At 46.7% G+C, this 144,179-nt stretch overlaps 2 protein-coding genes and 1 pseudogene across 5 annotated transcripts in view; all 3 read right to left on the reverse strand.

Annotated features, from left to right (window-relative positions):
- SSBP1 (single stranded DNA binding protein 1) overlaps positions 1–9,846 on the reverse strand; it is a 10,734-nt gene extending 888 nt beyond the window's left edge. The window contains exons 1-6 of one of the 2 annotated variants that reach the window (XM_073567573.1): positions 9,695–9,846; positions 6,072–6,138; positions 5,833–5,887; positions 4,795–4,935; positions 2,316–2,406; positions 2,117–2,205 (exon numbers count right to left, since the gene is read on the reverse strand). In XM_073567573.1, coding sequence (XP_073423674.1) covers positions 2,117–2,205; positions 2,316–2,406; positions 4,795–4,935; positions 5,833–5,887; positions 6,072–6,095 — 400 coding nt within the window. In that variant the 5' untranslated portion in view covers positions 6,096–6,138; positions 9,695–9,846. The other variant, XM_073567574.1, reaches the window with a different exon arrangement.
- An 8,042-nt stretch (positions 9,847–17,888) lies between these two features.
- On the reverse strand, positions 17,889–100,278 carry WEE2 (WEE2 oocyte meiosis inhibiting kinase). 3 transcript variants are annotated; one of them, XM_073567568.1, is made up of 12 exons: positions 100,251–100,278; positions 24,168–24,505; positions 23,876–24,069; positions 23,451–23,484; positions 22,479–22,651; positions 22,180–22,301; positions 21,484–21,630; positions 21,122–21,217; positions 20,946–21,031; positions 19,702–19,872; positions 19,076–19,218; positions 17,889–18,287 (listed from the first exon to the last, which is right to left on the reverse strand). In XM_073567568.1, exons 1-12 carry the CDS (start codon positions 100,261–100,263, stop codon positions 18,137–18,139), a joined length of 1,668 nt encoding a protein of 555 aa, XP_073423669.1. In that variant the 5' UTR covers positions 100,264–100,278; the 3' UTR covers positions 17,889–18,136. The 3 variants fall into 3 exon arrangements, with proteins under 3 accessions (XP_073423669.1, XP_073423671.1, XP_073423672.1); XM_073567570.1 differs by lacking the exon at positions 100,251–100,278 and adding an exon at positions 25,318–25,471; XM_073567571.1 differs by lacking the exon at positions 100,251–100,278 and adding an exon at positions 25,106–25,177.
- Positions 47,030–49,124, reverse strand: LOC141083361 (E3 ubiquitin/ISG15 ligase TRIM25-like; annotated as a pseudogene).
- Positions 100,279–144,179: the final 43,901 nt, after the last annotated feature.

Genomic DNA, 144,179 nt, shown 5'->3' on the forward strand with positions numbered 1-144,179 from the left:
GAAAGATGGGTGACTACCGATAAGGAAACTACTACTGCTGTCACAGAAATGATCACTCAGCTTTCCGTGTTTCCTGAATGTCAACATATCGAAAGTTCACATTTCTTTGAAGTCTACGGCCCCATCAGTTGACATTATTCAGCTTTCCCAAGCTCCTGAATGGCAAAATCAGCTGAAATAAGTGGCAATGCCCTTTCCATAAAATATTCTGCTATGGAGTTTGGAAAAGCTGGGTGACTACCTTAAAAAAGCCACATTGAAAAGGACTCGGCTTTCATAGAAACCACCAAGAAAATGCCTGTCAGCGTATGCTGGGAGTTGTGGTCTCCTTAAGGTCCGGAAACTTTCACCACTCATCTCTCTAACGATTCATCCAGTTTATCTGGCCCGCCTCGCTCTCAGCCCCTGGCTGCTAATTATCCTGTCAGCATTTGTCACGGCCAGATGAAGTGTTATCATAGAAGCAGATAATATTTTCTCTGCTGCATCAAGCTGTCGTTCACTGTACAGAACGTCCTGAGGAGCCGAGAGCGGGGCGGACGGGGCCCGGATCCAAATCCTGCACGACACGTCCGCCCAGTAATACAATAATAATGATCAGACGCTAAAGAGATTATATATAGATGCAATCTGCATAAACAGCCGCGTCACATTACCGATCTTGCACAGTCCTCCAGAGCTGCACTCACTATTCTGCTGGTACAGTCACTGTGTACATACATTTCCTGAGTTACCTCCTGTATTATACCCCAGAGCTGCACTCACTATTCTGCTGGTGCAGTCACTGTGTACATACATTACTGATCCTGAGTTACATCCTGTATTATACCCCAGAGCTGCACTCACTATTCTGCTGGTGCTGTCACTGTGTACATACATTACATTACTGATCCTGAGTTACATCCTGTATTATACCCCAGAGCTGCACTCACTATTCTGCTGGTGCAGTCACTGTGCACATACATTACATTACTGATCCTGAGTTACTTCCTGTATTATACCCCAGAGCTGCGGTCACTATTCTGCTGGTGCTGTCACTGTGTACATACATTACATTACTGATCCTGAGTTACATCCTGTATTATACTCCAGAGCTGCACTCACTATTCTGCTGGTGCAGTCACTGTGTACATACATTACATTACTGATCCTGAGTTACATCCTGTATTATACTCCAGAGCTGCACTCACTATTCTGCTGGTGCAGTCACTGTGTACATACATTACATTACTGATCCTGAGTTACCTCCTGTATTATACCCCAGAGCTGTGCTGACTATTCTGCTGGTGCAGTCACTGTGTACATACATTACATTACTGATCCTGAGTTACCTCCTGTATTATACCCCAGAGCTGCACTCACTATTCTGCTGGTGCAGTCACTGTGTACATACATTACATTACTGATCCTGAGTTACATCCTGTATTATACCCCAGAGCTGCACTCACTATTCTGCTGGTGCAGTCACTGTGTACATACATTACATTACTGATCCTGAGTTACATCCTGTATTATACTCCAGAGCTGCCCTCACTGTTCTATTTCTATGACATTACCCATATATACCAGCAGTGTACCCTGCCGCAGACCTCGCATATTACAAATATACACTACTCTGCCTGTGGCCGCTGCTCCTCTGAATAGTAAGAAAGGGTCACACAGGGCACGGGGCAAACCCTTAGCCTGCAGTCCTGAGAGTGAAAGTCAAAGTGTTAAAATTGGGGAAACCTTTCATGTGGAGGCCTTGGGGAAGCAGTGGGGGAGGGGAGGTTACCGTACATGAACCATCAACAGGTTTTTAACTCACAAAGGACAGAACAATACAAACAATCCTTCTCTAGTTTAGAAATTGTGAGTCGGCGCTTAAGATCCCCAGCTTCATAAACAGTTAAAGGAAATGTTCAGGCCACCACTAGGGGGAGCTCACCGCATACAGATTTATTATTGAATTCAATGAGATCTGTGTGTGTTGGTGAGCTCCCCCTAGTGGAGGAGGAGGCTTCAAAATGGAATAATACCGATAATGGGCAGAGCTGTACAAATTAAAGGGGTTGTCCACTACTCCTATACAACAGCGGTACCATTTTCCTGTCCAGGGGACAGGATCGTCACCCACCTGCAATGATGGTGGTCGCTTGCCTGCGGACATTGTTCTTGTCAACGTACTCGCCGTAGTCGATTTTCCCTTCCACGTAGACGCGAGCCCTGAGGACGCAATAATTCATGGTCGGTGGAACTGTCATATAAGCAATTTCCCCTGTCTAGTCTATAATCCACCATGCTGGGAGTTGTAGTGTTTTCCCAGTACTTCTCACCCTTTCTTGATGTGCTGATGTGCTACGTCTCGGAGTCCGGGACGGAAAACGGATATCCGGTGCCAGGTCGTCTTCTGGTTGACGTCTCCCGCTGAGATAGAAAAAGAAGATAATTCAAATCCTGCTCCGCCTGAATCTGCAGTAGGAGTAGACTGCGGTGCAGCTTCTGACCCAGCCAGGTGAGGCCCCAAATACCAAGGGGGTCACCGGAGAAAACGCCAAAGTCCTCCATCAATCTATACAAGTGACTGAACCAAAGACACGAAAAAATGGAGTAAACAAAGACCACTGGTGCAAGGGAAGATATTAAAATAAGTGCCATGTAGCTGTAGTGCTTGACCATAGTTGGAGGAGACAGAGTGTGCCCACCAGGCACAGCCCCGACGCACGTTTCGTGCATGCTTTGTTCAAGGTGAATATGACAACATTGTAGTCCTGCCATCTATTTATACCTCCGGGTACAGGTGCCGCATGAGCAGTGTGATCCCCCTTGAAAAAGCATACGCGAAACGCGTCGGGACTGTGCCTCGTGTTCGCACTCAGTCTCCTTCAACTATGGGTAGGCACTACAGCTACATGGCACTTTTAAAGCACCGTCACTTTAACTTACACAACCGTTCAAAAGTTTAGGGTCACTTAGAAATTTCCCTATTTTTGAAAGAAATGCAGTTTTTTCCAATGAAACTAGCGTTAAATGATTCAGAAATACACTCTATACATTGTTAATGTGGTAAATGACTATTCTAGCTGCAAACGTCTGGTTTGTATTGCAATATCTTCACAGGTGTATAGAGGCCCATTTCCAACAGCCATCACTCCAGTGTTCTTGTGGTACTTTGTGTTTGCTAACTGTGTAAGAAGGCTAATGGATGGTTAGAATACCCTTGTGCAAGGATGTTAGCACAGCTGAAAACAGTTTGGCTGATTAGAGAAGCTATAAACCTGACCTTCTTTTGAGCTAGTTGACAATCTGGAGCATTACATTTGTTGGTTCCATTAAACTCTCAAAATGGCCGGAAAAAAAGAACTTTCATGTGAGACTCGACAGTCTATTCTTGTTCTTAGAAATGAAGGCTATTCCATGCGAGAGATTGCCAAGAAACTGAAGATTTCCTACAACGGTGTGTACTACTCCCTTCAGAGGAGCACAAACAGGCTCTAACCAGAGTAGAAAGAGAAGTGAGAGGCCGCGCTGCACAACTGAGCAACAAGACAAGTACATTAGAGTCTGTAGTTTGAGAAATAGACGCCTCACAGGTCCTTAACTAGCAGCTTCATATAGTACACGCAAAATGTCAGTGTCAACATCTACAGTCAAGAGGCAACTCCGGGATGCTGGCCTTCAGGGCAGAGTGGCAAAGAAAAAGCCATATCTGAGACTGGCTAATAAAAGGAAAAAGGTTAATATGGGCGAAAGAACACAGACATTGGACAGAGGAAGATTGGTATAAAGTGTTATGACAGACGAATCCAAGTTTGAGGTGTTTGGATCAAACAGAAGAACATTTGTGAGACGCAGAACCACTGAAAAGATGCTGGAAGAGTGCCTGACGCCATCTGTCAAGCATGGTGGAGGTAATGTGATGGTCTGGGGTTGCTTTGGTGCTGGTAAAGTGGGAGATTTGTACAAGGTAAAGGGATTTTGAATAAGGAAGGCTATCTATTTTACAACTCCATGCCATACCCTGTGGACAGCGCTTGATTGGAGCCAATTTCATCCTACAACAGGACAATGACCCAGAGCACACCTCCAAATTATGGAAAAACTATATAGGGAAGAAGCAGGCAGCTGGTATTCTATCTGTAATGGAGTGGCCAGCGCAGTCACCAGATCTCAACCCCATTGAGCTGTTGTGGGAGCAGCTTGACCGTATGGTGCCCATCAAGCCAAACCAACTTGTGGGAGGGGCTTCTGGAAGCATGGGGGGGGGGGGAAATTTCTCCAGATTACCTCAGCACATTAACTACTAGAATGCCAAAAGGTCTGCGATGCTGGAATTGCTGCAAAGGGAGCATTCTTTGACGAAAGCAAAGTCTGAAGGGGAAAATTATTTCAAAATAATTTTTTTTCTTTTTTCAAACCTTGTCAATGTCTGGACGAGATTTTACATTCATTTGATTAATAAAAGTTTGAGTTTTCATGGAAAACACAAAATTGTCTGGGTGACCCCAAACTTTTGAACAGTAGTGTAACTAACTTTACTGTCATGCCGACTCTGCTGTGTGTTAAGGACATCGTTCATTCTACTTCTGGTTGTCGGTGTGCACACCCATATGGATTGGTTTAGGGGCCTGATGTTGTTTTTCTCACCCTCTGTTTTTCTCTTTTTAGTGAGCTGCAGTACCGGCCGCAGCCACACAGACTGATCTGGCGCTGTTTCAAAAACTCAGATGCGGCTGTGGTGATCGCTTTGATCAGTCCATCTTAAAAGGGGTGAGGGGGGGCCTATAAAAAAAAAAAATGGCTTTTTCTGCTCACTTGTCTGGAACACCTCGCTCTCGCCCGACCTCCATAGCTCATTCGTGGCCACCGAGAAAATGGTCACTGGGTTCTTGCCCTCGGCTTGTCTCATTACCGGATCTTGGCCGACTCTACCCAATATCTGCACCCGATTCAGCGCTGAAACACAAACATTTATTCGTTTTCTATGGGGTTTTTTTTGGAAAAAAATAAATAAAATTCCATTACATTATGTGATGCCATCATTAACAAATTAGAGGGGTTGTCCAAGATGGGTGGGGGTCCGATCAGCTGATCCCAAGTCCTACGGTCGCCAGATGTAGAGAACAGTGCCGCAGAATGTATAGTGGCCACTCTCAGGTACTGCAGCTCCAATCCTATTGATATGAACGGGAGCAGAGCTGCAGTACCAAGAATGGTCATCGGCTAACAGCTGATAGGAGGGGGTGCCCAGTGTCGGACCCCCACCGATCTGATACTGGTGACCTGTCCTAAGTAAGAAGTCATCAATCGTTTAATCCTGGCCTTCCCCTGTAATACTGCGTGGAGGGAGCTCTTGCTTTGCCTGGTTTCTTCTCTAGTGCCCGCCAGGTCAGTACATGCAGACAATCCTGTTAGAAAGGAAATAATGGGGGGTGGGATGATCGGTGAGCAGAGCTGTAATGTGGGGGTCACTATCAATCAGGGGAGTACCAAGAAAATTCATGGCAACACGAGGGTTGTAGGAGGGGACCCCCACTCAGAAAACCACTCTATTGGCCATAGGGAAAAGCTGCTAAAGTAGAGGCTCGACTCCCCTGACACACATCGAAGCCTCAACCACCCCCAATACGCGACTCCCCCGACGCGCATCGTGGTCTCGACCTTGCATAACATGGGCAACCATATAACAAAGTTGTCTCAGTACAACTGCTCCATCTACAGGTTACACCGAGCAATTACACCTAGGAGCTGCGGCTCATTTATCTTTTGGGCAGGAGAATTGCTCATCCCCCATCCTGCCCTACAAATAAAAAAAATTACTAAAAATCCAAAGACAGAGGAAATCCTACTCACATCGTTCCAAAATCCCTGATTCTGAGCTCTGAAACCGGACCGACTGCTGGAAAATCTGTTAAAATTAAGAGGAAAAAAAAAAAAGTAAGGTTTACAAGGATCGACTCTTTGGTTGCTGCGTCCTTCTGGCACTGGATTACCAATCATATCGCAGCTTTCAGTTTTCAAGTCTTTTTGACACAGAAAGCAGGAATCTGATTGGCTGTCGGTGACAACTCCCCCGACCTCTTTATACCTACCTGCGTGGCGGCTCTGCGAAACATTTCGATTATTTGAGTTTTTGGCTTCTCGGGAAATATTTATCACCTGTAGAACAAAAATCTACATTATTCACATCATCTACAATCCCTGTCATGGGAGTTTTAAGAATGTGGAAACCATCAGCAAGCTGCAGCCGACAGATCTGTTAGTAAGATAACAAGGTCAGTGTGTAGTATGTGAGCGGACCAAGTGCCTAATTGTGTAGGAGACAAAAAAAATATATATATATATTTTTTTTTTAGGAAACCATCATTACGATGCTGTTGATGGATCCTGATGCTCTATGTTATTATTATTATTAATTTATATAGTGCCATTAATTCCATGGTGCTGTACATGAGAAGGGGGGTTACATACAAAGATATAGATATCGTTAACAGTAAACAAATTTACAGTGACAGACTGGTACAGAGGGGAGGGGACCCTGTCCTTACAGACTTACATTCTACGGGATAGTGGGGAAAAAACAGAAGGTCGGGGGTGCAGCAGCTCTGATGGTGATGAGGCGGCGGCTCAGGCGGTGATGAGGAGGCAGAATGGTCATTGCAGGCTGTAAGCTTTCCTGAAGAGATGGGTTTTCAGGTTCCGTATGAAGGATCCGAGGGTGGTGGATAATCGGATGTGTTGAGGCAAGGCATTCCAGAGGATAGGGGAAATTGGGAGAAACCTTGGAGGCGGTTGTGTGAGGAATGAATAACTAGTGACGTTATAGCGATATTGCTAGCGATATCACTGTGTCTGATACTTACCTACAACCCGCTCCCCTGCTGGTTATCGCTGATCGCGCGAGAACGTCTTGGACCATTTCTCGTCGTCAGCTTCCTGCTGTGACGACGAGCGACGCGTGGAGCCGGGCGGGAGGAAGCAGGATCGCCGCATCTGACGGGTAAGTAGCGACCCCCGTCTCCAGCGATGTCGCTGGTGAGATCTGCCTGTGTGGCAGCTCACTAGCGACCACTTGGCGATGTACCAGTGATCCTGACCGTGTCATATCGCTGGTCGGGATCGCTGGTACATCGCCAAGTGTGACAGTAGCATTACACATAGCAATAGCAATATCGCTGTAACGTCACCGATTTTGTGACGTAGCAGCGATATTGCTAGCGATATCGCTATGTCTGATACCTCCGACCGGCTCCCCCGCTGCTTATCGCTGGTCGCGCGAGAAAGTCCTGCATCATTTCTCGTCGGGCGCTTCCTGTGGCGCCGACGAGCGACGGGAGGTCGTCAGGATCGCCGCGTCTGACAGGTAAGTAGCGACCCCGACCCCTGCGATGTCGCTGGTGAGATCTGCCTGTTTGGCAGCTTACTAGCGACCACTTAGCGATGTACCAGCGATCCATATCATTGTCGGGATCGCTGGTGCATTGCTAAGTGTAACGGTACCCTTAGTAGTGTGAACTGGATTCATTGGGGAATTGGGAGCCAGTGGAGGGATTTGCAGAGGGGGGAGACAGGGGAGTAGCGAGGTGGATTAGTCGGGCAGCAGACTTGAGGACAGACTGGAGTGGTGCAAGAGAGTTAGCAGGGAGGCCACAGAGGAGTGTGTTGCAGTAGTCAAGGCGGGAGGAGATAATGAGGGCATGTACAAGAGTTTTAGCAGATTGAGGGCTGAGGAAGGAACGGATTCTGGAAATATTTTTGAGTTGGAGGCGACAGGAGGTGGCAAGAGATTGGACGTGTGGTTTGAAGGACAGGGCAGAATCGAGTGTTACTCCGTGGCAGCGGATTTCAGGTGTGGGAGAGAGTGTGATGCCGTTTACCATAATAGACAGATCGGGTAGGGAAGATACGTGAGATGGAGGAATGATAATGAGTTCAGTTTTGTCTACGTTGAGTTTTAGGAAGCGAGAGGAGAAGGAGGAGGATATGGCTGATAGACACTCCGGGATTCTGGACAGCAGAGAGGTGACATCTGGGCCAGAGAGGTAGATCTGAGAGTCGTCCGCATACAGGTGGTACTGGAAGCCATGGGACTTTAGGAGTTGTCCTAGGCCAAGAGTATAGATGGAAAAAAGTAGGGGCCCCAGGACAGAGCCTTGGGGGACTCCAACAGAGAGGGGGCGGGATGAGGAGGTAGTGTGGGAGTGGGAAACGCTAGATGTGCGGTCAGAAAGGTATGAGGAAATCCAGGACAGGGCAAGGTCTTTGATGCCAAGGGAAGAAAGAATCTGTAGCAGTAGGCAGTGGTCAACTGTGTCAAAGGCAGAGGACAGGTCAAGAAGGAGGAGGATGGAGAACTGTCTGTTAGCTTTGGCTGTAAGTCATTAGTAATTTTGGTCAGGGCAGTTTCAGTGGAGTGGTGGGGCGGAAGCCAGATTGCAGGATGTCAAGGAGGGAGTTAGATGAGAAGTGGGAGGAAAGTTGAGCATGGACATGCTGTTCAAGGAGTTTGGAAGCAAACGGGAGCAGTGATATGGGGCGATAGCTAGGCATAGCAGTTGGGTCAAGGTTTGATTTTTTGAGGATGGGTGTTATGGTGGCATGTTTGAAGGCAGAGGGGAAGGTACCAGAAGTTAGAGATAGGTTGAAGAGATGGGTTAGGGCTGGAATGATCATGTTTGTGAGGTTGGGGAGCAGGTGGGAAGGGATGGGGTCAAGTGCACAGGTGGTGAGGCGTGATTTGGAAAGGAGATGAGTAAGCTCTCCTTCAGTGATGTTGGAGAGGGAGGTTATTAGGGAAGGGCAGAGGTCTGGAATGTGGAGTGGTTGGGGTGGTGGAACTGTAAAGGTTTGCCTTGTTTGGTCAATCTTGTTTTTGAAGTAGGTGCAAAGTCCTCAGCAGAGATGAGGGGAGTTGGAGGTGGCAGTGGTGTGCGGAGGAGAGAGTTGAATGTACTAGAATGATGCCCAGGACCCGCCAGAAGATGAATAAAATATTCCCATTACCAGGGGGATGTCCGTGGTCTCCTCCTCCCTGACGTCTCTCAGGAGCCACTTTTGTAAGAAATCGGAGTCTATTAGTCTTATAAAAAAAAAAAAAATATCAACAGCTTGCTGATGGTTTCCACTTTGAAAAAGGTTTCTTTTTCCATACTCAAACTGAGAGTGTTATGGGATGAAGGGAGACGTCGCTGCTCCTGACAACTCTAGGAAGTCTGGACGTATTGACTAATACGCCTAAGGGGGAGAGGGTCGACACCCCCAGGGGACATAGGCACGGCGCCAGACACCCCCCTCCCAGGGGGCATGGCGGCAGACAACCCTGGGGGACACGGGAACGGCGGCAGACACAACCACAGATGAGGCATAAAAACAATGCCCGACTCTCCTGGGGGCTTTGGCACAGCAGATGAGGCCTCTGGGACGCTCCTCCGGGAACATCCCCTGCCGCTTTTAGGGACAGGGCCCCTAATGCTGCAAGTTTCGCAACTGGTGACTGAAAACCAAGCGGGTCTGGATTTCTCGTGATTATTGCGCCTCATCTCTCCACGGTCATCACATTACCAATCATTGCAGCCGATGTCTGTAGATATCCAGGCTGCCTGCATCAGTGTAGCACCAGAAGTCCCAGCAGGCCATGCTGTCCTGTACCTGCCACTCCCAGTCAGGCAGAACTGAGCTGTAAACCCATTATCCGCCCCCAATTATCATCACTCACCTCACCAGGGTCAGTGTCCCCTACACATGTGATCAGCAGCAGGGGGAAGAGAGATTCTGTGACACACGTCCTTACTTCCGGCGCAAGACGGCTCACTTCCGCCCCACTTCCGGCAGCTTGCTCATTCCCCGCTTCCGGTAGTTCCGTATAATTAATTTCCTGTGAAAACGTAAACAATTGTTGACAGATTTGTGTTCGATGTGACAGATAAATAACCGGCCACCATTATGCGTTTCTGTAAGGGTTTCTGCATTTTTTCCCCCTTTTTGGCTCTCGTTCTGCTGCAATTCCAGCCGCGATCACCAGGTGGCGCCGCTACCGCTTTGTGTTTTCTGCTTTACTATGTGAAATTCCTCGAGTCGCCGGCAGATGGCGATCCTTCCACTGGGTTATTTATACCTGCTGGGTAACAAAAACTCCTTGGTGGCCGGCAGGTGGCGCTTTATATTCATCTGTAGGAAGTTGCTGCCCCCTATAGGGGCTCACTGGGGAGTTGATGTGAATGTGGCTCCTTATCATGACTGAAGTCATTAATAAATAAACCAGGGACATTTTATAGAGAGTCTATAGAAGGCGCCATGTCCATGTGGCGGTATTATGGCTGGTTTTTCTTTTCTTTGCACCTATTGGCAGCTTACGCCGCCTTATACATAACCAAACACAGATCCCATGGAGTGCAGTCCCCTATCTATAGGTCATAGTCTGTAGCAGTCAGGCCAGAGCTGCCATTGGAGACTAGGCTTCAATAACTGGCCCATTATGGTGTCTGCATTGGTCATCAGTGACTGTATCTGGCCTAAACGTGTTTCCTATAAGATAAGTGGAGCCGGATGTGCACAGCCGCCATTTCTCCCCATGTTTAGTAAAAAAAAAAAAAAAAAGATCGTAGTCAGGGCTGGATTGATCCAATAAGATGCCAGAAAATCAGCTCCGTAGGTTCAGACTCCTACACAAAAAGTCCCACTGACCCTGTATGAAGAACAAAATATGCTGAATCCATGCATTTGTGTACTGTCACCACTAGAGGGCGCTCTGCTTTATGGAGTTTATGCATTAGCTCCCTCTACTGGTGGCTGTACATAGTAACATAGTTTTGAATACTGAAGGAAGACCTTATGTCCATCTAGTTCAGCCTACTTTTAGTGCAGCCGTTCTGCATTGTTGATCCTGGGGAAAGCAAAAAAAAAACCAGAGTGAAGAAGCCAATATTCTCCATAGGGAAAAAAAAATTCCTTCCCCTAAGCTGGGTCAACCATCTACCTATAATATTCTGTTATTCGTAACCTTCTATACTGTTACTCACATTCATTCAGTGAGTTGGCCATCACCACTTCCTCAGGAAGAGAATTCCAGAGCCTCACTGCTCTTACCGTGAAGAACCCTCTTCTATGCTGGTGCAGAAATCGTCTTTCCTCCAAACGAAGAGAATGCCCCCTTGTCCTTGTCACAGTCCTTGGTACAAACAGTTCATTGGAGAGATCTCTGTATTGCCCTCTGATATACTTGTACATATATTTATTCGGACTCCCATGACAGCACCACGAGAGAGGGGATCCGCCCTATAGGAACAGGAAACCTACAGATACAAAAGGGCGGTACCTCTCCCACGCATCAGTTGGTTTCCTGTTCCTGAGGGGACGGGATCCTACAGAAGAATGGGATCCCAGGCCGGCCAGCCGACACCGGTAGCGAGGGGGTCTCCTACCTCGGCTTGGTTCGGATTTTCTGGAAGACGCCACGGTGGCCCAGGATGGGTATCACGGCGGTGGCGTGGACAGCAGGGAGCGGCGTCCGGAGGATGGCCGTCTCCGGAATTAAGCCGCCGCCGGTAAGTATTCCCCCCCCGGGGATTCCCGGCTCCGGCGGCGCAGATAGGTTGCCAGAGCTGTGCAGAGGGCTGCGACCGGGCGCTGCTCCGGAGCTCCCAGGCGTCCCGCGGAGCTTCCGGCGTTTCCGGGGTAGCGGTGACGTCAGGGGGCGGGCGGAGGAGGCGCTTCCGGGTCAGCGCGCTACTGCGCATGCGCGGCGATCCCAAGATGGCGGCGCCCATCGGAAACACCGATGGCGCGCGGTGGGGCGCCAGCTGGGGTAGGGAGATCCGTTAAGGGGGGGGAGGGGCGCGGCATGGAAACTGCTGACCGGAGGAGGGGTATTTAGGCGGGACCCGGGCAGGGTACCTTGCCTTGGCCACATTACTACACGCAGCAGTGTGCAGCCGCAGCAGCAGCAGTGGTGATGGAAAGCGATCGAGAGCAGCAGCGACAGAAGCAAGGGCAGCAGCGGCAGACATCACTGCCGCCCCTGGATGACCTTCGGCAGGTCAAACAGAAAAAGAAAGGGTCCCGTGACAGTAATGCGGGACGAAGTGACCAGTCCACTCGTAAAAGCTCCTCCAGGCAGACAGGAGCATCGGCTGAAAGAAATCCCCCTCATTCTCCGGTACTTGATTGTGGCACTGGTAAGTGATCTTCGTGAAAGTTCACTCAGTGACGGGACCCCCCTTCTGTGTTTTTCTTTTTCTAGGGAAAAAAAGCTACAAATAAAAATAAACATAGGGAATGCGCACTCTGTGCATGCCCATTACCGGACGCGTGCCTCAAAAGATTGTGCCCCCCTTGTATTCAGCAGACGGTGGCAGAAGAGTCGCCTGCAGTAGCGGCGAGTTTGAGAGACATTGTCAGGGTAGAAATGAGGGAAACCCTAAAGTCCTTGTCTCAGCCGCAAAGTCTAAGGGGCGAGGTCCCGGCGGAGTCTGATTCCTCGGCAGAGTGGAGAAAAAGCAGAGACTCCCAGGCCTCATCTCCCTCGTCCTCTTCAGGAGAAGAGGACTCGGGGCGATTTTGTCTGCCTCTTGACCGGGTAGACAAGCTGGTCAAAGCAGTCAGAGGGACAATGGAGGTAGAGGAGCCTAAGCCCCATTTATCCATGCAGGATGTCATGTTCGGTGGGCTGGAACAGAGGAAGCGGAGAGTCTTTCCGTTAAACCAAAGGATACAGGATCTGATCCACAGAGAGTGGAAAAGACCGGACAAAAGAGGGTCGCTACCACCAGCCCTCAAAAGGAGATACCCCTTCGACGATCCGGCAGTAAGTTCTTGGGAAAGAGCCCCCAAATTAGACGCTGCCATTGCGAAGGCATCAAAAAAATCCTCGCTCCCCTTTGAGGACATGGGATCCCTTAAAGATCCCTTAGACAGGAAAGCTGATACTTTCCTGAAAAACACCTGGGAGATGGCGGCCGGGTCCTTAAGACCAGCAGTGGCTTCAACGTGCACGGCCAGGTCCATGATGGTCTGGTTGGACCAGTTGGAGTCACAACTAAAGCAGGGTACATCAAGACAAACAATTCTTGTGGCCCTACCGACCATCCAAGAGGGAGCAGCCTTCCTAGCAGATGCCTCAGCGGATGCAGTGAGAATGGCCGCCAGAGCAGCAGGTCTCTCTAACGCAGCTCGCAGAGCCCTGTGGCTAAAGTGCTGGCAGGGAGACATCCAGTCCAGAGCAAAGCTCTGTGCGATTCCATGTGAGGGGGCGAATACTTGTTTGGAACTGTCCTAGACGAGCTGCTTGAAAAGGCGGGGGACGACAAGAAAAAGTTCCCAAACCTTTCATCAGCATCCTACCGTCGCCCATTTGGTAGAAGGAGATTTGGCCAGGGGAGAAGGCGCAACTCTTCACCTGTTAGAGATCGACCCAGATGGGAAGACAGAAGGAGACGAGGTACGGGCTATATGTTTACACGCTCGTCAAGAGATCAAAAGAAACCAAATCAATGACTAGCGGTTCCCGTAGGGGGTAGACTGTCATCCTTCTTCCCGGCATGGTCGCAGATTACGAATAGTGACTGGGCGCGCAAGGTAATATCCACCGGGCTTAGGTTGGAATTTACCCAGATCCCGCGGGACACCTTTAAACTGACCCCCTTAAGATCTTCTCATCTTGAACAAGCGGCTTTAGAAGCGGAAGTCTTGAGCCTATGTCAGAAAAATGTTCTGGTAGAGGTCCCAGAGGCTGAAAGAGGAAGAGGGTTTTACTCTCCCCTGTTTCTAATCCAGAAGCCTGATAACACATTCAGAACGATTATAAACCTTCGTTCCCTTAACGAATTTTTGATTAATCATAAATTCAAAATGGAGTCCATTAATACAACAATAAAAATATTGTTTAAAGGTTGTTTTATGGCAGTCATAGATTTGAAAGACGCGTACTATCACGTACCTATCCATACAGACTTCCAGCAGTTCCTGAGGGTGGCAGTTTCAGTAGAGGGCACAGTACGTCATTTTCAGTATAGAGCCCTTCCCTTTGGTCTCTCAGCAGCACCCAGGGTTTTTACAAAATTAGTGGCCGAAGTTATGGCTCACTTACGAGAGGTTGACGTCTTAATCATTCCATATTTAGACGATTTCTTGATTGTAGGAAAATCGGTGGGTCATTGTAAATCCCAGATAGAAAAAGCTAGATCCAGGTTAGAAAACCTGGGATGGATTTTAAACTACGAGAAATCCCGACTCCAGCCCTTAAAAATACAGAAATTTTTAGGATTGATACTAAATTCAGACACTCAGCGGTGCCTGCTACCACTAGATAAATTACAAAAGATACAGGAGCAGGTTCTTCGGGCAATGGATAATCCATCTATGACCCTCAGACAGGCCATGTCCCTGTTAGGTTCTCTAACTTCATGCATCCCAGCAGTAAGGTGGGCACAGTTCCATACCAGAACCCTTCAAAACGACGTCTTGATTAATAGCAGGGCCCTTGGAGGCTCCTTACAAGGTCGGATGTGTCTAAGCCCCTCAACTGTTACATCACTAAGATGGTGGCTTCAGAGCGAGAACCTAGCGTCAGGGGTGCCCTGGATAGCACAGATAACCCGTATTATAACCACAGACGCTAGTTCCTTTGGTTGGGGAGCCCATATGGGGGACATAGTGGTACAGGGCCAGTGGGATTCTAATTCTGAAATCTCATCCAACCAGAGAGAACTATTGGCGATAGAGCGAGCAGTCAAGAAACTCATTATCTACCTGCAGGGCCATCATGTGAGGATACACTCGGACAACCAGGTAGCGGTAGCATATGTCAACCACCAAGGTGGAACCCGCTCCAGCGCTCTGATGCAGATAACAGAACGGCTCCTCCAGATAGCAGAGAGAAATTGTCTATCTTTGACCGCGCTCCACATCAGCGGAAAGGACAATGTAAGAGCAGACTTTTTAAGCCGCAAGGCTCTAAGACAAGGAGAATGGGCTTTGAACAAAGACATTTACCGCCAGATTGTCCGCAGATGGGGCCAGCCAGAGGTAGACCTCTTTGCCACCAGAGAAAACAGAAAAGAAAGATTGTTCTGCTCTCTGAACCCCAGGGAAAATCCCCTGGCGGTGGATGCCCTACTGATAAGATGGGACTTTTCTCTGGCATACGCCTTCCCACCATTGAATCTTCTTCCCCTGGTAGTCAGGAAGATCAGAGAGGATCAGGCAAGAGTCATACTGATTGCCCCCTTTTGGCCCAGGAGGACCTGGTTCGCGTGGTTGAGGACCATGTCGGTAGGCGATCCCTGGGTACTACCGAACCTTCCGGATCTCCTCTACCAGGGGCCAGTCAGCCACCCACAAGTAGCGGGACTTCATTTGACGGCGTGGTGTTTGAAAGGTCACTATTAAAAAATAGAGGGTTCTCCAAGAACTTAATTGACACCCTCCTAAGAAGCAGAAAATTAACCACCACTAATATTTATGCTAGGACCTGGAAACGCTTCCTATCCACCTTTCACTTTGACATCAGAGATGGAATTCCCACGAAACATATTCTGGAATTTCTCCAGAAAGGTTTCGAATTGGGTCTCTCCACAAGTACGCTAAAAGTACAGGTTTCAGCCTTAGGGGCCCTGTTTGCAGCTGATATTGCAAAAGATTATTGGGTAGCAAGGTTCATCAGAGCAGCGGCCAGATCGAGACCTATACACAAAGACAGATGCGTACCGTGGGACTTAAACTTAGTCCTTACAGCCATGACAGAAAGTCCGTTTGAACCTTTAGATTCCGCCTCACTAAAGATTATATCCCTTAAAACAGCATTCCTGGTAGCAATAACATCCGCACGTAGGGTGAGCGACATACAGGCACTCTCCAGATTGCCTCCTTACACAGAGTTCTTACAGGATAGAGTGATCCTAAGGCCAGATCCAGCATACCTTCCCAAGGTAGCAACACAATTCCACAGGACACAGGAGATAGTTCTGCCTTCCTTCCTCCCTAATCCAACCAACCCTAAAGAGCAGAAACTTCAGGCATTAGATATTAGGCGGTGCTTACTGACATATTTAGCAGCCACGGATCCTTGGAAGAAGGAGAACGCATTATTCCTATCCTTCCAAGGTTCCAGAAAAGGATACAGAGTATCAAAACGCACATTAGCAAGGTGGATTAGGGAGGCTCTCTCTCTTGCCTACACAGCAGGTGGCGGTCCGGCTCCACAGAACCTGAGGGCACATTCCACTCGGGCCATGGCATCATCCTGGGCAGAGAGATCTGGAGTATCAATTGATCAAATATGTAAGGCGGCCACCTGGTCATCTCCTTCCACCTTTTTTAACCACTATCGGTTAGACATGGGTGCCTCCTCAGACCTCACCTTCGGGCTAAGGGTGCTGCAGGCTGTAGTCCCTCCCTAAGTTAGTTTACATCTCTGTAATTCTCTCGTGGTGCTGTCATGGGAGTCCGAATAAAGTATTAAGTTACGTACCGGTAACGGTATTTTTCGGAAGCCCATGACAGCACCCTTAGTTCCCTCCCTTGTTCACATATAGGGGTGCACTCCTTAGAAGTTTGTTCATAGAATCACCTTATGTGGGAGATGGTATGAAATAATTCTGTTAAATAGGGTAGATAGGTTTTATATATTATATGTTGTGTACTAACCATGGTAGCCTCTCAAGCTCTGTAATCCAACTGATGCGTGGGAGAGGTACCGCCCTTTTGTATCTGTAGGTTTCCTGTTCCTATAGGGCGGATCCCCTCTCTCGTGGTGCTGTCATGGGCTTCCGAAAAATACCGTTACCGGTACGTAACTTAATACTATTAGGTCTCCCCTAAGTCTTCTCTTTTCTAGAGTAAAGAGACCTAATTTTGATAACCTTTCTGGGTATTGTAGTGAACCAACTCCATTTATCATTTTAGTAGCCCGCCTTTGAACCCTTTCAAGTTCAGTAATGTCTTTCTTGAGCACCGGCATCCAAAATTGCACACAATCCTCCAAGTGTGGTCTGACAAGTGATTTGTACAGAGGGAGAATTAGGTTTTCATCTCGTGTCCCCAGACCTCTTCTAATGCACCCCATGACCCTATTTGCTTTGGTGGCAGCTGCCTGACACTGGGCACTCCAATTTAGCTTCTTATTGACTTAGATGCCCAAGTCTTTTTCCATGTCTGATATCCCCAGCAGTTTCCCCATTTAGTAAATAATTGTAGCATCTGTTTCTCCTTCCCATGTGCATAACCTTACACTTATCTGTGTTAAACCTCATTTGCCATTTTTCAGCCCAATTCTCCAATTTACTCAAATCTGTCTGTAGTTGCAAACTGTCCTCCTTTGTGTTAACTACCTTACATAGTTTTGTATCATCTGCAAATACTGATATTTTACTGTGTAAGCCATCCACTAGATCATTAATATATTAAATAGTAGAGGGCCCAATACAGACCCCTGTGGTACCCCACTAGTAACCCTGGCCCAATCTGAGGATGCCCCATTAATAACCACTCTTTGTTTTCTATCAGTAAGATACATGAACTGCATTAATTCCTTAAAACACAGCTCCCCTAGTGGTGGCTGTAGGAAGCCTGAATGTTATTTTTGTCCATGACTGTATAGTAGGGATTTGGACTCTGGATCAGAGGGAGGGAATAATTAATCACACTACTCCATCCTTTGGCCATTTGTGGTGCTGCCGCTTAGCATCATACCCCACTAGGAGTACACCGAGTGGAGTACCTTTCCATAGCTGATACAGTGGCTGGGAGAGTACACCAGAAGGACTCAAGGGTAGGGTATACACACACACACACACACACACACACACACACACACACACACACCCTGAAAGATTTGAACACCATCCCAGTACTTAGGATGACCCCTGTTACATTTATGATTCATTCACAGTCATGGAAAATTTGGTAAAAAAAAATTCAAAGTTAAAATTTTATTTAAAATTAGACAATTAAAAAAAAAAAAAGTTAAAATAATCCATCTATAGAGTGATTGGTGCATAGGACAGAGGAAGCCATACTGGCCGTTTCAAGAGACATTTATAACGCAGGAAGGTCTGGTTCAATGAATTGACTGAAGTGAGTCGATTTTTCTTTTTAACCGTTTTAAGAGGCGAAACATCGGCACAGACATTGTGGAGCCACGCTGGTATTTGCAGTCATTTACTTAATAGCCACCACAAGTGAAACTTAATGATCGGGTGTTTTTGCCCCCCACTAATCTCTTCCTGCTTTTGCACATAAAGTCGGACTTGGAGGGGAGGTCTGTGCACTCGTCCTTTCCGGAATTTTGGGCCTGTTTGGCAGCTTGAAGTTCTCTGTTGAAGGAAAGGAAAAAGTTAGATTTTCACCTTTTGTTTCGCTTGTGGGTGGAGACAAGCTGCTATGATGTCTCCATTACACCACAGAGACATAAGTGATTTCTTCCCCCTGCCTATATAGCACATGCTCAAATGCAGCAGCATGAAAGACATACAGCAAATCTGAGCAGTGTAGTTGTGAATCCAGCACTGGAGGGCATTATACTGTAGTACTGAGGAGTGTAGCTGTGAATTTAGCACTGGAGCAAGATGAAGCACTTCCTAGAGAAGGTGTAGACGTGAGGAATTATTTCTGGTTGTTATATGCCTTTTTTCCAGAATTTTTCACCTCTGCAGCCTCCATCTCCAATTTGCATTTGTCCAAGCTATTGGGAATAGATTAGCTGTTCTTATATCTCCCCATACACTGACATCAGGGATTCATGTCCTTTTGTCTCGATGTAGAGAAGCAGCACTAACATTTGGGACATTATACAATAGTATTGAGCAGTGTAGCTGTGAATCCAGCCCTGTAAGGCAGTACTGAACAGTGTAGCTGTGAACCCAGCAGTGGAATGATGTTAATCTACTAGAAATCAGAGGTCTTTGGTTCATCTCAATAAGCAGCTGCAGTCCAATTTCTCAGTGAACTGGCCATCCTAATAAAACCTATGGAAAGTCACTTAGCAAGAGCATAACCAATCCCAAAACGTATCTATTCCTGAAGTATATACCCAAAGTGAAGCTCCTATAGGGGAGGCATCTGCCAAGAAACCCATAAAAGCAGTTTGTGAGCAGTCACCTACCTCTCCAGCATGGCAGTCTTAAACTTCTCTACATTGAGCTGTTTCTGGAGCAGAGCCGCCTTTCCTAGAGATCGCCTCAGGACAGGGTGCTTTACCAGAGCGGCTGCAGAGAGTCTGGCTGCAGGATCTGGATGAATTAACACCTGGAAGGGCCAAATAGTACAAGATTAAGAAAAGCTGATGCAGGACCAACATTTTTGAGAAGGGTGACCCAAAAACTTATGGCATCTGGTTTATCTTGATATATAGTAACTAAATACCAAGTATGTAACATGCCACCATCACCCCAACTGCCATGTGCCCAGTATAGTAGTGGTGGTTGTAAGAGCAGTTTTCCTGAAGTGTTTTTCTGCAATAAGTCACCTATATGCCTTTGGTAATATTGCCACACTCCAAATACCCTGCATTGAAGGTGAAACTACTACATTTTGACTGCCTGCAGCCACCACTAGGGGGAGCTCCACTGCATATAGATTTAAATCCACCACCATTAGGTAGCAATCTCCCTCTAGTGGTTAATGTAAACAAACCCCAGACAGCAACCTTAAACCTAAGCCAGTGGAGATAGAGCTTATATCACCAATGAGACCTGCACATGTTTAGCCTGACTTTACCAAGTGCCATACCTTAAGCAGGTCAAGAAAAGCAGAAGAGAGTGGCTGTGGGATCTGTGGCAGGTTGCCCTTTCTGATGTAGTGCCAGCTGTCATCATTGCATGGAAGAGGACTTGCACCAGCTGCCTCAGTGATGGTGAGGCCAAGAGCAAAGAGGTCAGCCTTGGGGAGCTGGCTGTAATCCTGGAAGAAAAAAAATAATGTCTGGAAAGTCCCATAGGCATGAGCCATCTTGGAAGAAATCTGGACTGCAGATTTGTCCTTAAAGGGGAAAATCAAGCAATATGCCAATGATACATGCAAGATCAGACTACCCATGAGATCCAAGACCACCATTGATTTAGAGAATGAATAGCCATGAATCAAGTTGGCACCGTAAAGATTTCCATGGCATCTTACATTAGTAGTGTCCAAGCTTTGATCGCTGTGTAGAGCGCCCCCCATTGTTCAATATTCGTGGTGGTCCATGACCACAATTACTTGAGTGACAACCAAGAGTTGGTGACCTAATGAGTGAGAAGCCCAGGTGGCATATGGATGCTTTCCAATCCTCACCACCACTTTACCACTGGTAATGTGGTGATGTGGCCCAAGAGTCAAAGAAGGCATCCTTACTGGTGTCATTATACCTAGCCATCCAAGTCAAGGTGTGTATTGAGGTCATGATCAATATCCCTGGTAGTTGTGGCTGGAAAGGGGTCTGGTTAACGTCAATATTCTGTTGGCCTAGCCCTGTAAAGGACAGTTTGTGGAAATCATTTCCACTCTTCTTAGTAGTTTAGTGCCGGAGAGGGGGGTCAATTTCTGGTGGTTTACAGTAGAAAAGGGGGTGGTGGGGAAGGTAATCACTATGCCTATGAGGAAAGTCAAGAAAGGGGTTAAGTGTCATTATACTTTGTGGTCTAGGCCTGTAAAGAAGGTGGGTGGGGAGGTCTATATACTTGGAAGTGGTGGTCTATATACTTGGTGGCCTACAGAAAGTACAAGCTAAGCAAACCTAATGTCTTGTGTTACTCATCACTTAACCCCCTAGAGTTCAGGGTATGTGTTGTGTTCAGCTTCCAGTTGCCCACCCTGCCCAGTACAGCCATCTGTGGAGCGCACCATTTTGGCAAACACAGCATTGACTTTTAGGCAGGTTATAGGACAGATTGGTCAGTTATCGTCTGGGTCGCAATTTAATGTTTTTTTGGATCTCAACATACAGTGAATAGCCCACAATTCTGACCATATCAGCACCTAGATTTTGCACTTACCTCCTGTAGAACCTCATTGGCCAGGAATCTGCTGTCTCCTTCCTCCACTTGTGGATTTGTAATGGAAGTGACGTGACCAAGGTCCCCTTAAACCAAGACGAGAAGGTAAAGTTACTCCAAACCCAGAGACCTTTCCTAGACCCATGAGGACAACCTTCATCAGCCATGATACACACCGATCTTATACAGTATGCTGGTGGAAGAAGTCTCATCTTCTCCATCACTGTCCTCCTGACGCACTTCAGTCAGCTTCCGGCAGATGAAAATATTACCTGGGATAAGGACAGTAGTGAATGGATTATGGCCAAAACTTGCTTTATATCTGACCTTAAAAGGGGTTAATACTAGGAAAATATAGCTGCTTTCAACCAAAACAGCCCCATCCCTGTCCACACATTGTCTGTGATACTGCAGCTCAGCTCTAATCAAGTAATTAGGCTCAAGTTGCAGTTTGACACATCTAAGTGTGGCTTTTTCTAACAAAATTTTGTAATCCTGGACAATCCATAAATGTTGCTTAAAATGAGCTGGGACCAACTTGGCTTGATGTCCATGTGCACCAGGCCCGAGCTGTGGATGTACTTCAGACCCATGGACACCTGCAGAAGGATCTCCTTCAGCTCTTGCTCCTTCACCAGCTGTCCACTCTTCATGTTCTCCATGATCAGGTCCTGCAGGCTCCCACCTGATGCCAGCATGATGGGAAAGAATGAAAAAGTAAAAACATTGATGGACAGCCATCAGCATCAGAGGACTAAAATTGGAAATAAGTTATTGACTGTTTTTACCTGTATATTTTTTTACTTTAATTTTGAAGTTCCCATGGAGTTTCTTGAATTTGTGCTTATATGTTCTGTATACTGGTATAATCACAGCTTTTTATTCTATAGTGTAAGTTATGTTTTCCTATGAAACCCGTCTACAGGTTAGGCTTCATAGGAGGACGACCAAGATGTCAGCCATGGGAGCCCTTGATAGGCCCCCCAACTACAATGACAACCCATTTGCACCCCACCCAATTACAGAAGCAATGAGGTGGTGCAAACATGTAAAGGCAAGATTGACAGTGAAATTAAAATGGTGAAACAGCAGTGATCAGCGTCATCTCTGGTCACTGCCGATACCAGCTTCCAGTCTGTCAGTAACCGCTAGGCATGGTGACAACTCCATATGCCCAGTGTTGGACTCCTGAAATCCTGCATCGGGGAAGGGGATGAGGAGTCCCTGGCCTTACCATTGCAGTATTCATTCTGTATAATCATGTGATCATCTTCAGCCCAGGCAGAGTAATATCGTACGACATGTGGGTGATGGCCCAGCACCGCGTGGGCATAGACCTCTCTTAATGCCAGCTGCCTGTGTACAAAAAAGAACATTGTCTCGTATTCAAACAGCTTCAATGGCCAGTTTACAAAACATCTAGTGATGCTACCGTGTGGTGCACCCATGCTCAGAAGCACCATGTAGAATTCTTAAGAGGTGGTAAAAGAAAACGTAAACCCATAGGGCACAACACAAGTTCAGAATACTCACTCATTTGTGGATCCAGCTACCGGTTTCTTTGATCGCTTTATAGCATAGACGCAACCGTCCAGCCTCTTCACACACTTGTAAACTGCGCCGAACTCTCCGGCCCCAATTTTCTCAATCTCTAGGAATTCAGTCTTGTATCGGGACACCATGTTTGATTCACGCAACACAAACCTCTGGGGGAATAAATTAACATGGGAAACTACTTACACACATGGCTGCTACTGATTCAGCTACTCCGCAATGAATGGGAGGTTTGTCGGAAAATGGGAGCTCTAGACTGGAAACCTCCCAGGCCTGGTCAAAGCACCCAAGACCTCTTACAATCTAGCAATTCTGAAAGGCATTTGTGTCCTGGCTTCTTGGGGGAAGGCTCAGGGAACAATACATGGAAAAGAATTGGCTTAAAAACAGGGCATGTTAAAGTTCAAATGTGTATAGCTCAAAGCATCTCTTGAACTGGAGGACCTGTCATACTTAGACAACCCATTAGTATGGGTACTGTGTAAGTCACAATTTCCCCTGTGGTAGTGCTGTGGGAACATTGGAGTGCTAGGACTCATCACAGATCATCTGATCTCTTGGGATTCTGTCATAGGAATACTTAATGATTAGCTTATCAAGGGACCAGAGAACCTCTTGCCAAAAACTTGGGAGTTGCCTTACGAAGACAAACTTTTCCTCATGACAAGTGACCTACTGAAGACTTACCATTTATCAAAGTCCATGTACAGATCAGCTGTCTGTTCCTGGACCTGAACTCTGCAGCTGCATACATACCTATGGGGCTGCAGAGTTCAGGTTGAGAGACCTGAGGTTGGTTCGTACATGGATGTTTCAGCCTAAGTCATGACATTTGGAGACCCGCATGAATGATAATCAGAAATCTAGTGGCTATCAAATGCAGAAGCAAAGTGAAAATACAATGCTAAGCGGCTCAAGACATTTTTTAGAATGCTTTTTAATATCACAGACCTTAGAAGGGAATCTGGCTGAAGTTTCACCCTCTCTGTATTTTAAAAATGGATCAGTGCGAAGGAGGAGAGAAAAAAAAAATAAATACAAAATTAGACTTCAAGGGTGGGTTACATCAATATCACCTATGAACTGTGGGTTTAAAAGTTTCAAACTTTACCACTAAGGGGAAACAAACTTTTTACCAAGCTTAATATCAGGATCACTACCCCGGAGGAGGAAGAAAACCCCATCATATTACGGTGATACAAAGATTGCAGGGCGCAAGATGCCCAGAACTTTAATCATTGATATTCGTGAAGGGGAGGAGTGCGTTCATTTGACTAGAGGCAACTGCAGTACCCAATCTAATGCCCGAGCAGGATCACATCCCTCAAGAACCATAACTCACTCGGGAGAACCACATGTAAAGGATACTTGATCACCTGTTTGAATCTGCCTTTCTCTTCCCATTGGAGGTCAGTTGCATCTGTTGATACGTTTCAGGGGTGAAAGGGTTAATATTGACCAGCGCCCGATCTTCTGGTTCGGCACCAGTACAGGCTGAAAGCCTTAAAAGCTGATGCCCCCTATAGGACATCCGTGTGCTGGGAGATGGGAGGTTCCTGTACAGCAAACTCTGAGGGTAGAAGGTTAAATTGTTAGGTCTCAGGTCTTTAACTTTCATAGTATCCTGGGATTTATAGCAGCCAGAAGTTGTAGGTGGGTTCTTCATACCATTGGGGTGTAGGGCGTATCGCAGAGTTTTAGCTTCTTCCATGTGCTGCAGTGGAGGGGGGTCCCGGGATATTCCCCCTCAGAATACAGGGTGGATGGAGGAGAGAAGTCACTATCAGGACTGACTTCTGGGTATGGAGATAACCCCCTGTCATTCCTCTGGGGGGTGACGGGAAAAGGGCTCTTATGGGTTCTCCACATCAGGTTTTCATGAGCTTCTTGTGGACGTGCAAAGTCTTTCACATGCTCTTGGCTCACGTCGTCATTTTCCTCACCGCTGGAGAAGTCCAACTTCTGCACAATTCCAGATTCGTGTGACATTGTGCGCCTTATTAGACCTGCGGGTGACAGATTGACCCCACAATATGACAAGTACAAACTTGCTAACTGTTGTAAAACAGAAGATTGCCCTTAAAACCCATCAAGAAATCAGGGAAGCTGGCATGGTCCGGGCCCCCAAAAAAAGATCAAAGAAGCATGCGCCACAAGACTTATCCTTTCTCAAATGCTAGAAGTTGGCAAGTACGCGCATCTGCTGCTCTGCTTGGATGTGCTAGATGTTTCGCCAGTTCCCTCGCTGGATTCACTGGTCCATCATTACAAATAGTTCCCATAATAGGCACAGAAAGTACCACTGACAGATCCGATTAGTGTTTTGGTTTTATTTTTTGCCACTACCTCACCAGGTCAGGAGTAGGTAATCTGTGAGCCTACTGCCTTCCTCATAGGTGGTGGTCATTTAACAAGCTCCCATTTTTAGCTCATGACCAGGTACAAAATACAGGGTTAGGTTTCCCATGATTCTAGCAGAAATCCTCCCCCTATAGACCCCCAAAATTAGAACACAAGAATGGTGCATGGACTCAGATTATGGGAAGAATATTGGGGGCAAACAAGCATCAAGTCCTCTATAGGGAAAGTTAAGGCTGTGGTGGTACCTGAAGCCCCAGAAGAAGACCACTACCTCTGTGTGCTCCTCCTGGAGTCCTTAGAGCTCAAGCTCAAACATGTGCATTAGCTAGAAGACAATGGGTGGAGGTGTAAATGTTAATAATTCTGTACCTTTCCTGATGTGAACCTTATATTAAGCCAAGAGGCATTATGAAAGCATAGCTCCATATACTTAACATCCCCCACAACCTCAGCTTACCAGCTACTCCCATCCTCTGCTGGGTTAGAAAAAAAAAAGTTTAAAAAAGACAGAAGTACTTCTGGACCCTTGTTATATAAGGTTCTGCTGTGATCCTCCCAGCACCTGGCAATCAGTTCCTACTCCTACCAGTACCTGGACAGCACTCCCTCTTAACCTCTTCCTTGCTGGCATTTTGCTTCTTATTGACTAATGGGAAGAGCAGAAAAGGTGTGATCTCGTGCAGTCTTTTTGGTGAGTTTTTGGAGCAGAAACTGAGCGGAAACTCTCCAAATCTTACTCAAAAATTCAAAACTCCTCAAAAACTTGGAGGCTCTGTTTAATTTCTGCTCTGAAAACTCTGTAAAATGACTCTCCTCACATACAGACTTGTGTTATGTTCACACCGAGTTGAGTTTTTTTTGATGATTTTTTTGAAGCAGAAACTCCAACAATATGTGTACACAACTTCTTTTCAACTCAGGCGAAACCTCCTAGTTTTTCTAGCAGAAGACTCTACAGGAAACTCTGGCATTTGTTATTCCTTCCGTGTAGTTTTTAATCAATTAGAAGAATGATCTGGTCACTTGTTTCAACTACGTGACATTTTTTTTTTTTAGAAACCTGAAGCTATTAAAAGACGTTCAAAAAACATATGCACAGCCAATTGTTTTTAGGGGGTTATTTTTCAGGCGCTTGAAAAAAAACATTGTGTGCACATACTCCAACTCTACAATCAAAACGCATGGTTTTTGAACTCCTCAGACACTTTCTGCTCCGAAAACTCAGAAGCACAAAACCCTCCGTGTGAACACACCCTTAGGATTCCCATGCACAATAGATAGCTGTCAGCTGAACGATGATTCTGTATTCTGTCTCTCCTGACTTCTCTGTATACAGCAGCGCTCTCTCGGCTGAGCGCTCCTGTGTTCTCTATAAGAGCGCCGCTGTCAGACTCCATGATAGTGTTTTATCTCGCCAAGAACAAAAGGATTGGCGGTCCAAAATCAAACATGGCTGGTTCTTATCTACGCCGATATTAGTGATGAGCGACCGTACTCGGATAAGGCGTTATCATGCTTAATCAAGTTTGTTTGTCGTGCTCGAAGAATATGCTTGAGTCATCGCGGCTCTTCGACAGCTGCTACACATGCGCAGGGATTGCCTAACAAACAGGTAATCCCTGCGTGTGTAGTGGCTTTCCAACAGCCGCGAAGACACAAGCTCATTTTTCAAGCATGCCGAAATGCTCAGTTAGCACTCGAGAATGCTCGGATAACAGCTTATCACCAGTTGGGAGGTATCCATGCATATTAGGGCTCATACTCACTTGCGAGAGACTCATACGATTCTCGTGCGAGCCTCTCGCATGAAAACCTGGCACTACCGCCGGCACTCAGACCGGAGCATGCGGCTGCATAGAAATACATGTAGCCGCACGCTCCGGTCCGAGTGCCGGCGATAGTGCCAGGTTTTCATGCGAGAGACTCACACGAGAATCGTGCGAGTCTCTCGCAAGTGAGTATGAGCCCTTAGACTGTCAGCCAACATTGGCGGGCTCAGCCAACATTTGTCTAATGTGAATGGGGGCGTTAAGGCTGAGTGCAGACGGAGTTTTGAGCCCTGCGGATTTTTCCGTGCAGAATGGAAGAAAACCGCAGGTCAAATGACCTGCATTTTTCCTGCGGATTTCTTCCATTTTTAACGCGGTTTTCATGCGGTTTTTGTGCGGTTTTCCATTGCGGTTTTCCCCCTGCGGATTTGGTGACAGGGGAGATAGAAAACCGCACAAAAGAAGTAACATGCTGCGGATTTTGTACCGCAGGAAAACCGCGCGGAAAAATCCGCAGCGTCTGCACAGCGTTTTTTTTTTCCAATTCATTTTAAAGGTACTGTACATCACAATGCGGATATGCAACGTTTCTGCGCGGTAAAATCCGCTGCGGAAACGCTGCATATCTGCATCGTGTGCACATGGCCTAAAAGTTAATATGTTCGTAGCCGTAGACCCTTTCCTATGTATGTTTCATTTAGAAGATGGCAACGTTTTGAATGATCCCATCCATTATTCCCTATAATGTACTGAAAAACGGAAACTAAATTCAAGTGGGATGAAATGGTGAAGATAATGGAATTTCCTTTTTTCGTTTTTTTTTTTTGTCATTTTATTTTTTGTTTTGCTCCTTATCAAAATTACAGTGATACAAAACTTTATTGGGTAAATTCACACTAGGCATTTTTTCCAGTATGTTTTCCTTGCTTTTTTCTTGCATTTTTTGCAGCATTTTTTTCTGCGGCGGTTTTTGCATGCTAGATTTGTCTCTTGTGCATGCTAATAAAGTTTAGAGTTGAAAAAAGTCCTATTCTATAGAATCAAGCTTTGGCAGAAAAAAACGCAGCAAATTGGTGAAAAATACTGAAAAAAACGCTGAAAGAAGTGACATGTTCTATGTCCAAAAAAACATGCAAAGCACAGAATACTGATGACAAAAAAAATACAATGTGTGTGCATGAGATTTCTGAAATCTCATAGATTTTGCTGGTACTGAAGAAAGCATCTGAAAATTAGCATAAAAACCGCAGCAAAAACGTCTAGTGTGAACTTGGCCTTAGTCTTGTTTTATATTTTAGTGGTTCTAAAAAAAAATTGAGAATTTTGAAAAAAAGACAAAAACCCATTTTAGCTTGTGTTGCTGTGTGAAGGCTTGTTTTTTCCGTGGTGAGCTAATGTTTTTGTTTATACCATTTTGTGGTACATAAGACACGTTGATAGCTTTTTATTGCTTTTCTTAAGAATGTGTGGCCGGGCAAAAAAAAAAACCGGCAATTCCAAAGATGCGATTTTTTTTTTCCCGCTCTTTTTATTTGATTAGCATTCTAATTCATATTGCCTGATCCTTATGTAACGGGGTCTACCAAGCTGGGGTACCTCTTTCAGTACCACCCCGTGCTTTCGGAGGTCCGCTCTGAGTTGGATGGAGTCTGAATGAAGGACGCTGGCTGGATTTCCTTGGTTACATGGGCGCATATAACAGATCACTGCTTCTCCACGTATTTCCAGTCTGACAACACTTTACTCACAGGACACAGAATATATAACACAGATACAGAGGGGAGGCCAATAGAAAAGCGGCAGGCCAGACATACATTACAATAGCCGCAGATGGCCGGAGCCTGCCGATATTTACTGTGGGAATTGCAAAGATGGGGGGGCAGACAAAAGGGAAATATCGTGTCCCCTCTGCTACCAAGGCGCAGCCTGTGGGCTGATGCATTAGGGACATGCATCTCACATGGAGCCTATTATACATACATATAACTGCACAACATATTCTGGGTGCTGAGTAGTTCCGTAACACGTAACACGGCTCCCTTTTCAGCGATGCGATCAGCATACACAGTCTGATCCGTAACGGATCGGCTTGGGGATGACCGAAGTTTATGGGGTTGGTACAAGTTCCGTTTGTCGACTTAGTCCATCGGCGTTACCATTTTGTTTGCCGGGTCTGTAGTGGATGGTGAAGTCCAGAGGTTGTAGGGCTAAACTCCACCGCAGTAATCTGGCGTTGTCTCCGGAGACCCGATTAAGCCAGACTAGGGGATTATGGTCCGTTAGGAGGGAAAACTGTCATCCATACAAATATGGTTGCAACTTTTTGAGTGCCCATACTACCGCCAGGCACTCCTTCTCGATGGCCGCATAGCTTACTTCACGGGGCAGTAGTTTCCGACTCAGGTAAGCTACCGGGTGTTCTTGGCCGTCTGGCCCGACTTGGCTCAGTACTGCCCCCAATCCAAACATAGAAGCATCTGTGTGAACAAGGAAACGTTTAGTTGGATCGGGTGCGGCCAATACCGGGGTATTTGTGAGGGCGTCCTTTAGCTGGCGGAAGGCTTCCTTACACTCGGGGGTCCAGGTTACCTGGCGGGGTTGGTTTCTACGGGTCAGATCAGTGAGGGGCTTGGCTACGCTACTGTAATTGGGGACAAATTTCCTATAATACCCTGCTGTCCCTAGAAACGCCATGACCTGGGTTTTAGTGCGTGGGATGGGCCATTTGGCTATGGCCTCAATCTTGGCTGGTTCTGGTCGCTGTTTCCAACTTCCCACCCAATGCCCTAAATACTGAACCTCTGCTTTGCCCACGTGACACTTGTTTGGGTTCAGGGTGATTCCGGCCTGGTGGATCCTGTCCAATACTGTCTCTAGGTGATTTAGATGCTCTTCCCATGTCGCACTGTAGATGGCGATGTCGTCCAGGTAGGCACAAGCATAGTCCTGGAGACCATCCAGAAGCCAGTCAGCCAGCCTCTGGAAGGTCGCCAGGGCATTCTTCATCCCGAATGGAATAACTCGAAACTGGAATAAGCCGAACTGGGTGACAAATGCCGACTTGGGAAAAGCGTCAGGACTAAGGGGAATCTGCCAGTAGCCTTTGCATAGATCGATGGTGGTCAAATACTTTGCCCCCGCCAGCCGGTCTAACAACTCATGCACACGCGGCATGGGATATGCATCCGTCACTGTTTTCTCATTGAGCTTACGATAGTCTACACAAAACCGTGTAGTCCCATCCTTCTTGGGCACTAACACTACGGAGGATGCCCAGGGACTATCTGACTCTTCAATGACCCCTAAATGCAGCATCTCTTGTATCTCTTGTCGCATCCCCTCTCGTACAGACTCAGGGACGCGGAAGGGGTTTTGTCGCAGGGGGGTCTGATCCTAGGTCTCAACCTTGTGTTGTGCCATGCGAGTGTACCCTGGTCTCCCCGAAAACATCCTCTGTCGCTGCATCAACAATGCCTCCGCCTGCTGTCTCTCCCGGGGGCCTAGGTCTTCACCCAAGTGTACCTGGTCCCATGTTTTAGACTGAGTCCTTTCCCCTAAGAAATCCGGCAAGGGAAGTCCGGCTAAATCCTCTGCTTCAGGTGCATAGATGGCCACTACCTCTTCAGGGCGCTCCCGGTAAGGCTTCAGCATATTCACGTGGAACATGCGGATAACCCTGGGGTCGTCACAATCGGCGACATTATAGGTTGTGTCAGCTATTTTCCCCACTACCTGGTAGGGCCCCTGCCATGCAGCTTGAAACTTGTTCTGCTTAGTGGGCTCTAACACCAGGACCTTCTGTTCTATTTCCAAGGTGCGCTCTCTGGCCCTCCGATCGTACCATACGCGCTGGCGCCGCTGGATCGCCTGCATGTTCTCACGTACAGCCTGGGTCAGCTCCTGTAGGTGGTCCCGGAATTCCAGGACATAGGGTACAATAGGTACCCCTTCTATGAGGCCCTCCCCTTCCCAGTGTTCTTGCACTAAGTCTAGGGGTCCCCTTACCCGTCTCCCGTATACCAGCTCGAACGGGGAGAACCCCGTGGATTCTTGGGGCATCTCCCGATAGGCAAACAGGAGGTGTGGCAAGAATTTCTCCCAGTCCCTGTAGGTCCTGGAAAAAGTCCCAATGAGCTGTTTTAATGTCCTGTTAAAGCTTTCACACAACCCACTGGTTTGCGGGTGGTACGGGGCGCTTCTAATGGACTTTACGCCGCACAGCTTCCACAGTTGGTTGGTCACCTCTGCTGTAAACTGGGTACCCTGGTCCGAGATAATCTCCCGGGGAAATCCAAACCGTGAGAAAACCTGGAGCAGGGCGGCCGCCACCGTCTCTGCCAGTATGTTAGGTAACGCAACCGCCTCTGGATACCGTGTGGCATAATCTACCACTGTCGATATATACCTTTTCCCTGACGGACTGGGTTTGGCTAACGGCCCTATCAGATCGACCGCTACTCGGCTAAATGGTTCCTCCACAATGGGGAGGGGGCGTAATTTGGCCTTGCATCGATCCCCCTTCTTGCCAATGCGCTGGCAACTGTCACATGTCTGGCAGTACTGACGAAAATCATAGGTTACCCCCAGCCAAAAGAAGTTTTGTGTCAGACGAAGCCTGGTGCGACTGACGCCGAAGTGCCCGGCCAAGGGTATGTCATGAGAGATTCGCAGTAACTCCTGCCTATACTTCTTGAGAACTACCAGCTGTCGTTTTATAGTGTGGCTCGTCCCTGTGTGGTGCTGCTCTGTGATCCGGTAGAGGAGTCCCTACTTCCATACAAACTGTTCCCCTTCCAGTACCCCTCTCCCCTCCTGTGCCTTCCCACGATATCCCTCTAAGGAAGGATCCTCAAGTAACTCCCTCTTAAATTCATCTGGGGTGGCCCAAGCAATGTGTCTGGCTATGGGAATACGTGTAGGGCTGGGATGTCTTACCTGGGCCTCCTCTGAGTGTGATTCCGCCTCTGCAGCTCGAACTTGTCTCCGGGTGGTCACAGGATGTGTCTCAGCCAGAGGGGCAACCGAGAATGCAGACAACATGGGCCCCAAGTCGTTTCCCAGCAAGACGTCTGCAGGCAAATCCTCCATCAAGCCGACCTCAACAAGGCCATCCCCGACTCCCCAGTTCAGGTAATCCTGGCAGTGGGCAGTCGATGTATAGCTCCCCCTGCTACACGGACGGCCACTGTCCGGTCCGTCTTCTCTTGGTCCCGGACGAGATGAGGCTTCACAAGGGTCAAAGTTGCCCAGGAATCTCTTAGTCCCTGCATACATTTCCCATTAGGCCTCTTTCACACTTCAGTTTTTTGCATCAGTTCAAATCCGCCAAAAAGGCAGACAAGCGGATCCGTTCTCAACTGATGTGAACGGATGGCATAGGATCTGAGGAAATTTAAAGGAACCGCTGGCCGGGAAGGGAGAGAGAGAGAGAGAGCTGTCGATGCTGTCGTCGATTATCTGCCCGGGCTGCCTGCACGGGGTCTACTTCATGCAGCACTTCCTCCATCTCTTCCACCCCTTGGTTAGTCGTAGCCCCCAATGCCGGGTCAGCTTCGCCTTGGTAGCAGTGTACAGCAGCCCGGCTGAAGGTAGCTGTTCCCGCCGTTGGCCACTGGGTATGCTGAATCCGGTTGGGACATTGTCTTTGCAGGTGGCCCAGCTGATGGCAGGTGTGGCATCGCGCCCCAGGGGAACTGTGGTAGGCCGGGTTTCTAGCTGGTCCCCCTACAATCTTCGGTGGTTTGGGGCCCTCCAGGTCCATGGGCGGGCCCCTAGTGACCAGCTTTGATCCGGACAACTGCGGCCTCCTGGCATCATGATGTTCATCGGTCAGACGAGCGGCTTCCTCAAGAGTCGTTGGCCGCCTGTCCCGAAGCCATTCTTGAATCGTTCTAACAAGAAGAGCTGGAGGACGTCCTCCTTAGTGGTTGCTTGGCTCCCTTGTACCCACTGTATCAGTGACCTCCTTAATTTACAGGCCCATTCAGCGTGGGTATCGGTTACGCGTTTTATAAGTCCGCTGAACTTTTGGCGGTATGCCTCTGGTCTCTGGTGTCAGCGCATACCGGGCCAGGATCACTTCTTTGATCCGCTCATAGTCCATACAGTCCTCATCAGGTACCGTGTGGTAGGCGTCCGCTGCCTGGCCTGTCAGCTTGCTGGCCAGAATCTGAACCCGCTCCTCCGGCTTCACTTGATGAAGGGCACACTGCCGCTCAAAGTCCTGCAGAAAGCCATCAATGTCTTCCTCTGCCTCCCCCAACTGTCGGAAGGCATTATACTGGATCTTTTTGTGGCTTACTGTTGAAGGTACCTGGTCGAAGGCCAGAGCTCCCCCTGCTCGCTGACTTTCCTCTCTCCGCTCTGCCATCTCCATATTGGCCAGCTCCACTTTGTTCCGCTCTGCCATCTCCATCTTGGCTAGCTCTATCCTGGTCCGCTCGACCATCTTTTCCTTCAGATCAGTACGCACATCAGCCATCACCTCTCGTATGATCTCTACTGCAGGGTTTGGGCCATAGAACGCCAGTCTGTTCTTTACCTCCCTCTGGAATTCAGTCTCCTCCACGTTCACATTGGGGGGCGCTGCACTGTCGTGTTCCATGATGGCTGCTATCAAATCCGCTTTTGTTTTGATGCTGGCGATCAACCCTCGAGCTTCCACCAGATCTTTTAATGTAGTCCTCTTTAACTTCTGGTAGTTGTTTTCCATTCATTCCTTTCCTCCTGTAGAAGGGGTATCATATCCCACTGTCTGCCACAAGAGTAACGGGGTCTACCAATCTGGGGTACCTCTTTCAGTACCACCCCGTGCTTTCGGAGGTCCGCTCTGCGTTGGATGGAGTCTGAATGAAGGACGCTGGCTGGAATTCCTTGGTTACATGGGCGCATATAACAGATCACTGCTTCTCCACGTATTTCCAGTCTGACAACACTTTACTCACAGGACAGAGAATATATAACACAGATACAGAGGGCAGGCCAATAGCAAAGCGGCAGGCCAGACATACATTACAATAGCCGCAGGTGGCCGGAGCCTGCCGATATTTACTGTGGGAATTACAAAAGTGGGGGGGCGGACAAAAGGGAAATATCGTGTCCCCTCTGCTACCAAGGCGCAGCCTGTGGGCTGATGTATTAGGGACATGCATCTCACATGGAACCTATTATACATACATATAACTGCACAACATATTCTGGGTGCTGAGTGGTTCCGTAACACGTAACACCTTATCTCCCCAATATCACTCGATCATCTGCCAGAAGACCCCATAATCATTAAATGGTCAGAAGAACTTTTATCTAATGTAAATGAGGGCCGTTAAGGTCTATTTGGTCATTTTGAACTGTCCCTGAAACTTCTCATGGGAGGTGAACTGTTTTGTATATGGCAGATGAATGTATGTACCAGATCTCAGACAGATAGACAAGACCAGTTCCTGACCACGGTTGGCTCTGACAGGACAACCATCAATTACTGAAGTAGTGAGAATCTTATATCACCTGATCCTCACACCTGGAACTGGATTCCATTGTAGTAATACGACAGGGCCCTTTTTGTTCCTCCAGGGTCGGTTACAGATGGGATCCCAATCTTGAGGTCAGTACATTCCATTTACTTGCTGCCCTTAGTGGTATAGTCACATACATACCAGATTTTCTTATGGGTCATAGGAGATATTGGCATGACACAGCTATTTAAGTCTAATCTTGTATCTTTTTCCCCCACTTTCTGCAATGATCCACCTTTAAAATAGAGAGAGCAAGGAGCTTAAGCAGAACTTCATTAAAGGTTTGTGAGACTTAAACTTAAAAAAAGATCTAAAAAAATAGTAAAAAAAAAAAAAATCTCTCAAGCCACTTTGCATTGTCCTTATTACGAGGTCCTTTCATTTTCCAAATATATTTGATGCTGGATGGATATTGCAAATATCCCAACCATTCAAATGATGCAACAGGTCTCCAGAATGTCTCTTTGACTTTTAGGCCGGGGTCACACTAGAGAGGAATACAGACGAGTGAGAGCCGTTAAAAGCACGCATTAGACATGGACCAATGATTCTCTATGGGGCAGCTCCCAACAGCCGTATATTTCTCATCCGTATTCTACGGTCCGTGGCAATCACAGCATGCTGCAATTGTCAGCGTACTACGGCCGTAGTACACCAATGCAAGTTTATGGGTGCGCTAAAAATACGGATTACACACGGACCAGATGTGTTACTTGTGAGAAATACGCACCCGGTGTCTTTTAGAAAAGCCGGCAATTCAGTGCCAGATACAGTAAACTCACATTGACAGGTTTAATAAAGACACGAAAGAATAGCTATATACACATAGAATACATATATATATATACACACGTCATTGAGACACACATATATATATATTCATATTTCACAGAGTTCTTCATAGCAGAATAGCCGCAAATTCAATTGCCGGCTTCTATCAAATCATTCCCCAACCCGACATGAAATAACACATGGTTTACATACAGTAAACCATTTCATTTCATGTTTTTTTTATATGTCTTTCATTAGTAATTAGATGAGGGTTGATGTGCAAAATTTTGGAGGTGTAGGTGTTAATTTAAGGGGTTAATTCGTTGTTAAAAAATGTGTGGGCTCCAGAGGTAATTTGTCAATGCAGGAGCCCACGCATTTTTTTTTTTAATAACCAGCCAAGGAAAAGCAGACATATTGATTATGTAAACTAAGGGGCAGGTCAATAAGGGATGAGTGACCTGTCAGAAGCCATACACATGAATACCTAATCAGAGTACCACATGAAGACCCCCCCCACAGGCTGCCCTAAAGCTCATCACCTATATGTAGCAGAGCCAATCAAGTATGGGAGCTTCTAGCCTCCCATAGAGGCTATAGAGGATATTAAAGCATGCCAAAATTTTTAAAAAAGTTTTAAAAAATATGAAAAAAAAAAAAATATATAAAAGTTTAAATCACCCCCTTTCGCCCCATTCAAAAAAAAATCACATATACACATATTAGGTATCGCTGTGTTCAGAATCGCCCAATCTATCAATAAAAAAAGGATTAACCCGATCACTAAACGGCGTAGCGAGAAAAAAAATCAAAAAGACAGAATTAATTTTTTTTGGTCGCTGTGACATTGCATTAAAATACAATAATGGGCGATCAAAAGATCGTATCTGCACAAATGTGGTATCATTAAAAACGTCAGTTTGGTGCTCAAAAAAATAAGCCCTCACCCAACCCGAGATCACGAAAAACGGAGACGCTACGGGTATCGGAAGGTGGCGCAATTTTTTTTTTTAACAAATTTTGTAATTTTTTTTCACCACTTAGATAAAAAAGAACCTAGACATGTTTGGTGTCTATGAACTCGTAATGACCTGGAGAATCATAATGGCAGGTCAGATTTAGAATTTAGTGAACCTAGCAAAAAAATATAGCAAAAAAACAAGTGTGGGATTGCACTTTTTTTTTTTTGCAATTTCACCGCACTTGGAAATTTTTTCCCGTTTTGTAGTACACGACATGGTAAAACCACTGGTGTCGTTCAAAAGGACAACTCGTCCCGCAAAAAAAAAACAAACCCTCACATGGCCATATTGATGGAAAAATAAAAAAGCTATGGCTCTGGAAAGGGGAGGGGAAAATGAAAATGCAAAACCAAAAATACCCCTGGTCGATAAGGGGCTGTGGGGGTCCTCATACTGAGTAGGTGGCTGAGGGGGTCCTCATACTGAGTAGGTGGCTGAGGGGGTCCCCACACTGTGTGTGTGTGTGAGGCAGGGACTAGGGATATCATACTATAGGGGTGCACTTTAGAGGCGTCATGCTGTGGGGGTGTTTTACTGTGTTGGTGGCATGATGGGGATATCATACTTTGCATTGTGTAGTCATCACGTTTTATACTGTATGCGTGGGGTAAAACTGCGGCGTGTGTGTAGGGGGGATTCACTCTGTGGATACAAAACACAGATTATGTGTGGGTGGGGGCATTTTTGGAAGCTTCTCACTCTGTAATGGCAATAAAATGGATTTCACTGACAACTGTGAGGGGCCTCAATAGGGACAAGACGTCCTAATTTTGGTCTATAAAAGTTGGGACACATGACTCTGCTATGTATATATATATATATATATATATATATATATATATGTATGTGTGTGTGTGTATTATATATGTGTGTATACCCTGTATATACAGTATATATGAACTTTTCTATAGTGCCTGCTGGTCCAGTGGATCATTACTAGGGGTTAATTTGACATTTGGCTATGGCGCCAAAGCATTACTTTGTACACTGCTAGTCCCTCCATTTTTGCCATAAGGTGCTGCTCGAGTGTCACCCTGTCAGGACTTATCCCATGTTGACCCCTCTGTCATATAATTGTCTACTTAAAGTCTCTTCTCTGACAAAATAAACCAACCATTTTAAACTTGGCTAAAATAATAATTATTATAAGCTTTATTCTTCTAAATGTTCCATAACACTAAAGATTGTGCCACAAGGGTCCCTGACAGGAATCCTCACTGCCATGTCCTGTTTTCACCTGACTAACTCTCGACTCCCTATTCTGCCTAGAAACAGATGATGATATTCGTAACATCGCAGCTTCTGATTGGATACTCGCTCCAATATTGGCACAGGCATGGTCGTTCTCTCAGTGCTCCTCCATTGTTCTCCTAGGCTTCTTGCAGCGTTCATTGTGTGGTAAAAAAATGACAGGACACCATGATTCTCTAAGTCAGTATGGTCACAACAATTTTTTAAGCTTTATTTTTTATTTCATGTGAGAAAAGTGAGGTAAATATATACAGTCCTCCTGAAATTGCAACACCAATAAGGAAAAGTTGTGGACTTATGATGGATAGATATGTTAATGATATGTAAATGCTAAAGAAAATGGAAAAAAAAATTATCATTAATAGCACTGGGGTGGTTGCCCTGCCGCGAGGAGGCTCGACACTAGGTGAAAAATATGTTGGCGTCGCCTATTCTCTCCACAGGTACAAGACAGCTCAGTTTTAGCCTACTGTCCGCAGGAGGCAGACTCAACCTATTTCAGGTCTTCTACATGTATTTTTCCATTTTTATTTTTTAGGGTATGTGCCCACGTAGCGCTTTAAAACGCTCCCTAAAAACCGGACTCCTTCCCAGAAATCACGCGGTTTTTTCCCCGTGATTTCACCCCGATTATGTTCGCGATTTTGCCACGATTTTCGCGTGCGATAGTCAAGCACTTTCCAAGCAATTTGAAGCACAGCTTGGAAAGTGATTGAAAGGTTGGTCACACTCGTCAAACATAGTGTTTGACGAGTGTGGCCAGCTTTTTACTATTGAGGCCGCCGATGCGGCCTCAATAGTAAAAGATAAAATGTTAAAAATGATAAAAAAATAAAAAAATCGGGTATATTTACCTTCCGACGTCCCGCGCTGCCATCCCGGGCCTCAGCGTTCCCAGCGATGCCTTGCGAGACCTGTGATGACGTTGGTCTCGCATTACTATAGCGATCTCGCGAGACCACGTCATTACAGGGCCTTGCCGCAAGGCATTACTGGGAACGCTGAGGCCGGGAATGCAGCGCGGGACATCGGAAGGTAAATATACCCCGATTTTTTATTTTTTATTCTTTTTTTTACAGGGGTATGGTACCCAGGGCCTGGAGGACAGTCTCCTCTCCTCCACACCGTGGGTACCAACCGCACATGAGACGCTTAACTTCCCGCATAGTGGGCATAGCCACATGCGGGAAGTAAGCGATTCTCATGCATTCCTATGGGTGCGGAATCGCGGCAATTCTTTGCGATTCTGCACAAAAGAGTGATCATGCTGCGATTTTTTCCACGATGCGATTCCGCCGCGGAAAAAAGCGCAGCATTAGCACAGCATGTGCGGAATGCCATAGGAATGCATGGGGGGCGTTCTGTACACGATTTTTAAGCGTTTTCGCGCCGAAAATCGCGGCAAAAACGCTTAAAAATCGCATCGTGGGCACACAGCCTTAGGATCCCTTCCACACTGTGTTTTTCTCCCAGGTTCAGTGCCCCTGTCGGGGCTTACGTCTGAACCCGTTGCAAAACTGTATTCGAGGATATGCGATGACAGGGCCATTGACTATAATGGTGCAGCCGGAATCACCGTGTGCTCTTTCATGCATCGATTTTCGCGGTTTACACTTATTGGAGGCAGACAGCTAGACGTATGCGACTATGTCTTGGTTTCTGGCTCCAGTAGGCATATACTGCCGAAAATGATGCACGACAGAGCGCACGGTGACTCTGGCTGCACCATTATAGTCAATGGCTCTGTCGGCGCATACCGTTTTGCGGGTAGTTCAAACGAAAGCCCCGAACATAGGAGAAAATGCAGTGTGAAATAACGCTTAAGGTTTCTTTCCCAGTTGGTATGAAATTCCTTGACCTTAGTTCACCATCCAGAGAGGACATCACCGATCACACCACAGTAATGTGCCTTACCACAGACTCCATTCACTGCCTGTCACCCGTAAACCAAAGGGTGCTGTCACAGCGGAGTGTTGGTTCCCCAACAATAGTGAGAGGCCACTGCAATAGCAGGAAAAAAAACAGGAAATCAACCATTCAGTTGTTGCAACCAATCCTCAGCAGCAACATGTGAATAATTTGCAGCTTTTTCACTTGACAGAGTTATGAGCAGATTCCATTAGGACTGCCACTTCTTGCATAAACAACAAAGTGGTTTATCCATTGAAATCAATACAAAGTATTTAAAGCGCCTTTTATGTGAGTTTTTGATGCGTCAGAATCCTAATGAAATACTCTGTGTTAACATGCCTTTAACCCCTTCACTACCAAGGGTGGTTTGCACGTTCACTCCCGGGCCAATTTTTACAATTCTGACCACTGTCCCTTTATGAGGTAATAACTCTGAAAGGCTTCGATGGATCTCGGTGATTCTGACACTGTTTTCTCGTGACATATTGTACTTCATGTTAGTGGTAAAATTTCATTCAAATAACTTGCGTTTATTTGTGGAAAAAAATGGAAATTTGGCGAAAATTTTTAAAATTTCGCAATTTTCCAATTTGAATTTTTATGCCCTTAAATCACAGAGATACAGCACACAAAAAACTTGATAAGTAACATTTCCCACATGTTTACATTAGCACAATTTTGGAACCAAAAATTTTTTTTGTTAGGAAGTTATACGGGTTAAAAATTGACAAGCGATTTCTCATTTTTGCAACACCATTTTATTTTTACGGACCACATCACATTTGAAGCCACTTTGCGTGGTCTATATGATAGAAAATACCCAAAAGTGACACCATTCTAAAAACTGCACCCCTTAAGGTGCTCAAAACCACATTCAAGAAGTTTATTAACCCTTTAGGTGCGTCACAGGAATTTTTTGAATATTAAAATGAACCTTTAACTTTTTTTTTCACAAAAAAATACTTCAGGTTCAATTTTTTTTATTTTACCAAGGGTAACAGGAGAAATTGGACTGCAAATGTTATTGTGCAATTTGTCCTGAGTACGCTGATACCTAATATGTGGGGGGGAACCACTGTTTTGGCGCATGGCAGACCTCAGCAGGGAAGGAGCGCTGTTTGACTTTTTCAATGCAAAATTGGATGGAATTCAGATCGGACGCCATGTCGCGTTTGGAGAGCCCCTGATGTACCTAAACAGTGGAAACCCCCCACAAGTGACCCCATTTTGGAAACTAGACCCCCCAAGGAACTTATCTAGATATGTGGTGAGAACTTTGAACCCACAAGGGCTTCACAGAAGTTTATAACGTAGAGCGGTTCAATTAAAAAATCATATTTTTTCCACAAAAATGATCTTTTCACCCTCAATTCTTATTTTTCCAAGGGTAATAGAACCCTAAAAGTTATTGTGCAATTTGTCCTGAGTACGCTGATACCCCACATGTGGGGGTAAACCACTATTTGGGCGCATGGCAGAGCTCGGAAGGGAAGTAGCGCCATTTGACGTTTTTGACTGGAATTGAGATCGGACACCATGTCGGGTTTGGAAAGCCCCTGATGTACCAAAGCAGTGGAAACCCCCCACAAATGACACCATTTTGGAAACTAGACCCCCAAATAACTTATCTAGATGTGTGTTGAGAACTTTGAACCCCCCAGTGCTTCACAGAAGTTTATAATGCCTGGGCGTGAAAATAAAAAAATCTAATTTTTTCCACAAACATGATCTTTTAGTCACCAATTTTTTTATTTTCCCAATGGTACCAGGAGAAATTGGACACCAAAAGTTGTTGTCCAATTTGTCCTGAGTACACTGATACCTCATATGTGGGAGAAAACTACTGTATGGGCACACGTCGGGGCTCGGAAGGGAAGTAGTGACGTTTTGGAATGCAGACTTTGATGGAATGGTCTGCGGGTGTCATGTTGCTTTTGGAGAGCCCCTGACAGGGCCGGACTGGGACTAAAATTCAGCCCTGGCATTTGAAGTTACACAGGCCCACTAGTCACATGGTGACTATATAATATCTTTGTACAGTTGTAGTTTACAAGAAGTGAGAGGAGATTAACACGACTATATAACATGTAGTCACAGCTGTGCCCAGTATTTCAGCTCAGTCCTATTTATTGCTTTTAGGTACAGTACTCCTCCCAAATCTCTGTCCCCTTTTGTATGCATGATTACAGAATTCCTGGCAGAACTGCTCTCTATTGGGCAACCAGACCCCCTGGTCATAGCCGCCCCTATCATACCTCCCAACTTTTGAAGAAGGGAAAGACAGACAAAGACTGCGGCGCCACGCCCAACCACACCCATTTCACAACTAGTCACACCCATGTCCACACCTAATGGCACCCATTTAGCACTGCTGATCACACTGACTGGTACTGAGGGCACAGTGGCTGGCATTATGGGCACACTGACTAGCACTAAGGAAGAGAGAAAACAGAGAGAGAGAGAAAAAAGAAAACAGAGCGTGAAAGAAAGGGGAAAGAAAGAAAGAACAGTGAGAGACAAAGAAAGAACAGTGAGAGACAGAGAAAGAACAGAGAGAGAAAGAAAGAGGGGAAAGAAAGAAAGAACAGAGAGAGACAGAGAAAGAATAGAGAGAGAAAGAAAGAAGTAAAGAAAAGAAAGAAAGAACAGAGAGAAAGAGAGGAAAGAAAAAGAAAGAAAGAGGGGAAGAAAGAACAGAGAGAGAAAAAAGAAAGATTAGAGAGAGAAAGAAAGAACAGAGAGAGAATGAAAGAACAGAGAAAGAAAAAGAGAGAAAGAAATAAAGAAAGATTCTACAAAGATACTATAGCAGCCCGGCTCCCATTGTAGTGCCCACCTGAGCCTCCCGATGCAGGACCTATCATGATCCGCTCACATGGCCGGCATCCCCGATTCCAAGGCGATCCTGCTGTCCGCGCTGTCGGAGGAGGACACGGTGATGGATCTGAAGCATTCCTGGTTCCGTCACAATCTCCTCAAGAAATTATCTCATTTCCGGTCAGCTTCCAGCACATCACTTCAGGTGGAACGTCATGTGTGTGTTTTAAAATGCTCCTCGGGGCTCCGCCGTGTACTCCTGTGTCCGTGGGAAAAGCCCGCTTTGTATGCTTTGTACACACTTGGCTTCGCTCCGTACATCCCGTACACATATGGCTCCATTCCATACACACACGGTTCCACTCCGTCCACCTTGTACACGCGTGGCTCCTCTCCGTACACCTCGTACACGCGCGGCTCCGCTCTGTCCACCTCGTACACACGGCTCCTCTCCGTACACCTCGTACACGCGGCTCCGCTCCGTACACCTCGTACACGCGCGGCTCCGCTCCGTACACCTCGTACACGCGCGGCTCCGCTCCGTACACCTCGTACACGCGCGGCTCCTCTCCGTACACCTCGTACACGCGCGGCTCCTCTCCGTACACCTCGTACACGCGCGGCTCCTCTCCATACACCTCGTACACACTGCTCCGCTCCGTACACGCGTGGCTCTGCTCCGTACACCTCATACACACGGCTCCGCTCCGTACACCTCGTACACACACGGCTCCTCTCCGTACACCTCGTACACACGGCTCCGCTCCGTACACCTCGTACACACGGCTCTGCTCCGTACATCTCATACACACACAGCTCTGCTACATCCACACTGTAAATCCTGACCCCACACATACTTACCTCAACCAGCACCATGACAACAGCAAAGCAGAGTCTTGCAGACGGTAGAGGCAAGGCTGAGCGCACAGGACCTGTGATGAGGTCACAGGAGGGGCGGAGTCAGGGGTGATATGATCGGGGGTCTGGACAAAGGCTCCTGATCATGTGACCCCCTGACTCCTCCCCTCCTGTGACCTCATCACAGGTCCTGCGAACAGAGCGAGCAGGCAAGCGAGTGCGACGCTGTGAGTGGCTGCGGGGGGGAGGGGGTCTCATGCTACGGCGAGGATGGGGTGCGTGGCGGCTTATCTCCCTGCAGTGCGGGAGGAACTTGAATCTATCACCGCCATGCCCGCAGAGGGCCGGCGGCAGGAGCAACAGTGGCCGCAGCAGCTGGCAAGCGGCCAGATGTTCGGGCGCTGCCGCCCGCGGCCCACATGACAGCGGCCCAGCGGGAAAATGCCCGGTTGGTTATATTGCCAATCCGGGCCTGGCCCCTGATGTACCTAAACAGTGGAAACCCCCCACAAGTGACCCCATTTTGGAAACTAGACCCCCTAAGGAACTTATCTAGATGTGTGGTGAGCACTTTGAACCCCTAAGTGATTCACAGAAGTTTATAACGCCCGGGCGTGAAAATAAAAAAATCATTTTTTTCCACAAAAATTATATTTTTGCCCTCAATTTTTTATTTTCCTAAGGGCAACAGGAGAAATTGGACCCCAAAAGTTGTTTTGCAATTTGTCCTGAGTAGGCTGATACCCTATATGTGGGGGTAAAACACTGTTTGGGCGCATGGCGGAGCTTGGAAGGGAAGGAGCACCATTTGATTTTTTCAATGCAGAATTGGCCGGAATTCAGATCCAACACCATGTTGCATTTGGAGAGCACCTGATGTGCCCAAACAGTGGAAACCCCCAATTCTAACTCCAACCCTAACCCCAACACACCCCTAACCCTAATCTCAGCCCTAACCCTAGCCCCAACCCTAGCCCCAACCCTAGCCCCAACCCTAGCCCTAACCCTAGCCCTAGCCCTAACCCTAATGGGAAAATGGAAATAAATATATTTTCTTTTAATTTTATTATTTTTTGTTAACTAAGGGGGTGATAACGGGGGGTTTGATTTACTATTTATGGCGGTTTTTATATTTGGCAGCTGTCATAGGCTAAAAGACGCTTTTTATTGTAAAAATAGTTTTTGCATCACCACATATTGAGAGCAATAATTTTTCCGTATTTTGACCCACTGAGTCATGTGAGGTCTTATTTTTTGTGGGACGAGTTGACGTTTTTATTGGTACCATTTTCGGGCACGTGACATCTTTTGATCGCTTTTTATTCCGATTTTTGGGACGCAGAATGAACGAAAACCAGCGTTTCATGAATTTCTTTTGGGTGGTGCGTTTACACCGTTCCGCGTGCGGTAAAATTGATAAAGCGGTTTTATTCTTCGGGTCGGTACGGTTACAGCGATACCTCATTTATGTCATTTTTTTTATGTTTTGTCGGTTTTATGCAATGAAAACTATTTTATATAAAAAATAATTATTTTTGCATCGCTTTATTCTGCGAGCTATAACTTTTTTATTTTTTCGCTGATGGCACTGTATGGTGGCTCGTTTTTTGCGGGACAAGATGACATTTTCAGCGGTACCATGGATATTTATATGCGTCTTTTCGATTGCGCGTTATTGCACTTTTTGTTTGGCGGTATGATAATAAATCATTATTTTTTGCTTCGTTTTTTATTTTTATTTTTTAAGGGGTTCGCTAAAGGGGTTAACTAGTGGGACAGTTTTACAGGGCGGGTCGTTACAGACGCGGCGATACCAAATATGTGTACGTTTATTGATTTTTTTTTATTTTTTTATTTCCCAAAAATGAATTTATTTGGGAATATTTTTTTTTTTCTAATTTATTTAGCAATTTTTTAAAAATTAATTTTAACTTTTTTTTTAACTTTATTAGGTTGTCCCAGGGGGGACATCACTGTCATGTGACAGATCGCTGATCTGTCACATCACAGATCACTCTGACAGATCAGCGATCTGTCACAGGCAGTGCTGCAGACTTCCTCATGCCTGCGCTTTGCAGGCACTGAGGAAGTCAGCTCCCTACAGGCCCCCGAAGGTCACCGTCGCCATCTTGGATCCGGGGACCTGTAGGGAAAGAGACCCCCGCAGCAGCGCTGCACATTGCGCTGCTGTGGGGGGCTCAGGGAAGCACGGAGGGAGCCCCCTCCCTGCCGATGCTTCCCTTTAACCCCCGGTACACTGTGTTTGATCGCGGTGTGCAAGGGGTTAAAGTGTTGGGGGCGGTCCGTGACCGCCCCTGACACATTGTGCCGGGTGTCAGATGTGAGTGCCGTTGATCTCACTAGACATACTATTCCGTCCTTGGGACTTAGGTCCCAGGTCACATGGACGGAATAGTACGTCCAATGTAGGTAAGGGGTTAAGTTATGTTTACGCTGATTTTTTTTCCCGGAGTTTTGGGGGCAGAAACTCTCAAACTCTGCAGTCAAAACTTGTGGATTTTGAACTTCTTTGAGGATTTCCTGCCCCAAAAATTCTGCAAAAAAACTCAGTGTGAACACACCCTTAGGCCGCGGTCACACTTGCAAGTGTGATGCGAGAAACTCGCACGAGTCTCTCGCATCAACATCTGACACTGCCGCTGGCACTCGGAACGGAGTGTGTGGCTGCATAGAAATAGAAGCCCCATACATGATAGCTGGTTGTCAGTTGAATAATGATTCTATCTCTCCAGATTTCTCCCTACACATTACACATGATTAGCGGTCCTGTGTATTTCTATGCAGCCACACGCTCCGCTCCCGAGTGCTGGCGGCAGTGCCAGGTATTAACATGCGAAACTCGGCCGTGTTTCTCGCATGTGTGATCCCGGCCTAAGAAAGTCTCTTCTGATGGCATCTTATCTCGTTTAGAATAAAATTATCGGCAACCCGAAATCAGACAAGCCAAATCCTTATTTCCCCCAACATTATCTGTTTAGAGGGAGCTATAGATATTCGACCATCAGCTGAGCCCTCCACTATTGGCAGGTTTGGCCAACGTTAGCCTAATATATACGGGAAACTTAAGGGTTAATGTGGGACACTTTTTACTTTATGCCTGGAAGATGGCAAATTTTTAACCCCTTTATGACCAAATTATAAATAGTTATATTGTAGCCTGTTTTTTTTCTCCCCTTTTTCCAAGACCCTTAACATTTTATTTCTCCATTAGCATAGCCACATGAAGGCTTGTTTTTTGAGAGAAGAGTTGTACTTTTGAATGAAAGCATTTATTGTACCTTATAAAGTACTGAAAACAGAAAAAAAATCAAGTGGGGTGAAATAGTGAAGAAAATGCAATTGCGTCATTGTTTTTTAAGGTTAGCTTATTGTCCATTAAAAATGACCTGGCAACATGATTCTCCCAGTCAGGGCCGACACCATGTTTTCATGGGCCCCTTTAACACATAGCACAATTCATGATGCACAGATACGTCAGAGAAATATAGGTATAGTACAATGCCAAAGATTTTACTTACTTCCATTACATGAGTGATATCTATTTTAAATTCTACAATAGCTCAGAAACCGGACAGTATAGTCCTCCATACAGTATTATGGGCACCACGTAGTCCTCCATACAAAATAATGAGCCCCATATATTGCTTCATACAGAATTATGGGCACCACATAGTGATCCATACAGAATAATGAACACCATATATTGCTCCGTACAGTATATGATGAGCCCAATAAATTGTTTCATACAGAATGGGCCCCATGTGATAAAACTTCGGATAGCACTTGTCCAAGTTATACGCTCACGTGAGCGAGCCTTTAATGTAACTCTCCATTCACACACATTTATGGAAGTTCAGGTAGTTCATATTTTCTAAATAGACAGTAGTTTATGTAAACTTTTGACTTTGTAGTAAGTAATAAAAATGTCTTAAAACATTCTCGCTCTCATTATTCTGGCATTTAGCAAAATATTAATTATAATTGACCTTAAACGAAAAAGGTTTATTCTGATTTCCTGTCAGATATTGAGAAAAACATGGAAATGTGTCTTTTTATATAGTGTATGTAAACCTCTGGTTTCAACTGTATATCAGATTCCAGTTGGTAAAACTCAAAACTAGTATGACCTGGATGTAACATGTCACCCCACCGGTCACTGCTCATCACTCAGCCTTGGAACTTTGCTTATAAATGACACATCACATACAGTTTGTAAGATAAAGCTGAGAAATCTATACTCAATGTATCAATATAGAGATTTATTGGTCATTTCCAAACAACAGAGAATTTAGAAAGCAAGGAATCAGTAGCAGAAATTGATCTTGAATAGTGACATGTAGAGGTAAGGTACAAGCAATGTGACACCAGAAAATCAAGAACAAAAATGTTCTTTATGAAAAGAACTTGACATTGAAGCAACATTTTGGGTTAAAGGGAAGGAACCTTCTTCTCCTTTTCCCTGAACATGCTGGGATGTTAGTCACGTTGTGAGAAGACTAGTCTGAGGCAAGTCCCTGGTGGCGTCTCCCCACTCCACGAGACTGACAGATCTCTCTATATACACAACCATAGGGAGAGACCTGTCAGTCTCTAAGAATAGGGTGGGGACAAGCCATGAGGGCCTTGCCTCGCACAAGTCATCCAATACTTGTATTCAACCTCCTATACAACAACTAAGAAAACACAGATTACCTTGCAGATTTTCAAAAATGTTATTTAAAAATCTTGTAGCCAATTACATAACCAGTCTTCAGATATTGTCACACTACCTTGATACATATATATATTGCAGCAAGAAGGGGCTCGGAGAATGTGGCAGTGAAGGTGTGTAAGTGTCTGATGGGGTCACACAGCTCATAAAAGGCCAGCTGCCCGACCTCATAATCCAGACATATCCTGACTATCACTGGAGAGATCTTGTTAGGTAACTCAATCTTTTCACTGTCATGTATCACTGAATACTGATTATTATATCTCCATAAACTCCAGGACTTGTTATTATATCCAATGTATGACTGACGCCCCCTCCTGTCTGTACCAGAATAACACATCCCCACCATCCACTCCCCAGATGTATTGATCTCAACATTCCAGTACTGTCTCCCTGAGGTAAATCCCCTCCTGCTCATCACCAGATTACACTGAAATCTCTCTGCTGTTTCTGGACGTTTCTGCTTCTCTTGTGTCCCGGTCGCAGTTTTCAGGTCGTCTGATATAAGGAGATTATTAGCAGCTGTGGTTACATCCAGTAATATGTCTGCAGGACCCCCCGCATAGATCCCGCTCCTTATATCTGTTATTACGTCACATAATGTATGTAATGTGTGTGAGATCACAGCCACATCCAGGTCATCTCCATCATGGGGCTGTTTATCATGTCCCCCTGTGTCCTCATCACCTCCCTCCTCCTCAGGATCACACAAGTCACCGGTGTCTGGTTCCTGTAAGACAGTCAGTGGATCCGTCATGTTACACAGCTCCTCAATGTGTCTCATCTTCCTGGACAGTTCGTCCTTCTTTATTTCCAGCTGATAGATCAGAGCAGACAGTGACAGTGACTCTTCTTTTTCCTGCCTGGAGATCTCACTCAGGACCTTCTTCTCCAGGTTGTCCACCCGTCTCCTGATGTCTGTACACAGGACAGTGACTCTCTCTGCTTCACCAGCTGCTTTTACCTGAGTTTTTATCCAACACTCCTCAAGATTTTGAAGTCTTTTCTTAGTCTTCTTTCTCTGTGCGGTCAGTTTTTGGAGAACATTTCTCAGTTTTTTCTTCTTTTTCTGTAAGGCCTCATCCAGCATCTCCACCTGGTGTCCCCGATGTTCTCCTGCCAAACTGCAGGACACACAGATACAAGCAGTGTCCTCAGTGCAGTAATATTCCAGGATCTTCTTATGGACAGAACATTTCCTTTTCTTCAGAGAAGTGCTGGGATCAGATAAGACATGTTCTGGTGATTTGCTGTGAAATCTCAGGTGTTTATCACACAGAGAAGCGTCACACCACAGACAGGATCTAACAGCAGGTACCGGAGAGTCCACACAGTAAGTTCAGAAGATCCCGGTGATCTCCTGTCGAGGCTCAGTATGCTGGAAATTCTCAATTATTTTACGCAGAGCTATGTTCCTCATCAGTGCAGGCCGCTCCTGAAATTCTTCTCTGCATTCAGGACAGTAATAAACTCCAGATCTGTCCTGTGTATGCAGCACACGATCAATACAGACCTGGCAGAAGTTGTGTCCGCATTTCAGCATTACAGGATCTGTATAAGTGCTCAAACAGATGGAGCAGTCCAGCTCGTCTCTCAGATCAGCAGACGCCATGGCTGACAGAGGAAGAGAGAAACGGAACTACAATTCTCACACACCTAGAAATCAAAGGGCGGTTTACCCTTTTTATTTTACCCTTTTTATTTATCTTAAGTAGTTGGTAGTTTGAGTAGATAAGAGCTTGAGTAGATAAGAAGCTGGAACCCTGAAGTGTTCTGATGTTATGATGTGTTCACTGTTGCAGTGGGATCAGGTTTGAAACACCTTTCGGTTATATTCACATTCTTCAGGCTGATCTGTGAATGCACATTCATAAACATGTTTCTATGAACAAAAAAAACAACACACAGAACACCAAAGAGTTGGATGATTTGAAGTGCAGGGACTGTGTAAGAGGGTAAGATATGATGCCTCTCATACCTCCCTTACCTTTAGGTGTCTTCCAGTACTTAATGTTTACAGCTGTGTTTTATGATTATTTCCTGCGGTACTGCTACATGTATAATTATGTATTACCTCTCATTACTTATGGTATTGCCACTTTAATGTGTTACCATTGTATAGATAACTGTATATATTGCCTCATGTTCCTGTATGATAATATTGCATGTATATTATGTGTCATTTGTGTATGTACAGTCAGGGAAAATTAGTGCATTCTTCTAGGGACATTAGAGGAGGGCACTTTTAGTATATAGTTCCCCCATAGACTGGGTAGTTGTAATGATGTTGCAGGCCACTAGATGGGGCATACTAGTGGGATCTGTTAGGAGGTTCATAGAGGGTTAATTATAGGAGGGGCTGACACTAATTTTTTTTTTATTGTCAAACAACCATTACAAACACCATAACCAATATATTAAGCACCAGTATATACAGAAAATAATACCAATACAATAATTGGGGACAAAGGAATTAAATTCCGAAACGCACGTCGGGGTTACGCTGTATTTGGCAACGGCAGCATTTAAAGGTACAGTCCCCCTTTTTATTATTATTGCGGCAATTTCTCTATTGCTTCATTGGGGGACTGTTATGAATGGGTCACCGAGGAGAAAAAAGCCAAAAAAAGCTAAGTCACAGAAAACCAGAGAGGTTGGTAACTATGCAGATTGCAGATCCCTGATCTTACCACACAACTAGCAGTAGTCGTGGAGCGTGCCTACGATGTTCCTAGACGCCTCGTCACGGCCGGAGGACTAAATAAGCCTAAAGCAAGAAAAGGGAAAACTAACTGCCCCAGAGCAGACCCCAAAGGAATAGATAGCCCCCACACATGTATTGATGGTGAAACAAGATGAAGGCACAAACACAGGCAGGAAAATATGCTGAGCAAACGATGGGGCCCAAACTAACTAGACAGGAAAGGAAAGACACTGTCTGCAACCTGCAAAAAACCCTACAAAAATCATGTCCAACACTTCTGATAGCAAAATTAACCCTGAAGTCACTTGACTTCTCCCACTATATCAGCACTTTGAAATATTCTGAGACAGAGAAAAAAGAGACCGAACTAGTAAGGGACAAGAAGAGTGGAAATTCAGCACAACCCCCAGCCGGGGCTGGCTGACCACACAAAAAACTGAATAGACCAACAAAATCAAGTGTGAACATTAGCAGAAAAACTTAGCTTTAGATGACTGGAACAGAGCTGAAAACCAAGAGCTGACAAGCCAGAAGGAATCACCAGCAGCTGAATAGGGCGTCGGCTGTCTTAAATCCAATCTGAGAATCCTGAGGTCCAATCGTCATCCTCATTCTCAGGTGGCAGATTTCCACCAATCAAATGAGCCTCACTACCTCGTTACCACCAGAGGGAGTCTGGAAGGGGAACTCACAACTGGTGAACCAGAGAATGAACTCACAACAGTACCCCCCCTTGAGGAGGGGTCACTGAACCCTCATCCGCGCCACCAGGCCGATCAGGATGGGCCCGGTGAAAAGCACGAACCAATCTATTGGCATGAATATCGGAGGCAGAGACCCAAGAATTATCCTCCTGACCATAACCCTTCCATTTGACCAAATACTGGAGTCTCCGTCTAACCAAACGAGAATCCAATATTTTCTCTACCTCATATTCCACATTGCCTTCGACCAACACGGGGTCAGGAGGTGCTGCCATGGGAACCACTGGCTCAACAAACCTCTTCAACAGAGATTTGAGAAATACGTTATGGATCTTGAACGTAACTGGAAAAGCCAATCGAAACGAAACAGGATTAAGAATTTCCAAAATCTTATAAGGACCAATAAATCTTGGCTTAAATTTAGGAGATGCAACCTTCATAGGAATATTCTTAGACGACAACCAAACCATATCACCCACTTTAAACCGGGGACCAATGGTCCTATGCCAGTTGGAAAATCGCTGGGCCTTTTCCTGAGAGAGTGACAACTTATCCACCACTTGGTCCCATATCTGCTGCATTCTCTTAACCACAGTGTCCACACCTGGGCAAGACGAAGATTCCACTTGCCCTGAAGAGAATCGAGGATGAAACCCAAAATTACAGAAAAAGGGTGACATCAAAGTGGCAGAACTAGCTCTATTGTTCAGTGCGAATTCGGCCAAGGGCAAAAATGAGACCCAATCATCCTGATCAGCAGATATAAAACATCTCAAATAAGACTCCAAGGTCTGGTTTGTTCTCTCAGTCTGTCCATTGGTCTGGGGATGAAACGCAGAGGAGAAGGATAACTGAATTCCCAGATTGGAACAAAAGGCTTTCCAGAATCTGGAAACAAACTGGACTCCTCTGTCGGACACAATGTTCTCAGGAATCCCATGTAACCGAACCACCTGTTGTAAAAACAAGGGCACCAACTCAGCGGAAGATGGCAACTTTGGGAGTGGTACAAGATGGACCATCTTCGAAAATCTATCACAAATCACCCAGATAACAGTCATTCTCTGAGAGACAGGAAGATCAGAAATAAAATCCATTGAGATATGGGTCCATGGCCTCTTGGGCACCGGCAAGGGCATCAGCAACCCACTAGAACGAGAACAGGGTTTAGACCGAGAACAAGTCCCACAGGACTGTACAACATTCCTGATGTCACGAGATAAGGCAGGCCACCAAATGGACCGACTCACCAAATCTCTGGTACCAAAAATACCTGGATGACCAGTCAATGCGGAGCAATGAATTTCAGACATCACTCTCTTTCTCCACTGGTCAGGAACATACAATTTTCCCATAGGGCAACGCTCAGGTTTATCCTCCTGAAATTCCTCCAGGGCGCGTCTCAAATCGAGCAGAAAGAACTACCCCCTCACCTAGGATGGTAGTAGGCTCGGTCACACTAAGAGAATCGGCAAAGAAACTCCTAGAAAGGACGTCTGCCTTAACATTCTTAGTGCCCGGAAGAAAAGAGACCACAAAATTAAAACGCGTGAAAAACAAGGCCTGTCTAGGATTCAAGCGTTTGGCCGACTCCAGATAAATCAAATTCTTGTGATCGGTGAGGACCACAACTTGATGTCTAGCTGCCTCCAACCAATGTCTCCACTCCTCAAATGCCCACTTCATGGTCAATAATTCCCGATTCCCCACGTCATAGTTGCGTTCAGATGGGGAGAACTTTCGAGAAAAGAAGGCACAGGGATTCATCTTAGAAGTCACAGGGTCTTTTTGGGACAAAACAGCTCCTGCACCAATCTCAGAAGCATCTACCTCCACCTGAAATGGAAGTGAGACATCAGGTTGCCATAAAACTGGAGCTGAAGTAAATCTCTGCTTAAGCTCCTGAAATGCTGAGATAGCCTCAGGAGACCAATTCAGTACATCAGCGCCCTTCTTGGACAGATCAGTCAGTGGTTTGACAATACCAAGAAAAATTACCTATAAATTTACGATAGAAATTAGCAAAACCCAAAAACTTCTGGAGGGCCGTCAAAGAAGTAGGCTGAACCCAATCATAAATGGCCTGTACCTTGGCCGGGTCCATTTCAATAGTCGATGGAGATAAGATAAATCCCAAAAATGAAATCCTCTGTACACCAAAGAGGCATTTCGATCCCTTAACAAACAGGGAATTCTCCCTCAAAATCCGGAACACAGTCCGGACGTGTTCCACATGAGAATCCCAATCACTAGAAAAGATCAAAATATCATCCAGATAGATGATCAAAAACTTATCCACAAAGTCACAGAAAATATCATTCATAAAGGACTGGAAGACAGAAGGGGCATTAGTGAGCCCAAAAGGCATCACCAGGTACTCAAAATGTCCCTCCGGAGTATTAAACGCCGTCTTCCATTCATCCCCGTACTTGATGCGAATAAGATTATACGCCCCCCTGAGGTCAAGCTTAGTAAACCAGCAGGCACTCTTAACTCTGGAGAATAAATCAGACATCAGAGGTAACGGGTACTGATATTTAACCGTCATCTTGTTAAGGGAACGATAATCAATACACGGTCTTAATGAACCATCTTTCTTGGCCACAAAAAAAAACCCAGCACCTAAAGGTGACGAGGATGGTCTAATATGACCCTTCTCCAACGACTCCTTAATATGGGATCGCATAGCATCATGTTCGGGTACTGATAAGTTGAAAAGCCGACCCTTGGGAAATTTACACCCAGGCATCAACTCAATTGCACAGTCATAACTCCTATGAGGAGGCAAAGACGCAGACTTGCTCTCACTAAATACATCAGAAAAATAGGCTAGATAATCAGGAATATCATGAGACTGAGGAGAGGTGGAGAAAACAGGAGCGTCCCTAAGAACACACTGACAACCCCAACTCACCACAGACCCAGTGTCACGGCTCCTGCTCCTGCTCATTTCTGCGCGCTCTGCCCGGCGCGCTCCAGCTTCTCGGCGTGTCCCCGCGCCCGGCCTCCAGCTCCCTCGGCGTTGGGTACGTGCACACAGCGCGCGGCCTCCTGGGTAGTGTGACGCGTTGGCCCCGCCCCCAACATGGCGGCGCCCACCACTACATATGCTCGGCGCCTGCTCTGGTAAGGCGCCTGGTTATCTTATGCGGTGACGCTGTCTGGTGCGGCGTCCACTGTGTGCTCAGGCCCCCTTCTGTTCTCTGTCCGTTCTGTGTTTAGTTCCTCTGGTTCTCCCTTGTCCGCTGCCTGCTTCGTCTCGGCCAGTCTCTCCTGTACTCTGCACTCCCAGTCTCCCTAGTGCTTTCCCTCCTCTGTCCTGCCTCCTGCTCTCCCCGCTCCGTCTTTGTTGTCTGCCTTCCTACACCTTGTATTTCATCGTGCTTCTTTGCCTTTACAGCCTCCAGTTCTGTGCTCCCCCGGCTCTCCAGTCCAGTAACCCTCTTGGTCTCTGCGCTTGCCCAGTGCTCTGCTTATCGGACACGTCTGTGCCTTCCTATCCTCTATTGCCTCAGTCGTCCCTTTGGTTCCGGCTGTTGCGGCTCTATCCCCTGGAGGTCTGTCCCTAACACTCCCTGTATAGGGGGTGGTCCTCACCTGGGCACTCGCCCCTGGGGGTTCTGGAGCCGTGACCCAGAGGGTCCACTTTCAGGTACATCTTATTTTTCCTCCTAACACCGTAACACCCAGATTTCCAATCCAAAACAGCATAACCAGGCCATGGACCCCGCTGGAACCACAGCTGTTGTGAGCTCATCTGTTCATTCATCTTTTGTGTCCGAGGATCTCCCTCTTCTGGTGAAGGAAGGTAGTGAGGCTGATTTGGATGAAAGAAACCAAACACCTGATCAGGTGGATTGTGACTGGGTAACGGGAACTTCAGATTATAAGGCAGCCGACGCCCTTCTGAGTCGCTGGTGATTTCTCTGCTGGATTCTTGGAGACCAGTCTGATTCCTGCTTCTCAAAGATAAGTTTTTGCTCTGCTATTGAACTTATTAGTTTTGGTTTTGTTTACCTTGTTTTTTAGTTCAGCCATCCCCGGCCGGGGGTGTGCTGGATTCTTTTTCCTTGATCAGTGTTCTCTTTTGCTCTGCTTCCAGAATATTCTGAGTGCTGATATAGGGTTTGAAGTCTAGTGACTTCAGGGTCCTTTTTGCTTATCAGTTGTGTTGGTAATATTTTTAGCAGGGTTTTCTCGGATTGCAGACAGCAGCTTTTCTGTCCAATCCTTTTTAGTTAGCTTGGGCCCCATCGTTTGCTCAACCTATCTTTCTATCTGTGTTAGTGTTTTCATCTTGCTTCACCGTCATTATATGTTGGGGGCTGCCTATTGCTTTGGGGTCTGCTCTGGGGCAGTCAGTTTTTCCTTTCCTCTCTTTAGGCTTATTTAGATCTCCGGCTGTGACGAGGTGTCTAGGATCACCGTAGGAACACTCCACGGCTACTGCTAGTTGTGTGATAGGATTAGGGGTCTGCAATCCGCTAGTTTCCAACCTCTCTGATTTTCTAGGCTGAGCTTGTGTTTTGTTTTTTCCTCCTCGGTGACTCAATCATAACAGAATCACCAGCCATACCGCAGATCCTAGGGTACTCAATAGCAGGAAAGAATTGTAAAAAAAAAAAAAAAGTGTCAGAATTTTTTTTGTGTATATTTTTTCCTCTTTTTCTCTGAGGCCGTAGGAGGAATATTTTTTTTTTCTGATGGAGTTTAAGCAATTGTCTGATCGTGTGGAGCAGCTTGCTGCTGAAGTGCGAGGAATTTCCACCTATCTTGCTCATTCACACGCTGCTGAACCAAAAATCCCCACTCCTGATGTGTTTTTTGGGGATCGGTCTAAATTTTTGAATTTTAAGAATATTTGTAAATTATTTCTTGCCATGAAGCCTAACGCATCGGGGAGCTCTGCACAGCAGGTTAAAATTGTCATCTCCTTGCTGCGCGGCGATCCCCAGGATTGGGCGTTTTCTTTAGTACCAGTTGATCCTATTCTAACTAATGTGGACGCATTTTTTCAGGCCTTGGGGTTGTTGTATGATGAACCTAATGCGATTGATCAAGCTGAGAAGACCCTGTTGGCATTGAGCCAGGGTCAAGATTCTGCAGAACTGTACTGTCAAAAATTCCGAAAGTGGGCGGTCCTCACCACTTGGAATGATAGTGCTTTGGCAGCTCTCTTTCGGAAGGGTTTGTCAGAAACCGTAAAAGATACTATGGTGGGATTTCCTGCTCCCTCTGGTCTTGACGATTCTATGTCATTAGCCATTCAGGTTGATCTGCGTTTACGTGAACGTAAAGTTATACGGGAAATGCTGCCACCTGTTGAACAAATGTCTGAACCTATGCAATGTGATAGAGTTTTGTCTAGGGCGCAACGTCAGGAGTTTAGAAGACGTAATAAGCTATGTTTTTTCTGTGGAGATGCCTCTCACATTATTTCTGTCTGCCCTAAACGAGAGAAACATTTTGCACACACATTTGCTGTAGGTGGTGTACAACCTATGTTTCTTCTGGCAATTACTCTGATCTGCTCCCTGTCCACATTTTCTGCTAAAGCCTTTGTGGATTCAGGAGCGGCCTTGAACCTAATGGATTTAGATTTTGCTAAACGTGGTTTCCCTATGACACCCCTGCGGACGCCTATTCCTTTGAGGGGTATTGATGCTACTCCTTTGGCAAAGAATAAATCTCAGTTTCGGACCCAGGTGGTAATGCGGGTCGCCCCAGACCATCAAGAAAATTGCAGATTTTTGGTGTTGCATAATTTGCATGATACCATCGTGCTGGGGTTCCCCTGGTTGCAAATCCATAATCCAGTTTTGGATTGGAAATCTGTGTCTGTGGTGAGTTGGGGTTGTCGTTGTGCTCTTAGTGACACTCCTGTTTTCTCCACCTCTCCCCAGTCGCATGAGGTTCCTGACTATTTGGCTGATTTTTATGATGTGTTTAGTGAGAGTAAGTCTGCGTCTTTGCCTCCTCATAGGAGTTATGACTGTGCAATTGAGCCGAGTCCGGGGTGTAAATTTCCCAAGGGTCGACTTTTTAATTTATCTGTACCCGAACATGAGGCTATGCGTTCTTATATTAAGGAGTCGTTGGAGAAGGGTCATATTAGACCATCCTCTTCACCCTTGGGTGCTGGGGTTTTTTTTGTGGCCAAGAAGGATGGTTCATTAAGGCCCTGTATTGACTATCGCTCCCTTAACAAAATTACTGTTAAATATCAGTATCCGTTACCCCTGATATCTGACCTATTTTCTAGAGTTGAAGGTGCTTCCTGGTTTACCAAGCTTGACCTCAGGGTGGCGTATAATCTTATTCGCATTAAGCATGGGGATGAATGGAAGACAGCGTTTAATACTCCGGAGGGACATTTTGAGTACCTGGTGATGCCTTTTGGGCTCACTAACGCCCCTTGTTATGAGCTCATTTTCTCCTTCACCTCTGATGCCCGATGAACTCCCTCTGCTGGTGAATGGAGGTAGTAAAACTGATCTGGATGGGAGAGACCTGTCATCAGATCAGGTGGAGTGGGATTGGACATCCGGAATCTCTGAGTGGCTATAAGGCTGCCGACGCCCTGCTGGGTTGCTAGTGATACTTCTCTGCTCAGAGCTCTGGCCTCCAGTTTGTTCCAGTCTTCTAAAAGCTAAGTTTGCTCTTCTGTTGTTTCATGAGATTTTGTCTGGTTTACTTAGTGCCTGTGTTCAGCCAGCCCTGGCTAGGACTGGCTGGACTCCATTTTTGTCTCTGATCAATTGCTCTTTTTTTGCTCTGTTTGCAGAATATACCTGAGGGCTGATATAGGTATTTGGAAGTCTAGTGACTTCAGGGCCTTTTTTCTATCAGACGTGTTGGCATTATTTTTGGTATTGTTTTTGCGTGATTGCAGACAGCAGCTTTTCTGTCCTGTCCTATCTAGTTAGTAAGGGCCCCATCGTTTGCTCAGCCTGTCTTTCTATCTGTGTTTGTGTTTTCTTCTGTTTTCACCGTCAATACATGTTGGGGGCTGCCTATTGCTTTGGGGTCTGCTCTGGGGCAGTTTAGATTTCCCCTTTCTTTCTTTAGGTTTATTTAGTCCTCCGGCTGTGATCGAGGGGTCTAGGACCACCGTAGGAACCCCCCACTGCTACTGTTAGTTGTGGTGTATAGGATCAGGGGTCTGCAATCCGCTAGTTACCAACCTCTCGGTTTTTTTGGACTTAGCGTGTATTTTTGTTTTCCTCCGGTGACTCAATCATAACAGCCCCTTCTGTCTTCCAGTGCTTCATAAATTATATTTTCCGGGACTTTGTGGATAAGTTTCTGATCATCTATTTGGATGATATTTTGATCTTTTCCAGGGATTGGGACTCTCATGTGGAACATGTTCGGACTGTGTTCCGGATTTTGAGGGAAAACTCCCTGTATGTTAAGGGATCGAAATGCATTTTTGGTGTACAGAGGATTTCATTTTTGGGATTTATTTTGTCTCCGTCAACTATTGAAATGGACCCGGCCAAGGTACAGGCCATTTATGATTGGGTGCAGCCCACTTCTTTGAAGGCTCTCCAGAAGTTTTTGGGTTTTGCTAATTTTTATCGTAAGTTTATAGCCAATTTTTCTGTTATTGCCAAACCATTGACTGATTTGACTAAGAAGGGCGCTGATTTGCTGAATTGGTCTCCAGAGGCTGTTTCTTCTTTTCAGGAGCTGAAGCGGAGGTTCACTTCTCCGGTTTTGCGACAACCCGATGTCTCAATTCCATGTCAGGTGGAGATGGATGCTTCAGAGACTGGTGGAGGAGCTGTTTTGTCCCAAAAAGATCCTGTGACATCTAGAATGAACCCTGTGCCTTCTTTTCCCGAAAGTTCTCTCCTTCGGAACGCAACTATGATGTGGGGAATCGAGAACTGTTGGCCATGAAGTGGGCATTTGAGGAGTGGAGACATTGGTTGGAGGGAGCTAGACATCAAGTTGTGGTCCTCACTGACCACAAGAATTTGATCTACCTTGAGTCGGCTAAACGCTTGAATTCGAGACAGGCCAGGTGGGCCTTGTTTTTCACACGTTTTGATTTTGTGGTCTCCTTTCTTCCGGGCAGTAAAAACGTTAAGGCTGATGCCCTCTCTAGGATTTTTTTGGCCGATTCTCCCATTGTGACCAAGCCTGCTACCATCTTAGGTGAGGGGGTGGTTCTTTCTGCCATCTCGCCTGATTTGAGACGTGCTCTGGAGAAGTTTTAGGAGGATAAGCCTGTTGTCCCAGTGGTAGGTTATATGTTCCTGACCAGTGGAGGAGGAAAGTGATGTCTGAGGTTCATTGCTCCGCGTTGGCTGGTCATCCAGGTATTTTTGGTACTAGAGATTTGGTGAGTCAGTCTTTTTGGTGGCCTGCCTTGTCTCATGATGTCAGAAATTTTGTGCAGTCCTGTGGGACTTGCTCCCGATCTAAGCCTTGTTCTAGTGGGTTGTTGATGCCTTTGCCGGTGCCCAGGAGGCCATGGACCCATATTTCAATGGATTTTATTTCTGATCTGCCTGTCTCTCAGAGGATGACTGTTATCTGGGTGATTTGTGATAGATTCTCTAAGATGGTCCATCTTGTACCACTCCCTAAGTTGCCATCTTCCTCAGAGTTGGTGCCCTTGTTTTTGCAACAGGTGGTTCGCTTGCATGGGATTCCTGAGAACATTGTATCGGACAGAGGAGTTCAGTTTGTCTCTAGATTCTGGAGGACCTTTTGTTCCAAGTTGGGAATTCAGTTGTCCTTCTCCTCTGCATTTCACCCTCAGACCAATGGGCAGACGGAGAGAACAAACCAGACTTTGGAGGCTTATTTGAGATGTTTTATATCTGCTGATCAGGATGATTGGGTCTCATTTTTACCCTTGGCCGAATTTGCTTTAAATAATAGAGCTAGTTCTGCCACTTTGATGTCACCCTTTTTCTGTAACTTTGGGTTTCATCCTCGATGTCATGGTTAGGACATGGTTAATGTCCTGTTCTGACAGGGTTAACATTGCCGGCCTCTCTTTGGATCTGGGAGGGGTATTTATGCTCACTCATACTGGCATTCTCTGTCAGTTATACTGCTATGCTGGTGTGTCTGACCCCTGGTGTGTGTGTACTCTGTATTGTTTGTTTGCTTCCCGTGTATGACCCGGCTTGTTCCTTCACTCTGTACTCCGTCTCTCGTTTTTGGTACCATTGTCTTTTCTGGTTCTGACCTCCTGGCTTGGCTATTGTTACTCCGTTACAGTTTACCCCTATTGTACCGTCTATTGCCCGTTCTGGTTTTCTGATCTATTGCTACGTCCTGACTATTCTTTCTGTCTAATCCCTTTGGTACTGTCCTGCTATCTCGTGCTTTGACCTCGGCTTGATCTGGTTTCTGTCTATGCCCCTTGGTAACATTGTCCTGTAGTTACCCTTCTAGGAGTTTCCCTGCAGCTCCTAGCTCTGTGGAGCTTAGGCCACGCCCCCAGCAGTCACGTGATTCAGGTCCTGGAGCATGCATTGTCACCACTGCTGCTCGCTCCGCAGGTATCTTTTTGCACAGTCTTTGTACTCAGGACACGTGCCCTGGCTCAGTGAGCAAGTGCAGTGCGGTGTTCCTGACATTATAACTGACCGTTTCAGTATTTTTTTCCTCTGAGGAAAAAAAAAAAAAAAGGGAAAAAAGTGTGTGTTATCCTCATGGATCCCATACAGGCCTTGGCTGATCGAGTCAAGCACCTGACCCAAATGTTCCATAAACTCAATGTGGAACAGCGCACGATGGCCCAGACCCAGCAACAGTTGGTGGTTACTGTGCAGGGGGCTGTCGATGCAGGGGCTTCTAGTTCTGGGGGTAGGGATGTGTCATTAGCATCCCCCGAATCTCCAGTCAAATTGCCCAATCCCTTCTCAGGGGATAAAAAGGAGTTCAGGTCTTTCAGAGAAGGATGCAAACTTTTTTTTTCTCTAAGGCCCCACTCCTCCGGGGATGAGTTCCAGAGGGTGGGGGTCATTATTTCCCTACTTCGGGGGGGGCTCCACAGGCATGGGCTTTCTCTCTCTCTTCCTCTGCTCCTGAACGTATGTCAGTGAACTTGTTCTTTGAGGCTCTGGGGCACATTTATGACGAGCCTGATAGAGTGCGTCTCGCAGAGGATATGGTGATGAATGTGACACAGGGAAGACACTCTGCTGAATGGTTCTGCTCTGAGTTTAGACGTTGGACCGCCGAAGTATCCTGGAATGACGCCGCCCTGAGGGGGTTGTTTCGCAGGGGCCTTTGTGACCGTCTGCAGGACGCTCTGGCATTACATCCGCCTCCTGATACCCTGGAGGACGCCATGATGCAGGCGGTCCGTATGGACCGGAGACTCCGTGCTAGAGGAATGATGCAACAAGAGTCTCCCTTGTACCCCAAATTGTGTGACACTTCACCCGTATCTGAGCCCATGAACGTTGGGTCAGTCTCGGTTAAGGAGAAAGAGAGAAGGCACCGCAGAGACAACCTACTATGTTTTTACTGTGGAGCCTCTGGACATTGGAAAAGGAATTGTCCCTCCTGCCCTTCTTCAGAGAAACCTTCAGAGAAACGACTGAGTCTGGGCAACAATCGAGGAGGTTGTCCAGACTCCCAGGTACATTTTTTCTCACGTATAAAAATGGTCCTCCAGGTTGAATTGGAAATTGCTGGCGGTCCTGTTATGACCACCGCCTTTGTTGACTGTGGTTCCTCCATTAATCTGATTGATGCCCAAGTTGTGACACTTAATAAGATAGGGACAGTCAGGTTAAAAGACCCTGTTTAAATTGTGGCTGTGGATTCATCCCCTCTTACCCGGGATGGAATTTGTTTTATGTCTGAAGTTTTTTCTATGAAAGTGGGTTCTACTCATGTGGAAAATTTAAGTTGTTTCGTTATGAATAATCTGCCTGCAGGACTGGTGTTGGGAATGCCCTGGTTGCAACGCCACAATCCTCTTATTGATTGGGTGAAGGGGGAGATCACCCGTTGGGGATGTAATGATAATGGTCTGTGTTGTAACCCGGTTCCTTTTGTCAATCCGATAAAATCTGTATCTGTGTCATCTGTCGGTCTGGAGGGTATTCCGGAGTACCTGAGAGACCTTAAAGATGTGTTTTCCGAAAGCGAGGCCGAGGCGCTCCCACCACATAGACCATATGATTGTGCTATCGATTTAGTACCTGGAGCCAAATTACCCAAGGCTCGTTTGTTTAATTTGTCCGGGCCTGAGCGCCAAGCTATGAAAGAGTACATTAAAGAAAGCCTTCGCAAGGGGCATATTCGGCCCTCGGTCTCACCCGTGGCAGCGGGGTTTTTCTTTGTAAACAAAAAAGATGGTGGGTTGCGACCGTGCCTCGACTTTCGAGAATTGAACAAAATTACTGTTAAGAACTTCGCAAGGGGCATATTCGGCCCTCGGTCTCACCCGTGGCAGCGGGGTTTTTCTTTGTAAAGAAAAAAGATGGTGGGTTGCGACCGTGCCTCGACTTTCGAGAATTGAACAAAATTACTGTTAAGAACACGTACCCTCTCCCGTTGATTCCTGATCTATGCAATCAACTCACGGGGGCCAAATGGTTTTCTAAGCTCGATCTACGATGGGCTTATAACCTTATAAGGATCCGGGAGGGGGACGAATGGAAAACAGCGTTCCTGACAACTGAGGGGCTGTTTGAAAACTTGGTTATGCCCTTCGGCCTCACTAATGCTCCTGCGGTTTTTCAGAACTTCATTAATGTTGTTTTTTCGGACTTGATTGGACGTTATGTAGTCATTTACCTGGATGACATCTTGATTTACTCTGAGGACAGTCAGTCACACTTGCATCATCTGCGTACGGTGCTTATGAGACTCCGGGAGAACCATTTGTATGCTAAGCTAGAGAAGTGCTCATTTTTTATGCAGGAACTGTCTTTTCTGGGTGTAATTGTATCCGGGGAGGGATTCCGCATGGATCCAGGGAAGGTTCAGGCCATTACAGATTGGGTGCAGCCTCATGACCTGAAGGGGTTGCAGCGATTTCTGGGCTTCGCTAATTATTATAGGAAGTTCATTAAAGGGTTCTCGCAGGTGGTAAAACCCTTGACGGACCTCACTCTTAAAGGGGCAGATGTAAAAAGTTGGTCTGTGGCCGCAAAAAATTCCTTCCTGGCATTAAAGAAGTGTTTTACTACAGCCCCTGTGTTGGTACAACCCGATTCGTCAAGACCTTTTATCGTCGAGGTCGACGCTTCGGAGGTGGGGGTGGGGGCAGTATTGTCACAGGGCCCCTCTACCCTGACTAACCTCAAACCCTGTGCCTTTTTCTCTAAGAAGTTCTCGTCGGCCGAGAGAAACTATGATGTCGGTAACAGGGAACTGTTAGCAGTTAAATTGGCCTTTGAAGAATGGAGGCATTTTTTGGAGGGGGCCGCTCATCCCATTACGGTCGTCACTGATCATAAAAACCAGGCCTATATCGAGTCTGCTAAGAGATTGACCCCCAGACAGGCTCGGTGGGCACTTTTTTCTCGCTTTCAATTTACCATCACGTTCCGACCAGGGTCTAAAAATGTAAAGGCAGATGCCTTATCCCGAAGTTTTGATTCTGTGTCCCCTCCAGAACCTCCTTCCTCCATTCTTCAACCGGGAGTGGTTGTAGCCGAAATCTCCTCTGAGTTACAGAGAGAGATTCTGGAAGCACAAGCACAAGCCCCCAGGAATAAACCCCCAGGTAAATTGTTTGTACCCGAACAATTCCGTCCCACACTCCTTCAAGAATTTCATGACTCTATGTTAAGTGCACACCCTGGTATTGCAGCTACCCGGGGGGCAGTGGCTAGGGGTTTTTGGTGGCCCTCTATGGGTACTGATATAAAAAGGTTTGTGAATACTTGTGGGGTGTGTGCGCGCTCTAAAAGCTCTCAGGTCCGGCCGGCCGGGGAATTGGTGCCTTTGCCAATTCCGGATAAACCATGGACACACCTGTCCATGGACTTTATCACTAACCTTCCACCTTCCAAGGGCAACTCAGTGGTATGGGTAGTGGTTGATAGATTTTCTAAGCAAGCCCACTTTGTGCCATTACCTGCGTTACCATCTGCTGAAACCTTGGCTCGTTTGTTTATACAGCACATTGTTCGACTGCATGGAGTGCCTGTGAACGTGGTGTCGGACAGGGGTGTGCAATTTGTGGCCAGGTTATGGAGAGAGTTTTGTATGAAGTTGGGGGTCACGTTGTCATTCTCTTCTGCCTATCACCCAGAATCTAACGGACAAACGGAACGCACCAACCAGTCATTGGAGCAGATTCTGAGATGCCTGGCCTCCTCCAGACAGGAAGACTGGTGTGAGGTATTGCCCATGGCAGAATTTGCATTCAACTGTCGGGTTAATCAGTCTACCGGAAAGCCTCCCTTTCTGGTCAATTATGGGTTTGTTCCGCAGTTTGGGGAATTCTCCCGTATGGATTCGGATTGCCCTGGTGCCGAGGGGATGGTACAACAATTAAAAACCCTATGGAAGGAGGTACAGGGGAACATCTCCAAAGCCCAGAAGAAGTTCAAACATTTTGCAGACAGGAGGGGGGTGGTTCCTGCGTTGACAGTGGGGGAAAAAGTCTGGTTGTCCACTCGTAACATCAAACTTAAAATACCCTCTATGAAGTTGGGCCCCAAATTTATTGGCCCATACAAGATTGTAGAGGTGATCAACCCGGTGGCATACAGATTACAGTTGCCCACCTCCTTCAAAATCTATAACGTCTTCCACAGGTCCCTATTAAAACCTGTGGGGACAGTTAGAGAAGATCCCTCATCCGTGGCTCCACCAGTGTTGGTAGAGGGTCAACTGGAGTACGAGGTAGGGCGCATCATTGATTCGCGGTGGGTGCGCCGGAGACTTCAGTACCTTATCCATTGGAAGGGATATTCCGTTGAGGATCGATCGTGGGTTCCGGCCAGTTCGGTGCACGCTGATCGACTGGTGCGGGCTTTTCATGCCAGGTACCCTGAGAAACCTGGGGGTCCGGTGGCCCCCCATTAAGAGGGGGGTACTGTCATGGTTAGGACATGGTTAATGTCCTGTTCTGACAGGGTTAACATTGCCGGCCTCTCTTTGGATCTGGGAGGGGTATTTATGCTCACTCATACTGGCATTCTCTGTCAGTTATACTGCTATGTTGGTGTGTCTGACCCCTGGTGTGTGTGTACTCTGTATTGTTTGTTTGCTTCCCGTGTATGACCCGGCTTGTTCCTTCACTCTGTACTCCGTCTCTCGTTTTTGGTACCATTGTCTTTTCTGGTTCTGACCTCCTGGCTTGGCTATTGTTACTCCGTTACAGTTTACCCCTATTGTACCGTCTATTGCCCGTTCTGGTTTTCTGATCTATTGCTACGTCCTGACTATTCTTTCTGTCTAATCCCTTTGGTACTGTCCTGCTATCTCGTGCTTTGACCTCGGCTTGATCTGGTTTCTGTCTATGCCCCTTGGTAACATTGTCCTGTAGTTACCCTTCTAGGAGTTTCCCTGCAGCTCCTAGCTCTGTGGAGCTTAGGCCACGCCCCCAGCAGTCACGTGATTCAGGTCCTGGAGCATGCATTGTCACCACTGCTGCTCGCTCCGCAGGTATCTTTTGCACAGTCTTTGTACTCAGGACACGTGCCCTGGCTCAGTGAGCAAGTGCAGCGCGGTGTTCCTGACACTCGATTTTCTTCAGGGCAGGTGGAGTCTTCTGCCTGTCCAGGGGTTGACACTGTGGTGGAGCAGATTTGGGACCAAGTGGTGGATAAGTTGTCTCTTTCCCAGGAAAAGGCCCAGCGGTTTTCTAACCGGCATAGGACCATTGGTCCCCGGTTTAAAGTGGGTGATATGGTCCGGTTGTCATCAAAGAATATCTCTATGAAAGTGGCTTCTCCAAAGTTTAAGCCTAGATTTATTGAACCTTACAAGATTTTGGAGATTATTAATCCGGTCTCTTTTCGGTTGGCTCTTCCTGTTACATTTAAGATTTATAATATGTTTCATAAGTCCTTGTTGAAGAGGTTTGTTGAACCAGTGGTTCCTATGGCGGCACCTCCTGACCCTGTGTTGGTTGAAGGTAACATGGAGTATGAGGTAGAGAAGATACTGGATTCCCGTCTGGCTAGACGGAGACTCCAGTATTTGGTTAAGTGGAAGGGTTATGGTCAGGAGGATAATTCCTGGGTCTCTGCCTCTGATATTCATGCCAAAAGATTGGTGCGTGCTTTTCATCGGGCTCATCCTGATTGGCCTGGTGGCTTGGATGAGGGTTCGGTGACCCCTCCTCAAGGGGGAGGTACTGTTGTGAGCTCATCTGTTCATTCATCTTTTGTGTCCGAGGATCTCCCTCTTCTGGTGAAGGAAGTGAGGCTGATTTGGATGAAAGAAACCAAACACCTGATCAGGTGGATTGTGACTGGGTAACGGGAACTTCAGATTGGATATAAGGCAGCCGATGCCCTTCTGAGTCGCTGGTGATTTCTCTGCTGGATTCTTGGAGACCAGTCTTATTCCTGCTTCTCAAAGATAAGTTTTTGCTCTGCTATTGAACTTATTAGTTTTGGTTTTGTTTACCTTGTTTTTTTAGTTCAGCCATCCCCGGCCGGGGGTGTGCTGGATTCTTTTTGCTTGATCAGTGTTCTCTTTTGCTCTGCTTCCAGAATATTCTGAGTGCTGATATAGGGTTTGAAGTCTAGTGACTTCAGGGTCCTTTTTGCTTATCAGTTGTGTTGGTAATATTTTTAGCAGGGTTTTCTCGGATTGCAGACAGCAGCTTTTCTGTCCAATCCTTTTTAGTTAGCTTGGGCCCCATCGTTTGCTCAACCTATCTTTCTATCTGTGTTAGTGTTTTCATCTTGCTTCACCGTCATTATATGTTGGGGGCTGCCTATTGCTTTGGGGTCTGCTCTGGGGCAGTCAGTTTTTCCCTTTCCTCTCTTTATGCTTATTTAGATCTCCGGCTGTGACGAGGTGTCTATGATCACCGTAGGAACACTCCACGGCTACTGCTAGTTGTGTGATAGGATTAGGGGTCTGCAATCCTCTAGTTTCCAACCTCTCTGATTTTCTGGGCTGAGCTTGTGTTTTGGTTTTTCCTCCTCGGTGACTCAATCATAACACACTGCCGCTCAGAAAGAGTTAGTTTTCCTTCGGGAGAACCAAACGCGCATGATGTCCTTCATGACAACCATGGACTCGTGTCTTTCCGCCCTTCAGTCCTCTGACCCTGGAAACGTTGCCCAGTTGGCTGGCTTGCAACAGGAATTGGCTCAGCAGCAAGACACCCAGTCGCATATTCTAAGCTACATGGCTTCGGTGGACGGTCGGTTGCTCGCTTTGCACTCGGCCGCATCTGCTCCTCCAGCCGCGGGTTCCCATCCTCCTCCACGGTTAGCCAAGCCACCCCGATATAGCAGAGATGCCAAATTATGCCGGGGTTTTTTAAATCAGTGCCGTCTCCATTTTGAACTGCTGCCCCAGCAGTACCCCACTGACTGAGCCAAAGTGGCCTTCATCATTTCTCATCTAGAGGGGGACGCTTTGGCTTGGGTCAACCCGCTCTGGGAACGTGATGACCCAGTAGTTACACAGCTTTCCATTTTTCTGGATATTTTTCGTCGAGTTTTTGATGAACCGGGCCGTTTAGCTTCCACCACTGAGGCTTTGTTTAACTTATGTCAGGCTTCTTTAACTGTGGGCCAGTATGCTATCCAGTTTAGGACTCTCTCCTCAGACTTGGGTTCGAATAATGAAGCCTTGGTGGGCGCTTTCTGGCGAGGCCTCTCAAGTCGTATAAAGGATGAGCTCACTGGTCGTGACACCCCAACTGCTCTTGAGGATTTGATCTCTTTAGCTACCCAAATTGATCTCCGCTTTCAAGAGCGTGCCAGGGAGAGAAGGGTCTCTCGTCCATTTTCTTCTGTCCGCAGGCCACCCAGTCCTCGACCTAGGAGTCTCCCTTCACCTCTGGCACCCAAACCCATGCAGGTGGATCGCCTGAAGCTCTCTGACCAGCGTCGTAGGGAGAGGAGCCTCCACGGTCAGTGTTTCTACTGCGGTAGCGGTTCCCACCTCATCCGAACTTGTCCGGAGCGTCCGGAAAACTTCTCCGCCTAGGCCAGGTAAGAGAGGCCTCCCTAGGTGTATATGATACCTCTCTCCCTCTCACTTTGTCCTCTTGCATGTTGGTGGGAAGTGGGCTTCTCTGGTGGCCTATGTGGACTCGGATGCCGCCGGGAATTTTATCAGGCTAGAGGAGGTTAATAAGCTTTCTGTTCCCGTGAGGACCTTGCAAAAACTGCAAGTTCTCACCTCCGTAGATGGTTGACCCCTGCTAGAGACTGTTACTTTAGTTACTCATGAAGTGGAGTTGCAGGTGGGGGCGCTGCACAAGGAGAAAATCACGTTTTACGTCAGCAGGTATTTCTCACCCTATCCTGCTTGGTCTTCCTTGGCTGCGGCTCGACGAGCCCACCTTAGATTGGCATAGTGGCAACGTCTTGCGCTGGGGGGAGTCTTGTCAGGCTCAGTGTCTGCTGTCGGTGTGTCCCGTAGGTGTCCCTCGTCCTTCCCTTGTTCCCCATGGATTGCCATCGGTGTACCATGATTTTTTGGATGTTTTTGACAAGAGGCTGAGACTCTTCCTCCGCACCGTCCCTACGACTTCCCCATCGAGCTCGTTCCTGGCACCATTCCGCCTCGTGGTAGGATTTATCCTCTCTCCCCGGCTGAGACCCAAGCCATGTCTGAATACATCCAGGACAACTTGGTCAGAGGCTTCATTCGGAAGTCTTCGTCTCCTGCAGGAGCAGGCTTCTTTTTCGTAAAAAAGAAAGATGGGTCCCTGCGCCCGTGCATCGATTATCGTGGCTTGAATCGTATCACCGTGAAGAATAAATATCCACTACCTCTCATCTCTGAGCTTTTTGATCGCTTGAAGGGGGCACGTATGTTCACTAAGCTTGATCTATGAGGGGCCTACAATCTGGTTCGCATACACTCCGCGGACGATTGGAAGACTGCGTTTAACAAGCGAGATGGACACTATGAGTATTTGGTTATGCCCTTTGCAATGCACCTGCAGTATTCCAAGAACTCGTTAATGAGGTCTTTCGGGATCTCCTCTACTCCTGTGTCGTAGTCTACCTAGACGACATCTTGGTCTTCTCTCCTGATCTGGCCACACATCGCCGAGACGTCCTCCAAGTCCTTCTACGTCTCAGAGAGAACCACCTTTTTGCCAAGTTGGAGAAATGCCTCTTTGAGCAAACTTCATTGCCTTTTCTTGGTTTTATCGTTTCGAACTCGGGATTAGAGATGGATCCTGAGAAAGTCTCGGCAGTTCTCAATTGGCCACGTCCTCTCGGAGTCAAGGCAATTCAGCGTTTTTTCGGTTTTGCCAATTATTATAGGCAATTTATCCTTCATTTCTCTTCTTTGTCTAAACCCATCTCAGCTCTTGTCCGCAAAGGGGCCGATCCCAATCATTGGCCCTCTGAAGCAGAGGCTGCCTTCGAGGCCCTGAAGCAAGAATTCGCTAAGTCTTCTGTACTTCATCGCCCGGATGCCAGCAGGCCATTCATCCTCGAGGTTGAAGCATCCTCGGTGGGAGCTGGAGCAGTTCTTCTGCAGAAATCCTCCTCGGGCTGCACTCTTACCTGTGGATTCTTTTCTAAGGCTTTCTCCGCTCCCGAACGTAACTATGCTGTGGGAGATAGAGAACTCTTGGCCATAAAGATGGCTCTTGAGGAATGGCCCCACCTTCTCGAGGGTGCTCTCCATCCGTTCATCATTTTCACGGATCACAAGAATTTTGCCTATCTTCAGTCCGCCCAGAGGCTCAACCCTCGACAGGCCAGATGGTCACTGTTTTTCAAAAGATTTGACTTCGAACTCCACTTCCGACCCAGGGAGAGGAACATCAAGGCGGATGCTCTTTCACGGTCCTTCCTGTCTATTGACAAGGAGGAGGGTCCAATCCATCTCATTGACCCTGCCAAGATCCTTACCGTGGCTCCTGTAAGCCTGGTCTCCCCACCATCTGGAAAGACCTTTGTTCGGAGTGGAGATAGATTAAAAGTTCTACGCTGGAGTCACTCATCAAGATTCTCTGGACATGCCGGAGTTAACAAGACTCTCTCGCTTGTTTCCCACCATTACTGGTGGCCTTCGCTTTGCAAAGATGTCCAAGACTTCATCGTCTCCTGTCCTTCTTGCGCCCGGAACAAGGTTCCCAGGCATGCTCCTGCGGGACTCCTGCATCCGTTATCTATACCTGCAAACCCATGGACTCATATTGCCATGGATTTCATCACTGACTTGCCTCCCTCGTCTAGATGTACTGTGATATTGGTGGTCGTGGATCGATTTTCCAAAATGGCCCACTTCATCGCTCTGCCTGGTCTACCTACCGCTCCTGAGTTGGCAAAGATCTTTTTGCTTCACATTTTTCGCCTCCATGGTTTCCCTCAGCATATTGTCTCAGATCGAGGAGTCCAGTTTACCTCCCGTTTTTGGTGAGCTCTCTGCGGATTGCTGAAGATAACATTGGATTTCTCCTCAGCCTATCACCCTCAGTCGAATGGTCAAGTCGAGCGAGTCAACCAAGTGTTAACATCTTACCTTCGGCATTTTTCCAATGCTCATCAAGACGACTGGGTCTCTCTCCTTCCTTGGGCGGAATTCGCCTACAACAATCATCCAAGTGAAGCCTCCTCCAAATCACCTTTTTTTGTGGTTTTTGGTCAACACCCTGGCATTCCTCTTCCCGTGTCCCCCACCTCGGGTGTGCCGGCAGCGGATTCCTTGTCTGTGGACTTCTCTCAGATTTGGAGGGAGACCAAAGTGGCTCTTGAGAGTGCCAGCCTCAGAATGAAGTGCTATGCCGACAAGAGACGGCTAGACGTTCCCCCGTATCGCCCTGGGGATAAGGTTTGGTTAGCTTCCCAACATATCAGGTTGAAAATTCCCTCCTACAAGTTAGGTCCACGTTACATTGGTCCCTTTGAGGTCTTAAGCCGCATCAACGACGTGGCCTACAAGTTGAGACTACCCGTCTCACTAAAGATTCCCAACACCTTCCATGTATCTCTCCTTAAACCAGCCGTGTTTAACCACTTTCATTCTGCACCTTCTCAAACCTCCCAACCATGTAGCTCGGATAACACCTTTGAGGTACGAGATATTTTGGCTATGAAAACTGTTAAGGGAAAGACTGTTTTTGATTGATTGGAAGGGCTTTGGTCCCGAGGAGAGATCATGGGAACCCCAGGAGAATATTGATGCTCCGCGCATCATGAGATGGTTTCTCTCCAACGTTAGGAGGAGGGGGCGTAGAGAGGGGGGTACTGTCACGGCTCCTGCTCACCTCTCTGCGCGCTCTGCCTGGCGCGCTCCTGCTTCTCGGCGTGTCTCCGAGCCCGGCCTCCAGCTCCCTCGGCGTCGAGTACGTGCACACAGCGCGTGGGCCTCCTGGGTAGTGTGACGCGTTGGCCCCGCCCCCAACATGGCGGCACCCACCGCTACATATGCTCGGCGCCTGCTCTGGTAAGGCGCCTGGTTATCTTATGCGGTGACGCTGTCTGGTGCGGCGTCCACTGTGTGCTCAGGCCCCCTTCCGTTCTCTGTCCATTCTGTGTTTAGTTCCTCTGGTTCTCCCTTGTCCGCTGCCTGCTTCATCTCGGCCAGTCTCTCCTGTACTCTGCACTCCCAGTCTCCCTAGTGCTTTCCCTCCTCTGTCCTGCCTCCTGCTCTGTCTCTGTTGTCTGCCTTCCTATGCCTTGTATTTCATTGTGCTTCTTTGCCTTTACAGCCTCCAGTTCTGTGCTCCCCCGGCTCTCCGGTCCAGTAACCCTCTTGGTCTCTGCGCTTGCCCGGTGCTCTGCTTATCAGACACGTCTGTGCCTTCCTATCCTCTATTGCCTCAGTCGTCCCTTTGGTTCCGGCTGTTGCGGCTCTATCCCCTGGAGGTCTGTCCCTAACACTCCCTGTATAGGGGGTGGTCCTCACCTGGGCACTCGCCCCTGGGGGTTCTGGAGCCGTGACCCAGAGGGTCCACTTTCAGGTACATCTTATTTTTCCTCCTAACACCGTAACACCCAGATTTCCAATTCAAAACTGGATTATGAGTTTGCAACCACGGAAAACCCATAACAATAGTATCATGCAAATTATGCAGCACCAAAAATTTACAATTTTCTTGGTGGTCTGGGGCAACTCGCATTATCACCTGGGTCCAAAACTGAGGTTTATTCTCCGCCAAAGGAGTAGCATAAATACCCCTCAAAGGAAAAGGCGTCATGGAAAAACCACAACGTTTAGCAAAGTCCAAATCCATCAGATTCAATGCTGCTCCTGAATCCACAAAAGCCTTCGTGGAAAACGTGGATAAGGAGCAGATCAGAGTAATTGCCAAAAGAAACTTAGGTTGTATACTGCCCACAGCAAATGTGTGTGCAAAACGTTTCTCTCGTTTTGGGCAGACAGAAATAATATGAGAGGAGTCTCCACAGAAAAAACACAGCTTATTACGCCTTCTAAACTCCTGACATTGCGCCCTAGACAAAACCCCATCACATTGCATAGGTTCAGACGTTAGTTCAAAAGGTTGCAGCGCCTCCCGTGTAGTTTTACGTTCACGTAAACGCCGATTAACTTGAATGGCTAATGATATAGAATCATCCAGACCAGAGGGAACAGGAAATCCCACCATAACATCTTTTACGGTCTCTGATAAACCCTTCCGAAAGAGAGCTGCCAATGCACTATCATTCCATGTAGTAAGGACCGCCCACTTTCGGAATTTTTGACAGTATAACTCTGCAGAATCCTGACCCTGGTTTAATGCCAACAGGGTTCTCAGCTTGATCAACAGCATTAGGTTCATCATACAACAACCCCAAGGCTTGAAAAAATGCATCTACATTAGTCAGAATAGGATTTTCTGGTGTCAGAGAAAAAGCCCAATCCTGGGGATCGCCGCGCAGCAAGGAGATGACAATTTTAACCTGCTGCACAGAGCTCCCCGATGAACTAGGCTTCAAGGCCAGAAATAATTTACAATTATTCTTAAAATTCAGAAATTTAGACCGATCCCCAGAAAACAAATCAGGAGTAGGGATCTTAGGTTCAGCAGCATGTGACTGAATGAGGTAGGTGGAAATTCCCTGCACTTCAGCAGCCAGCTGCTCCACATGATCAGACAATTGCTTAATCTCCATTAGGAAAGAAAAAAAAAATCCCCCTACGGCCCCAGAGAAAAAAAAGTAAAGAATATATATAAAAAAAATTCTGTCACTTTTTTTCTTTTTTAACAACTTTTTCCTGCTTTTGAGTACCCTAGAATCTGCGGTATGGCTGGTGATTCTGTTATGAATGGGTCACCGAGGAGAAAAAAGCCAAAACAAGCTAAGTCACAGAAAACCAGAGAGGTTGGTAACTATGCAGATTGCAGATCCCTGATCTTACCACACAACTAGCAGTAGTCGTGGAGCGTGCCTACGATGTTCCTAGATGCCTCGTCACGGTCGGAGGACTAAATAAGCCTAAAGCAAGAAAAGGGAAAACTAACTGCCCCAGAGCAGACCCCAAAGAAATAGATAGCCCCCAAACATGTATTGACGGTGAAACAAGATGAAGGCACAAACACAGGCAGGAAAATAGGCTGCGCAAACGATGGGGCCCAAACTAACTAGACAGGAAAGGAAAGACACTGTCTGCAACCTGCAAAAAACTCTACAAAAATCATGTCCAACACTTCTGATAGCAAAATTAACCCTGAAGTCACTAGACTTCTCCCACTATATCAGCACTCTGAAATATTCTGAGACAGAGCAAAAAGAGACCGAACTAGTAAGGGACAAAAAGCCAATTGGCAAAATACTGATAAATAAGAGTGGAAATTCAGCACAGCCCCCAGCCGGAGCTGGCTGACCACACAAAAAACTGAATAGACCAACAAAATCAAGTGTGAACATTAGCAGAAAAACTTAGCTTTAGATGACTGGAACAGAGCTGAAAACCAAGAGCTGACAAGCCAGAAGGAATCACCAGCAACTGAATAGGGCGTCGGCTGTCTTAAATCCAATCTGAGAATCCTGAGGTCCAATCGTCATCCTCATTCTCAGGTGGCAGATTTCCACCGATCAAATCAGCCTCACTACCTCCTGTTACCACCAGAGGGAGTCTGGAAGGGGAACTCACAACTGGTGAATCAGAGAATGAACTCACAACAGGGGACACAGGAACCATGGGTGTATGCTGCTGCCACTAGGAGGCTGACACTATGCAAATAAGAAAGTTAGCTCCTCCTCCACAATATACACCCCATCGACTGGCGCTCAATTACTCAGTTTAGCTTAGTGTCAGTAGGAGGTGGACACGGGTCTTTCATTAGACCGTTATCTACCTCAGTGTGCGTCGTTTATTTACAGGTTCCGGAGGGATACAGAGTGAATAGTCACATCTGTATTCCCACAAAGAGACTATTCCTCATATGTCTACCGGCCAGGAACATGTATGCGTGTTCGCCTTCTGTCTCTCACCCACTCGCCTACCAGAGCCTGTCGGTGGATGGAGACACGGTCTGCAACTGGAAATGGGGTAAGTCAGAACTGCAGAAGGTAAGTATCAGCAGGCTGAACCCCTCTCTCCTTCCCATGATAGTAATCCCCCTGGGCTGTGGGGAACGGGCAAGCTTCCTTAAGCGGCATTACCTGTATTTAGTGTTCTCAGCGCCAGCGCCGCAAAACTGCGGTTCTCTTTAGACCTCCGCGCTCTCCGGCAGCCGCCGTTTCTAATCCAGGCCCCGGATTCAGTTCGGGGCTAGTTCTGAGGTGAAGCCACGCCCCCATTTTCAGGTGGGCTTTTTCTTCTGAGGAACAGTCCCGCCCGTCTGGCGCCGCCCACCGCTTCTCTGAGGGTTAGAGGCGTCGCAGGGGCCCGCCCACTCCTCCCAGTATAGGAAGGAGTGGAGTTTTCTTATGCTCCTAACAGAGCGGTTAGCTCCGCCCCCTCTCTGATGAGCTGATTCCTGCCACAGCATTTTTTACCTCAGTTTTTCCTCAGCCTGTGAGCTGCTCATCTCCGCTTCAGCGTGCTGTGTACACAGGTTCCGTGAGTAGCTCTGCGCTGCAGACTGACACCCTCCTCAGCTCTCCGTCCCCTAACCGTCTGGCACTGTTAGTGGGTTAGCTCATAATGTCTCATTCTAAACCAATTTGCTCTGCTTCTTCCTCTGTGGTAGTCAGTCATTTTGCATGTTCTTCTTGCAAACGCAAGTTTCCATCAGGTCAGTCCTCTCCCCTCTGTCAGGACTGCAGCAAGCCCACTGAACCCACCGCCCAGGAGCCCCCGGGTGTCCCGAGTGAGGTTGAGGCCCCTATCCCAGTTTGGGCTTCCTCTTTGTCTCAATCTGTGGCGGATCTCACCAAGGTGTCCCAGATCTTGGTGTCCGTACTTGGTAAGTTGCCACTACAGACTTCTGCAGGACCCAGCAGGTCACAGAATTCTCCGGTCAAGCCTGTTAATATTAGCCACAAAAGAGCCAGACGAGAGCACCGGTCCGGTTCCTCTTCCTCGTTCCGCATCGCCCCATAGTCCGTCCAAACAGCCTCCCTTATCAAGATCTTCCTCCCCTGAGCCAGGCGAGACTATCTCGGATGGACCATCCGAAGATGTTTTGGAGCTGGACTCGAACCAAATCGCTGATATGAGGGATATAGTTCAGAGCCTCATTGCAGCAATTAACCAGTCCTTCAATATCAAAGATTCTCCTGCGGAACCTGCGGACCAGGAGGTTTCTTTCAGACGGTCGAAACCACCTTCCATGGTTTTCGCTCATCATTCGGAGTTCCAGAAAATTCTTCCAGAGAGAGAAAATCCGACCAGGCGTTTTCAAAGAGGAAAACGCCTTGGGGTGTTATATCCTTTCTCGCCGGAACTCATTGCAGACTGGTCAGCTTCACCTACCATGGACCCTTCGGTTTCAAGACTATCTAACAGCACGGTCCTTCCGATTTCTGGAGGAGCATCTCTAGCAGACACTAATGACAGAGTCATAGAATCTTTTGCTAAGTCAGCCTTCGAAGCGGCGTCTTCTGTTCTAAGCTCGGCCTTCGCTTCTAATTGGGCTTCTAAGGCCATAGCGAAATGGGCTAAGGACCTCCACCAAGGCATTTTGGCTGGAGACCAGCCAGAGCAGCTGGCGGATCTCGCCGACCAAATTTCGCATGCAGGCAAATATTTGGTTTCTGCCTCCCTGGATGCCACATCCTGCGCAGCTCAGGCATCAAGCAACTTGGTGGCTATTAGGCGCACAGTTTGACTTAAGGCTTGGCAAGCGGACTTATCGTCAAAAAAGTCCCTCACCAGTTTACCATTTCAGGGATCGCGTCTTTTCGGCGATAGGCTGGACCAGATCATTAAGGATGCCACTGGAAGCACAAGCTCCCTTCTTCCCTAGTCAAAATCTCGTCGACCTCCTCCGAAACGTCATTTTCGACCCTTTCGGCCTTTTCGTCGCTTCACGACAGCAGATACGTCTTCCCACCAGCAGAGGCCTCAACCGCGCCAAGATAGGAAAAGAGTCTCCTTTAAGCCCACTACTTCCTGGTGATCTCATTCTTCCCAGGGTAGATCTACCAGACCTAGACCTGGAATCAGAACACCGAAGCATACTCCCAGGTGGGCGGCCGTCTTCTTGCCTTCAGGGACGTATGGCTTGCCTCGGTGGAAGACGCTTGGGTCAGGGAAGTTGTATCTTCAGGATGCAAAATAGAATTTGTTTCTCGTCCTCGGGATCGATTCTTCGAATCGAATCTTGGTTTCGGGTTTCTTTCCAGCTATCGACTTTCTTCTCAAGTCGGGAGTGATTGTTCCAGTACCAGAAAAAGAGCGATTCACAGGTTTCTATTCGAACCTGTTTGTAGTGCCGAAAAAAGGAGGCACGGTTCGGCCCATTCTGAAATTAAAACTACTGAACAAAAGGGTCCGTCTGCGACATTTCAGGATGGAGTCCCTTCGTTCAGTAATCGCTTCCATGGAGGCACAAGAATCCCTGTGCTCCATAGACATTTAAGACGCCTATCTACATGCCCCAATCTTCCTGGGTCATCAAAAATTCCTGCATTTCGCGATACATCAGGATCACTTTCAGTTTGTCGCCCTGCCGTTCGGGCTCGCCACCGCCCCCAGGGTTTTTAAAAAAGGCATGGCAGTGTTGATGGCCGTTTTGAGGATCAGAGGTCTCGTGCTCTTCCTGTACCTCGACGACATCCTCATCAAAGCTCCATCCTTGCCCAAGGCTCTCGAAAGTCTGACCATTGTATGCGACACACACTCTTGCTCGATTCGGGTGGATCATCAACACAAAAAAGTCCTGCCTAGTTCCAACACATTGCCTTGTGTTTCTAGGCATACTTTTCGACACTCGTCAGGCAAAGGTCTTCCTTCCCGACGACAAGAGAGTAACTCTTCGGCGGGATGTTCGTTTGCTTCAGGGCCCCCGACTCATTTCCCTCCGATCAGCCATGAGAGTTCTAGGGAGGATGGTTGCAACGTCGGAGGCGATTCCCTTCACCCAATTCCACTCAAGACGGCTTCAGCGGGCCTTTCTGTTGCAGTGGAACAAGTCTGTCTCCTCACTGGATCTTCCAATTCGACTCATTTCAGATCAGGCTGTCCCTCAATTGGTGGCTAGCATCTCTTATCGCCCAGGGCCGATCGTTCCTTCCGGTACATTGGCAAGTGGTGACGACAGACGACATATCAGGTTGAAAATTCCCTCCTACAAGTTAGGTCCACGTTACATTGGTCCCTTTGAGGTCTTAAGCCGCATCAACGACGTGGCCTACAAGTTGAGACTACCCGTCTCACTAAAGATTCCCAACACCTTCCATGTATCTCTCCTTAAACCAGCCGTGTTTAACCACTTTCATTCTGCACCTTCTCAAACCTCCCAACCATGTAGCTCGGATAACACCTTTGAGGTACGAGATATTTTGGCTATGAAAACTGTTAAGGGAAAGACTGTTTTTGATTGATTGGAAGGGCTTTGGTCCCGAGGAGAGATCATGGGAACCCCAGGAGAATATTGATGCTCCGCGCATCATGAGACGGTTTCTCTCCAACGTTAGGAGGAGGGGGCGTAGAGAGGGGGGTACTGTCACGGCTCCTGCTCACCTCTCTGCGCGCTCTGCCTGGCGCGCTCCTGCTTCTCGGCGCGTCTCCGCGCCCGTCCTCCGGCTCCCTCGGCGTCGAGTATGTGCACACAGCGCGCAGGCCTCCTGGGTAGTGTGACGCGTTGGCCCTGCCCCCAACATGGCGGCACCCACCGCTACATATGCTCGGCGCCTGCTCTGGTAAGGCGCCTGGTTATCTTATGCGGTGACACTGTTTGGTGCGGAGTCCACTGTGTGCTCAGGCCCCCTTCCATTCTCTGTCCATTCTGTGTTTAGTTCCTCTGGTTCTCCCTTGTCCGCTGCCTGCTTCGTCTCGGCCAGTCTCTCCTGTACTCTGCACTCACAGTCTCCCTAGTGCTTTCCCTCCTCTGTCCTGCCTCCTGCTCTCCCCGCTCTGTCTCTGTTGTCTGCCTTCCTATGCCTTGTATTTCATTGTGCTTCTTTGCCTTTACAGCCTCCAGTTCTGTGCTCCTCGGCTCTCCGGTCCAATAACCCTCTTGGTCTCTGCGCTTGCCCAGTGCTCTGCTTATCGGACACGTCTGTGCCTTCCTATCCTCTATTGCCTCAGTCGTCCCTTTGGTTCCGGCTGTTGCGGCTCTATCCCCTGGAGGTCTGTTCCTAACACTCCCTGTATAGGGGGTGGTCCTCACCTGGGCACTCGCCCCTGGGGGTTCTGGAGCCGTGACCCAGAGGGTCCACTTTCAGGTACATCTTATTTTTCCTCCTAACACCGTAACACCCAGATTTCCAATCCAAAACTGGATTATGAGTTTGCCACCACGGAAAACCCAGAACAATAGTATCATGCAAATTATGCAGCACCAAAAATTTACAATTTTCTTGGTGGTCTGGGGCAACTCGCATTATCACCTGGGTCCAAAACTGAGGTTTATTCTCTGCCAAAGGAGTAGCATCAATACCCCTCAAAGGAAAAGGCATCATGGAAAAACCACAACGTTTAGCAAAGTCCAAATCCATCAGATTCAATGCTCCTGAATCCACAAAAGCCTTCGTGGAAAACGTGGATAAGGAGCAGATCAGAGTAATTGCCAAAAGAAACTTAGGTTGTATACTGCCCACAGCAAATGTGTGTGCAAAACGTTTCTCTCGTTTTGGGCAGACAGAAATAATATGAGAGGCGTCTCCACAGAAAAAACACAGCTTATTACACCTTCTAAACTCCTGACGTTGCGCCCTAGACAAAACCCCATCACATTGCATAGGTTCAGACGTTAGTTCAAAACGTGGCAGCGCCTCCCGTGTAGTTTTACGTTCACGTAAACGCCGATCAACTTGAATGGCTAATGACATAGAATCATCCAGACCAGAGGGAACAGGAAATCCCACCATAACATCTTTTACGGTCTCTGATAAACCCTTCCAAAAGAGAGCTGCCAATGCACTATCATTCCATGTAGTAAGGACCACCCACTTTCGGAATTTTTGACAGTATAACTCTGCAGAATCCTGACCCTGGTTTAATGCCAACAGGGTTCTCAGCTTGATCAACAGCATTAGGTTCATCATACAACAACCCCAAGGCTTGAAAAAATGCATCTACATTAGTCAGAATAGGATTTTCTGGTGTCAGAGAAAAAGCCCAATCCTGGGGATCGCCGTGCAACAAGGAGATGACAATTTTAATCTACTGCACAGAGCTCCCCTATGAACTAGGCTTCAAGGCCAGAAATAATTTACAATTATTCTTAAAATTCAGAAATTTAGACCGATCCCCAGAAAACAAATCAGGAGTAGGGATCTTAGGTTCAGCAGCATGTGACTGAATGAGGTAGGTGGAAATTCCCTGCACTTCAGCAGCCAGCTGCTCCACATGATCAGACAATTGCTTAATCTCCATTAGGAAAGAAAAAAAAATCCTCCTACGGCCCCAGAGAAAAAAAGTAAAGAATATATATAAAAAAAAAATTCTGTCACTTTTTTTCTTTTTTAACAACTTTTTCCTGCTTTTGAGTACCCTAGAATCTGCGGTATGGCTGGTGATTCTGTTATGAATGGGTCAACGAGGAGAAAAAAGCCAAAACAAGCTAAGTCACAGAAAACCAGAGAGGTTGGTAACTATGCAGATTGCAGATCCCTGATCTTACCACACAACTAGCAGTAGTCGTGGAGCGTGCCTACGATGTTCCTAGACGCCTCGTAATGGCCGGAGGACTAAATAAGCCTAAAGCAAGAAAAGGGAAAACTAACTGCCCCAGAGCAGACCCCAAAGAAATAGATAGCCCCCAAACATGTATTGACGGTGAAACAAGATGAAGGCACAAACACAGGCAGGAAAATAGGCTGAGCAAACGATGGGGCCCAAACTAACTAGAAAGGAAAGGAAAGACACTGCCTGCAAAAAACTCTACAAAAATCATGTCCAACACTTCTGATAGCAAAATTAACCCTGAAGTCACTAGACTTCTCCCACTATATCAGCACTCTGAAATATTATGAGACAGAGCAAAAAGAGACCAAACTAGTAAGGGACAAAAAGCCAATTGGCAAAATACTGATAAATAAGAGTGGAAATTCAGCACAGCCCCCAGCCGGAGCTGGCTGACCACACAAAAAACTGAATAGACCAACAAAATAAAGTGTGAACATTAGCAGAAAAACTTAGCTTTAGATGACTGGAACAGAGCTGAAAACCAAGAGCTGACAAGCCAGAAGGAATCACCAGCAACTGAATAGGGCATCGGCTGTCTTAAATCCAATCTGAGAATCCTGAGGTCTAATCGTCATCCTCATTCTCAGGTGGCAGATTTCCACCGATCAAATCAGCCTCACTACCTCCTGTTACCACCAGAGGGAGTCTGGAAGGGGAACTCACAACTGGTGAATCAGAGAATGAACTCACAACAGGGGACACAGGAACCATGGGTGTATGCTGCTGCCACTAGGAGGCTGACACTATGCAAATAAGAAAATTAGCTCCTCCTCCACAGTATACACCCCATCGACTGGCGCTCAATTACTCAGTTTAGCTTAGTGTCAGTAGGAGGTGGACACGGGTCTTTCATTAGACGGTTATCTACCTCAGTGTGCGTCGTTTATTTACAGGTTCCGGAGGGATACAGAGTGAATAGTCACATCTGTACTCCCACAAAGAGACTATGAGTACGGCTTGTACTGCCACCCCGTATCCTCATATGTCTACCGGCCAGGAACATGTATGCGTGTTCGCCTTCTGTCTCTCACCCACTCGCCTACCAGAGCCTGACGGTGGATGGAGACACGGTCTGCAACTGGAAATGGGGTAAGTCAGGACTGCAGAAGGTAAGTATCAGCAGGCTGAACCCCACTCTCCTTCCCATGATAGTAATCCCCCTGGGCTGTGGGGAACGGGCAAGCTTCCTTAAGCGGCATTACCTGTATTTAGTGTTCTCAGCGCCAGCGCCGCAAAACTGCGGTTCTCTTTAGACCTCCGCGCTCTCCGGCGGCCGCCGTTTCTAATCCAGGCCCCGGATTCAGTTCGGGGCTAGTTCTGAGGTGAAGCCACGCCCCCTCTTTCAGGTGGGCTTTTTCTTCTGAGGAACAGTCCCGCCCGTCTGGCGCCGCCCACCGCTTCTCTGAGGGTTAGAGGCGTCGCAGGGGCCCGCCCTCTCCTCCCAGTATAGTAAGGAGTGGAGTTTTCTTATGCTCCTAACAGAGCGATTAGCTCCGCCCCCTCTCTGATGAGCTGATTCCTGCCACAGCATTTTTTACCTCACAGTTTTTCCTCAGCCTGTGAGCTGCTCATCTCCGCTTCAGCGTGCTGTGTACACAGGTTCCGTGAGTAGCTCTGCGCTGCAGACTGACACCCTCCTCAGCTCTCCGTCCCCTAACCGTCTGGCACTGTTAGTGGGTTAGCTCATAATGTCTCATTCTAAACCAATTTGCTCTGCTTCTTCCTCTGTGGTAGTCAGTCATTTTGCATGTTCTTCTTGCAAACGCAAGTTTCCATCAGGTCAGTCCTCTCCCCTCTGTCAGGACTGCAGCAAGCCCACTGAACCCACCGCCCAGGAGCCCCGGGTGTCTCGAGTGAGGTTGAGGCCCCTATCCCAGTTTGGGCTTCCTCTTTGTCTCAATCTGTGGCGGATCTCACCAAGGTGTCCCAGACCTTGGTGTCCGTACTTGGTAAGTTGCCACTACAGACTTCTGCAGGACCCAGCAGGTCACAGAATTCTCCGGTCAAGCCTGTTAATATTAGCCACAAAAGAGCCAGACGGGAGCACCGGTCCGGTTCCTCTTCCTCGTTCCGCATCGCCCCATAGTCTGTCCAAACAGCCTCCCTTATCAAAATCTTCCTCCCCTGAGCCAGGCGAGACTTTCTCGGATGGACCCTCCGAGGATGTTTTGGAGCTGGACTCGGACCAAATCGCTGATATGAGGGATATAGTTCAGAGCCTCATTGCAGCAATTAACCAGTCCTTCAATATCAAAGATTCTCCTGCGGAACCTGCGGACCAGGAGGTTTCTTTCAGATGGTCGAAACCACCTTCCATGATTTTCGCTCATCATTCGGAGTTCCAGAAAATTCTTCCAGAGAGAGAAAATCCGACCAGGCGTTTTCAAAGAGGAAAACGCCTTGTGGTGTTATATCCTTTCTCGCCGGAACTCATTGCAGACTGGTCAGCTTCACCTACCATGGACCCTTCGGTTTCAAGACTATCTAACAGCACGGTCCTTCCGATTTCTGGAGGAGCATCTCTAGCAGACACTAATGACAGAGTCATAGAATCTTTTGCTAAGTCAGCCTTCGAAGCGGCGTCTTCTGTTCTAAGCTCGGCCTTCGCTTCTAATTGGGCTTCTAAGGCCATAGCGAAATGGGCTAAGGACCTCCACCAAGGCATTTTGGCTGGAGACCAGCCAGAGCAGCTGGCGGATCTCGCCGACCAAATTTCGCATGCAGGCAAATATTTGGTTTCTGCCTCCCTGGATGCCACATCCTGCGCAGCTCAGGCATCAAGCAACTTGGTGGCTATTAGGCGCACAGTTTGACTTAAGGCTTGGGAAGCGGACTTATCGTCAAAAAAGTCCCTCACCAGTTTACCATTTCAGGGATCGCGTCGTTTCGGCGATAGGCTGGACCAGATCATTAAGGATGCCACTGGAGGCAAAAGCTCCCTTCTTCCCCAGTCAAAATCTCGTCGACCTCCTCCGAAACGTCATTTTCGACCCTTTCGGCCTTTTCATCGCTTCACGACAGCAGATACGTCTTCCCCACCAGCAGAGGCCTCAACCGCGCCAAGATAGGAAAAGAGTCTCCTTTAAGCCCACTACTTCCTGGTGATCTCATTCTTCCCAGGGTAGATCTACCAGACCTAGACCTGGAAGATCTTCCTCCGCATGACTGGAATCAGAACACCGGAGCATACTCCCAGGTGGGCAGCCGTCTTCTTGCCTTCAGGGACGTATGGCTTGCCTCGGTGGAAGACGCTTGGGTCAGGGAAGTTGTATCTTCAAGATACAAAATAGAATTTGTTTCTCGTCCTCGGGATCGATTCTTCAAATCGAATCTTGGTTTCGGGTTTCTTTCCAGCCATCGACTTTCTTCTCAAGTCGGGAGTGATTGTTCCAGTACCAGAAAAAGAGCGATTCACAGGTTTCTATTCGAACCTGTTTGTAGTGCCGAAAAAAGGAGGCACGGTTCGGCCCATTCTGGACTTAAAACTACTGAACAAAAGGGTCCGTCTGTGACATTTCAGGATGGAGTCCCTTCGTTCAGTAATCGCTTCCATGGAGGCACAAGAATTCCTGTGCTCCATAGACATTCAATACGCCTATCTACATGTCCCAATCTTCCTGGGTCATCAAAAATTCCTGCGTTTCGCGATACATCAGGATCACTTTCAGTTTGTCGCCCTGCCGTTCGGACTCGCCACCGCCCCCAGGGTTTTTAAAAAAGGCATGGCAGCGTTGATGGCCGTTTTGAGGATCAGAGGTCTCGTGCTCTTCCTGTACCTCGACGACATCCTCATCAAAGCTCCATCCTTGCCCAAGGCTCTCGAAAGTCTGACCAATGTATGCGACACACACTCTTGCTCGATTCGGGTGGATCATCAACACAAAAAAGTCCTGCCTAGTTCCAACACATTGCCTTGTGTTTCTAGGCATACTTTTCGACACTCATCAGGCAAAGGTCTTCCTTCCCGACGACAAGAGAGTAACTCTTCGGCGGGATGTTCGTTTGCTTCAGGGCCCCCGACTCATTTCCCTCCGATCAGCCATGAGAGTTCTAGGGAGGATGGTTGCAACGTCGGAGGCGATTCCCTTCGCCCAATTCCACTCAAGACCGCTTCAGCGGGCCATTCTGTTGCAGTGGAACAAGTCTGTCTCCTCACTGGATCTTCCAATTCGACTCATTTCAGATCAGGCTGTCCCTCAATTGGTGGCTAGCATCTCTTATCGCCCAGGGCCAATCGTTCCTTCCGGTACATTGGCAAGTGGTGACGACAGACGCCAGTCTTTTGGGCTGGGGCGCAGTGTTTCGCCATCTCACAGTACAGGGCCGTTGGTCAAGGCAGGAAGCGACTCTTCCGATCAACGTCCTGGAGATACGGGCTATTTTCCTGTCCCTGATTCATTGGGACAAGCTGCTCAAAGGTCTGCCAATCCGGATTCAGACGGACAATGCCACAGCGGTAGCATATATCAACCACCAAGGAGGGACTCTGAGTTCTTCAGCGTTGGCCGAGGTATCCAAGATACTTCATTGGGCAGAAATGTCAGTCCCAGCGATATCCGCCGTACACATTCCGGGTGTGGAAAACGAGGCCGCCGATTTTCTCAGCCGCAAAGGCCTCACGGCAGGGGAATGGTCCCTGCATCAGGAAGTCTTCCAACAGATTTGCCTTCATTTGCGTACTCCGGACGTGGATCTGATGGCGTCCCGTCTGAACAAGAAAGTTTCACAGTTTGTATCCAGGGCCCGCGATCCCCTCTCGGTAGACGCCGATGCTCTGACCATTCCTTGGCCACAGTTCACGCTCCCCAATCTGTTCCCTCCTCTTCCTCTTCTTCCCAAGCTGTTGAAGATCAAGGCAGAAGGGGTACCAGTCATCCTCATCGCGCCGGATTGGCCCAGAAGGTCTTGGTTCACGGACATCGTCAACCTTCTCGCGGACGCTCCTTGGACACTTCCAGACAGACCAGATCTGCTGTCTTAGGGTCCGATTTACAACCCCAATTCTCGGTCGCTCAATTTGACGGCGTGGCCATTGAGACCGCGGTTCTGAAAAAGTCAGGGTTTTCAGATCGGGTAATTCACACAATGATCCGGGCTAGGAAGCCTTTGTCTTCCAAAATATAGAACGTGGAAGGCATATTTTCGTTGGTGTGAGTCCAATCGCGTTCCGCCAATGTCTTTCTCGCTCCCTTCTATTCTAGCATTCCTCCAGGTAGGCCTGGACCGGGGTCTGGCCCTTAGTTCTCTAAAGGGGCAAGTTTCAGCGCTTTCAATTCTTTTCCAGAAGATGCTATCCTCTCGGCCGCAGGTAAAAACCTTTTTACAAGGGGCGGCCCATGCAGTTCCTCTGTATCTGGCTCAAGTGGATCCCTGGGATCTCAATTTAGTCCTAGAGGCTCTACAAGGTTCCTCCTTTGAGCCTCTCAAGGAGGTTTCTCTATCTCTTCTCTCTTGGAAAGTGGCCTTTCTAGTGGCCATTACTTCCATCCGACGTGTCTCGGAGTTGGCAGCTCTTTCTTGTCAACCTCCTTTTTTAGTGATTCACCAAGATAAAACTGTTCTACGGCCTCCGTCATCCTTTCTTCCCAAGGTGGTATCTGCTTTCAACTTGAATGAAGACATCGTTCTACCTTCTTTCTGCCCGGCTCCAGTTCATCCCCGGGAACGCTCCTTGAACAGACTGGACCAGGTCAGGGTGACGAATGTCTGCTTGGCTAGAACCGATTCGTTCCGGAAGACAGACTCTTTTTTTGTCATCCCAGATGGGGCTCGAAAAGGCCTGTCAGCCTCCAAGGGGACTATTGCGCGCTAGATCAGATCGGCTATCTTAGAGGCTTACCGGATAAAGAACAGAGTGCCCCCTTCTGGGATTAAGGCTCACTCCACTCGGGCAGTGGGCACATCCTGGGCAGTGCACCACAGGGCTTCTGCGATGCAGCTTTGTAAAGCTGCAACCTGGTCCTCTGTTCACACCTTTGTAAAATTTTACAAGGTTCACACCTACGCTTCGGCGGATGCCAGCCTAGGAAGAAGGATCTTGCAGGCGGCGGTGGTGAGTCCGCTGACCTGATGGAAGTTTGTTTCCCACCCCAGGGACTGCTTTGGGACGTCCCATGGTTCCTGTGTCCCCCAATGAAGCGATAGAGAAAACAGGATTTTTAGTTGCTTACCGTAAAATCTTGGAGCCTTCATTGGGGAACTCAGCACCCTCCCATGTTTTGAACTTCTGTACTTTGTACTATGTAATATAGTTCTAGTTGAATTGTTGGTTTACTTTATATTCTATTGCTTCTCCTACTGCTTTCTCACTAACTGAGTAACTGAGTGCCAGTCGGTGGGGTGTATACTGTGGAGGAGGAGCTAAATTTCTTATTTGCATAGTGTCAGCCTCCTAGTGGCAGCAGCATACACCCATGGTTCCTGTGTCCCCAAATGAAGGCTTCGAGAAACAGATTTTACGGTAAGCAACTAAAAATCCTGTTTTTTCCATTATGTTCTTTCCATGTGCTTTATTCTATCTGAGCACTATATAATTATATTCTTGTCTCCCCTTGTCGGCGCTCATTGTCACTTTTGCAGAAATATTTTGGCCATTTTCACCCCCTTTTGCACATTGCACTTTTTTAGCCACATATTATTGTGACACCCCCTTGTATGCTTTTGTATATATTTTTATGAGATTTCTAGGCACATCCTTATGTACTAAGCCCTTTTTGCATTCATTGAATTTTTTGTTTTCACATTTTTGGAGGGGAATAATTACAATTTTCTAGCACTTTTTTCAGCTGCATGAATATAGGGACTGTTATTTGAACTGAATTAATTCTTGGATAATACCAGTTCATTACTTTTTTCCCCTACATATTTGGTAGATATATGTTTTTATATATGATCTATTATATTTATATTATTATTTGATATAGGTCCGAAAATACAGGCACAATGTTAGTGTAACATTCCCATTGCAATTTTTATGAATTAAATTTAAATATTTCCAATGTATGACTGACGCCCCCTTCTGTCTATATTGGATAACACATCCCTACCATCCATTCCCCTGATTTACTGCTCTCCACATCCCAGTAATGCCCTGAGGTAAATCCCCTCTTGCTCATCACCTGATTATACTGGAATCTCTCTGCTGTTTCTGGACGTTTCTGTTCCTCGTGTCCTGGTTGCAGTTTTCAGGTCGTCTGATATAAAAGGATTATTACCAGCTGTGGTTACATGCAGTAAAATGTCTGCAGGACCCTCGACATAGATCCCGTCTCCTTATAACTGTTATTTTGTCACATAATGTGTGTGAGGTCACAGCCACATCCATGTCATCTCCATCATGGAGCTGTTTATCATGTCCCTCTGTGTCCTCACCGCCTCCCTCCTCCTCAGGATTACACTAGTCACCGGTGTCTGGTTCCTGTAAGACAGTCAGTGGATCCGTCATGTTGCACAGCTTCTCAATGTGTCTCATCTTCCTGGACAGCTCGTCCTTCTTTATTTCCAGCTGATAGATCAGAGCAGACAGTGACAGTGACTCTTCCTTTTCCTGCCTGGAGATCTCACTCAGGACCTTCTTCTCCAGGTCGTCCACCCATCTCCTGATGTCTGTACACAGGGCAGTGACTCTCTCGGCTTCTCCAGCTGCTTTTTCTTGAGCTTTTCTCCTGCTCTCCTCCAGACTCTGGACTCTTTCCTCAGTATCCTTTCTCTTTGTGGTCAGTTTCTGGAGAAAATTTCTCAGTTTCTTCTCAAAGGCCTCATCCAGCATCTCCACCCAGTGTCCTCGATATTCTCCAGCCACAGGGCCGCCATCAGGGCATTACTGCCCTGACTGGCATATGGGGCCCAATGGGCAGTGGGCCGTCTCTCCTGCTTATCGGGCCCCAGCCGCAGGATTCTGCCGGAGCAGTAACTGAGCCCTGCGTCCGAAACGCAGGTTCAGTTACTCTATTGCTTGCGGGCCCGCAATGCATTAAAGCTGCCAGCCAATCGTAGGCTGGTAGTGACGTCAGCGCGCATGTCGCCGACATATGATGTCATCGTTATTTGCTGGCAAGTGCGCTCTTGAAACGCCGGGAGAGATCATCGTCGCAGGAGCACAGCCAGGTAAGAGGAAAGGTTTTTTTTCATTTGTATTGAAAGCGGCAAGCCGCACTGTTTCGCCGGCAGAATGGAGACACATGGACCATGAGTAGGGCCCGGCCAAAAGAGTCTACTTTGTTGTGGTGGCGGCTTAAAAAATCTTTTGACTGTGGACAGTTCAAGTGATGGAGGCAGGGCTGGGGTGGAGCAGCTACTGAATTGTCAACTGTATGTATATGTGTTGGTGGGCACCACAAACAATATAACATAAATGCAGGGGCTGGGTGCAACACTGTGCAGGGAGATTAAATGAAAAAAAAGGAGAAAAGAGACACAGGATAACATGCACACAACAGCAGAATGTCCATGTGAAGAAAGGCTTTTATTTGACATACAATAGCCAGGAAGGTCCAAGTGTACAATAAAAACAAAAACCACAAATAGAACAAAAGTGGGCAGGTGAAGAAGTCATGCAGTATACAGAAAGAGAAATAATTATATCATTACATGTTTCAAGTATGCATTCACAACAATGCCCTCTATCACCATATAATATGCATAGAATATTTAGTATAAAGATATGGACAAATTGCAACAATAAAATCTGATCAACCTACTAGTCACTTGAATAATGAGGAAAATACACAATTAGTGACAAATGGTAGGTATATGAACAATCCAAATGATTACCATGCAAGCCCATGGATGAGGGAAGGCAATTACTGGATCACATGAAAATCACCCAAGTATACTCACACTGCCCACAATGCCCAAATTGTCAACTGTATGGGGATGCTATGCTCTCATATCTCAGGTCAGTAAAAAGACATATTGGCGGGCATTAAAGGGCTAACATGCATTTCCGGCAATTGTGCCGGAAATCCGCCCATTGATGACCCTGTCACGTGATAGGGGGTCACTGATGGGTTGGCATGACAATCAGAGGTCTCCTGGATATCTCTATGGTTGTCACCGCCGGCTTGCTATGAGCGCCATCCGGTGGTCGGCGCTCCTAGCAAGTGAGGTATTCTGCTACATGCAGGCTATCTGATCATCGCCTGTATGTAGCAGAGCCGATCGGGTTATTGCAGCTTCTAGTCTTCCATTGAGGCTATTGAAGCATGCCAAAAGTGAAAAAATATGTTTTTAAAAATATTAAAAAAAAAAAATAAAAGTTCAAATCACCCCCCTTTCGCCTCATTCAAAATAAAAAAAATAAAAAATCAAAACATACACATATTTGGTATCGCCTCGTTCAGAATCGCCCGAACTATCAATAAAAAAAAGGATTAACCTGATCGCTAAAAGGTGTAGCGAGAAAAGTCAAAACGCCAGAATTACGTTTTTTTGATCGCGGCGACATTGCATTGAAATGTAATAATGGGTGATCAAAAGATTGTATCTGCAAAAAATAAGCTTTCACCTGACCCGAGATCACGAAAAATGGAGACGCTACAGGTATTGGAAAATCGGAAAATGGTGTAATTTTTATTTTTTTTTTAACAAAGTTTGGAATTTTTTTTCACCACTTAGATAAAAAAAAGCACCTAGACATGTTTGGTGTCTATGAACTCGATAATTAAAATGACAGGTTAGTTTTAGCATTTAGTGAACCTAGTAAAAAGGCAAAACAAAAAAACAACTGTGGGATTGCATTACTTATTGCAATTTCACCGCACCTTGAATTTTCTTTCCTGTTTTCCAGTGCACGATATGTTAAAACCAATGGTGTCATTAAAGAGTACAACTTGTCCCTCGAAAAACAAGCCCTCACATGGCCATATTGGCAGAAAAATAAAAAAGCTATGGCTCTGGGAAAAAAGGATAGCAAAAAACGAAAAAGCAAATCCAAACATACCTCCAGTCTTGAAGGGGTTAAAATAAAGGGCCCGTTACACATAGCGATATTGCTAGCATTATCGCTATAACGTCACTGGTTTTATGACGCAGCAGCGATATTGCTAGCGATATCGCTATGTGTGATACTTACCTCCGACCGACTCCCCCGCTGTCGCTGATCGAGCGAGAATGGCCTGGGCCGTTTCTCGTCGGCCACTTCCTGCTAGGCTTCCTGTGGCGCCGACGAGCGACGCGTGGATGCAGGCGGGAGGACGTCAGGATCGCCTCGTCTGACAGGTAAGTAGCGACCCCCAACCGCTGCTATGTCGCTGGTGAGATCTGCCTGTTTGGCAGCTCACTAGCGACCACTTAGCGATGCACCAGTGATCCTGACCGGGTCGTATCGTGGTCGGGATTGCTGGTGCATCGCTAAGTGTAACGGTACCCTTAGGGAAAAACTTATTGATAATGTACTTAGATGCTACTTGATTACTATTCACTAAGATTCAGAGGATACATGTTCAGTAGAAGAAACAGGAGTAACATTAAACGTATAAAAAATTGGTCTGAGTCTCACCGCCGAGAGTTGCAAGAGTGTTCTCCGTATAGTATTTCATGTGTAATGTGATGATGCGATTTTCTGTCAGCCATTTACCTGTATGACATCTGTATGGCTTTACATTTCTAACTTATTTTTCCTATGTACCGTCCAATTCAGTTCTTTTAGACAACACAGACAGGTCAGGTGCAACTGAACAGTGGAGTCTGTGTGACGAAGTTAGGCTTTGGAGTCTATGCACTAAAGTGCTGAGGATGGACCTGTCTGTGTCGTCACCAAAAACTGATTATTTCTGATGAAGGCCTAGTGTTGGCCGAAACGTCAACGTTTTCACACAGTGGATGTACCTATGTTAATAAATTACTCTTTTACGTTTTCTGCATTTCAATTTGGAGTGCCAAATTTAATTTTTGGGATATTTGGAGTGGTATCCTATTCGTACGCCCTTTTACAGTGGAGTGCCGTGCAGCCTTATTTGATATTAAATGTAATGATCATTTTGAAACCCGCTACAGACATACCATATTTTAAAATATTGTGTGAATGTTTAAGGCAGCTTTCAGTTACTTCGCAACATTTTGTCATTAGCACTCCATTATGTTCTTCAAACTGAACTGTTCCTTAGCATGTATGTTTCTTACTTTTATAATGGACTACACTGTTAGGCTACGTGCGTACGTTGCAGATTTGCTTGCAGAAATTTCACACAGATACCGTACACAGACATGCGTGCACACAATACACAGACATGCACATATACAAATCGCAGACATGCACACACAATACGCAGACATACACACTCATACAGTACAATACACAGACATGCACACACAATACGTAGACATACACATACAATATGAAGATATCTACATATACATACAGTATTTGATCCAATAGAAGAACAGAAGGACCGCACTCCACAGGTGGGTGAAGAATCGTTGCTGTTTATTGGCACATGCAATCCATGTTGGCCGGGGGAGTGATAGCAGGAGTGAAAATAGAGCTGACAACGGCCATTTGATGACCCGTTGAAGCGCCGGTACAGCGCGAAACGGACGTTGTCAACTCTATTTTCACTCCTGCTATCACTCCCCCGGCCAACATGGATTGCATGTGCCAATAAACAGCAACGATTCTTCACCAGCCTATGGAGTGCGGTCCTTCTGTTCTTCTATTGGATCCATTTATCGTTGTGATTTGGCCGTCACTAAAACAAACAAGGCCACGCACAGCCCACTCTGCAGCTGTGTCTGCTCCTAATGATGCGGCCGGGCCAGCACTGTGCCTCTAATTTTGCTTGTGTGTCGGCCCAGCCACGTCATTGCTAGCAAACACTGCCGCCATGTTTGTTTAAGTGACGGCTCAAGCAGTGCCAAAGAAATAGGTGGCCCTGCACAGCTGCTGGGGGAGCATCCCGGGCCCCCATGTGTCCAGGGCCCCTGCACTTTCTCGGGTGCGCTGGGTGCTGATGTCGGCCCTGTATATCATATATCACATATAGAATGTAAAGGGCTCATGGTAAAATTAATTAAGTGACCAGAATGACAGAGCTGAGAAATCTATAGTCAATTTATTAATAGAGTTTTATTTCTAATCAACAGACAAAGGGTTAACAGAAGAAACTGATGAACATGTAGGAGGTAAAGTACAATCAATGTGACACCAAGAACAAAAATGCTCTGTGTGAAAAGAACTTGATATTGAAGCAATCTGTGGGGTAAAGGGATGGAACCTTCTTCACAGCGTCGGCATGGGGGCTCGTCATTGTATTCACCCATCAGAGCCCCGGTGACGCCATCGCAGGGCGCCGATGGCTTACTAAGAGATCCAAGGGTCGACTGTAGACCTCCTGTCTGTCATCACTGAGGTCCTGTGAAACCCTTCTTGTGGCCGGGCTTTAAAGGAGACTATGATTTTTACAATATGCAGCAATACTGTGGTATTTCTGTATACAGCATAAGCGATCAGACGATCGTAAGTTCAAGACCATAAGGGAACTAATAAAAATAGTAAAAAAAAAGTTTTCAAAAATATGAAAAAATAAAGCAAAAAAATCTTAAACATCAATCCGCTCACGCCTGCTCCACAGCTGGAGGTACACTGACAGGAGGCTGCCACCAGCCGGGGCAGCCCCTGTAACTCGTCTATACACCTGTGTACAAACCCCCCCCCTCTTTTTCCAAGCGCTGGAGCAAAAAGCGCGATTTTAACCTGCACCGCTTACTGGAGTGAGGACTTCGCATCGCATTATCTCTACAGGTACTGCTCTCCGACTTGTGCATTTACTATTGCGGCTACTCTGCACAGCCGTCCACAGGCTGCAATCTGACTTTGACTTTTTTTTTTTTTTCCTTTAACCACCCAATTTAGATTTCCCTCTTCTTTGAGTGTTCCAAGCGCACACTAATATTATGAGTTATTTTACAAAATGTCATATCTATCTCAAAGTGGAAGCAATAAAAACACTGTTGCCCTGCAAAATATAAGCCCTCACACAGCTCCATCAACCTAAAAAATACAACATAATGGGTCTCAGAAAATGGTGACACAATCAGAATTGAGAAAATGAAAGCACAAAAACCTGAAATTGGTCATGTCAAGAAAGGGTTAAAAAGCTTGCTGCCAAATGTCTCAGTAATTACATACCCGATTATAGATAATCATCACCTGTTACTGACACTCATGTTTTTGTGGCGCCCCTGAGGCTTCAGTCGCCACAGAGGTACTGCACCTTCTCCTAAGGTGTAGTGCCCCACCATCCAGGTAAGGTGGGTGCTCCTGACCACACTCCACACCTGCACCCCACACACAGGATAGTTCAGCAGGGACCCATCCATGCTTTATGCTGGAAAGGTCATAGGGTGCCTTTTGTGGTCCCTGGCTTCGCAACACGAGAGGTGCTGGGGAGGCGGGTGGAGTTAGCTATAAAAGAGAGGGAAAGTGTAGGATTTCAGGTCAGTCTGACAGGAGGTCAGTCAGACGAGGGTCTGAGAGAGAGAGCAGGCTGACAGCAGGTCAGCCTGAGAGAAGCTCAAGGCGGAGGAAGGCAGTCAGTCAGGAGAGGCTGAGGACTGGTCTTAGTGGAACGAGCTTCTCAGGGAAGAAAGAGAAAGACGTAGACTGGAGACTACAGATTCCATAAGAGAGATAGAACAGATCAGAAGGAAGAATAGAAGGAAGGTGGGAAGCAGGTTGAGAAAGAGAGAGAACTCTTCCAGTCCAGAGAGCGCAAAGGCCGGGGCCCGGTCCCAGAGGTTGATTGGATCTTTATGTCCGGCAACAGACACCGGAGGAGTAGTGAGCCACTAATGCCTTGCTCCCCTCATAGACTTGGGACACAACAGCAATTGAATAGAGCCGGGACGCAGTGAGGAGTCCCCGAAGCAGGCTACAGCTGTCTGTCTTACAAGTAAAGACTAGGAACACCTAGAGAGAGGCATTCCAGGGTAACTACTGGAGTGCTTCGCACCTAAAGGCGCATTGGAGGAGTCGTTCAGAGAAGGTACATATTGGCGGAGTGTGGAAGGGAGAACCCTATCTGGCTTGGAGGTTGGCTGGAGCCCTGACCCGGAGAACACAGTACGGAGGCAGGCGTGTGTGTGAACTGCAACCAGTGAGTAAAGCTTTGGAACCGCACACCCTGGTGTCCTCCAGTTATTCCAGCACCGCTACACCTGGGTAACAACATCTACACCATCCTGCGCCTCTCATCCATTGCACCTACACTGCCCTGGGACTACAGCTCCACCTGTGGGGAGCTATACCATCTCCGCTGCACCACACCATCAGTCCCAGCGGATCTGCATGCAGCGTTGGCTCAACATCTCACTTGCCAAACACCACGGGTGGCGTCACAAACTATTTCTATAAACTTTAACAGCATTAACATCACCGCCATTGATATTGGGCGCCCAGGGACACGGACCGAGTCGCAGCTGCCGTGAAGCTTTCCCCCTCCTGACACTGGCCCGGTACCGAGTAACCCCGCTGCCCTGGGCGAGCGGGGGCGACCCATTTTCTTTATTGTCAAACAACTATGATATACAAATAGCGCAGCATGAAGAGGCTCGGAGAAGGCGGCAGTGAAGGTGTGTAAGGCCTCTTTCACACTTCAGTTTTTTGCAATCAGTCACAATCCGCCAGGTTTTGAAAAAAAAACGGATCCTCAATTTTTTTTGAGGATCCGTTTTTTTCCCCATTGACTTGCATTAATGGCGGATTGTGACGGATTGCTGTCCGTTGCATCCGTTTTTTTTGAGGATCCGCCAAAAGTTGCTGTCCGTCAACCATCCTCAAAGATTTCCAAACGGAGCTTGCAACGTTTTTTTCTCTGGCGGATCCTCCAGACACTCATTTAACCCGAAATTCTTTCTGGTTGCCGGACAAAAAAAAAAATCTCTCTCTCTCTCTCTCCTCTCTCTCTCCCCGGCCAGCGTTTCCTTTAAATGTCCTCATTTTCAGGATCCGTCTAAAAACGGATCCTGTGGCATCCGTTCACATCAGTTGACAACGGATCCGCTTGTCTGACTTTCTGGCGGATTTGAACTGATGCAAAAAACTGAAGTGTGAAAGAGGCCTAAGTGTCTGATGGAGTCACACAGCTCATAAAAGGACAACTGCCCGGCCTCATAATCCAGACATATTCTGACTCTATCACTGGAGATCTTGCCAGGTAACAGGATCACTTTACTGACATGTATCACTGAATACTGATCATTATATCTCCACAAACTCCAGGACTTGTTATTATAGCCAATCTCAGACTGACGCCCCCTCCTGTCTATACTGGGGTAACACATCCCCACCATCCACCTCCCTGATCTACTGATCTTCACATCCAAGTAATGTTGTCCTGAGGCAAATCCCCTCCTGCTCATCACCTGATGATACTGGAATCTCTCTTCTGTTTCTGGACGATTCTGCTTCTCTTCTGTCCCGGTTGCAGTTTTCAGGTCATCTGATATAAAGACATTATTAGCAGCTGTAGTTACATCCAGTAATATGTCTGTAGGATCTTCCACAACATTACTAGCAGCTGTGGTTACATGCAGTAATATATCTGTAGGATCTTCCACATAGATCCAGCTCCTTATACCTGATATTGCGTCACACAATGTGTGTAATGTGTCTGAGATCACAGCCACATCCAGGTCATCTCCATCATGGGGCTGTTTATCATGTCCCCCTGTGTCCTCATCACCTCCCTCCTCCTCAGGATCACACAAGTCAACGGTGTCTGGTTCCTGTTAGACAATCAGTGGATCCGCCATGTTACACAGCTCCTCAATGTGTCTCTTCTTCCTAGACAGCTCGTCTTTCTTTATTTCCAGCTGATGGATCAGAGCAGACAGTGACAGTGACTCTTCTTTTTCCTGCCTGGAGATCTGACTCAGGACCTTCTTCTCCAAGTCATCCACCTGTCTCCTTATGTCAGTACACAGGGCAGTGACTCTCTCGACTTCTCCAGCTGCTTGTTCTTGAGCTTTTCTCCTCTGCTCGTCTGGACTCTTTCCTCAGTCTCCGCTCTCTTTGTGATAAGTTTCTGCAGTACATTTTTCAGTTTCTCCTCAGAGACCTCATCCACCATCTCCACATGGTGTCCTCATGTTCTCCTGCCAAACTGCAGGACACACAGATACAAGCAGCGTCCTCAGTGCAGTAATATTCCAGGATCTTCTTATGGACAGAACATTTCCTTTTCTCCAGAGAAGTGCTGGGATCAGATAAGACATGTTCTGGTGCTTTGTTGTGAGCTCTCAGGTGTGTATCACACAGAGAAGCCTCACAGTGTAGGCAGGATCTAACAGCAGGTGCCGGAGAGTCCACACAGTAAGTGCAGCAGATCCCGGTGATCTCCTCCTGATAAGGCTCAGTTTGCCCGAAATTCTTCACAATCTTACAAAGAGCAAAGTACCTTATCAGTGCCGGCCACTGCTGAAACTCTTCTATGCAATCAGGACAGGAATAAACTCCAGACCCGTCCTGTGTATCCAGCACACAATCAATACAGACCCGGCAGAAGTTGTGTCCACATCTCAGCATTACAGGATCTGTATAAGTGCTCAGACAGATGGAGCAGTCCAGCTCTTCTCCCAGATCAGCAGAAGCCATGGCTGACAGGAAGAATCAAAACTACAATTCTCTCTGCTCAAAAGGGTGGGCCTTATATTGTGTTCACAGGGGAGGGCTGAGGAGCAGAAGGTTAGCTACTATTAACCTGTTAATGGACACTTGTGAAAATCACATCTTATATCTGCAATAAATTTCATGTGTACATTGTGGTCACATATAACAAGTGAATTTATTGAAAGCCAACATGGACAATATCGATCATACGTGTAATTACGTGTAACGAGCCCCGCAAGGTTCAGTCCTAGGGTCTCGGACAGCTCATAGAATCTCTTGGCTTTCAGTATCACCTTTATGCTGATGACACACAGATCTACATCTCTGGACCAGATATCACCTCCCTACTAAACAGAATCCCTCAATGTCGGTCTGCTATTTCATCCTTCTTTGCTAGATTTCTAAAACTTAATATGGATAAAACAGAATTAATCATCTTTCCCTATCTCACGTGACCCCCCCAACAGACCTATCCATTAAAGTAAACGGCTGCCCACTCTCTCCAGTTCCACAAGCTCGCTTCCTCGGGGTTATCCTTGACACTGATCCCTCTTTCAAACCACATATCCAAGCCCTTTCCACTTCCTGCTGACTTCAACTCAAAAATATTTCACAGATCCGTACATTCCTCAACCAAGAATCTGCAAAAACCCTAGTCCATGCCCTCATCATCTCCCGCCTTGACTACTGCAAACTCCTGCTCTGTGGCCTCCCCTCTAACACTCTCGCAACCCTCCAATCTATTGTAAACTCTGCTGCCCGACTAATCCACCTGTCCCCCCGCTATTCCCCGGCCTCTCCCCTCTGTCAATCCCTGCACTGGCTCCCCATTACCCAAAGACTCCAGTTCAAAACCCTAACCATGACATACAAAGCTATCCACAACCTGAGTCCTCCATACATCTGTGACCTCGTCTCCTGGCACTTACCTTCATGAAACCTCCGATCCTCACAAGATCTGTACTCCCCTCTTATCTCCTCTTCCCACAAATACATACAAGATTTCTCCCACGCATCCCCCCTATTCTGGAACTCTCTACCACAACATATCAGACTCTCGCCTACCATGGAAACCTTCAAAAAGAACCTGAAGACCTACCTCTTCCAACAAGCCTACAACCTGCAGTAACCACCGATCCACCAAACCGCTGCATGACCAACTCTACCCTCACCTACTGTATCCTCGCCCATCCCTTGTAGATTATGAGCCCTCGCGGGCAGGGTCCTCTCTCCTCCTGTACCAGTCGTGACTTGTATTGTTTAAGAATACTGTACTTGTTTTTATTATGTATACCCCTCCTCACATGTAAAGCACCATGGAATAAATGGTGCTATAATAATAATATGCATGACTGAACTCATAATTTGATGCAGAAACACTGGATACTGAAGTCCGGATCAGAGCCATCCCCACCTCCATGGCGTGGGCATAGGCCGACATGACAACATGTGGTATCATATTAGGGGGATGGTACTATGTGGGGTCAGTTATATGGCCAGGTTAGGGGTGGGGCCACCTCAATTCCCGCTCACAGGGGCCAAGAATAGTAACCCCATATAACAGCACACCATGTCAGCTGTGGAGCTGGTCCTGGAGAGCCTTAGGGTTGCAGCGCTGTCACAGCCTCCTGGCTGGTTGGAGAGGCAAGTGGCTGGCATTATTGGTGCGTGAGCAGGGACGGTGGCGGAGGATTTTCCACGCGATCGGTTCCCGTCGAGTGAGGCCTCCGGAGCGGCTGTCACCGGATGCAGCTCCCCGGACCCAGCGCCCGCACCGGATCCCCTCTAGGGACGCTCTAGGCTGGGTGTCGTGTAATAAGCATGTCAGCAGGCCTCAGTCTGTGATGAATCCAAATGCCAGGCTGGGTTCAGCGGCGGTTAGCAGGCCTCCGCCTCAGCCTGTGTTGGGGCGGAGTCTGCGCGTGCTGGGCATCATGGGAGGTATGACGTCACGGTGATACTCCTGTAGGGCAGTCTGCCCACTCAGCACTGATTGACAGCAGTATGGAAATGGAGGATACACCGGTGGGTGGTATTTCCCTGCTTACAGGGTTATCGGCCCTGTCACTTCCTCAGATGGTGTGTCCACCTGCCCCCACAGGATTACCTTCGGTGGCCACCTACCTCTGCTGCTAAGGAGAAGATCAGACAGTGGGCTGTGTGCTGCAGGGTCCCCAGCGCAGACACAGCTTGCTGGTTCAGGACGAGGATCGGCCCTTCCCAGCGTGGTGTGGCTTCCCAGGGCTATGGTATTAGAATCTACGGGGTCACCTGGCTGCGGACCTCAGGCACATGAGGGTCCCATTGGGACGGATGGGCGTATTGGATGGACATCGGGATTCTAGATTTCTGGCTGGAGGGGTCACAGCTCCCTCGCAGCCCAGTGAGTATGACTCCATGTCTTGTCCGTTTTCCCCAATTCTAATGTCTCCCAGGTTGGGTGGGAGTAAGGTAGTTGAGCCAGGGGGCATAGGTCACGGGGTCGGTGTTTGGTCAGATTTAGCTAGTGAGGGGGTTAGGTATAGTCTGGTAAGCGTAAGAGATTTGCCCCCCCCCGTTTGGAATGGGGAGGGGCAGCTCCTGGGGATTTGGTGGTGTGTGTTGGTCCGCATTTTAGTGGGTACGGTTTGGCAGGTAGGGCATCAGTGGCGTTGGGTAGGTTTTCTGATCCCATTTCTGTGTCAGTGCAGGTTGAAAACGAAGGAATGTAGGATCCATTTGAATGACGGCACATGGGGAGGTGTATGTATGTTTTGAGGGTCCGTTGGGGGCTCATCTTAAAAAAGAAGTTAGGGAAAAAATCTGGAAGGATGAATATGTCGAGATTATTTCCCTGCTACCGCTTGAAAAATTCAATTTGGATAAAAACAAGAAGGATGATAGTAAGAAGGAGGATGAGGAGAAACGTAGGCAGCACCTGATCCCTCAAACATTTGTCAATTGGCTTCAAGCTTTCGCCATTTTGGCAAGTATAATAGGTGAAAAGGCGCCCGAGAACTGCTCTCCCCTATTCTGCTACATGGATTCCATTAGTGAGGCCCATAGGATTTATGGGGGACATGCATGGCTACGTTATGATGAGTAGTTCTGTCAAATAAAAGCATCCTGCAATGTGGCCTTTGGTTACGGGTTATGGCTACCACTAGGTTTGGTCATTCTTTTCACCGGGAGGTCAATAGTCAGGCCAGTGCTGCAGGGATTGGGGGGTCAATCAGGTCAATCGGTTGTGCAAAAGCCGGGCTTATGCTGGCAGTTCAACGACAGCCAGTGTTAAGTTTGGAGCCAACTGAAAATTCAAGCATCTCTGCTCTCATTGCAGTGGTTCCTCCCATGGGGCCGCCAGATGTTTTAATAAAAACAAGTAAAAACAGATTCTGCATCATCTTACCTTCCTGAATCATTATGTGAAGAGGGAAGCACATGTCCCTGTGCTATTGAACAGACTCCATCGCCATCTTGATAAGCTAGATAAACAGCCTGCACTTTGAGCTCTCTGGCCTCTGCTGTGCAGAGTGTTGAAGAATGAGATCCAGGACTCTGATATTAGCTCAGGAGAACACCCAATGGAGGAGGTTAGTGAGGAGAGCTGTGTAAGGAGAAAACACTGACAAGCTGGTGCTGCAGCAACAGGGTCCTAATGCCTGCACTCAAGGGCTGCAAACATATGCTGAGTTTTCTGCAGTACAGCTAAAGCACAGAAATAAGGTGGATTCAGGGTTTACCAAAGTAAAATTATCTCCACACGCTGCCTGTTTCTACCCTGACAATCTAAATACACTTGCAGGGACTTCGTCTGCTGCGTGCACTACATCACATTTTCCTCTTTCTCCTGGACCTCAGCAAACTCGCTTAATAGACAGCATGCCTCCAAAATCACAAAGGCAGCCATCTGCTAGGGGAAACACAAAGGGTCAGGGGACATGGTCGGACACTCCTGGAGACCTGAGGGGCGCTTCATCGTTCTCAGTGCTGGCCTCACTTAATGACACCGAGGGGGCTTCACAGGACCCTATGTCAGACGCTGATTCCGGAGATGCAGATCTCCAACTAGACAACAAATCTCTGGAGTGATACCTCAGGCACCTTCCAACTAAAGAGGATTTCAAGTCCCTGGTGTCTGAGGTGAGGGATGCATGTAGGGCAGAGATTAAGTCCATGCGTCAGGATGTCAAGCTCCTTGCAGATAGAGTGGATGCTGTGGAAACGGAGCACGATGCTACTAGACAATTTGTCTCAAAACTGCAGCGCCACATAGTTTCATACGCTAAAGTGCTGGGCGAGACAAATAAACATTTGGAAGACTTGGACAACAGAGGGCGCCACAATAACATTACTCAAATCCATCTTCAATTCAATACTGGGTCAAACTTCATCCCATAAAATAAAGCTGGATAGAGCACATAGGGCCCTCCTCCCCAAGGGAGCTCAATCTCAGCCCCGAGATGTGATATGCTGCGTCCATGACTTTCAAACAAAAGAGTCCATCATGTCCAAGGTTCGTGCTCTCCATAAGCTTGAATTTAATGGAGCCTCTATCCAACTGTATCCTGACTTGTCGTAGATCACCCTTCAAAGGAGAAGACATCTGAAGCCATTTCTCACCGTATTGAAAAATAAAAACCTACAGTATCGCTGGGGGTACCCATTTGCTCTCAATGTTGTGAGAAATGGACAGTCAACTACCTTACGCTCCTTCAAGGACCTTCCAGCTTTCTGCTCTGATCTGGAGATACCGCTCCCCGACCTGACGGACTGGGACTTGGTCATGCCTCCCATATCACCTCCGCCAGTCTGGCAGAATGTTGAGTCCAAGAAGAGAGGCACTTCTTCCCGGGAGATCACACAACTGGATCCATCTTGAGGAGTTGGGTTTTTTTTTTCTCTTTCCCTGACCTTTTGATTCTTGATGACTCCAATCATATATGCTTCCGCAACCTTTTTTTTTTTTTTCTTTTTCTTCTTTTTTTCGGAAGCTGGGCTCTGACTGATCCTCCTTCTATATGTCAGTCTAAAGTTTATGACTACACATCCTCCCTGACATTTTGGTAATTTCTTTTTAGCTGTTCTTCTGTTTTGGACGGTGGGTAAAGGGCAGCATAGAATATTTTGTTCTTTAGTGTTTCGCACTTACGGTGTTTTGGGTGTCTCTTACCACGAGTTCCTCACAAAGGGGGGGGCAGTTCTTTTTTTTTTACCCAGTTCCTTTCTAGAAAAATGACTAGGAAAGGTTGGGTATGCCCACCCTACCCACAGAGGGGAGAGATGAGGAGACAGACTAGCTCTTTCCCTCCTCTCTCTCCTCATTCTTTGGTAAAGCCATTGTTGTAATTTTTTGTATTCTCTCTGTAGTAAATTATTGTACTGTTTTGTCTTTGTCTTCCCTCTTTCCTTTTGTATCTCCTCCTACAGATCTGTGGGGCATATGATGGTATTCTCTTGCTCTCTCAAAGAAGTTTCAGTATTTGATGATCCTCAGAGGAGAGAATCGTTCCATAGCATCCTGGGTAAAACGTTGTGTGCATTGTTCTTTTCTCTTTTCTACCAAGATAATGGCTAAAATATTAACACTAAATGTAAAGGGTCTCAACTCTAATACTAAGAGGCGTATGGTCCTCAATGAGTTACGGGTGCATGGTGCAGATATAGCTTTCTTGCAAGAAACCCATTTAAGGCTGTGTGCCCACGTTGCGTTTTTTAAGCGTTTCCGCAGCGCTTTTAGACAAGCGTTTCTGCTGCGGAAACGCTTAAGAAAAGCATCTAATGTAATAGAATGGAAAACACACATGTTGTGCTAATGGTGCGTTTTTTTCCGCTGCGGAAACGCTTAGCGGAAAAAAACGCAGCATGTTCATTAATTGTGCGGAATCGCATGCGATTCCGCATACATACACTGTAATTGCAAAAACGCATAGGAAAACGCATGTCAAAACGCTTGACAATCGCGTCAAAAACGCGTGTCAAAAAGTGCATGCGTTTTCCCTGGCAAGGGCATGTGTTTCTGCTCAGGAAAAAAACGCTGGAAAAACGCTACATGGGCACATAGCCTAAATCTTAGTGGAAATTGCAACTTTGCCAAACATTTATATCCCAAAATTTACTTAGCCTCTCAAGTCAAGAAAAAAGCAGGTGTGGTCATCCTAATTTCTAGAACATGCCCTATACAAATAACATCAGAGAAATTGGATCCCCAGGGAAGATATATTATATTACAAGGCACACACAAGGATATACCAATTACGCTATGTAATATATATGTACCTAACACCTTACAAAATTCCTTCCTTAATCGAATATTTTTGAAATTATCCAGACTACCCCTGTCTGCCTGGGTTATTGGAGGGGATTTTAATGTTATTTTTTCAGACACATTGGATAGGCTCTCCATAAATAGAATGCAGCCAAACAGATCTCAACGTAGATTATCTGAGGACTTTAGAAAACTAATACGCAGGTTTGGCCTTTTTGATCTTTGGCGTATTAACCATCCCACACAGCAGACCTACACCTTTTTCTCCCCTCCGCACGGTACTTATACTAGAATAGACTTCTTTTTTGGCAATATACAAACACTCAGACTGACATTAGACACAGATATTGGGATAATATCGTGGTCGGATCATGCACCTGTAATGCTCACCCTCACTCAATCCTCAGCACAGACTAAAGTATGCCATTGGAGACTCAACGAGACCCTGCTTAAGAGACCGCAACATAGAGAGGAGTTGGAGGGGAAGATAGCTGAATATTTTGACATTAATAAGGAGTCAGTTTCTGATTTTTCGACTGTGTGGGAAGCACACAAAGCTGTTTTCCGGGGTGACTGTATAGCCCTACGTTCTCATATTAAAAAGGATAGAGCTTACCAGACGGGCTTGCTTGTTGCCCAGTTGAGGGATCTTGAGGCTAGGCTTGCCGCTACCCCATCCAAAAGAATCTTAAGGGATATTGTCTCTACGCGCTCCCAATTAAAAGACATTATTAACTACAAAAGTGAAAAAATGTTACTTTATAGTAGACAAAAATACTATGAAAAAGGAAATAAGTCTCACACACTATTGGCGAGACAGCTCAGGGATGACAAAAGTCAGTCTTCAATATATGCTCTCAGAGATGAAAAGGGAGCAATAATATATGACCCTGTTAAAATTGCAAATATGTTCCAGGGATATTTATCTAAACTATATAACTTACCGAGCAATTTGCCACCGTACTCAGATGTGGGGAGGAGAGTTATGCAATCCTTTCTCCAAAAGTGCCATCTTCCTTCACTTACTATAGAAGCTTTGTCTTCTCTTAACGGGGATATCTCGCAGGAGGAGGTTTTGGATGTCCTTTCTCTTCTTCCCAATGGTAAATCCCCCGGTCCAGATGGACTAATGTATTTCTACTATAAAACATATAGCACCATACTAACCCCGCACTTAGTCAAGTTATTTAACAAATTCTTGACAGACTTGCCAATTCCACCCACCATGCTTCACTCTTAAATCACCCTTATTTCCAAACCAGGAAGGGACCCTTTAGAATGTGCCAATTATAGGCCTATAGTCTTATTTAATGCAGACTTAATTTTTTTTACCAAACTGCTGGCTCTACGGTTGTCTACCCTGCTTCCCCATTTAATTCATAAAGACCAAGTGGGTTTTGTTACATGCAGACAGGGGGGAGATAACACAAAGGTAATCGACCTTATTGAAGTGATCAATAAAACAGAGAAATCAGCACTTTTACTTAGCTTAGATGCTGAAAAGGCTTTTGATCGTCTTGGGTGGCCATTTATGTTTCAAACACTGGCTCATTTTGGCATTTCGGGACCTTTTATAACCGCCCTAAAAAGTTTGTACACACACCCATCGGCGGCTGTAAAGTTACCCCATGCATTGTCTCAGCCTTTTCCAATTTTTAATGGCACCCGTCAAGGTTGCCCACTCTCTCCATTATGTGTATAGAACCACTAGCTGCGGCTATACGCCTTGACCCGAACATTGGGGGAGTGATGGTTAGAGATAAAGAATTTAAACTGTCTTTATTTGCTGATGACGTGCTCTTAACTCTGACCCAGCCACATACAACCCTACCCAGTCTGCATTCACTTCTAAAACAGTTTGGCCAGCTCTCGGGTTATAAAATAAATAAAGCAAAAACGGAGGCTCTTCCCCTTAATATTCCAGACAGATCATTAAGCTCCTTAAAAGGTAATTATAACTACAAATGGCAGGATACTGCCCTGAAATATTTGGGAGTGCAGCTGACCTCTAGATACAACTTATTATTCAAACATAATTACCCCCAATTGTTTTCGAAATTGAAACAAATACTTAATAAATGGAATAACTTACCACTATCCCTATTTGGGAGAATATCTGCGGTTAAAATGGCTATTCTCCCTAAGCTACTATATTTATTTGAGACTCTCCAGATTGTGGTCCCTCCTGGAGACCTGAAGGGTATTCAGCCTTCTATCATCCACTTTATCTGGGCCCATAAAAGGCACATTATCAAAAACCAAATTATGTTAGTTAGCAGAGATAGAGGAGGTTTGGGTGTTCCAGATATTACCAAATATTATTGGGCAACTCATTTGAGATGTATCCCAGCCTGGTCTGCACCTAGAGCATTCTCTAGGTGGATGGAGATTGAGAAGTTGTGGATGGCTCCAATCCATCCCAACTCTTATCTTTGGGAAACTACCACAAATAAACTTGACTCGCACACGTTGGGACCAATAGCTTTCACTAAGAGGATTTGGAATACCTGTATGAAAAAATTCCCACTGATGTCGAAATGCTCTCCACTAACCTCCTTTTTGTTTAATCCCAAACTACCAGACAGCTTTAAGGTACTGTCACACTTAGCGATGTACCAGCGATCCCGACCAGCGATATGACGCGGTCAGGATCGCTGGTACATCGCTAAGTGGTCGCTAGTGAGCTGCCACACAGGCAGATCTCACCAGCGACATTGCTGGGGTCGGGGGTCGCTACTTACCTGTCAGACTAGGCTATCCTGCGTCCTCCCGCCCGCGTCCACGCTCGTTGCTCGTCTCTCCACAGGAAGCGCCGCAGGAAGCTGACGACGAGAAACAGTCCAGGACATTCTCGCGCGATCAGCGATAACCAGCGGGGGAGCGGGTCATAGGTAAGTGTCACACACAGCGATATCGCTAGCAATATTGCTATCACGTCACAAGTTATAGTGATATTGCTAGCGATATCGCTTAGTGTGACAGTACCTTTAGGGGGAACTTGATTAAGTTGTGGTTTGATAAGCGACTTTTTTGTTTTGCTGATATAGTTGATAGTCACTCTAGATCCTTGTTACCTTTTGATAAGATACAATCGGGCTTCGACTTACCTTCAAACTCTTTCTATCGGTATTTACAAATTAGGCATTATATGCAGTCTCTTTACTCTTCCTTAGTAGTTTCCAAACCTACCCACTTTGAGAGACTCTGCAGGGCAGGAGTATCGACCAAGGGTCTTATATCTGATATCTATAGGATTTTATTAGACCCGTATCCGGAGGAGTCTCCAAGACACTCCTATATGGACAGGTGGGAGGGTTTCTTAGGGGAATATCTTTCTCCGGGTGTGTGGCAGGGGGTCTGGAGGAGAGCAACTAAGACTTCCACTTGTTACACGTATAAGGAAAACCAGTTTAAATTGCTTATGTTTTGGTATCATACTCCTTCGTTATTGCATAAATTTAATCCTAATATATCTGGGCAATGTTGGAGGTGCGGTTCTGATGATGGAGACCTAACCCATATTTTTTGGACTTGTTCAAGTATACAATGGTTTTGGAGTAGGGTCAAAACTTTAATCTTCGAAGTTACGGGTCTTCATATTCCATTAGACCCTAAATTTTACTTGCTCAATTTCCCCCCATTCCAGATTGGAAGTAGGATTCAGCAGATTCTTTTACATCTGACCACAGCTGCGAGATGTTTAATAGCAAGGAAGTGGAGGCTGGCTTATCCTCCGTCACTTAACGAGTTGCATTCCCGCATACAGGACATACGAAGTATGGAACATCTCACTGCTTTAATAAATAATACGTTTGAAAGTTTTGAAGCAACGTGGAATCTGTGAGACGTATACTGGGCTCGGAAGGCTTAGTATCGATATTTACTCAGCAAAATGTGCCATCTTTCCCTGGGATCTTTCCTCCTTCCCTCCCTCGTGTTTCACTGTCTTGTCAATTATATTTGTCTCTATTATGTTTGTTAACTGTTTTGCATTGAATGATTACATGCATTGTATCTTGATGTGTTATCATCCTGTAAATTTCTATTTGAAAATCAATAAATATCCAGTTATATAAAAAAAAAATCTACAGTCAGTGGAGCAATATGGGGAGATTGTTTTGGAAAAGTTGAGTAAGTGGGTTGCCCTCCCAGGGCTGTGGGGTACTCGGTACCGGGCCGGTATCAGTGGGATGTGTCACAGCAGCGGTGACCCGGACCGTGGCCCTGGGCGCCCAAGTAATAGGAAGATGTTGTGAATGGTGGAATGTAGTTAGATGAATAGCTTGTGACGCCACCTGTGGTGTTCGGCAAGGGAGGTGTTAAGCCGACACTGCATGCAGATCCTCTGGGACAGATGGTGTGGTGCAGCAATGGTGGTATAGCCCTCCACAGACAGGGCTGTTGTCCCAGGGCAGTGTAGATGTGGAGACAGCTAGATGGTGTAGTGTCCGGTGCAGGGGATGTAGCAGTGTCAGGCGGACGGACGCAGGAAGGAATGGAGGACACCAGGGCATGTAGTGTCAATGCTTTACTCACAGTCTGTAGTGCCCGCTTCTGTGCCGTGTCCTCCGGGTCAGGGACTCAGTCAACCTCCAGGCAAGATGGAAAGCTCCCTTCCACACTCCGCCAACTTATGTGTTTTTCCTGAACATCTCTATAGCGCCTTTAAGTGTGAAGATCTCCAGTACTGTGTTACACTGGAGTTCCTCCTGACAGATATTCCCAAGAACTCTACTTGCACGGCAAACAGCTGTAGCCTGCTTCGGGGACTCTCTACTCCTAAGTCCCGGCTCTCTATCCATATTGCTGTTGTGCCCTCATGTCTTAGATGGGAGTAGTGCATTTACAGCCCACTACTCCACCGGTGTCTGCTGCAGAACCATAAGTGTTCATACAACCTCGGGGATCTGGCCCCGGCGTTGCGCTTAGAACTTCTAGGCAGGGTTCTTCCTCTAACCCACGTGTTATGAAAGAGTCACCATAGGAGGCAAACACAAAAATAGAAGCTACGTCCAGAAAACCAGAGAAGTTGGCCGCTATCAGATTGCAGACCCCTGAACCTATCAACACAACTAGCAGTAGCCGTGGGGGGTTCCTACGGTGCCCTAGACCCCTCGATCACAGCCGGAGAGCTAGATAGCCTAAAGACAGAAAGGGAAATCTAAACTGCCCCAGAGCAGACCCCAAAGAAATAGGCAGCCCCCAACATATAATGATGGTGAAGCAACATGAAAAAACACTCACACAGATAGAAAGATAGACTGAGCAAATGATGGGGCCCAAGCTAACTAAATAGGACAGGAAAGGAAGGTTGCTGTCTGCAATCTGCCAAAACCCTTTCAAAGACAATGGCCAACAGACTGATATGGAAAAAGACCCTGAAGACGCTAGGCTTCAAAAATACTATATCAGTACTCAGGTATTTTCTGAAGACAGAGCAAAAAGGAATTCAGCTCACCCCAGCAGGGAATGGCAGAAATCCAGAAAAACAAAGTAAAACAAGGTCAAAACACAAATGCAAAAGCAGAGCAGAAAACTTAGCTTTTGAGGAGCAGGACTTCAGACTGGTCTCCAAGAATCCCTCAGAGAAATCACCCGCAGGGCAGAAGGGCGTCGGCAGCCTTATATCCAGTCCGTAACTCCACTCAGCCAGTCATCCTCATTAGGCTTAGGTGCTTGATAATCAGGCTCACTACCTTCCTTTACCAGAAGAGGGAGTTCACCAGACCTCAGTAGCAAAGGGGAAAATGAACTCACAACACCCACATCCTCTGTGTTCCCTTTTACTCCTACGTTCCGTACTTGTCCTTTCCCTTCTATGGAAGCTCAGGCTTCAGGTCAACGTCCTTCTTCTTTCCTTTCCTTTCCCGTGCCAGCTGGCTCAGGTCACTGAGGCAGCTGCAGCACTCCTTCCTCCATCCCTTCTTCCAGGGATCCCCACTCCTCCCGAGTGGCTTCCTTCCTCACTGACCTCCTGTCAGACTGACCTGTAATCCTCAACCATCCCGCTCATTTATGTCTTCTGAACTCCACCCACCTCCCAGCACATCTAGTGTTCCAAGCAGGGAACCACTAAAGGTGCTCTGCTTCTCTCTAAGCAAGGAGCCGCAATGTGGTTGTGCTGAACTACTCTATTGTGTGGGGTGCGAGTGTTGGAGTGTGGTCAGGAGCCCCCAACTTACCTGGATGGTGGGGCACCACACCTTAGGAGAGAGGAAGGTGCAGTAACTCTGTGGCGACCGAGCCTCAGGGGCGCCACATAAGGAAGTTGTTTGGGCCGGATGTCTGGACCTTTTATGGACCCTCCATTTGAGAATTTGGTGGTGGGCCGGATGTCTGGACCTTTTATGGACCCTCCATTTGAGAATTTGGTGGTTCCCTACTGGGGGTGGTGACTAAGAAGGAGCCAAACAAGTTTCGGCTATGATCTGTCTTATCCTCGGGGCATGTACGTGAATGACGGGATTGATCCGGAGCTTTGCTCAGTGGTCTATACATCATTTGATGAAGGGGCATGTTGGGATAGGAGTTGCGGAAGCGGGGCACTTATGGCAAAGACAGATATTGATTTGGCGTTTCGGTTGTTACCAGTTCATCCGGAGAGTGTTAGGTTGTTGGGCTGTTATTGGAAGGGGGAGGTTTTCGTTCATAGATGTTTGCCAATGGGCTGTTCTCTATCTTGTGATTTCTTTGAGGCTTTTATTTCCTTCTAAGAATGGGTTGTCCGTGATATGTCAGGTTTTGATTCTCTGATACATTACTTGTGTAAAGGTTCGACGGATGCAGTGAACAGCAAGAGGCAGAGAAGGCGGTTAACAAAGTTTACTTAAGCAATTAACGGATATGAATTCAAGGAAACCTTCCATGCAAGGAGGTGTTGAGACAGATAGCGAAATATACAATATAACAAAACAAGAGAGTAAAAGTGAAAGTAAAGACTTATCGAATGAAGATCTTATTGGAGAACGGTTGGAACAGATCCCGACGGCGTCGCAGTCCATGAACAAAGTCTTTGGCTCTGTGGCATAAAAACAAGATGAACTGTCTCCTGACCGTGCCGAAGTATCCCGATCCGTTGGTCTTGGGGTCGTTGAACTTGGGTCCATTGAACTTGGGTCCGTTGAACTCAGGATAAAGTTCCTGTTGTGGGTTGTTGAAGCGTGACGCAACATGCCCTGAGCAGCACGATGTAGTACAGGCCGCAGGGATGACAAGGCCTCGTACAGAATCACAACGTCCAGGAAAGGTTGGTAAGTCTGCTGACCAACCCGATACGGGTCTCATTCGTGGGGAAGCACTGGGTACAGTATACAGGAGGGGGACAGTCTAAAAAGGGCTGGTGTCAGTGGTGGTGGTTGAGGAGAGGGAGTTAACCTTTGTCCTGTTCTGCAGTCACCTTCCCCCCAAATCTCTCCCCTTCCCGTGCTCCGCTCCTTTTAAGTTCCCCATGCCCCCTTCAGTCCGGTGCTCGAGCTCTTTCTGCCCAGTCAAGTCAGGTACATCAGGCAAGTCATCCCTCTGCAACAGCGGTGACGGCCCCGTTAGTTCCAGCTCCAGAGCATATTTTAGTCCGATGACGCTATTCCTGTTCACCCCCTTACACTTGGATGATTTTTTATGCATTGGTCTCCGCAGGTGATCTTCAAATGAGGGAGCATACACTATGATGTCATCCAAGTATATGAATGTGGCCTCAAAGTTCAGGTCTCCCAAACACCTCTCCATCATATGTTGGAACATACCCAGAGCGTTGGCACGGCCGAAGGGCATCCTGTTGAATTCGAAGAGTCCTATGGGTAGGATAAAAGCCGTCTTCGCCCGTTCCTTCTCCGAAATGGGCACCTGCCAGTATCTGCTAGCGAGATCCAACGTCCAAAGCGGACAAGGACTCTTCAATCCAAGGCAGAGGGTATGAGTCCCACACAGTGCAGGCGTTAAGCTTGCGATAGTCTACGCAGAACCTCAATGTCTCATCCTTCTTTCGTACTAGCATGATGGGAGCTGCCCACGGACTTTGACTCTCCCTGATGACGCCTGCCTGTAGCATCTGACTGACCATCTCTCGTACTTCTTGATATAGCTGAGGAGGAATCTGCTGGTAATGCTCTCTGATAGGTGCCGTGTTCCCTGTTGGCATTTCGTGGGTGATACCTGTAGTACAGCCAACGTCGTTCTCATGACTCGCAAACACGGACCTGTAATACTCCAACACTGTCTCCACTTGTTGAACTTGAGCAGGTGTGAGTTTGGACAGCTTGGCACGCATCTGTTCTAATATGCGACGCACCTCATGGATGTATTGGGGCCCGGACGTTGGAGACGTGGTGACTGTCACTAACCAAGGGTCTTCCCGTTTAACTGAAAACTGTACGGCCTGGGGCAGAATGATTTCCTCATGCATCCCCACTATCCATGCCATTTCGCTCCTTGGTGGTAGTATTACTTCCTGATCATTCAGGTTAACACAGCGCACTAGCACAGTTCCGTCTTGCACAATGGCCAAAGTTTAGGCCACCAACAGTCCGGCCGGCAGCGATTCAGTCAAAGAGGGTTCTAGCTGTACTTCCACCCCCTCCAGCGGGATGTGGGCTCAAACAGGCAAGGTCAGTATGGTCTGTCCCGGTGGTAGGGTGAGTTTAGCAGAGTTCGGCACTGTCACCTTTCCTAATGCTTCTCCATTGCTGGATGACTCCTGGGCTTGAGTGGCATGAAGCAGTCATTAAAATACTTGTTGCTGGGGGGTATGGGTGCTCCACTGTTTCAGGGATAAGTGAGCGGGTTCATTCAGAAGCACTTTCCCGAACTCCTTTATCCCCAAAGTGACGGTATGACTGAGGCCGGCTTCACTCTGGGTCAACTCTACACCCTTCTGTCCAAGGTCTTTGCCGCACAGAGAGACTTGCATCCACACTACCCCTGCGACTGGGATGGGCAGGTGATTTGGTGCCGTCAACTTCACTACCGGGCCCCATTCGGGCCGTAGCGTCTCTCGAAAATGTCGATGAAAATAGGCTTCGGGCATCGTGGTCACCTGAGACCCCTTATCCACCAGACAATGCACTGCTCGCCCATCAAATTCAGCCCAGTGGGCACGTGGACACTAGATTTATGGGACTTTCACTACTCCTTCCTTTCCATTCTGGCTCCTGGCAACATCCCCCAGGCTTGGAGCCCTCTAGTTTAACGGCCGGTGCGGGCAAGGTCTGCCCCACCGCGGACATTCCCGAGCAAAGTGTCCTATCTCTCCACAGTTGAAGCATATGACAGACGTCTGCCGTCGGGATCTTATGGTCTCATTACTGGCAGTAGGACCAGTTTCCACTTTCTCTTTCATCTGGGCCAATTCTCCTTGGATATTCAGCAGCTCTTTCCTCATCTCTTCGACCCAGGGGGTTCAGTGATAGCATTCACTGTTGCTTCCCCACTTTGGACCTTCCCTACCGGGACCGACACCCTCTTCTCTTGTTCACGTAAGCGGGCCTCACTTCCTATGTCAGCAAAAGTGATGCGGGGATCCACCCGTACCCGCTCCCTCAGGGTCTGTTTGGTCAGGACATCTTGTAACCCAGTCACCAACAAATCACGTAGCACGACGTCAGTCGGCCATATTCCCACTCTGTCCTTTCTGACAATAATGGTATGCAACTCTTGTATGGCATTTATATACTGTGTCACCGTCTCCCCCTCCCTTTGCATACAAATAAAATATCCTGAGCTCCCCCACATCAGTGGGGTCCCCGTGGGTTGCTTCCAGAATCTGCAGTACTTTAGTCAACGTGTCACGGTCCTGGGGGGACGCGTAGCATCACGGAGTCCCTAGCTCCTCCGTCCAGGTCCATAATGGCCACCTCAGCCTCTAGCGCGGCAGTCATCGGGTGCATTCTCAACATACTCCTCATACGCTCGGTACAACTCCACAATATGGTGTTGGACCCCGTGAATTTGGGCAAGTTGCTTAAGATGGCCCCCAAGGAGATACTGGTCCTGGGCCTGGCTGCCTGTTCTGCCGACTCCATGCTGCCAGAGTGCTTCCTGCCGACTACGCCAAAATGTAAAGGTTCATTGGATGCAGTGAAAAGCAGGAGGCAGAGAAGGGGGTTAACAAAGTTTACCTAAGAAATTAACGGATATGAATTCAAGGAAACCTTCCGCGCAGGGAGGTGTTGAGACAGATAGCGAAATATACACTATAACACAACAAGAGAGTAAAAGTGAAAATAAAGACTTATTGATGGAAGATCTTATTGGAGAACGGTTGGAACAGTTCCCGAAGGCGCCGCAGTCCATGAACAAAGTCTTTGGCTCTGTGGCGTAAAAACGAGATGCACTGTCTCCTGACAGTGCCAAAGTATCCCGATCCATTGGTTTTGGGGTCATTGTACTTGGTCCATTGAACTTGGGTCCATTGAACTCAGGATAAAGTTCCTGTTGTGAGTTGTTGAAGCGTGAAGCGATACGCCGGGAGCATGATGTAGTACAAGACGCAGGGATGACAAGGCCTCATACAGAATCACAACGTCCAGGAAAGGTCGGTAAGTCTGCTGCACTACCCGTTGCAGGTCTTGCTCGTTGGGAAGCACTGGGTACAGTACACAGGAGGGGGACAGTCTGAAAAGGGCTGGCGTCAGTGGCGGTGATTGAGGAGAGGGAGTCAACCTTCGTCCTGTTCTGCAGTCACCTTCCCGCCAAGTCTCTCTCCTTCCCGAGCTCCGCTCCTTTTAAGTCCCCCATGCCCCCTTCAGTCAGATGCTTGAGCTCTTCCCGCCCAGTCAAGTCAGGTACGTCAGGCATGTCATCCCCTGCAACAGCGGTGACGGCCCCAATAGTTCCGGTTCCAGAGCGTATTTCTGTTCAATGACGCTATTCCTGTTCATCCCCTTACACTTGGAAGATTTTTTATGCATTGGTCCTGGTGATTTAGCTTGTTGCGAAATCATTTTGAAGGCATTCTATTGAGTGGCTCAGCGCTTCGGGGTGCCATTAGCTCCAGGAAAAAAGGAAGGTCCAAGTACGTATCTTTGTTTTCTGGGCATTGTGATTGATTCCATTAATTAGGAATTCAGATTACCGGAGGAGAAGGTGGCAGCACTGAGGGAGGAGGTGGCTAGGGCACAGCGCTTAAAGAAATTGTCCTTGCAGGAAGTTCCGTTACTTCTTGGAAAGCTTAATTTTGCTTGCTGGATTATACCGATGGGGAGAGTCTTTTCTCGTTGGCTGACCAGTGCTACGGCGGGAGTTTGGGTGCCTCATCACTTTGTTCGGCTGTCTGCTGAGCATAGACGGGATTTAGTGGTTTGGGGTAAATTTTTGGAACAATATAACGGCCGTTCGTTGCTCATGGAAGAGGCGGTGGATAACTGTACGTTTGGGTTTGTTTACAGATGCGGTAGGTGGGATTGGTTTTGGAGCATACTTTAGGGGGCAGTGGTGCGCATCAAAGTAGCTGGAGAGCTGGATTGTATCGGGCCTTGTGAAAAATGTTGCATTGTTGGAGATTTTTCCCATTCTAGTGGCGGTTCATTTATGGAGGCGAGTTTCAGGACAGGAGGGTGCATTTTAATTGTGACAACATGGGGGTGGTGTGTGCAATTAATAGTCTCACTGCGTCGTCACTTCCAGTGATTTATATACTTCGGAAGTTGGTTCTGACCTGTTTGTTGATAAATGCGTATGTTACGGCATCTCATGTGCCAGGGGTGCAAAATTCCATTGCTGAATCACTTCGTCATTTACAGTTGGAACTTTTTCGGTCATTAGCAACAGAGGCGGAGGACAAGGGGTTGGAGTGCCTGGCGGAGGTTTGGAGTGTGGTCTCCGGGCCGCAGAGTCCTTGATTAGGTCCTCTTTGGCTTCCAGCATTTTGGCCGCCTACCAGTCGGTATGGTATTTATGGGAGTTTTTTGGCAGCGAATGTGGATCGATCGACTGTTGAGGATCAGTTAGGAGTGTTACTTTTATTGTTTAGTCATGGGGCAGCAGAAGGCTGGTCGTCGACGATTATCATGGCGCTAGCGTTTTGCTTTCACCCCTTTACCCCCAAGGGTGGTTTGCATGTTAATGACCAGGCCAATTTTGACAATTCTGACCGCTGTCCCTTTATGAGGTAATAACTCTGGAATGCTTCCATGGATCCCGGTGATTCTGACATTGTTTTCTCATGACATATTGTACTTCATGATAGTGGTAATATTTCTTTGATATGGCTTGCATTTATTTGTGAAAAAAAAAATGGAAATTTGGCGAAAATTTTGAAAATTTTGCAATTTTCCAACTTTGAATTTTCATGCCCTTAAATCACAGAGCCATCACACAAAATGCTTAATAAGTAACATTTCCCACATGTTTACTTTACATCAGCACAATTTTGGAACAAATTTTTTTTGTTAGTTATAAGGATTAAAATATAAACAGCGATTTATCATTTTTACAACACCATTTTTTTTAATGGACCACATCACATTTGAAGTCACTTTGAGGGGACTATATGATAGAAAATACCCAAAAGTGACAACATTCTAAAAATTGAAGGTGCTCAAAACCACATTCAAGAAGTTTATTAACCCTTCAGGTGCTTCACAGGAATTGTTGGAATGTTTAAAAATAAAATGAACATTTAACTTTTTTCGCAAAAAAATTATTTCAGATCCATTTTTTTTTTACTTTACCAAGGGTAACAGGAGAAATTGGACCCCAAAAGTGATTGTTAAATTTGTCCTTAGTACGCCAATACCCCAAAAGCTCGGAAGGGAAGGAGCGCCGTTTGACTTTTTCAAGGCAGAATTGGCTGAAACAGTCGCCATGTTGCGTTTTGGAGAGCCCCAGATGTGCCTAAACAGTGTAAACCCCCCACAAGTGACATCATTTTGGAAACTAGACCCCCTAATGAACTTATCTAGATGTGTGGTGAGCACCCCCAAGTGCTTCACTGAAGTTTATAACGTAGAGCTGTAAAAATAAAAAATCATATTTGTTTCACAAAAATGATCTTTTCGCCCCCAATTTTTTATTTTCACAAGAGTAACAGGAGAAATTGGACCCCAAAAGTTGTCCAATTTTTCCTGAGTACGCCGATACCCCATATGTGGGGGTAAATCACTGTTTCGGCGCACAACAGAGCTAGGAAGGGAAGGAACGCCGTTTGACTTTTTCAACGCAGAATTGGCTGGAATTGAAATCAGTTGCCATGTCGCGTTTGGAGAGCCCCTGATGTGCCTAAACAGTGGAAACCCCCCTATTCTAACTCCAACCCAAACCCCAACACACACCTAACCCTAATCCCAACCATAACCCTAACACACCCCTAATCCCAATCCTAACCCTAACTTTAGCCCCAACCCTAACCCTAACTTTAGCCCCAACCGTAACCCTAATGGGAAAATGCATTTTTTATTTTATTATGTTTCCCTAACTAAGGGGGTGATAAAGGGGGGTTTGATTTACTATTTATAGCGGGTTTTTATGTTTGGCAGCTGTCACACACTAAAAGACGTTTTCATTGCAAAAAATTGTTTTTGCATCACCACATTTTGAGAGCTATAATTTTTCCATATTTTGGCCCACAGAGTCATGTGAGGTGTTGTTTTTTGCGGGACAAATTGATGTTTTTATTTTAACCATTTTTGGGTACATTACATTTTTTGATCACTTTTCCGATTTTTGTGAGGCAGAATGAACAAAAACTAGCAATTCATGAATTTCTTTTGGGGAGGCGTTTATACTATTCCACTTGTGGTAAAATTGATAAAGCAATATTATTCTTTGGGTCAGTACGATGACAGCGATACCTCATTTATATAATTTATGTTTTGCCGCTTTTATACAATAAAAACTATTTTATATAAAAAATTATTTTTGCATCACTTTAGTCTGAGAGCCATAACTTTTTTATTATTTTGTTGATGATGCTATATGGTAGCTTGTTTTTTTGCGGGACAAGATGACTATTTCAGCGGTACAAGGTTTATTTATATCCGTCTTTTTGATCACGTGTTATTCCACTTTTTGTTCGGCGGTACAATGATAAAGCATTGTTTTTTTGCCTTGTTTTTGTAATGGTGTTCACTAAAGGGGTTATCAAGTGGGACAGTTTTATAAGTTGGGTCATTACGTATACGGCGATACCAAATATGTGTACTTTTATTCTTTAGATTTTTTAAATACAAATATTTATTTGTTGATGGAATATATATTGAATTTATTATTATTTTTTAAAAAATATTTTTACAATTATCTAAAACATTTTTTTAATTTAATTCTTAGTTTTACATTTTGTCCCACTATGGGACACTCATTTTATGCATGCAGATGTGCATGTTATAGAAGCTGCAGGGATTTTTCACTAACCTGAGAGACTTCATTTACTTGCACTGCGCATGTCAGGAAGTCTCTCAGGTCTAGAGACCCGGATGTCATGATGACATCGGGTCTTCATGACAGCGATCGGGACCCCGTGTCATGCCGCGGGGTCTCCGATCCAAAGGCAGAGGGGCTGTCAGCCCCACTGACGGCTCCGGAACGCTGCGATCATGTTTAATTGCAGCGTTCCGGGGGTTAAAGTGCCGGGAGCAGTCCGTGACCGCTCCTGGCACTTAGTGCCGGTTGTCAGCTGTGAGAATCAGCTGACACCCAGCCGCGATCGGCCATGCTCCCCCCGTGAGCACAGCCGATCGCCTTTGACATACTATCCCATGCATGGGAATTAAGTCCCAGGGCACATGGACAAAACAGTATGTCAAATGGCAGAGAGGGGTTAAGTTACGGGGTCACCAGGTTTTGACTAAAATGTTTTTGGTGAAGGAAGCGGTAAGGGGAAATAGTAATGTGGAATGTAGGTGTGCTGTTTCTTTTAGTCTATTAGAGAGATTGAGGGGGGGCGTTGGGATCAATATGTAGTGTGGAGTTTGAAGTTTGTTTTTTTTTGGTTAGCGTTTTTCCTTGCTTTCTTTTGTGATGTTGAGAGTTGCTGAAGTATCGCCTAGCAAAAGTAAATTAAGAGGGCTCCTAACTAGGGATTTTGTGGTTACATTGACTGGTTTAGAGGTTTGGATTTGAAGGTCCAAAACTGACCAAAAAGGGCAATGGTAAGCGGGTAATTTTCATGGCAGTTATGGGTTTTTTGATGCATCCGGTAAGGTGTTTTCAGTGTTTTAATGTTTTTCATCCCAGCCGTGAGGGTCCTTTGCTGTGTCACACGGACGGGTCGTTCCTGTGTAAATACCAATTTACCACAGTATTTAGGAAGGGCTTGCAGTTGTTGAGTATGGACGCATCCCGCTTTGTACCGCACTTGTTTTGTATAGCTGTGACAGAGGTGGCGGTGTGTAGGCTTGGTGCGGAAGTGGTGCAGAGGATCGGGAGGCTGGGGTGTAGGTGTTATTGCAGTTACATGAGGCCTCAGGGGTTAGATGCCGAATATCAGTGCTGAGGGTAATTGTGGGGAAGTTGTTTATTGTAATTAGGCTGGTGTTTAAAGCCTTGTGATTTTGTTTCAGATTCCAACCCGCTGTTGATTTGGATCCTTGGCCATTCGTATGTCCATTGGAGAGAGTTACGAGCTGATGTGAGGAAGGATGGTAGACAGCTCGGGTTTTCCAGAAACACAGCGGTGATCAGTTGGCTCGGTTTTAGGGGAATGGGTTGGAACAAGGTGTTACAGGAGGTACATAATAGTGCTCAGTTGGACAAGGCTTCTGATGTTTTGGTTTTACATGTCGGGGGTAATGATTTTGGGGTTTGGCCTTTTAGGGAGTTAGTTAAAGACAAAGTACGGTTTATTACGACTTTGGATATTGTTTTCAGGGATCATCACGGTGTGGTCAAATAGTTCTGCGTAAATGTTGACGCAATGCGAGATTGGTGAAGATCAACAAGGTTACAATAAAGGTGAACAGGGCAGTGTCAAGTTTTGTTAGTAGGAACGGTGGTGTGTTGGTTCGGCATTTTGAATTGGAAAAAGGGAGGATGATTTCTGGTTGGCAGATGGGGTCCATTTGAATGCAGTGGGTAGTGACCTCTGGGCACTTGGTTTGCAGGAGGGTATCGAAAGGTCCATAGCATTTCGGTATAGCGGAGTCTTGGGCACTTGATGTAGTCAAAAGCATTCATTGTGTCGGTTGGGTGGGTGTCCTCGAAGTTGGTTATGAATTGATCTGGGGGCTCCATTGGGATATGGATTCCTCAATTTGGAATTTATGAGATGCTCCATAGATTATGCCCCATAAAATGCCCCATAGATTATGCCCCCATATGCTTCCCCATAAGATGCTCCATAGATTAGGCCCCATATGATGCCGCTGCTGCAAATAAAAAAAATGACATACTCACCTCTCCGTCGCTGGGGGCCAGGTGCCGGTGTTGCCTCTGGCTCAGGGCCCCGGCACCTGCGATATTCACCTGTCCCCGGTCAATCGCTGTGCCCGCTCTGTCTTCTGGGTCCTCTGTTAGTGACATTCAGGCAGCAGAGGGCGCGGCGCGCGCTAACTATGCTGCCTGAACCGTCACTGACAGAGAATGCAGAGGACAGAGCGGTGCGCAGCGTTGGAACGGGGACAGGTGAATATTGCATTTACTTACCCCTTCCTGGTGCGGTCTCTGCAGCCCCTGAGTCTCCAACAGCTCTTCCTTCCTTCAGTGGTCACGTAGTACCGCTCACTAAAGTCATGAATATGCGCATATTCATGACTTTAATGAGTGGTACCACCTGACCGCTGAAGGAAGGTGTGGGAGAAGCGGGGGGGCTGCAGAGACGCACCAGGAGGGGGTAAGTATGATCTGACACCCCCGCTACCCCTCCCCCGCTGACGCTGGCGTATGACTCCTGTATAAGTAAAAAACGTGCGGTTTCGAGGCGGATTGCAAAACGCAGCATGTCAATTATTTCTGCGATTCTGCAGCGGTTCTGCACCCATAGACTTGTATAGAGTCTTTACAATCCGCAGCAAATTCATCATATGTGCGGTTTTTGCTGCAGATTTGGGTGTCAAAACCGCTGCCTAGGGAAGTGATATCAGGTGGGAGGAAGTGTGTGGGCGGAGTATAGTGTAGGGAAAAAGCAGGAAGTCGCCGTCTACCGTCGCATGGGGATCGATGTGGGGCGTCTGATCGATTTGGTATGTATGCATGTATGTTTGTGTGTCTGTCTGTATATGTGTGTGTCTGTCTGTAATGTGTGTCTGTCTGTAGTGTGTGTCTGTCTGTCTGCGTCAGTCCCCATGCGACAGTAGCCACACAATTGTGCTCAGTCGCCGTATGGGCCTGCTACCCCCATCCGGCTATAGGATGGGGGAGTAGTCCCTGCGGTGACCGAGCACAATTGTGCCTGTAAAAAAAAAAAAAAGTACAATACATGTAACATTACACACATGTAACACATGACATACAACATAAAACATACATTACATACTCACCATACAGGACATTTTGTTCCCCGAAGCCATTGTTCCCCTAAATAAAAATGAACAAAATAAACAAAATCTATACTCCCTGTCTGCAGAAATCCATAATCGATTGTCCCACGGCGATCTCTTCTGTCCTCGGTCGATACACTAGCAGGAGCGGTGCTCCTGCAGTGTATCGCCGAGTTTCCCGGTGTTCGGCGGCTCCGGGACCTCGCTTTACGGCCCTCTTGCTGCGTGTGAAGTTTCCCACGCAGCAGTGCCGTAAAGGAGGTTACCCGAGTCACTGAACTCAGGTAAACTCTGGGCACATGCGCAGTAACACACTACAGGAGCTGAGCTCCTGGCAGTGTGTTTCTGTTGCCATGGAGAATGGTCACATCACCTGATGTGACTGTTCTCCATGTCAGATCGTCGTGGGACACTCGTTTTATGGACTGCGACGGAACGGTAGGTATATAATTGTTTTGTTTTTTTTTTTTCTCTAGGTTGATCGAGGGCGTCGCATAGGATTGCGCGCAAAATAAATTTTTGGTCAAAAACACTGTGTTTTATTTCATTAAAAAAATTTTTTTGTAATGTGTCTGTGTTTTTTTTTTTCAAACGTTCTCTATGGGCTTAATAATGGATCGGCGTCTTAACCCTTTCCAAGGCTGTAAATATCGTCCTGCATGTTTTTTGTTTTTTTCGGGCCCTCCCTTTTTTTTTTAATTAAAATTATGTCACCTATTTGTATACCTATCTGCTTTTTTCCCCGCCATCGCCTTATTTATCGCATTGTGTAATGCATTCTGTAATGCTGTAGATGATGGGCCGACTATTTGATTAGACAGGGTGCGCGGTCTGGTGCAGTGGGTGTTGCTGTCCTGTCTGGCGCCGTGAATTGTCACAGAGATATACGAAGCAGGACGGCTTCACTACAAAATTTGAGGGCCCCGTACCGGACCGCAACACCCATTGGAACCGGATTGTGTTGAGTATATTATATAACTTGTTGTAATCTTTATGCAAACATTGATGGCATATCTAGAGCATGGCAGAATGCTGTAGATAATCCTCTGATGGCGGTACAGGCAGGTGATTGTACTCTAAATCGGTGGCATATTCCCTAAATTTAAAATATCAACAATTTTGTGTTGGTTACAGCATGTTAACACATTACTGTCTATACATTTTAGGTCCGGGACTATCCAGCTATCTGGGACCAGGCAGAGGATACCTACAAGGACTGATATTATAGGGACCTGTGCTGGACCAAAATTTGCCGCCAGTTGTATCCCGACTGGGATCAATTCACGAATGCCGTACAGTTGCAAATTGGTAATTTTCAAAATTTTTATGATGTGTAATCTAATATATTAAGCTCAAAGTGTGTATGTATGTATGTGTGTATGTCCGGGATAGGCATCCGCACCGTCGCAGCTACAGCCACAAAATTTGGCACAGTCACACGTCTGGACCCCGAGAGCGTCCTAAGCTATGTTGTGAGGCGAAATTTTAACCCCGCGCATTCCAATTCACCAAACAATTTTGCCCCTATCTACATACTGGGGAAAAAGTGTGTGCGTCTTAAGCCCCGCCCCTCATTATGATGTCATAATGGTTGACTATGGGCTGGAGGATGTGTGATGGGTATATGGGCACGGGACTATGGGATGGAGAATATGTATGATGGGTATATGGGTACGGCACTATGGGATGGAGGATAATTATAATTTGCTATAACTAACCAGAGTTAGTTACAATCCCCGGGCAGCGCCGGGCTCTTCAGCTAGTGTTATATATATTCCAAAATGTACTAAATTTCTTCTTTTTGTTTGTTCTGTAGAGAAAGATGTCAAACAGCGTTGGCGGTCGGTAAGGGACCGTTTTAGCAAGTTTCTGGTTAACTGCTCCAAAAGTGGATCATCAAGCAAGAACCACTTTCCCTTTTTTGAAGAACTCCAGTTTGTGATATCAAGCAGGAATACGCAGAGGTAATTTTTTGAAAAAGCCGAAACAAAACTTGTAATGTGTTTAGCCATGTGTACAGTAAAAATTGGGTGCGTTGCATAATTAACGCTGCGTCATGTAACATCGTTCAATTGTCAGAATACAGATGTGCCAGGAAATTTAAGTGGATTTCCGTAAATGCCATCAACACTATGCATCCAAAGATGTAGGGATGAGGCATACCTATTGTACAACGCAGCATGTCTAGTTAGCTTGCATAGGCGTTCTTGCTACGCAAACTAAGTTTCAACGTCAAATTATGGCATCATGTTATTTGTCATGTCTCTATTGAAAACAGGCTTTATCACCTTGGTGCAAGAAAAAGGGAGCAGCACTTTTCGATGAGTGGGATGTTGGCTGTGTCCAAAGTGTAGCTTCTATGCCGCAAGGCTACATACCATACTAATGCTTTTTTTTTCCAGCACGCAAAGGAACATTGAACCGCCTCAACAGACCCATTTTAATGGTACGAAATCGCACAAAGAATTCTTGTCCAGGGATCCGTCTGTCATCCCATTTTCCGGCGATGAACCGATTTTTTTCGCATCTAAGCATCAAATTGACATCCAATGTCAATGCGTGATGCTCTTTCCTGTTGACCTGGAGAAGTCTTGCGATTTAATCGCAAGTCACACGTGTGGTGCGTTTTCAATGCGATTTTTAATCGCATCCATAGACTTGCATTGTCGAATCCGATCCGAAAATCGGTCAGAGGATCGGATGCGATAAAAAATCGCGTGATGTGAGCAGCACCATAGAATAACATTGGGACGAATGCAATGCAATTTTTTATCGCATTGCATTCGTCCGATTTTATCGCTAGTGTGACTCCGGCCTTACTCCCAGTACTACAACTTAAATTAAAGTTATCTTTTTGCTTATCAGTTTTTGTTCTGTTGCTCTGAAATGGACTGATTTGTGTCCACAATGTTTTTTCAAATTGAAAAAAAAGAGGTTGACATGTTTGTCAAATGTTATTTATCCATAAATAAATTTATACTTTTCCAAAATTATTTTTTTGTCCTTTCCTATGATCTGTCTTTTCCAGTCTCTATAAATAATTACGTTATGCTTATTTGTCGTAAACTCTGCTCTGTTCTTCAGGTTACGTTCCCTAGCTCTTGTACCTTGCCTGTGTTCCTAGTGTACTTTTTGTGTATGTTTTTGAAGGCACGTGCAGTTTCACTTTCACCTTTTGGACCAGGCTTTGCCGTGACGTCTTGCACGCGTCTTCTGTACCTTAGCCCTACCTTGTCGCTGTGTGCCCCTTGCACGTGCTTGGTTGTAACCGTGCCCTCCTCTATGTACCTCAGCCGGGTGTTCCATACTTTCTTGCACCCACACTGTTTCTCGCACTGTGCGTTTCCTGCTTCTTTATCACAAGTCTTTTTCGATTATTGCTCTGTCCTGAACCTTTAATCTCTGTTGTGTTCTGATCTGTATGAGCTGTGTTGAAACCTTACGTGTTGTCCGTACCCACCTCTGTTACTGTCTATGCTCTGCTCTTTGACAAGAACCCTGCCCCTGGCGCAGGACCTTGTGTTGAATCCTGAGTTGGACCATGTCTTGAACTGACGCACCTCCTTGACTGAGCCCTTGAACCCTGGCTTGCCTGCCGGATGCCCGTAGTCTGGCGATGGCTGATATAGGTCCGGAGAGTGATGACTGCGGCCTGATGTCCGGAACCTGTTGATCGTTAACAGATGTCAGGAGTCAGATGCCACCTAACCCTTGTCTGAACCCAGGCATGCCACCTAGCACATACCATGACTTGGATGTTGGCGTGCAGTCGCACGCACCTTGATGTGTATCACTTTGTCCTCATAATTAAGTATTTACACGGTTGTTACCCTTAACACACGCTTTAATGACGATAATAATCTTAATCTTTATATAGCGCTAACATATTCCGCAGCGCTTACAGTTTGCACAAATTATCATCGCTGTCCCCGATGGGGCTCACAAGCTAGATTCCCTATCAGTATGTCTTTGGAATGTGGGAGGAAACCATAGAACCCAGAGTAAACCCACGCAAACACGGGGAGAACATACAAACTCATTGCAGATGTTGGCCTTGGTGTGATTCGAACCCAGGACTCCAGCGCTGCAATGCTACAGTGCTATCAACTGAGCCACCGTGCTGCAGTGTCCACACTTGGTCTTGTCTTGTATCATGCACATACCCTTTTGTCAGACACACTTATGTCTTCCTTGAGCCGGCCTTCTAGTTACAGCAGTCATAGTGCCTCACACCATTTTTCTTTCCCCTGAGACACTCCATGTATTGGTGGTGGTTCCTCACGGTGTCAGCTCTCCCTGGTTGAGTGTGTGCCACAACCTAGATCGTCAACAGCAAAAGAGACCGTCATATTAACCTTAAACTATGGGATGTGTCTAAGTACATGTGTGAGTACGTGTGTGTGAGTGCATGTGAAGTACGTGTGTACGTGTGTGTGAGTGCATGTGAAGTATGTGTTTCTAAGTACATGTGTGAGTACGTGTGTATGAGTACGTGTGTGTGAGTGCATGTGAAGTACGTGTGTGAGTACGTGTGTGTGTGAGTACGTGTGTATGTGTGTGAGAGTACATGTGTGTGAGTGCATATGAAGTACGTGTTTCTAAGTACATGTGTGAGTATGTGTGTGTGATTACGTGCGTGTGAGTGCATGTGAAGTACGTGTGTATGTGTGTGTGAGTACGTGTTTCTAAGTACATGTGTGAGTACGTGTGTATGTGTGTATGAGTACATGTGTGTGAGTGCATGTGAAGTACGTGTGTGTGTATGTGTGTGTGAGTACGTGTTTCTAAGTACATGTGTGAGTACGTGTGTGTGAGTACGTGTGTGTGAGTGCATGTGAAGTACGTGTGTACGTGTGTGAGTGCATGTGAAGTATGTGTTTCTAAGTACATGTGTGAGTACGTGTGTATGAGTACGTGTGTGTGAGTGCATGTGAAGTACATGTGTGAGTACATGTGTATGTGAGTACGTGTTTCTAAGTACATGTGTGAGTACGTGTGTGTGAGTACGTGTGTGAGTGCATGTGAAGTACGTGTGTGAGTACATGTGTATGTGTGTGTGAGTACGTGTGTATGTGTGTGTGTGTGAGTGCATGTGAAGTACGGGTTTCTAAGTACATGTGTGAGTATGTGTGTGTGAGTGCATGTGAAGTACGTGTGTGTATGTGTGTGAGTACGTGTGTGTGAGTGCATGTGAAGTACGTGTGTACTTGTGTGTGAGTGCATGTGAAGTACGTGTGTGAGTACGTGTTTCTAAGTACATGTGTGAGTACGTGTGTATGTGTGTGTGAGTACGTGTGTGTGAGTGCATGTGAAGTACGTGTTTCTAAGTACATGTGTGAGTATGTCTGTGTGAGTACGTGTTTCTAAGTACATATGTGAGCATGTGTGTGTGTGTGAGTACGTGTGTGTGAGTGCATGTGAAGTACGTGTGTATGTGTGTGTGAGTACGTGTTTCTAAGTACATGTGTGAGTACGTGTGTGTGAGTACATGTGAAGTACGTGTGTAAGTACATGTGTCAGTACATCTTTGAGTACGTGTAATGTAGTACGTGTGTGTGAAATGTGTGTGAGTATGTGTGTGTACATGCGTATGACTATATTTAGCAAAGCAAAATTGCAAACAAAAGGGTTGGACCAGGAAATTAAATCCTTTTTTTTTTTTTTAACAAGTCTACTTTGTAAAACTTTATTGATATGTGATGCTGATAAAAATGCAGACAATTCCTGTTTCCAAAAACGCAGGTAAAAACGCATGTTTTCCGCATTAAAAGTGCGGAAAAAACCGCGGGAGAATCCGCAACGTGTGCACATAACCTGAGCATGGTGTAAGGCCTGTTTCACACTTCAGTTGTTTTGTGTCAGTTAAAATCCGCCAAAATGGCGTAAAGCGGATCCATTGCTAACTGATGTGAACGGATGGCACCGGACCGTTTTTTTGATGGATCCATTGGCTGAAGAATTTTAAAGGAACCGCAGTCCGGGAACGAGAGAGAGAGAGGGGGACGAGAGAATTTTTTTTTTCCAGCCGCCAGACAGACTTTAGGGTTAAATTTCCAGCTGAGTGAAGTCTTTCGGGCATGCGCAGTGTGAAGTGCGGATCCTGCCGCCCGAAAAAACGTTACATGCTCCGTTCGGGCATGTCGGCGGACGGCAACATTTCAGCGGATCCGCAAAAAAATGGATCCAAAGGATGGCCATCTGTCAAGATCCACCAGTAATGCAACTCAATGGGAAAAAAAACGGATCCGCCAAACAAAATGGCGGATCCGTTTTTTTTGCAAAACGGCGGATCTTGACTGATGGACAAAAACTGAAGTGTGAAACAGGCCTAACAAGTTTACTATCTCTGGTAACCCGGATGTCATCATTCTACCTATATATACAGACATATACCCCCAATACTAGGTTTTTAATATTAGACAGTGTAGGACCGGCCCGATCACAGAGTCACCTTGTCGAAGGTGGAACGTCTTTTAGCCTATGTGCCAACGTTGCAGAAATGCTGCGGAAATGTCCGCAGCATTTCCGCAAGTCCCTGCCGCGGGTAAAGCGCATGCGGAATTCGCATGCGTTTTGCAAGCGTTTTTAGCTTGCAGAATGCTTGCACTTTCCAAGCGATTTGAAGCATCGCTTGATATCCAAGAAGTATTGTTTCTCCTTGCAGAGAATGACGAGATGAGGAGACTTAAAGCCGCAATGCTCCTCTGGGAAATATGCAAATTGTCTCTTCGGAGAGGAAGAGTACTAGAACTCTAGTGCCACCTATTGGAAGTAGCAATCCTTTTAAAAGTCAATGTCCACCCTTTAACGAGCCTTGTTACATGACTTAGGATAAAAGCCAAAACCAGAATCTCAATTTGCAGACTGTGTTTCGGGGTACTGCCCCTCATCAGTGCAAAGTGTAAGAGTGGTTTGGCTGTGTGACAGGTGTCTGACCTCTATCCAAGAAGTATCGTTTCTCCTTGCGGAGAATGACATGCTAAGCATGCGAGATGAAAAGACTTAAAGCCTCAATGCTCCTCTGGGAAATATGCAAATTGCCTCTTCAGAGAGGAAGAGGACAAGAACTCTAGTGCCACCTATTCGAAGTAGCCATCCTAAAAGTCAATGTCAACCCTTTAACGAGCCTTGTTACATGACTTAGGATAAAAGCCAAAACCAGAATCTCAATTTGCAGACACTGTGTTTCGGGGTACTGCCCCTCATCAGTGCAAAGTGTAAGATCTGGTTTGGCTGTGTTGGTCACACTTGTCAAGCATAGTGCTTGACAAGTGTGACCAATTTTTTATTATTGATGCTGCCTATGCGGCATCAATAGTAAAAGATGGAATGTAAAAAATAAAAAATGCTTATTCTCACCTTCCGACCGCCCCCGATCTCCTCCGCGGCGCTCTCGGTACGTTCAGATCCCAGGGATGCTTTGCGCGAAGGACCTGAGATGACGTCATGCTCGCGAGACCACGACGTCATCTCAGGTGATTCACGCAATGCATCCCTGGGACCAGAAGTTGCTGGCAGCGTGGCGAACAAGCGGGAGAGCTGCAGGGGCCATCAGAGGGTGAGTATATCCATATTTTTTATTTTAATTCTATTTTTTACAGGATTATGGTACCCAGGGCATGGAGGAGAGTCTCCTCTCCTCCAGACCCTGGCTACAATCTGCACATGAAGCGCTCACTTTACGCATAATAGGCATAGCCACATGCGTAAAGTGGGCGTTTCAGTGCAATCCTATGGCTGTGGAATCGCCACAATTCCGCAGAAATAATGAACATGCTGTGGATTTTACCGCAGTGGAAAAATCCGTAGCATAGTAACATAGTTAGCAAGGCCGAAAAAAGACATTAGTCCATCCAGTTCAGCCTATAAAATTCTGTCAGAATAAATCCCCAGATCTACGTCTTTCTAAAGAACCTAACAATAACTGTAAGATACAATATTGTTACGCTGCAGGAAGACATCCAGGCCTCTCTTGAACCTTTCAACTGAGTTCGCCATCACCACCTCCTCAGGCAGGGAATTCCAGATTCTCACTGCCCTAACTGTAAAGAATCCTCTTCTATGTTGGTGGAAAATCCTTTTTTCCTCCAGACGCAGAGAATGCCCCCTTGTGACCGTCACCTTCCTTGGTATAAACAGATCCTCGGAGAGATATTTGAATTGTCCCCTTATATACTTATACATGGTTATAGATCGCCCCTCAGTCGTCTTTTTTCTAGACTAAATAATCCTAATTTTGCTAATCTCTCTGGGTATTGTAGTTCCCCCATCCCCTTTATTAATTTTGTTGGCCTCCTTTGTACCCGCTCTAGTTCCATTATATCCTTCCTGAGCACCGGTGCTCTGCTGGGTTAGAAAAAAAAAGTTTAAAAAAGACAGAAGTACTTCTGGACCCTTGTTATATAAAGTGCTGCTGTGATCCTCCCAGTACCTGGCAATCAGTTCCTACTCCTACCAGTACCTGGACAGCACTCCCTCTTAACCTCTTCCTTGCTGGCATTTTGCTTCTTATTGATTATTGGGAAGAGCAGAAAAGGTGTGATCTCGTGCACACAGTCTTTTTGGTGAGTTTTTGGAGCAGAAACTGAGCGGAAACTCTCCAAATCTTACTCAGAAATTCAAAACTCAAAAACTTGGAGGCTCTGTTTAATTTCTGCTCTGAAAACTCTGTAAAATGACTCTCCTTGCATACAGACTTGTGTTATGTTCACACCGAGTTGAGGTTTTTTTGATGATTTTTCGAAGCAGAAACTCTAACAATATGTGAACACAACTTATTTTCAACTCAGGCGAAACCTCCTAGTTTTTCTAGCAGAAGACTCTACAGGAAACTCTGGCATTTGTTATTCCTTTCTTGTAGTTTTTATTCAATTAGAAGAATGATCTGGTCACTTGTTTCAACTAAGTGACTTTTTTTTTAGAAACCTGAAGCTATTAAAAGACGTTCAAAAAAACATATGCACAGCCAATTGTTTTTAGGGGGTTATTTTTCAGGCGCTTGAAAAAAAACATTGTGTGCACATACTTCAACTCTACAATCAAACCGCATGGTTTTTGAACTCCTCAGACACTTTCTGCTCCAAAAACTCAGAAACACAAAACCCTCAGTGTGAACACACACCCTTACGATTCCCATGCACAATAGATAGCTGTCAGCTGAACGATGATTCTGTATTCTGTCTCTCCTGACTTCTCTGTATACAGCAGCGCTCTCTCGGCTGAGCGCTCCTGTGTTCTCTATAAGAGCGCCGCTGTCAGACTCCATGATAGTGTTTTATCTCGCCAAGAACAAAAGGATTGGCGGTCCAAAATCAAACATGGCTGGTTCTTATCTACGCCGATATTAGTGATGAGCGACCGTACTCGGATAAGGCGTTATCATGCTTAATCAAGTTTGTTCGTCGTGCTAGAAGAATATGCTTGAGTCATCGCGGCTCTTCGACAGCTGCTACACATGCGCAGGGATTGCCTAACAAACAGGTAATCCCTGCGTGTGTAGTGGCTTTCCAACAGCCGCGAAGACACAAGCTCATTTTTCAAGCATGCCGAAATGCTCAGTTAGCACTCGAGAATGCTCGGATAACAGCTTATCACCAGTTGGGAGATATCCATGCATATTAGGGCTCATACTCACTTGCGAGAGACTCATACGATTCTCGTGCGAGCCTCTCGCATGAAAACCTGGCACTACCGCCGGCACTCAGACCGGAGCGTGCGGCTGCAAAGAAATACATGTAGCCGCACGCTCCTGTCCGAGTGCTGGCGATAGTGCCAGGTTTTCATGCGAGAGACTCACACGAGAATCGTGCGAGTCTCTCGCAAGTGAGTATGAGCCCTTAGACTGTCAGCCAACATTGGCGGGCTCAGCCAACATTTTTCTAATGTGAATGGGGGCGTTAAAAGTTAATATGTGCGTAGCCGTAGACCCTTTCAAATGTAGGTTTCATTTAAAAGATGGCAACGTTTTCAATGATCCCATCCATTATTCCCTATAAGGTACTGAAAAACGGAAACTAAATTCAAGTAGGATGAAATAGTGAAGAAAATGAAAATGTCCTTTTTCGTTTTTTTTTGTTTAATTTTATTTTTTGTTTTTTTTGTTCACACTAGGCATTTTTTCCAGTATGTTTTCCCTGTTTTTTTTCTTGCGTTTTTCATGCATTTTTCTTGCATTTTTTTCTGCGGTGGTTTTTGCATGCTAGATTTGTCTCTTGTGCATGCTAATAAAGTTTAGTTTTGAAAAAAAGTCCTACGCAGCAAATTGATGGAAAACACTGAAAAAACACTGAAAGAAGTGACATACTCTTATGTCCAAAAAAACATGCAAAGCACAGAATACTGACGACAAAAAAACAACAATGTGTGTGCATGAGATTTCTGAAATCTCATAGACTTTGCTGGTACTGAAGAAGGCATCTGAAAATTATCATAAAAACCGCAGCAAAAGCATCTAGTGTGAACTTGGCCTTAATCTTGTTTTATATTTTAGTGGTTATAAAAAAATTGAGAATTTTGAAAAAAAGACAAACCCATTTTAGCTTGTGTTGCCTTTATTTGCACTTTTTTTTTTCACTTTTTTGGTCGATGGAGCTGTGTGAAGGCTTGTTTTTTTCCGTGGTGAGCTAATGTTTTTGTTTATACCATTTTATACCATAAGACACGTTGATAGCTTTTTATTGCTTTTCTTAAGAATGTGTGGCTGGACAAAAAACAAAAAACGGCAATTCCAAAGTTGCGATTTTTTTTCTCCCTCTTTTTATTTGATAAGCATTCTAATTAATTTTGCCTGATCCTTATCTCCCCAATATCACTTGATCATCTGCCAGAAGACCCCCATAATCATTAAATGGTCAGAAGAACTTTTAATTAATGTAAATGAGGGCCGTTAAGGTCTATTTGGTCATTTTGAACTGTCCCTGAAACTTCTCATGGGAGGTGAAGTGTTTTGTATATGGCAGATGTATGTATGTGCCAGATCTCAGACAGATAGACAAGACCAGTTCCTGACCATGGTTGGCTCTGACAGGACAACCATCAATTATTGAAGTAGTGAGAATCTTATATCACCTGATCCTCACACCTGGAACTGGATTCCATTGTAGTAATATGACTGGGCCCTTTTTGGTCCTCCAGGGTCGGTTACAGATGCGATCCCAATCTTGAGGTCAGTACATTCCATTTACTTGCTGCCCCTAGTGGTAAAGTCACATACATACCAGATTTTCTTATGGGGTCATAGGAGATATTGGCATGACACAGCCATTAAGTCTAATCTTGTATCTTTTTCCCCCACTTTCTGCACTGATTCACCTTTAAAATAGAGAGAGCAAGGAGCTTAAGCGGAACTTCATTTAGGCTGTGTGCCCACGATGCATTTTTAAGCGCTTTTTCAGGGATTTTCGGCGCGAAAATGATGCGAAAACGTTTAAAAATCGTGTACAGAACGGCCCCCAAGCATTCCTATGGTATTCCGCACATGCTGTGCTAATGCTGCGCTTTTTTCCGCGGCGGAATCGCATCGCGGAAAAAAACGCAGCATGCTCCTTCTTTTGTGCGGAATCGCAAAGAATTGCCGCGATTCCGCACCCATAGGAATACATGAGAATCACTTACTTCCCGCATGTGGCTATGCCCACCATGTGGGAAGTTAAGCGTCTCATGTGCGGTTGGTACCCACGGTGTGGAGGAGAGGAGACTGTCCTCCAGGCCCTGGGTACCATACCCCTGTAAAAAAAAGAATAAAAAATAAAAAATCGGGGTATATTTACCTTCCGACGTCCCGCGCTGCATTCCCGGGCCACAGCGTTCCCAGTAATGCCATGCGGCAAGGTCCTGTGATGACGTAGTCTCGTGTGACTCTAGCGGTCTCGCGAGATCGCTATAGTAACGCGAGACCAACATCACCACAGGTCTCGCAAGGCATCGCTGGGAACGGGATGGCAGCACGGGACGTCGGAAGGTAAATATACCCCGATTTTTTTATCATTTTTAACATTTTATCTTTTACTATTGATGCCGCATAGGCGGCCTCAATAGTAAAAAGCTGCTCACACTTGTCAAACACTATGTTTGACAAGTATGACCAAAATGTCAATCACTTTCCAAGCGATGCTTCAAATCGCTTGGAAAGTGCTTGAGAAAATCGCGGCAAAATCGCGAACAGAATCGCGGTGAAATCGCGCGGAAAAAAACGCGCGATTTCTGGGAAGGAGTCCGGTTTTCAGTGTGCGTTTTAAAACACAACGTGGGCACATAGCTTAAAGGTTTGTTAGACTTAAACTTAAAAAAAGTTCTAAAAAAATAGTAAAAAAAAAAAATATATATCTCAAGCCACTTTGAACTGTCCTTATTACTGGGGTCCTTTCATTTTCCAAATCTATTTGATGCCGGATGGATATTGCAAATATCCCAACCAGTCAAATGATGCATCAGGTCTCCAGTATGTCTCTGACTTTTAGGCCAGGGTCACACTTGCAAGTGTGATGCAAGAAACTCGCATCAATACCCGACACTGCCGCCGGCACTTGGGACCGGAATGTGCGGCTGCATGTATTTCTATGCAGCCTCACACTCCGGTCCCGAGTGTCGGCGGCAGTGCCGGGTGTTGATGCGAGAGACGCACGTGTTTCTAGCATCACAGGTTCTTAGACCCTTAGATTTGTATTGGTAAGGAGACTCCTTTAATAGTTCTCAGGTAAATAGGGGTTCTCTGCTCTTTTATTAAGAATTGACCGTGTCTCTGGACTGCTGAACTATGAGCTTGTTTTGGAGGAGGGCCCTATAGAGAAGTGTAGACAGTGGTTGATTACATTCCACCCCTTGATGGTCTCCTAGCTGTGTGGCATCTTAAGAAGTGGATAAAAGCCCTGAGCGAAAATATTTACTCTGGGTGTGATGCCCTAAAGTCATCTGCATTGATTGAGTATTTAAAGGGAATCTGTCACCCCTTTTTTGAGATATCATATAATGATATCATTCAATTGTGTGTCACATAAGGATTCTCTTAGTACTTTTGCTTCCCCCTGACCCTGCACCTTTCATGCATAGATACCTTTTTTATATCGGTTCAGATGTATGTAAACTGCCACGGTCTGGTCCGCTGGGCGGGGCTTATTCAACTGCTCCCCCCCTCCCTGTCTTGCTCTACACAAGAAGAAATGCGTAAAGCAAGACAGGGAGGGTGGGGAGCAGGTGAATAACATCTCCCTTGCCGAACACCACAGGTGGCGTCACGACTCATTTATTCACAAACTTTAATCATCACCCACAAGCTCGACATTCCCCTTTTACAATGGACGCCCAGGGCCATGGATCGGGTCACCGCCACTGTGACAAGTCCCATTGAAACCAACGGGCCCGGCTCCGAGTACCCCACCAGCCCTGGGAGGGTGACCCAGAAGACTTTGAGGGCCCCCACATTGAGTTGTGAACTCTGATAACCCCTGTACTAAGCTGGGGATAGTGGTGGTTGTCCTTCTGTGTGATGGGCCCTAATAATGTGTGAGGGACTGTGGGCATCCTTATGCTGAGTGGTGAGCTGAGAGGAACATCATACAGAGTTGTGGGGGCCATTATACTGTGTAAGGGGCTGTGGGGGCCATGATGCTGAATGGAAGACTGTGGGAGCCATCATACAGAGTGGGTGGAAGTGAGCAGTGAGTGGTGGCCCTCATTTTGTGTGGGGTCCCGCTTTCTGTGTGGTGATGTGGAGGCCCTTATTCTTTGTGGAGTTCTCATACTGTGTGAGGGGCTGAGGGGTTAGTAACATAGTAACATAGTTAGTAAGGCCGAAAAAAAAAAAATAGTCCATCCAGTTCAGCCTATAAAATTCTGTCAGAATAAATCCCCAGATCTACGTCCTTCTAAAGAACCTAACAATAACTGTAAGATACAATATTGTTACGCTCCAGGAAGACATCCAGGCCTCTCTTGAGCCCTTCGACTGAGTTCGCCATCACCACCTCCTCAGGCAGGGAATTCCAGATTCTCACTGCCCTAACTGTAAAGAATCCTCTTCTATGTTGGTGGAAAAACCTTTTCTCCTCCAGACGCAGAGAATGCCCCCTTGTGACCATCACCTTCCTTGGTATAAACAGATCCTCGGAGAGATAATTGTATTGTCCCCTTCTATACTTATACATGGTTATTAGATCGCCCTCAGTCATCTTTTTTCTAGACTAGATAATCCTAATTTTGCTAATCTCTCTGGGTATTGTAGTTCCCCTATCCCCTTTATTAATTTTGTTGCCCTCCTTTGTACCCGCTCTAGTTCCATTATATTCTTCCTGAGCACCGGTGCCCAAAACTGTACACAGTACTCCATGTGCGGTCTAACCAGAGATTTGTACAGAGGCAGTATAATGCTCTCATCATGTGTATCCAGACCTCTTTTAATGCACCCCATGATCTTGTTTGCCTTGGCAGCCACTGCCTGGCACTGACTGCTCCAGGTAAGTTTATCATTAACTAGGATCCCCAAGTCCTTCTCCAGGTCAGATTTACCCAGTGGTTTACCGTTCAGTGTGTAATGGTGATATTGATTCCTTCTTTCCATGTGTATAACCTTACATTTATCATTGTTAAACTGCATCTGCCACCTTTCGGCCCAAGTTCCCAACTTATCCAGATCCATCTGTAGCAGAATACTATCTTCTCTTGTATTGACTGCTTTACATAGTTTTGTATGATCTGCAAATATCGATATTTTACTGTGCAAACCTTCTACCAGATCGTTAATAAATATGTTGAAGAGAATAGGTCCCAACACCGACCCCTGCGGTACCCCTCTGGTCACAGTGACCCAGTTAGAGAATATACCATTTATAACCACCCTCTGCTTTCTATCACTAAGCCAGTTACTTACCCATTTACACACATTTTCCCCCAGACCCAGCTTTCTCATTTTGTGTACCAACCTCTTGTGTGGCACGGTATCAAACGCTTTGGAAAAATCAAGATATACCACATCCAATGACTCACCTTGGTCCAGTCTATAGCTTACCTCTTCATAAAAACTGATTAGATTGGTGTGACAGGAGCGATTCCTCATAAACCCATGCTGATATGGCGTTAAACAGTTATTCTCATTGAGATAATCCAGAATAACATCCCTCAGAAACCCTTCAAATATTTTACCAACAATAGAGGTTAGACTTACTGGCCTATAGTTTCCAGGTTCACTTTTAGAGCCCTTTTTGAATATTGGTACCACATTTGCTATGCGCCAGTACTGTGGAACAGACCCCGTCGCTATAGAGTCTCTAAATATAAGAAATAATGGTTTGTCTATTACATTACTTAGTTCTCTTAGTACTCGTGGGTGTATGCCATCCGGCCCCAAGATTTATCTATTTTAATCTTATTTAGCCGGATTTGCACCTCTTCTTGGGTTAGATTGGTGACCCTTAATATAGGGTTTTCTTTGTCTCTCGGCATTTCACCTAGCATTTCATCTAGCATGGGCACAGCAACTGCGGAATCCCATAGGAATGCATGGGGATGCGTTTTTTAAGCGTTTCTGCTGCGGGAAAAACATGGCAGAAACGCTTAAAAAACGCAACGTGGGCACACAGCCTTATGCTATATTTGAACAGATACAGTATTACTAAGATCTCTGAGTTACTTAAACGCACTTTTGCTTTTTATTTATCTAATTACAGCAGGGGTTTTTTCATTTTGTCTTTTGTAATTTTTGTATGCTTTATGGCCAATATGAACATGCGTTTATATGCTGCATGTATACCAACTCAAACCAAGCTCAGTTTTTGTGGTTTTTTTCTTTGTATTTTTGCATTCTGTGCAAGCCAGAGTGTGGCCTCCCTCTCCTGAGCTGGAAATTGTATTTAAGAATAATAATAATCTTTATATAGCGCCAACATATTCCGCAGCACAATTTAACAGTTTCAAAGATAACAGTCAAAAGTAACAACTTTAGCAATAATACAATGATTACAGCAAAATAAAATGGCCCTGCTTGTGAGAGCTTACAATCTACAATGAGGGGGGGAGATACAAAGTACAGGTGTGTATTTACAATGATGTATTTACAATGATGGTCCAGCCATCTTGAGGGAGTGGGGGATAGATGGGGATAGTGAATGGGCTACACATGCCACTTACACATAAAAAGACTGATTAGGGAATGTGATAGGCTGCTCTGAACAAATGTGTTTTGAGGGAGCGCCTAAAACTGTGCAAGTTGTGGCTGGTTCTAATTTCTTGGGGTAGAGCATTCCAGAGGATTGGCGCAGCGCGGGAGAAGTCTTGGAGTCGGGAGTGGGAGGCACGGATTAGTGCAGATGTTAGTCGAAGGTTGTTTGCAGAGCGCAGCGGTCGGTTAGGCTGATAGACAGAAATAAGAAAGTGAGCCAGAATATTAACAGATAGGAGGTGCATATATAACATGGGAGTGCTACTTACTGGGGCGATCCGTCCCACAGCCTGTAAGATGCGCTACAATACATACAAAATGCGAGCCGTCACTTCATTGGGCAAAAAATACATATGTACCGCTATGTGTGGCAGAGGGTCGCTCCATTACCTTGTTACAGCCAGTAGATGGGGCAAAACGTTCCTCCAGACACTGTATCCACCGCATGTCTGGCTGAGTATAGCGTTCTCAGCGCTTAAGAGGAGGAGAGGGCGGGACTTTGAGATTGATGGCTAATAGAGCGCTGTGATGTGTTGGACCGGAAGTAGCAAACCGGAAGAACATGGCCGTGCGTTCCACGGCATGTCTCTGTGCGTTCCAGCATTAAAAACAATGATTTGCTGGATGTTTTTGTAAAAAATTGCCGAAAAAGTTGGCGGTTATGTTGGCTCACTTTCTCATACATCTTTTTTAATAGATTAAGAGCACATCAAGCTACACAATAGGTATATTACCTATTGCCACGTATTTAGTACAGCACGGTACGTTACACATCCCATCTGGATGCTTCTTTTCTCCTCTCCTTATTCATATTAATCCTAGGGTTGATTATGCGCAGTTTCTGGTCAATATTTTCTGCATTTAATGATGTTGCTATAGAAATGACCATATTCAATGTACTGTATATTCTTATTTTTGTTTGTTTTCTTTTTTTGAATTTTTCTCTATTTTTATGTTTATTATTTTTTATGTTTATGTATTTGACTTTGTAGTAACTGAAGAAGGTCAAAATTTGATCGAAACGTTTGCGTACTACAATAAATATTCTCCTGAATATGCCAAAGTTGAGTGGTAGGGGTGTAATTATGGTGCTACCCATGGAGAGGGAAATGTCAGATTTAGGGAGGTTGATAGACGGCGGGAGTAGAAGAAGTTCAGTTTTGGAAAGATTGAGTTTCAGATAGAGAGCGGACATGATGTTGGAGACTGCGGACAGACAGTCACTGGCGTTCTGTAGTACAGCGGGGGTAAGGTCAGGGGATGACGTGTATAGTTGTGTGTCATCAGCATAAAGATGGTACTGAAAGCCAAATCTGCTGATGGTCTGTCCAATTGGGGCCGTGTAGAGAGAGAAGAGAAGGGGGCCAAGGAATGAGCCCTGAGGTTACCCCAACAGTGAGAGGAAGAGGAGATGAAGTGGAGCCAGTGAACAAAACACTGGAATGGTCAGCAAGATAAGAAGAGAACCAGGAGAGAGCAGTGTCCTTAATGCCTAGTGACTGGAGCCTAGAGAGTAGAAGATGGTGGTCAACAGAGTCGACAGCTGCAGAAAAGTCGAGGAGAATGAGCAGAGTGCAGTTTCTGTCAAATGTAGGGGGTGGAAACTGGACTGTGATGGGTCTAGGAGGGAGTAGAGAGGTAAAGGGTAAGGCGGGAGTAAACCAGACGCTCCAAGAGTTTAGAGATGAAGGGGAGATTGGAGACTGGTCTGTAGTTGTTTGTGCAGGATGGGTCGAGAGCGGGTTTCTTTAATAATGGAGTAATGATAGAGTGTTTGAAGGAGGAGGGAAAAACGCCAGAGGAGAGATTAAAGATTGTAGTTAGGTGAGTTGTGACGACTGGAGAGAGAGACTGGAGGAGATGTGAGGGAATGGGGTCAGTAGTGCATGTTTTCGGACGAGAAGAAGAGATGAGCCTGGAGACTTCTGTGATGGGATCAAATGTGGAGAGTGAGCCAGGGGAAATGCAGGGAGGGATGGGAGTCATTGCACTTGGTGGCTGGGAGCGGATTTCCTGATGTATATTATCTATTTTCTCTATAAAGTGGGAGGCCAGGTCATTGGCACAAATGTCTGTGATTGGGGCTTGTGCTTTCGACCTGAGAAGTGAGTGAAAGGTATCAAAAAGTTTCTTGGGGTTGTTGGATAGTGAGGAGATCAGGGTGGTGAAGTAGGTCTGTTTTGCAAGGTGAAGGGCAGAATTAAAGGTTCTTAACATGAATTTGAAATGGATGAAGTCTTCTAGTGTGCGAGTTTTCCTCCATAAGCGTTCAGCACTCCTAGAGCATCGCTGGAGAAGTTGAGATGCGATGTGATCCAGGGCTATTTTACTCTGTGCTTGGAGGTTTTGCGGGTGAGGGGAGCTACTTGGTCAAGGCTGCTTCTAAGAGTGTCATTGTAGTGATGTACATTCAGATCAGGACAGGAAAAAGGGGAGATTGGTTGAGGGGAGAAGGTTGGAGCAGGACGCCGATGTGCGACCGCGGAGGACCTCATTCTCTCCTTAGAGGCCCGAATGGCATCCTGGGTGAGGTCCCAAATATCACATGCCTCCACCGCCCAGCCTGCCACCCTAGAGTCGGTGGATGACACGGGCATGGGCACAGGGACACGAGGATGCTGGCCGTAGTTAATGAGGAATGGCGTCTGGCCGGTGGAATTGGCCACAGTGTTGTTCAAGGCCAACTCTGCCCACGGCAACAAAGATGCCCAGTCATCCTGCCTGGCCGAGACAAAATGTCAGAGATATGTGACCAGGGTCTGGTTGGCCCTCTCTACCAACCCGTTCGTCTCAGGATGATAGGCCGAGGAGAGATTCAGTTCAATACTGAGCAAGCGACAGAGCTCTCTCCAGAAGCGAGACGCAAACTGGGGACCCCGGTTGCTGACAATCTTGTCAGGCATGCCGTGTAAATGGAAAACGTGTTTAATGAACAGCACTGCTAAACCCCATGCGGAAGGTAGCCGAGAGAGAGGCACCAAGTGCACCATTTTGGAAAAGTGGTCAGTGATGACCCAAATAACTGTGCTGCCACTGGACTTGGGTAGACCCACCACAAAGTCCATGCCAACCATCTCCCAGGGCCTGTCCGCCATCGGTTAGGGGTAGAGTAACCCAGCAGGACGTTGCCGGGAAGGCTTATTCTTGGTGCAGGAGACGCACGCCTGTATGTAGTCTTTGACTTCACGAGCCATATGCGGCCACCAGTACGTCCTTGCCAGAATCTCAACTGTCCGCTTAGTACCAAAGTGTCCGCCCACCCTGGACGCGTGAGCCCAGGAGAGGACTTCCGGACGCAAACGGGCAGGGACAAAAGTCTTGCCTGGGGGTACAGACTCAAGGGCGACCGGAGCCACTGTCCTCAGACTCTCTGAAGGTGCGATTAGCCGAGGCTCCTCCTCTTCCTCCTCCACTGATACCACAGAGCCGGAGAGCGCGTCGGCTCGGACATTCCTCTCACCGGAAAGGAAATGTAGGGTGAAGTGGAACCGGGAGAAGAATAGAGACCATCGAGCTTGGCGAGAATTTAACCGCTGGGCGGTTTGGAGATAAACCAAATTTTTGTGGTCGGCGTAAACTTGGAAGGGGTAGCGAGCCCCCTCCAGGAGGTGTCCCAATTCAGAAAAGGCCAATTTCATGGCTAGCAACTCCCTGTCCCCAATGGAATACTTCCTCTCCGCCGGTGAAAAGGTCTTGGAAAAGAAGAAGCAAGGATGCTTCCGACCTTGAGCATCCTTTTGAAACAGGACTGCTCCAGCACCGATGGACGAGGCATCCACTTCTAATATAAATGGCTTATCCACATTGGGGCGATGTAAAATGGGCGCAATAGAGAAGTGAGACTTGATGGAGCGGAAGGTCTTAGACACCTCCTCACACCACACTTTAGGATTTGCTCCCTTCTTGGTGAGGGCAACCAAAGGAGCTACCAAAGTCGAGAAGTGCAGGATGAATTGACGGTAATAGTTAATAAACCCCATAAAGCGATGCACTGCTTTAAGGGAGTGAGGCTCCTGCCAATCCATTACCGCCTGCAGTTTGGCAGGATCCATGGCCAACCCTTGAGCTGAGCTGATATAGCCCAGGAAAGGCAACGACTCCTGCTCAAACACGCACTTCTCCAACTTGGCATATAGGGCGTTTGCCCGTAGGAGATCGAAGACTTTGCAAACCTCTCTCCGGTGGGACTCCAAATCTGGAGAAAAGATGAGAATATCATCCAGATAGACCACCACTGAAGAGGAAAGCATATCTCGTAAGATATCGTTTACGAAGTCCTGAAAGACGGCTGGGGCATTACATAGTCCAAAGGGCATGACCAGATACTCATAATGGCCATCCCTGATATTAAAAGCCGTCTTCCTCTCGTCTCCCTCACGTATGCGTATCAGGTTGTAGGCTCCCCGCAGATCGAGTTTGGGAAATACTCTTGCTCCCCGCAACCTATTGAACAGCTCCGATATCAGCGGCAGAGGGTACTTATTCTTAACGGTGATGGCGTTAAGACCCCTGTAATCGATGCAAGGCCGCAATTCACCCCTCTTCTTTTGCACAAAGAAGAATCCCGCCCCTGCTCGTGACACCGACTTCCTAATAAATACCCTGGCCAGATTCTCCTTGATGTACTGTGACATGGCCTCCGTCTCCGGGAGAGACAGGGGATACACACGACCCCGGGGAGGCTCTGCACCAGGCAAGGGGTCTATAGGCCAGTCGTAGGGGCGGTGTGGCGGGAGAGTCTCTGCCGCTCTCTTGGATTACACATCTGTGTACTGCTGATAGTACTTAGGGAGCGCAGAGAGATCTGCGGGAGCCGCAGTAGAGGCAACATGAACGCATTCTACCCTCACAGGACTTACTCCAACTAAGAATTTTCCCAGAGGACCACTCAATATGGGGTGAGTGACAACGCAACCAGGGAACCTGATCGATACCCTCGGGTATAATAAGGAGGGACACTGTCTCGTGATGGGACGGGGACAGTGAGAGTCTTAATGGAGCAGTCTGATGGGTAATCTGCGAGGGTAATGTTGAACCGTTCACCACTCTGATGGTGACCGGCTGAGGTAGCATAACCAAGTGGATTGCATGCTGGAGAGCGAAGGCTGAGGACATAAAATTACCCTCCGCTCCAGAGTCTACGCAAACCTCCACCACCAGAGTAGAGGAGCCGAACTCCAGCACCCCCTTGAAAATTAACTTGGAGGAAAATGGTGTGGTGTCTCGTAATCCTCCTGCAGTTGCCACTAGACCCGGGCATTTCTCCGAGCACTGTGGGCACCTATTGGCAAAGTGACCAGACTGTCGGCAGTGGGCGTGAGCTATGGAGGTTTGAGCTGGGCGGAACGTAGAGCCCGTGCAAGGCACCTCCATAACCACCGACGACTCGGGCGCTCGATCAGATTGCTTCAGAGGTTTAGAGAAAGTTGGAGCCAACCTAAACCTCTGTCTGGACTGGGAGCTCTCCAAACCTCGCTCTAAGAAGTGGAGATTTATACATGTGGAGATGGTAATGAGCTCCTCCAGAGTACCGGTAACCTCCCGAGTGGCCAGAGCGTCCTTAACGTGGTTAGCCAAACCCCTCCAAAAGATTGGTATCAGGGTCTTATCTGACCACTCCAACTCGGAAGCCAGTGTCCGAAAACTAATGGCATACTGGTTGACCGGGGACGAACCCTGTGTCAGAGCCAATAGCTGGAGCGCGGTATCGTGTGTGACCCGTGGTCCCAGAAAGACCTGCTTCAGAGAGCCTAAAAACTGAGGAGCTCCCTGAACCATGGGGTCACCACGTTCCCACAGTGGGGTAGCCCACTCCAGAGCCCTGCCAGCCAGAAGGGAAACAATGAATCCGACCTTAGCCCGCTCAGAAGGAAATCGTGCTGCCTGCAGCTCTAGCTGAATAGCACACTGGCTCACGAATCTCCTGCAGGAGGCGCTATCGCCCGAGAACTTTTCGGGCAGAGGGAGGTGGGATAACATCGGTGCAGGGATGGAAGTGGGAACACGGGAGGCAGCCTCTGCGACTGCCTGAGCAGCGGCCGCAGTAGCATTCACAGCTGAGGTTGAATGCTTGAGAGCCGCCAACCTGCCCAATGCGCTGCAGTAGTTGCTGTTCTTCCGCCATCACTAGCCAGACCCTGGTGCTAGTATGTTTGGGCTGGCGGAAAGTACCAAATTATAAATTAATAGTAGGTGCATTCGCAGCCCGGGGTCCACCGTGCAGAGGTGGTACACTGCTGCTAGGTAATGGCGGGAGTATAAAGCGGTGTGGAAAGGTCACACGTGGGTTAACGTCACCCAGTGTGAACAGAAGCGAACTCTGTTAACTCACAGAGCCGCACTACTGCTGAACATAAATGCTGGAGCCTGTTTAGATCATAGAGCCCGGCCAAGGAGCGCACAGAAAGCGGTCACAGAACTCTGCCCCAAGGACACGGGGTCAGAGACCCTCTAGACCTTCTGAGCGCGCGGCGTCGCGACTGCGGACGCCGCTATAGATGCTGACTACGGAGTGTAGAGCACGTGCACTGAGGCGTGCCGAGCCACTGGTGGAGACTGATGCCTGTCTCAGACTCTGTTCTACCTACACCTAAGCCTGGGCGTTTAACAGGCTAGGCTGCACAACACATGCGTACCAAGGGTAGGGGTTTCTTAATGAGTTATTCACCAGACATTCATACATGCATACAATACTCACTCCTCATAGTCCGATAATGCAGTCTATACTAGCGCATGGCTAGGACTTTACTGGCCTTTCGGATGGACCAATCCGAGCTGGAGAAGGATCTGAGCACGTGACCTTCGGTCTCCAATTGGAGATCACTCCACGGGCATGTTCAGTGGATCGAAAGGAGGACTTAGACCCTGGAGAGACTCGCTGCTGGCCAGCCTGCGTTGCTATATGTGGACCAGAGGTGGCAGCAGCCAGCAAGCCCACAGTGCTGGTCTGAGCAGAGCGCTGGGAATGATGAGTCTGCTGAGCAGGCTCCTCTGTGGGCGAAGGAGAATGGGAGACCGCCAAGTGCAAGGCTATGGATTCCTGCTGTGCAGTGGCAGGAACCCGACGCCTAACAAATAGGGAGTACAAAGTGTGATTTACCAGACTCCTGTCCTGACTAACTGCCATGGAATAACTGCTTCTTCTGGATGCTTAGCTAATGGGATGCTTTGCTGAGGGGATGCGCGTGCAAGCACCTCACAGAATTCAACCAGATATATAGGCCACACTACAGGGTCAGGAGAAAGGGATTGTGGGAGCTAGTTTGGGATAATTTGGCAGCTGGAGCCAGCACACCAGGGGGTGGTTAGATGATCAAAGACGTTGGGCCAGGCTACATCTATATGCTATAGCACCTTACACCAGATAACATCATCTAGAGTGATCCCAGTCATGAATATAAATCAGTATTAAATACAATGCAACAAATGAATTATACTAAAGATTTAGCAGGCACATTAAAATATGTTGTAACATGGTAAAGCAGCAGATGACAGACAGCAAGCAGAGGTGGGGAG

This window comes from Dendrobates tinctorius, unplaced genomic scaffold (assembly GCF_039654945.1).
Source record: "Dendrobates tinctorius isolate UK_male_01 unplaced genomic scaffold, ASM3965494v1 ptg000020l, whole genome shotgun sequence".
Classification (NCBI taxonomy): domain Eukaryota; kingdom Metazoa; phylum Chordata; class Amphibia; order Anura; family Dendrobatidae; genus Dendrobates; species Dendrobates tinctorius.

Excerpts from the sequence above, each read along its gene's own strand:
- WEE2 (XM_073567568.1), bottom strand. Across the intron at positions 24,070-24,167 it reads ATACGCCCTACACCCCAATG|AGTTTGCTGTACAGGAACCT; the intron begins GTATGAAGAACC and ends TTCTACCCTCAG. Across the intron at positions 22,652-23,450 it reads CAGCCAGATTCCCTTCTAAG|AGGTTTGTGTTGCGTGAATC; the intron begins GTCTGTGATATT and ends TTATTCCCCCAG.